This window comes from Salmo salar, chromosome 13 (genome assembly GCF_965601325.2).
Source record: "Salmo salar chromosome 13, fSalSal1, whole genome shotgun sequence".
NCBI lineage: Eukaryota > Metazoa > Chordata > Actinopteri > Salmoniformes > Salmonidae > Salmo > Salmo salar.
The window spans coordinates 68,719,371-68,863,549 of record NC_138303.1 but is presented as its reverse complement, the minus strand read 5'-3'; the positions used below and the strand labels follow the sequence as shown (position 1 = coordinate 68,863,549).

Sequence of the window (144,179 nt, the reverse complement as noted above, 5' to 3'; positions counted from 1 at the left end):
CCTGTTTTCTATTAAAGGTCTGACAGCACAGTCCCTGGAGTTAGAGGCCGATTATAGGCAGACTATCACATTCAACCTATAACGTATCCCTTTTAGCCCATCTATCCTATTTAAAATGGATTGAAGACAGAAACAGATAACTTGGATCCATTTCAACATCAGTGAGACCAAAGTGCTGTAACATATATAAACTAAATCATATAAACTAGTACACACATGCCTTTCTTTTTCCCATTGCAGTTAAGCCAAAACCACACCCGGCGTTCTACTACGCTCCCATTGGCTAGCTAGCGTTGTCTCACTCACAGGCAATCAGCGCAGAGACAGGGACCTTGCAAGGTAAGGATGGAAAGTGTAATTTAACAATTAGCTGCCTACTGTAATGCAGGTCTATTATCATGTTTGGTAACATTTGCCCATGTATTTATTTTCAGAGTTTCAATGAGTTGTAAAAATGTCTCAGAGCTCTGCTGAATTCCCTCAATTGAAGGTCAGCTAAGTTAACCAAGGCTACTTAACGTTACTAGCTTGGTATTTGAAGTTGTTATATTATCATTAGTAGTCTATTATCAGGTTAAAGCATATGCTCATTAATCATAATTTCTCAAATATTTATTAGCTAATCATTCAGTCGAATACTCTATTCTACAGCCATTGAATCTGTCTTTGAGCGTTAAGGGATGTTAATGGCTAGCTCGGTCCACGACATTATGTTATTATATTTTTCAATCTTGAAATACAAGGGCAAACATTATTAATTAGTGACTGAAATTTCTATCTACATGATATTCACTTCTGGATTGGAGAGCGCTCAAAGCGTTGTAGAACGCCCGTCTGAATAATGGGGTGTGGTTTTGGCTTAACCTCGTTGGGAAAAAGAAAGATGCAGTACACAAACACTTTTCAAATGTTCAAATCAAAAGGCGTTTGCACAGAAGAAAGTTCAGAACCGCTGGACAGCAACATAATAAACTAAAGCACTGATCATTGGGAACAGAGTGACGCTAAGGCTTGATCCATAAATGAAATAATTAAATAGGTAGCCTACAAAATTCAAACAATGCATATGTTCAATTCAAAAGGCCTGATTAACATGACATCACACAGCCACATCCTGAGTCCCTGGTGCCGACACATTCAGAAATCAAAAGATGGCTTAGTATTTAGTTAAAAAGCTCTGAAGGCCAAGAGAACAAGAAACACTAGGCCTATTCAATGAGAACAGTCCACTTTGGGTAAATAAAAAATACTTTGTTTTCAAAATGTAGCCTACGATGCAATACTTGTGATAATTGTAAGGAGAACAAATACTACCCAGCCTACATTTGAACACCACTGCAAAACCTTCGCTATTCGGCATCTTCCCAATTAAGTAGCCTAGTTTTGTTGTTTGGCAACTTGAAGAGAACTAGGGCTTCATCACTCGCAGCCCACCTATTCCAATGCATTGTGGAAACATGTGTATTGAATTCTACTATAGACAAAGAGCCAAAATGAGTAGCCTATAACACCCTGGCATGTAAACTATACTCGATTTTAGAAAATTCACATACTATAAAATGTTATATTTTTGCGTACTGATAATGCGTTGGGGGAGCGAGACCGAGTCAAGACCTAAACCCAAAAAATTTGAGTCCAATTCAAGACCATGATTGTAATTTTGTCAAATCACCACCAAAGTTAGTTCAAAATGTCCGGTATTTCTGTATTCATATTTCAGAGCATATTGATTCTTTATACATTGAAAATAGTGACAAAAAAATGCATGCAGGGGGGGAAAATAGAGACACTATACAAACTATTACTACTCTAACACAGTGGGGAACAATGGGACTGTCACTCCCTGATCTGTTTCACCTGTCCTTGTGATTGTCTCCACCCCCTCCAGGTGTTGCTTATTTTCCCCAGTGTATTTATCCCTGTTTCCTGTCTCTCTGTGCCAGTTCATCTTGTATGTTTCCAAGTCAACCAGCGGTTTGACCGTTCTCCTGCTTTTTGCATTCGGTTTTCTTGTCCTCTGGGTTTTGATCCTTGCCTGTTTCTGGACTTTGTACCTGCCTGCCTGACCATTCTGCTTGCCTTGACCATGAGCCTGTCTGCCACTCTGTACCTCCTGGACTCTGATCTGGTTTTGACCTTTTTGCCTGTCCATGACCGTTCTCTTGCCTACCCCTTTGGATTAATAAACATTGTAAGACTCCAACCATCTGCCTCCTGTATCTGCATTTGGGTCTCGCCTTGTGCCTTGATAGGGACTTTTACGCCTTCAGAGAAAGGTTAAGGATTTATAAAATATAATGATAATTCAATTATTTTCAATGTTCTGATTTAATCTCTTCAGTTTTTGTTGGAAAGGAAAGGGTTAACAATGAAGTGGAAAAAAAAGATCCAATCAAGATCCAATTTGTTTCTTTTTTTCTGGTCTCTGGGGAAATAAATCTAGCTAGCTAAGTCAGCCATTGGCTAGGCCATCAGAAGCTAGATAAAGGCATCTGCCATTGAACTGTATTCTTTTTTTATTTAACCTTTAGGCACATCTGTTCTCATTTACAATGACAGCCTAACTCCAGACAACTCTGGGCCAATTGTGCGCTGCCCAATCACAGCCAGATGTGATACAGCCTGGATTCGAACCAGGTACTATAGCGACACCTCTTGCACTGAGATTCAGTGCCTTAGACCGCTGCACAACTCGGGAGTCCTATTAACGAAAAGTTTGGAGTGACAGTGGAATCAACCAATCATATTTTTACTTAATGGGTGGGACAGTTTTTTTCTAAAACATATGGAAACTTCTGCCTTCTTGAAGGCTAACAGGTCACTGAGCAATAGATAGCAGTAGTTTTCCCACAGTCTAGCTAGATGGCTTTTGTTGTCGGCTAGTTTGCAGTGGCTGCAGAAGGTATTATCAAAGAGGATGTTGTTGCTAATTTGCTTTTCCCTTTGAAGAATAACTATCAACAAGAAGTTAACTTTCAAAAGATCATCACCTGGTGAGTGGGACTGTGTTTTTGACTGCAGCGCGCTTGCTGTTAGCCATCGCTCTGTTAATAACTTACAGTGGCAAGAAAAAGTATGTGAACCCTTTGGAATTACCTGGATTTCTGTATAGATTTGATATTAAATTATATCTGATCTTCATCTAAGTCACAACAATAGACAAACACAGTGCACTTAAACACAAATTATTGTATTTTTCTTGTCTATATTGAAACATAATTTAAACATTCACAGTGTAGGTTTGAAAAAGTATGTGAACCCCTAGGCTAATGACTTCTCCAAAAGATAATTGGAGTCAGGAGTCAACTAACCTGGAGTCAAATCAATGAGACGAGATTGGAGATTTTGGTTAGAGCTGCCCTGCCCCATAAACACTCACAAAATTTGAGTTTGCTATTCACAAGAAGCATTGCCTGATGTGAACCATGCCTCGAACAAAAGAAATCCCAGAAGACCTAAGATTAAGAATTGTTGTCACGCCCTGACCATAGAGAGCCCTTGGTTCTCTATGGTGTTGTAGGTCAGGGCGTGACTAGGGGGTGTTCTAGTCTTTTCATTTCTATGTTGGTGCTCTTGGTATGGTTCCCAATTAGAGGCAGCTGATGTTCGTTGTCTCTAATTCTCCATTGTTCCCACCTGGGTTGTGGGATATTTGTGTTAGTGTTTTGTAGCACTACATTACTTCACGGTTGTTTGTTTATTGTTTAAGTTTCACTAAATAAAATATGTGGAACTCTAATCACGCTGCGCCTTGGTCCGTCTCTCAAAACGATTGTGACAATTGTTGCCTTACCGTGGAACCCTTTCCAGCTTTATGTAAAGCAACAATTGTCTTTAAATGGAGAAATTTCAACACTGCTGCTACTCTCCCTGGGAGTGGCCATCCTGCAAAGATGACTGCAAGAGCACAGTGCAGAATGCTCAATGAGGTTAAGAAGAATCCTAGAGTGTCAGCTAAAGACTTAAAGAAATCTCTGGAAGATGCTAACATCTCTGACGAGTCTACAATATGTAAAACACTCCTCCAGCTCCACAATGAAATAGGGTGCAGGCCAGGCAGCAGGCTGTTAGCCAGCCTGCCAGCTTAGTGGAGTCTGCCACTAGCACAGTCAGCTCAGCTTTCCCCATTGAGACCGTGTCTGTGCCTCGATCTAGGTTGGGCAAAATTAAAAATGGCGGTGTTCGCTTTAGCAATCTCACTAGTATAAAGACCTCCTCCATTCCTGCCATTATTGAAAGAGATTGTGATACCTCACATCTCAAAATGTTAGATCCCTCACTTCCAAGGCAGTTATTGTCAATGAACTAATCACTGATAATAATCTTGATGTGATTGGCCTGACTGAAACATGGCTTAAGCCTGATGAATTTACTGTGTTAAATGAGGCCTCACCCCCTGGTTACACTAGTGACCATACCCCCCGTGTATCCGGCAAAGGCGGAGGTGTTGCTAATATTTACGATAGCAAATTTCAATTTACAAACAAAAAAAACAATGACGTTTTCGTCTTTTGAGCTTCTAGTCACTCACTTTTTATAGCTACCGTTTACAGGCCTCCTGGGCCATATGCAGTGTTCCTCACCGAGTTCCCTGAATTCCTATCGGATCTTGTAGTCATAGCAGATAATATTCTAATTTTTGGTGACTTTAACATTCACATGGAAAAGTCCACAGACCCACTCCAAAAGGCTTTCGGAGCCATCATCGACTCAGTGGGTTTTGTCCAACATGTCTCTGGACCTACTCACTGCCACAGTCATACTCTGGACCTAGTTTTGTCCCACGGAATAAATGTTGTGGATCTTAATGTTTTTCCTCATAATCCTGGATTATCGGATCATCATTTTATTGCGTTTGCAATCGCAACAAATCTGCTCAGACCCCAACCAAGGAGCATTAAAAGTCGTGCTATAAATTCTCAGACAACCCAACGATTCCTTGATGCCCTTCCAGACTCCCTCTGCCTACCCAAGGACGTCAGAGGACAAAAATCAGTTAACCACCTAACCGAGGAACTCAATTTAACCTTGCGCAATACCCTAGATGCAGTTGCACCCCTAAAAATTAAAAACATCTGTCATAAGAAACTAGCTCCCTGGTATACAGAAAATACACGAGCTCTGAAGCAAGCTTCCAGAAAATTGGAACGGAAATGGCGCCACACCAAACTGGAAGTCTTCCGACTAGCTTGGAAAGACAGTACCGTGCAGTATCGAAGAGCCCTCACTGCTGCTCGATCATCCTATTTTTCCAACTTAATTGAGGAAAATAAGAACAATCCGAAATGTCTTTTTGATACTGTTGCAAAGCTAACTAAAAAGCAGCCTTCGCAAATGGAGGATGGCTTTCACTTCAGCAATAATAAATGTATGAACTTCTTTGAGGAAAAGATCATGATCATTAGAAAGCAAATTAGACTCCTCTTTAAATCTGGGTATTCCTCCAAAGCTCCATTGTCCTGAGTCTACACAACTCTGCCAGGACCTAGGATCAAGGGAGATACTAGTGTTTTAGTACTATATCTCTTGACACAATGATGAAAATAATCATGGCCTCCAAACCCTCAAGCTGCATACTGGACCCTATTCCAACTAAACTACTGAAAGAGCTGCTTCCTGTGCTTGGCCCTCCTATGTTGAACATAATAAACGGCTCTCTATCCACCAAGCTCACTAAAAGTGGCAGTAATAAAGCCTCTCTTGAAAAAGCCGAATCTTGACCCAGAAATTATCGGCCTATATCGAATCTTCCATTCCTCTCAAATTTTAGAAAAAGCTGTTGCACAGCAACTCACTGCCTTCCTGAAGACAAACAATGTATACGAAACGCTTCAGTCTGGTTTTAGACCCCATAGCACTGAGACTGCACTTGTGAAGGTGGTAAATGACCTTTTAATGACGTCAGACCGAGGCTCTGCATCTGTCCTCGTGCTCCTAGATCTTAGTGCCGCTTTTGATACCATCGATCACCACATTCTTTTGGAGAGATTGGAAACCCAAATTGGTCTTCATGGACAAGTTCTGGCCTGGTTTAGATCTTATCTGTCGGAAAGATATCAGTTTGTCTCTGTGAATGGTTTGTCCTCTGACAAATCAATTGTAAATTTCGGTGTTCCTCAAGGTTTCGTTTTAGGACCACTATTGTTTTCACTATATATTTTACCTCTTGGGGATGTCATTCGAAAACATAATGTTAAATTTCACTGCTATGCGGACGACACACAGTTGTACATTTCAATGAAACATGGTGAAGCCCCAAAATTGCCCTCGCTAGAAGCCTGTGTTTCAGACATAAAGAAGTGGATGGCTGCAAACTTTCTACTTTTAAACTCGGACAAAACAGATGCTTGTTCTTGGTCCCAAGAAACAAAGAGATCTTCTGTTGAATCTGACAATTAATCTGGATGGTTGTACAGTCGTCTCAAATAAAACTGAAAGACCTCGGCGTTACTCTGGACCCTGATCTCTCTTTTGAAGAACATATCAAGACTGTTTCAAGGACAGCTTTTTTCCATTTACGTAACATTGCAGAAATTTTCTGTCCAAAAATGACGCAGAAAAATTAATCCATGCTTTTGTTACTTCTAGGCTGGACTACTGCAATGCTCTACTTTCCGGCTACCCGGATAAAGCCCTAAATAAACTTCAGTTAGTGCTAAATACGGCTGCTAGAATCCTGACTAGAACCAAAAAATGTGATCATATTACTCCAGTGCTAGCCTCCCTACACTGGCTTCCTGGGCTGATTTCAAGGTTTTACTGCTAACCTACAAAGCATTACATGGCTTGCTCCTACCTATCTTTCCGATTAGGTCCTGCTGTACATACCTACACGTACGCTACGGTCACAAGACGCAGGCCTCCTAATTGTCCCTAGAATTTCTAAGCAAACGGCTGGAGGTAGGGCTTTCTCCTATAGAGCTCCATTTTTATGGAATGGTCTGCCTACCAATGTGAGAGACGCAGACTCAGTCTCAACCTTTAAGTCTTTACTGAAGACTTATCTCTTCAGTAGGTCCTATGATTAAGTATAGTCTGGCCCAGGAGTGTGACGGTGAACGGAAAGGCTGGAGCAACGAACCGCCCTTGCTGTCTCTGCCTTGCCGGTTCCCCTCTTTCCACTGGGATTCTCTGCCTCTAACCCTTTTACAGGGGCTGAGTCACTGGCTTACTGGTGTTCTTCCATGCCGTCCATGGGAGGGGTGCGTCACTTGAGTGGGTTGAGTCACTGACGTGGTCTTCCTGTCTGGGTTGGCGCCCCCCCCCTTGGGTTGTGCCATGGCGGAGATCGTTGTGGGCTATACTCGGCCTTGTCTTAGGATGGTAAGTTGGTGGTTGGAGACATCCCTCAAGTGGTGTGGGGGCTGTGCTTTGGCAAAGTGGGTGGGGTTATATCCTGCCTGTTTGGCCCTGTCCGGGGGTATCATCGGATGGGGCCACAGTGTCTTCTGATCCCTCCTGTCTCAGCCTCCAGTATTTATGCTGCAGTAGTTTGTGTCGGGGGGCTAGGGTCAGTCTGTTACATCTGGAGTATTTCTCTTGTCTTATCTGGTGTCCTGTGTGACTTTAAATATGCTCTCTCTAATTCTCTCTTTCTCTCTTTCTGTCTTTCTCTCGGAGGACCTGAGCCCTAGGACCATGCCTCAGGACTACCTGGTATGATGACTCCTTGCTGTCCCCAGTCCACCTGGCCGTGCTGCTGCTCCAGTTTCAACTGTTCTGCCTGCGGCTATGGAACCCTGACCTGTTCACCGGACGTGCTTGTTGCACCCTCGACAACTACTATGATGATTATTATTATTATTTGACCATGCTGGTCATTTATGAACATTTTAACATTTTAACATCTTGACCATGTTCTGTTATAATATCCACCCTGCACAGCCAGAAGAGGACTGGCAACCCCTCATAGCCTGGTTCCTCTCTAGGTTTCTTCCTAGGTTTTTGGCCTTTCTAGGGAGTTTTTCCTAGGGAGTTTTTCCTAGCCACCGTGCTTCTTTCACATGCTTTGCTTGCTGTTTGGGGTTTTAGGCTGGGTTTCTGTACAGCACTTTGAGATATCAGCTGATGTACGAAGGGCTATATAAATACATTTGATTTGATTTTAAACAAGAATGGTGTTCATGGGAGAACACCATGGAAGAAGCTACTGCTGCCCAAAAAAACATTGCTGCACGTCTGAAGTTCGCAAAAGAGCACCTGGATGTTCCAGCACTACTGGCAAAATATTCTGTGGACCGATGAAACTAAAGTTGAGTTGTTTGGAAGGAAGGAACACGCAACAATATGTGTGGAGAAAAAAATGCACAGCACACCAACATCAAAACCTCATCCCAACTGTAAAGTATGGTGGATGGAGCATCATGTTTTGGGGCTGTCTCAGGGCCTGGACAGCTTGCTATCATCGACAGAAAAATGAATTCCCAAGTTTATCAAGACATTTTGCAGGAGAATGTAAGGCTATCTGTACGCCAATTGAAGCTCAACAGAAGTTAGGTGATAGAACAGGACAACAACCCAAAAGTAAATCAACAACAGAATGGCTTGAACAGAAGAAAATACACCTTCTGGAGTGGCCCAGTCAGTCCTGACCTCAACCCAATTGAGATGCTGTGGCATGACCTCAAGAGAGGGGTTCACACTAGACATCCCAAGAATATTGTGGAACTGAAACAGTTTTGTAAAGAGGAATGGTTCAAAATACCTCCTGACCGTTGTGCAGGTCTGATCCGCAACTACAGAAAACGTTTGGTTGAGGTTATTGCTGCCAAAGGAGGGTCAACCTGTTATTAAATCCAAGGGTTCACATACTTTTTCCAACCTGCACTGTGAATGTTTACATGGTGTGTTAAATAAAGACATGAAAAATTATAATTGTTTGTGTTATTAGTTTAAGCAGACTGTTTGTCTATTGTTGTGACTTAGATGAAGATCAGATCAAATGTTATGACCAATGTATGCAGAAATCCAGGTAATTCCAAAGGATTCACATACTTTTTCTTCCCACTGTATGTGTTTGAAATTGTTGCACTTAAAGTGGAAATGACAGCATTTTTAGCAACATGAGCTCTTATTCAAATCTGATCATATATAGTACCCTCCCAGGAAGGAAATTACACTTTTTAAAACATTTCTGACAAGCGACCACTTAGTTGAAGTTTTGGGGAATTACGTATACTAAGGCATTTGTGAAAATTCTATATCAATATAGAGTGGGAAAGCGGCTGTGCATTTGGACAATAAATAGACACTGCAGTAAAGAATGAATAAAAACATGTCTTGTCAAGGACTGGAGTCTACACAGATCGGTGCGCCATAGCCAATCAGAGCTACAGTAGGCCTTCATACAAACAAGCCATTTGCCACACGGGCCTGCCATCATTCACGTTGAACAGGACTGCGTGTTTACAGGCAGTTGGAACAGTGACTTTTGATTATTAGAACTAATTTGCCAAAAGCCACAAAATACACTTGAATGGATTTCTGCAAAAATAGAAACACCACGGGGTCTTACATTTGGGAACTTTACAGTCCTATTCAAATCAAATTTTTTGGGGTCACACATATTTAGCTAATGTTATTGTGGGTGTAGCAAAATGCTTGTCTTCCTAGCTCCAACAGTGCAGTAGTATCTAACAATACACAAATGTAAAAGAATGGAATAAAAAAATATAAATATTAGGACGAGCATGTCTGAGTGGCATTGACTAAAATACAGTATATACAATGAAATGCATTAAACAGTATGTAAACCATTAAAGTGACTAGTGTTCCATTTAAAGTGACTAGTGATTCCATGTCTATGTGCATAGGGCATCAGCCTCTAAGGTGCAGGGTTGAGTAACTGGGTGGTAGCTGGCTAGTGATGGCAATTTAACAGTCTGATGGCCTTGAGATTGAAGCTGTTTTTTTTAGTCTCTCGGTCCCAGCTTTGATGCACCTGTACTGACCTCGCCTTCTGGATGGTAGCGGGGTGAACAGGCCATGGCTCAGGTGAATGATATCCTTAAGGATCTTTTTGCCCTTCCTGTGACATTGTGTGCTGTAGGTGTCCTGGAGGGCAGGCAGTGTGTCCCCTGTGATGCGTTGTGCAGACCGCACCACCCTCTGGAGAGCCTTGCGGTTGCGGGCAGTGCAGTTGCCGTACCAGGCGGTGATACGGCCCGACAGGATGCTCTCATTTGTACTTCTGTAAAAGTTTATTAGCCTTCCCTGTGGCTCAGTTGGTAGAGCATGGTGTGTGCAACGCCAGGGTTGTGGGTTCGATTCCCACGGGGGGCCAGTACAACAAAAAAAAAATGCATGAAATGAAAATGAAATGTATGTATTCACTACTGTAAGTCGCTCTGGATAAGAGCGTCTGCTAAATGACTAAAATGTAAATGTAAAATTAGGTTATTAGGGGCCAAGCCACATTTCTTCAGCCTCCTAAGGTCCACCCACACTGTCTGTGTGGGTGGACCATTTAAGATTGTCAGTAATGTGTTCAACTTCTCCACTGCGGTCCCATCGATGTGAATAGGGAGGTGCTCTCTCTGCTGTTTTCTGAAGTCCACAATCAACTCCTTTGTTTTGTTGATGTTGTGGGAGAGGTTATTTTCCTGGCACCACTCCGCCAAGGCCCTCAACTCCTCCCTGTAGGCTGTCTCGTCATTGTTGGTAATCAGGCCCACTACTGTTGTGTAGCTTGCAAACTTGATGAATGAGTTAGAGGCGTGCGTGGCCACGCAGTCATGGTAGAACAGAGAGTACAGGAGGGGGCTGAGCATGCACCCTTGTGGGGCTCTTGTGTTGAGGATCAGTGTAGTGGAGGTGTTGTTTCCTACCTGGGGGCGGCTCGTCAGTAAGTCCAGGACCCATTGCACAGGGCGGGATTCAGACCCAGGGCCCCAAGCTTAATGATGAGCTTGGAGGGTACTATGGTGTTGAAGGCTGAGCTATAGTCAATGAACAGCATTCTTACATAGGTATTCCTCTGGGATAGGTTAGTGTGCAATTGCGATTGCATCATCTGTGGATCTATTGGAGCGGCATCCAAATTGAAGTGGGTCTAGGATGTCAGGTAAGGTGGTGATATTATCCTTAACTAGCCTCTCTCAGCACTTCATGATGACAGAAGTGAGTGCTACGGGGCGATAGTCATTTAGTTTAGTTACCTTTGCTTTCTTTGGCACCATAGTTCCTGTACCCATCTTGAAACAAGTGGGGACAGCAGACTGGGATAGGGAGAGATTGAATATGTCAGTAAACACTCCAGCCAACTGGTCTGAGCATGTTCTGAGAACGCGGCTAGGTATACTGTCTGGGCCGGCAGCCTTGCGAGTGTTACCACTCTTAAATGTTTTACTCACGTCGGCCACGGAGAACGAGAGTCCACAGTCCTTGGGTGCGGACCACGTCGGTGGCACTGTGTTATCCTCAAAGCAGGTGAAGAATATGTTTAGTTTGTCCAGAAGCAAGACGCCGATGTCCGCAAAACATTGCTGGTTTTCCCTTTGTAATCCGTGATTGTCTGTAGACCCTGCCACATACGTCTCATGTCTGAGCCGTTTAATTGCTTTTCCACTTTGTCTCTGTACTGATGTTTTGCCTGTTTGATTACCTTATGGAGGGACTAATTACACTGTTTGTATTCAACCATATTCCCAGTCGCCTTGCCGTGGTTAAATACTGTGGTTTGCGCTTTCAGTTTAGCGCGAATGCAGCCATCTATCTCTGGTTTTTGGTTTGGGTAGGTTTTAATAGTCCCAGTGGGAACAACATCTCCTATACACTTCCTGATGAACTCAGTCACTGTGTCCGTTTATACATCAATGTTATTCTCAGAGGCAACCCGGAACATATCCCAGTCCGCGTGATCAAAACAAGCTTGAAGCATCGATTCTGATTGGTCAGATCAGCGTTGAATAGACCTTAGCATGGGTACTTTCTGTTTGAATTTCTGTCCAGGTTTCTGGGTTGAATTCCCGATCTGACAAGGTAAAAATCTGTTGTTCTGCCCCTGAGCAAAGCAGTTAACCCACTGTTCCCTGGATGCCAATGACGTGGCTGTCAATTAAGGCAGTCCCCTGCACTTCTCTGATTCAAAGGGGTTGGGTTAAATGCGGAAGACACATTTCAGTTAAATGCATTCAGTTGTACAACTGACAAGGTATCCCCCTTTCCCTAGCCAGAGCAAGATGAGCTAAAATCTAACGAAGGAACATTAGATAAACCCTCTCAAAATGTTCAGCTAGCTAGCTGTCAAAATTGTACTGATAAACAATGGGGAATTGTAGCCTCCTCGTCCTTCTGCAGCTTGCATGTCAATGCATGCTTGTCCCAACCAAGCACCCAAGCTAACTTGCTAAAGTTGGCTAGCTTGCTAGCCACTTCAAGACACAAATAAGAGAACACCTCACTCTGACAATTTTACTCGCCGTAGCAGAGCTGGTTAGGCTGTTTGTTTACATGTTATCTAGGACGTTCTTGGCTAACTATTACATTTTTTGTCTATGTTTACTGACACAGGTCATCTTCAGCAGGTGTTGCATGTTCGTAAATCCATCAGTTGTTCTGCCCTCTGGCACACTCAGACGAGAGTGCTCTGAATTCAGAGTAGATAACCAGAGTGATTTTGCAAACGCAAGAGATATGCTAACTGGATTACATTCGTTCAAGTTCTTGCTAGCTAACCAAATGACACATGCATCTCCAGCTGTGTATAGCCACTGAAAATTGATTTGAAAGGAAAAAGTCACTCACCCACTCCTCCAATGACATTACATGTCATCCTCCTAGCAGCTAGGGCGGGGAGGGCCTTGTAGCCATCTCGGAAGAGAGAGTAACAATGGTCGAGAGTTTTTGTAGCGCGAGTACTACAGGCAATGTGTTGATTGAACTGCTGTAGTGTTTTCCTCAAATTTGCTTTGTAAAAATCCGCAGCTACAATAAATGCGGCCTCAGGATATGTGGATTCCAGTTTTCACAAAGTCCAGTGTAGTTCCTTGATCAAACAACCATGAAATAGTAGGTCTTATAAAGTTGGTTTTGTAGCATAATTTGATATTTATATTTTTGACTGATATTATGACTGTCTGTTTGTTTCATATCTGCAAAGTAGTTAAAACGCTATCAGTTCCACTTTAAACTTTAGGTCACTGCTTACTTTGTGTGCTAAATGTGAAAAGTTTTTCAGTTGAAACGTCTTTACTACCCTACCGGCTACCGATGTCATTCTTCTGTGAGATGCTCCATGCCAAAACCAGTTGAGAACTGTACACTCTTGCTGCCTGCAGATGATATTAAACCGAAACTGTGCTATGTGTGTGGCACGCATGTGAATATATTTCACATGCCTGCATCAGTAGGGATTAAGAACCCATGCCCACTGAAAAAAATGGTGTATACGTTTACACCTGCTTATAGCCTCCACTACACCACTGGCCCTTTGCAGTGGTGATTTTCGCATGTGAATCTTGGTAGGGCTAACTAAAAAAAAAATGCCAGCAACTACACAATACATGAATTTGACTATAAGTGACAAATGGTGCCCATGAACTGTTAGGGCCTACATAAAACTGTCCCAAAAGCAGAGTCCCAACAGCAGTCCCAACACCTTACCAATGTTACACCTGGCTATCAATGGAGCCTTGTCTGGCAGCGAAACAGTTCATTCAGCCTCATTTACTGCCTTTAAAAAAACATAGCTGATATGGCTGACTTGCTTAAACAAATATGTTTTATACTGACAATTGAGATGTACAAACTATGGCATAAGGGGACGACAAGCGGATAAGACGTAATTTCGATTAAGACAATGAGCGAGCTAGGATGGACGTAGTCCATCAGAACATGGCCCGTTCTTACAGTATTCTCCCTGTACACCAAGTCAGAACCGTAGAATAAATAAAGGGGGCATATAAGCTCTAACAATATTGGATGATGACATTTCTCTAAAACAGGCTATAGGCTACATGTGCACCACCAAGTCAGAACAGTAGGCTAAATTATGTGGGGAAAAGGGACACATTTTTAGGGTGAGACATACACTTAGTATTACTTACTTTCTTAGCTTCAGTATACATATCTCCCTGGCATATTACATAATTTATGCACTAGCATACAATACATTTTTGGACTCGCCTTGTTGTGCTGTGCTCACTTGAACAGGTAGGTGGCGCAGAGCTCCTTCATGGGAAAATTTTGTCATCAAACTTTGTCATCAGTCTGGCATTCTCTGGATTTATGGTGCTTTCAAGACAACTGGGAACACAAACAAGGTCGAATCATGACATTATTGATCTTCAGGTCGGAGCTCTAGAAAGAGGTCTGAGTTCCCAACTTCGAATTCCGAGTTGGATGACCGTTCAAAACGTATTTTCCCAGTCTGGGGGCTAGTTTTTTTCCAAGTTCCCAGTTGTCTTGAACTCACTGAAGTCTGAGATTTCCCAGTTCTGAGTTTCCAGTTGTTTTCAATGCAGCAGAAGTCATGCTGGATTGACAGCATGGCCAATGTTGAATGTTTATCCTTTTAAGCTTGGAAAAGAGACCCTTAAACCCAGACTTGGGACCACACAGCCACTCCACTAAATAACAGGCTAGTGATTGCTTTGCAATGCTTGCAGTTAGCCACTGATTCCTTCCAAACCACTCATTGTTGACTTTGCGATTTCCAACTTGTTGTGTAATGTTTATGGCCAATGAGCACCGATACGATTTATCTATAATTTCTCTTCATATGACAAGGATTAAAAATCATTTGTCAGTAGACTGTCGACTTGAATCATCATGATGATGACTGCTAGCTTGCTAGATTTTTTAAGTATGATGTTGACATGATCAGTCCAATCAAAGCTACTGTAGATATTATATAATATAATGATTTGATGTAATTTTGTCTGTGGCCAATGACCTTGAGCCTTCTTGGATGGGCACTTCTAATGTAACTCTGTGGCAGAACCCAAGAGGCTTGAATTTTTTACCTCTCCTCGTAGATTTTGAGGTGACGTAGTGTCCCAATGAGGGACAGAACACTGAGCCAATCACTGCGCAACTAGAGGACATTATCAACCCCTACGTTCTGTATTTTCCGCTGGCCCACCTGCCCTGAATGACGAGTTGCCACTGGCCCTTTGTGTTCTACAAAAAGTGCACTCTCCTACATGAGTCCGCTGTTATTACGATTGCTGTCCTTTTCAGAATCACGAACCTATCATACACTGAATACCTATAGCAGCTCTTAGGTATTTCCATCTGGAGGATGAATGCATTCACCACAGCAATGTCAATGAAGTGATAGAAAAATGTAATTGTCTTGTAGAGAACATTGTTGTAGCCAATCAGTGCATCTGACAGGTCCACACCTCCCATGCTCTTGAGCAGGTCATCTCTATGAATCCATCGCATGGTACCCCTATCAGCCCTCTTGGGCATGTTGTTTACTTTTGTTTTGGGAAAACCCACTCTGTTGGGATCAATGGTGCCAAAGGAACATATATTCAGCTTCCCTAGGTCTGTAAACAGGGTAGGGCTTGTGTAAAAGTTGTCCGCAAACAGTTTGTAGCCTGTCCCCAGCACAGGAAAATCCAATAATTCCATAATGGAATCATAACTAAGTCCCTTACCGGTGGCTAAGATGGATTTCCCCTCATAAAACAAAAAAATTCAAATTGTATGCACACACAGAATCGGCCAAAACAAACAGTTTTTAACCCCATTTTGTTGGCTTGTTACACATATATTGTTTGAGGCCAATTCTAGCCTTTAAGGTGGGCTGAAAATGGGTCTTGCAGCCCTCAACAATGCTGGAGTAGAGAGGTTTGATTTTGCAGAGCCTATCAAAGCTTGCTGCGCCTCTTCTCATTGTCATCGTAAGCTTATGGGTCACTGATATGAAGCGCCCTCAAGATAGTCAGAAACCTGTTAGAAGACATGACAGTGGTGGGGAAAGGCAGTTAGTTGAGTCTTGAGCTTATCCAGTAGTCCTTCAGGTTTTTCAACTTCACAAGCCCCATGTAAATGACCAGTGAGATGTAACAGAAATTAGCCCCATACTTGTTGGTGTTAGACACTAACGAACCAAGAACTGACAAGGAGAAAAAGATCTGGAAAAGATGAAGGGCGCTGTACTTTCCAGTCATGTCCAGTTGAGTTCCTGGCTGCTTCTTAGGTCGAAATGTTGGTGGAAGTGGCTCCACATCATCCTCTAGCACAGTGTGCCAACGGTCTTCTCGCTCGGTGGTAGTTGCCGCTGGTGCACTGGCCCTACTCCGCTTCTGGGCCGGCCTCTTCACACCTCTAGATGGCCGGGCAGGGGTGGATGTGGAGCCAGAGACAGCCGCAAGGGTCACACTGGAGGAAACAGTTCCTGTTTGATTGAGAGGGGGACAGAGGACTTGAATATGGTCTCTTTGGAGTTGGCTCCCAGAGGTCATCTAAGTCAGAGTCTCTAACGCTATTGAGAATTGAAAAAAAAAGTATACGTTTACTATTACTTATTTTATGTTTATTTAAGAAGGGTGTGAGCCTGTAAAACATATATATATTATATAGAGTATGGGGAACACAATCACTATACGGAAATATGTGGACCAATAGGCAATATAACATTCAAAAACCATAGCATGTCATAGCCAACGTAACATACACACAGGCTATGCTAATGCATTGTATTCCTCAGGTCTATATATATATATATATATCTAGGAGCTGGAAACGGTAGATTTTTTAAAATGGAATATCTACATACTGTAGGCGTACAGATGCCCATTATCAGCAACCGTCACTCCTGTGTTCCAATGGCACGTTGTGTTAGCTAATCCAAGATTAGAAAACCCTTTTGCAATTATGTTAGTACAGCTGAAAACTGTTGTGCCGATTAAAGAAGCAATAAAAATGGCCTTCTTTAGACTAGTTGAGTATCTGGAGCATCAGCATTTGTGGGTTTGATTACAGGCTCAAAAAGGCCAGAAACAAAGACCTTCTTCTGAAACTCATCAGTCTATTCTTGTTCTGAGAAATGAAGGCTATTAGAAATTGCCTAGAAACTGAAGATCTCATACAACGCCTACTGTATATAGCCTCGCTACTGTTTTTCACTGTCTTTTTACTGTTGTTTTTATTTCTTTACTTACCTATTGTTCACCTAATACCTTTTTTTGCACTATTGATTAGAGCCTGTAAGCATTTCACTGTAAGGTCTACACCTGGTGTATTCGGCGCACGTGACAAATAAACTTTGATTTGATTTGTACTACTCCCTTCACAGAACAGTGCAAACTGGCTCTAACCAGAATAGAAAGAGGAGTGGGAGGCTCCGGTGCACAACTGAGCAAGAGGACAAGAACATTAGAGTGTCTAGCTTGAGAAACAGACGCCTCACAAGTCCTCAACTGGCAGCTTCATTAAATAGTACCCGCAAAACATCAGTCTCAATGTCAACAGTGAAGAGGCGACCCCAGGATGCTGGCCTTCTAGGCAGAGTTCCTCTGTCCAGTGTCTGTGTTCCTTTGTCCATCTTAATCTTTTCTTTTTATTGGCCAGTCTGAGATATGGCTTTTTCTTTGCAACTCTGCCTAGAAGGCCATCATCCTGGAGTCACCTCTTCACTGTTGATGTTGAGACTGGTGTTTTGCCGGTACTATTTCATGAAGCTGCCATAGCCAACGTAACATACACATAGGCTATGCTAATGCAGGGGCCAGAGCGAGCAGAGGGTCTAGGAGCCCATGACCTCAAAAAGGGGACCCATAACGCACTGGGCATAGACATCAGATCAACGTCTATTTTTTATTTACATTTGGTTGAGTTGTCAAGTAACGTGAATTCAATGTGAAATCAACAAACAAATTCACCATGTCATTGGATTTAGGTTAAACGTTGGGTTTCAGGTTAAACGTTGGGTGAAAAAAATACTAAAATCCCTTTTTGCAAATCCAATCAGTTTCCTTTATTGATTCAATTTTGATTTTGTTGTTAAAATGACTTGGAAACAATGTTGATATTACCAGTTTTTTCCCAGTGGGCAAACATTCTGTCAGAGTGACTATCGGGTTCTTGGTCACCTCCTTGACCAAGGCCCTTCTCCCCCGAATGCTCAGTTTGTTCCTTGAATGGAATTGGCTGTGGTTTTGGGGGCAGCAAGCAGCCGGGGAGACAAGGCATCATTCAGGGCTTAAATGCCCTGCATTGTGATCAACGCAGTTACAGGGCTCCTTGATGAAGTGGTCATCGTGCATCTGAAAAAATGAATGGATGATGCGTGGTACTTTTGATTATCTCGTGATCTTAACAAATCAACTTTTATTATGTAGTGATCATGAGATAAATAAGTCGTGATTTCGGGGGACGAGGGAATTGTTTTATTTATTCATATGTCCTCTCTGGACTTCCGTACTTATTAAATACTTTATAAATCACATTACACTGTAATGAATACTCAGGGAGAAAAAGGTGTAGATTCACGTGCAGAGTGCGGCAGGTGTTTATTTTGCCTTCGCGGAAGGCAGGAATCGTGGTCACAGGCAGGCAAACAGACAGGTGAATCAAAACTAGGACTGAAGGCCATGACTGGTTCTCACAAATGAGCTAGGAATAGGCTTAGTAGAGTCAAAACGAACAATACCTCACAAAGGCACAAACAGAATGAACTGAACTAAATAAGGAGCTGATGAGACCAGGTGAGTAACTAACAAAGGTGAAATCAATGAACAAAAATGAACGCTCAAGAACACAAAGAAACAGGGCTACATTCAAGAACACAACGAAACAGAACAATAGGTTGACTAAGAAAATAAATACAGAACCTTACATTCGCAAAGCATTTATAAACCTGTCATGAATCTTGGTAGAGCATTGCAGTGCCAGGATAGTGGGTTCGATTCCCGGGACCACCTACATGTAAAAATAGATGCACGCATGACTAAGTCACTTTGGATAGAAGCATCTGCCTCAAGAAGTTGTATATATTATATTACTCTAAAACAATTCTAGAACCAATATTGGCTATGCACTCCGTCTAGGGCGCATAGGCAAAATTGGACCTGACCTCAACTTTCCCCAAAATGCTGTGATGCAGGATGACACACTCTAAAGTGCAGTCATGCACGTCAAAACACCCTTAAAAGTTTTTATTTTATGCCTAATTCAGTTCTCGGTTTTGTTTTTCCAGGTTTTGGATTTCCTCTCCAGGAATCTGTTTTCCCCCCCAGTTTTTTCACATTTTTTTATAGAAAAACAACAAAATTAGATTTTCTGTGGTTTAAGCATTGTTGTGAACACATCAGGGGACGACTTTTGAGATCTGGAAAAATCTAAGAAACATAGATAGTGTAGTTGCCCTTTAATTCATTGTACATGCCCTGCCCTGTTGTTCGGTTAGCCGTGTTTCTGTAGCGCAGTAAGTGCACATGTGATGAGTCAGAAAATCAAATGTCCACTTGTGGTGCCCCTGGACAGCGAAAAACAAGTAAGTTAAACTTTATTGTAATTTAAATTTGTGAGTTAGATTACATAGTGGGGTGTTGTAGATAAGTCCAAACTGACTAAATTATGAAAACACTGCTGGCAGAAGAATCCAATACAGCAGAGAGTTCCCACTTCAATGCAACTCAAACACGAACGCGATGGATATCCCAATGGCCCTGTCACGTTCATCGTAATAATTGGACCAAGGTGCAGTGCGATATGGTTTCCACATATTTAATAGTAGAAATGCACAAAACAATAAAGAAAGAACGAAACAAACGAACGAACCGTAACTAAGAGGTGCTACGTGCACTAACACAAAAACAATATCCCATAAAACACAGGTGGAAAAAATGCGTCTTAAATATGATCCCCAATTAGAGACAACGATAACCAGCTGCCTCTAATTGGGAACCATATCAAGCACACCAACCTAGAAATATGAAAACTAGAATACCCACATAGAAATAATAAACTAGAATACAACAGACATCCATATACTAAATCACCCCCTATTCATGCCCTGGCCTACTATACCATAGAGAAACAATGGTTCTCTATGGTCAGGGCGTGACAGTACCCCCCCCCCCCCCCCCCAAAGGTGCGGACTCTGGCCGCAAAACCTGAAACCAAATGGGGAGAGTAGGGAGGGTGATCAGTGTCGGCTCTGGTGTGGGACAAAGAAACCGCTCATCCCGTGGATCCGCCAGCATCGGGGGTGGCTCTGGTGCGGCGTGAAGAACCTGCTCAGCTCGTGGATCCGCCAGCTTTGGTGGCGGCTCTGGTGCGAGCCGAAGAAACCGTTCATCCCGCGGATCCAGCCATGGACCCAGGCTGAACACTGTGCCTGGACTGGATCTCGTGCCGAGGAAGGCTCCTGCCATGGAGCGGGACTGGACACCGGCCCTGGCCTGAACATCGGTGCAGAGGAAGACTCCTGCCATGGAATGGGACTGGACGCTGTGTCTGGACTGGGCATCGGCGCCGAGGAAGACTCCGGCCATGGAGCAGGACTGGACGCCGTGCTTGGACTGGGCATCGGCGCAGAGGGAGGCTCCTGCCCTGGAGCAGGACTGGACGCCTTGCCTGGAAGCTCTGGACCGTTGACCCCCGCTGGAGGTTCCGGGACCGTTGACCGTCGCTGGAGGTTCCGGGACCGTTGACCGTCGCTGGAGGTTCCGGGACCGTTGACCGTCGCTGGAGGTTCCGGGACCGTTGACCGTCTCTGGAGGTTCCGGGACCGTTGACCGTCTCTGGAGGTTCCGGGACCGTGGACCGTGGCCGGAAGTTCCGGACTGGGACCTGTCGCCGGAAGCTCCGGACTGTGAACCGTCACCGGAGGTTCCGGGACCGTTGACCGTCGCCGGAGGTTCCGGGACCGTGGACCGTGGCCGGAGGTTCCGGACTGGGACCCGTCGCCGGAAGCTCTGGACTGTGAAGGTGCACTGGAGGCCTGGTGCGTGGAGCTGGCACAGGATGCACTGGGCTGTGGAGGCGCACTGGAGACCTGGTGCATAGCACTGGCATCAATGGTACCAGTTCGATGACACACCTCGCACGGCAAGTGCGAGAGGCTGGCACAGGACGTACTGGGATGTGGAGGTGCACTGGAGACCTGGTGCGTAGAACCGGCACACATGGTACCGGACTGGTGACACACACTTTAGGTCGAGTGCGAGGAGCAGGCACAGGACATACCAGACTGGGGAGGCGCACTTGAGGCCAGAAACATGGAACCGGCACAGGTTGCACCAGACTGCTAACCGGATCCTCTGGTCGGATGTTGAGCAGAACACACTTGCACAATATCTCTCTCATCTCACTCTCTCCCAATTTCGCCATTGCCTCCCTGACAGTCACTGGCTCTTCCCTCTGCTCAGTCGGCAGCTCCATGTGCCCCCCCAAAAAAAACTTGGGGTTGTCCTTGGGCTTTCTGTAGCCGTGAACCCTGTCGTCGTCGCTGTCCTCCATTATCTCCTTCCGATGTCCAGAAATCCTTCACCTGGTGAACACACTGCTTGGTCCTGGTTTGATGGGATATTCTGTCACGTTCGTCATAATAATTGGACCAAGGTGCAGCGCGATATGGATTACACATATTTAATATTAGAAACGCACAAAACAATAAAGAAAGAATGAAACAAACAACGAACCGTAACTAAGAGGTGCTACGTGCACTAACACAAAAAAATATCCAATAAAACACAGGTGGAAACAATGCGTCTTAAATATGATCCCCAATTAGAGACAACGATAACCAGCTGCCTCTAATTGGGAACCATATCAAGCACACCAACCTAGAAATATGAAAACTAGAATACCCACATAGAAATAATCAACTAGAATACAACATAGACATCCATATACTAAATCACCCCCTAGTCACGCCCTGACCTACTATACCATAGAGAAACAATGGTTCTCTATGGTCAGAGCGTGACAGGCCCATCTAATCCCTAATTGTCTGCGAGCGGATTACAAACCCAAATGCAAATGTGGAAAACACGGGGAAATCGGAGAGACTTAAAAAATGTAAGAACAAACTTCCCTTAGGGAAAGCGGATGAGCTGTCAGCGACTCTGCGCTTCCAATATGAATACCGGTAGGCCTGTTTGCTGGCGTTTGCTGACACTTGGCTGGATGACAGAGTCCCAAACAGGGAAGGGGATCTGTCCAGCTTCACACTGGTCGGAGCGGACCGTGATCAGACCGTTACAGGGAAACATCACGACAGGGGCATCTGCCTGCTTGTCAGGGACCAGTGGTGTAAATCGATCCTGGTAAGAGAGAGACTCTGTACCCCTGACATTGAACTGCTTTCTGTGTCACCCAACTATCTATCCGGTGAGTTCCCCCAATTATTTGTTACCGTTGCGTACATTCAACCAAAAGCTAATATAGAAAAACCATCAGAGATTATTTATAATCTGTCACAGAAACTGGAATCCATCTCCCCCGACGCACCCAAATGTATTTTATGTGATTTTAACAACTATACTTTGCACAAGGTCCTGCGCACGTACCACCAGTATGTGAAAAGTCATGCTAGGAAAAATAATACTCTTGATTTGTGCTATGGGACATCAGGCCACAATGTTATCTACCTCCGGCTCCTTGAGGGGGAGAAACCTACAGTAAGAACTGTCCAGATCTGGAACAACAATAGCATCACTCGTCTCCAAGGGTGTTTTGACAGTACTGTACGGGAGGTATTTGAGGACAGCAGCTCTGATCTTGATGAACTCACAGATGTCGTTTCAGACTATGTACACTTCTGTGTTGAGTCAGTTGTGCCTACTAAAACATGTCAAATCTTCCCATCAATAAACCTTGGGTATCAACAATCTAAAATCACTACTTAATAGGAAGAAGGCAGTTTATGCTGAGGGTAATAGACAGGCTTTAAGAGATGTACAACGTGAGATCCAAAGACAGATACTGGTGGACAAGGAGGCATACAAGCAAAGGGTGGAGAGGACCCTCTCCTCAGGAAACGCAAGGGTGGCCTGGCAAGGGATTAAATCCATGGCTAGTGCCCCCCACATAGGCAGGGGAAAAACCAATGATGACCTTGAGGGCCAGAACATGGATCATGAACTGAATGTTTCCTTCTCAAGATTTGAATCTGACGACTTTGTGTCGGAGGTAAAACAAAGGGAAGCGTCATTACAAATGTTTGTTTTTAAACAGGCTGATGTTGTTCAGGGGATGTAGCGCACACAAAAGCTCAGGCCCAGACAAAATAAATGGACATGTGTTAAAGCACTGTGCTGAAAAATTGGTTGGTGTTTCTACAGACATTTTCCAATTATCGCTCGACCAGCAACACGTGCCAGTATTGTGGAAAAACTCAATAATTATACCCGTTCCTAAAGCATCTAATCTCTCTGTGCTGAATGACTACAGCCAAGTCGCCTTGACATTCTTAGTAATGAAATGCTTTGAGAAAATTGTGAAGTCATATTCTTAGCCCCACCCAGAAGCTCCTCGACCGTTTCAGTTTGCCTATCAGCCCAGCAGGGGAGTTGATGATGCCATGCTTAATCTCCTCAACATGGTCTATAGACATCTAGAGGGTTCTAAATCCCATGTCATGGTTCTGTTTGTTGACTTTTCTTCTGCCTTCAACACAATCCAGCCTTACATTCTGGCACAAAGACTCATTAGGGACTTATCCTTAGGAAGGGGGCTGGTTTAGTGGCTGTTGGACTTCCTGAGCCAGAGGTCACAGGCAGTCAAAGTAGATCCCCACGTGTCAGACATATGCACCACCAACACAGGCTCTCCTCAGGGATGTGTTTTGTCCCCACTCCTGTACGTCTTGTACACTAATTGTTGTACTAGTTCCTATTCTGACAAACACCTTGGTAAGTTCTCTGATGACACTGCCTCGATCAGCTTGTTGCATGATGACGAGGAACACCATGGCCCAGTCCTAAATGCCTTTGTAGAGTGGTGTGACAAATCACACCTGGTCCTCAACACCAACGAGACCAAAGAGATGTGCATAGACTCATGAAGCGTACAACACCTAACCCTGCAACATTTATCAGAGGTCAGAACATAGAGATTGTAGAGGGATTCAAACATATTAGTGTCCTCTTGGACAGTAAGAGTAAATGTTCTGATCTACAAAAAGAGTCAAGAGACTGTACTTTCTCAAAAAGCTGGAATCTTTTAATGTTGACTAGCACACTGACTCTGTTTTACAAATCTTTAATTGAGAGTATTTTAACTTTTTGTATTGTTTGTTGGTTTGGCAATGCCACTGTCAGCCAGAGAAATATGCAAGCAAAGTACTTGGAGTCAGACAGGCCTGGATGAGATCTTTAAGGTCAGGGCCCTCTTCAAGGCTCACAAAATAATTTTAGACACAAGCCACCCCCTGACTTTAAACTACTCTGGATGCAGGTATAGGGCACTCCTCGGCAGGAGAAACAGAACTAGATAATAATTTGTGCCAGGTCTGATATCGCTCCTAAATAGCTCAGGCTAATGTTCCTATCAACCCAGTAAGGCCAATAGGCTAGTCTCTTTTTATTGCTATGTAACTGTTATGAAAGGTGTATTGTCAATTTGTTTTGTATTTAAAATTCCACTTGAAATGTGTACATGACACTGCAACAAAAGTTCCCCATGGGGACAATAAAGTCAGTAAAGTATAGCTACCTCAATCACTAGTTCAAATAATTTCAGCGACTTCACAGCAATTGCAAGCTACGAAATGTAGCTAGCTAGCAGGCTCAGCTAAATAAAAATTCCCCTAGAAACAGCCACGTCTCAAAGTCACGTCATGAGATTTGTAAAGGAAAGAGGAATAAAATACGAAACAAATGGAGTTTCCCATCTCCTCATTTAGATTATTTCTGGTGCAACACAGCAATGCCCTTATCCAGATGGCGTGACAAATGCATTTTCTAACAGACCTGCAAATGTTTTTGTTGTTGTTATTTTTAAGATTTAACGAACATGCTTTGGAAATGCTGGAAACATGAGTTTCCATCATTCAGAGAGGCAAGAACCATTCGTCCACCAGCTCAGGGACAAGCTACACAATTCACAGCCCTGTGTGATGTTTCAATGTATTGTTAGACTTTTTGAAACAATGTTTTTGTATTGTTTTAATAATGTAAAAATAGGCCTCATGAGCGGCGCAGCAGTCTAAGGCACTGCAACGCAGTGCTTGAGGCCTCACTACAGACCCGGGTTCAATCCCGGACTGTGTCACAACCGGCCATGACCGGGAGTCCTATAGGGCAGCGCACAATTGGCCCAGCGTGGTTAGGGGAGGCTTTGGCCGGGGGGGTATTCCTTGGTTCATCGCGCTCTAGCGTCTCCTTGTGGAGAGCCGGCGCCTGCAGGCTGGCTTCGGTCGTCAGTTGAACAGTGTTTCCTCCGACACATTGGTGCGGCTGGCTTCCGGGTTAAGCGGGTGTTAAAAAGCTCAGTTTGGTGGGTCATGTGTCAGAGGCACATGACTCAACCTTTGCCTCTCCCGAGCCTGTTGGGGAGTTGCAGCGATGAGACAAGATCGCTATTGGATATCACAAAATGGTGGAAATGTATGGTTTAAAAATCTCTTTTAATGTTTATTTGTTTTAGCTGTTAGTGAATTCCCCTAGTGTTAAAACATTTATGTTTACATCATTAAGCCTTTATGTTTGTGTTATGAATGACCAAAGGTGTCTGTCCTTTATAGTAAGTACAGTGTCAGTTGTTAGAGCATGGTGTTTGCAACGCCAGAGTTGTGGGTTCGATTCCCACGGGGGCCAGCACAGAAAAAATGTATGAAATGTATGCATTCACTACTGTAAGTCGCTCTGGATAAGAGCGTCTGCTAAATGACTACAATGTAAAATGTAAAAATATGATACACTGCAGTAATGTATGTGTTATAAATAACATGAGTCTGACTTTAAATTAAGTACATGCAATATATCTATTATAGACATGATAATGCAGGGGCGAACCAAAAGGCCAGCCAAACTCAACTGGTGGACCGCGGTCCAGGTCCGGACCCAGAGAAGGGTCAATCCAGACTGGACAACATCGCATTTTTGTTATATAAAAGTCTATCTTTTTTTTAGACAGTTCAAAAAATCTACCGGGCGCAGCAGCCTCTAACTCAGCAACCTCTCCTTATCACTTTCTTTTGGAGCAACGGCCATCTCTACGAGTGCGCCGTCTAATGCAATTGTGTGGTTATATGCAATGTCAGGAATCCCGCTTCCTGAGTCTGTTTCTGCCTGAGCTGACTGTTTTTTGTTTGGAGTGTTGTCTAAGGTTCCTGAACGCACCCTGTCTGGTTGCTAGGCAATGAAGTTAGGCGGGAGATCTAGTAATTACCCGCACCTGCATCTCATCAACCTTCTGCACACCTGGTCCTGATCATCACCTCTTCTTAAGCCCTGAGCTGACATCCATTCCCTGCTGGATCATTAGCAACAAACAGTATGTTGTGCCAGCGTATCAGCCTCATGTTTCCTGAGTTTGTTTTGTTATTCTGTACTTGTTGCCGGTTACTCACTCCCGTTTACTCTGTCTACAGTCATTCTCCCGGAACATTCAACTCCCTTGCCTGGCCGTCGGTGGATTCAGTGACTTCATTGGATCAACCCATTCACTCTCATCAACTCACCTCCGCTGCCGCTCCGTCTCCTGGATTACTCAATATACACATCAAGACGACCAATAAATACTCCCTTTCATTTTACTCACCTTGTCCTGGTCTGCTTCTGGGTTCTGTCTTAGAGAATCGTGACATGCAAATACAAGAGGCAGCGTCTTACCCAATCACATCAATCCAAATATCCTCTGCGGAACCTTGGGACAAACAGGCAGAAAGAAACAAAGATTTGACCATGGTTCAACTGTTAATGTCACAGATAGAAGGAGCTTAGTTACCAGTAGTGTCCCGAAATCAGGACAGTTGCTGCTCAAAATGCAATATTTGACTAGAATGGCGTTGTAAACAAAAGCCAACTTTCCAGGACATAGACATGTCTTATATGGTCAGAAAGCGTATATGATTGTTAATCTAATTGCAATGTCCAATTTACAGTAGCTATTACAGCAAAAAAAATACCATGCTATGGTTTGAGGATCGTGCACAACAACAAAACACTTATCAAGGCAACTGGTTTGATACATTCACCTCTGACGGTATATAATGTACTTACATTCAGTAATCGTGCTCTGATTTGTCATCTTGAGCGTCCCAGAGATAAAATGTAGTGTAGTTTTGTTTGATAAAATCAATTTTTATATCCTAACATGATCCATGTTGTATACAGCGTTTTGCATGAATTCCGAATCTTGCAACAAAACAATTTATGAAATCTAATCAGCAAAAGGTTGTTTAACCCGGTCAAGTTCAGTTTCTGTACAATCCTCAGATACTCTAGAATGCAGCCAAACTTGTTTCATCATTCTACATTATGTATTGGCTACACAACACCTCTTTTAGCCCACGAAGGACACACATTTTACGCACCAATGAGACGGGCGGTGTTCACTTGATTGACACTCTCTTGGTCCAATGACCAACTATCGTTTTGAAATGTAGCTAGCTAGGTAGCCAATGATCTGTGCATTCCAGCAGTATGTGAACGCACTTTGTACGATAAACAGCCATCATGCTAGAACTGTGTGCAACAGTGTTCATTCTCAGGAGAAAGCAAACAGGATGCACGGTAGTTTATATTACGCAGCGGTTCGTTCTCTTCTACAAACTTTTCTCAAACTTAAAAAGTAAAACATGGCTACTAAGAGTGGAAAAGCGAAATTGAAGTCCAAGTATACACATTTGGATGAGATAATTGCAGAAATTGACCAGGAGAGAGTGGATGAGGACTCTCCTGGTCTTGGACTTGATTCCAGTGCTGAATAAATGTTTTTGGAAGGAAACTATCCACTTTTAGATCAGTAAGTAAAATATGTTTTTTCTTCTCATGCTAATGCAGTTGTTTAAATGGGTGCATAATCATTTAACATATTTTTATTTGATTTCTATATATAAATGTCCTCTCACTGTCAACTGTGTTTATTTTCAGCAAACTTAACATGTGTAAATATTTGTATGAACATAACAAGATTCAGCAACTGAGACAAACTGAACAAGTTCCACAGATGTGTGACTAACAGAAATGGAAAAATGTGTCCCTGAACAAAGGTGGGGTCAAAATCAAAAGTAACAGTCAGTATCTGGTGTTGCCACCAGCAACATTAGTACTGCAGTGCATCTCCTCCTCATGGACTGCACCAGATTTGCCAGTTCTTGCTGTGAGATGTTACCCCACTCTTCCACCAAGGCACCTGCAAGTTTCCAGACATTTCTGGGAGGAATGGCCCTAGCCCTCACCCTCTGATCCAACAGGTCCCAGACGTGCTCAATGGGTTTGAGATCCGGGCTCTTCGCTGGCCATGGTAGAATACTGGCATTCCTGTCTTGCAGGAAATCATGCACTGAACGAGCAGTATGACTGGTGGCATTGTCATGCTGGAGGGTCATGTCAGGATGAGCCTGCAGGAAGGGTAACACATGAGGGAGGAGGATGTCTTCCCTGTAACGCACAGCATTGAGATTGCCTGCAATGACAACAAGCTCTGTCCGATGATGCTGTGACACACCGCCCCAGACCATGAAGGACCCTCCACCTCCAAATCGATCCCGCTCCAGAGTATAGGCCTTGGTGTAATGCTCATTCCTTCGACAATAAACGCGGATCCGACCATCACCCCTGGTGAGACAAAACCATGACTCGTCGGTGAAGAGCACTTTTTGCCAGTCCTGTCTGGTCCAGTGACGGTGGGTTTGTGCCCATAGGCGACGTTGTTGCCGGTGATGTCTGGTGAGGACCTGCCTTACAACAGACCTACAAGCCCTCAGTCCAGCCTCTCTCAGTCTACTGCAGACAGTCTGAGCACTGATGGAGGGATTGTGCATTCCTAGTGTAACTCGGGCAGTTGTTGTTGCCATCCTGTACCTGTCCCGCAGGTGTGATGTTCGGATGTACCGATCCTGCGCAGGTGTTGTTACACGTGGTCTGCCACTGTAAGGACGATCAGCTGTCCGTCCTGTCTCCCTGTAGCGCTGTCTTAGGCGTGTCACAGTACGGACATTGCAATTTATTGCCCTGGCCACATCTGCAGTCCACATGCCTCCTTGCAGCATGCCTAAGGCATGTTCACGCAGATGAGCAGTAGAAAGGCCTCTTTAGTGTCCTAAGTTTTCATAACTGTGACCTTAATTGCCTACCGTCTGTAAGCTGTTAGTGTCTTAACGACCGTTCCACAGGTGCATGTTCATTAATTGTTTTATGGTTTGTTGAACAAGAATGGGAAACAGTGTTTAAACTCTACAATGAAGATCTGTGAAGTTTTGGGATTGTTATGAATTATCTTTGAAGGACAGGGTCTTGAAAAAGGGACGTTTCTTTTTTTTGCTGAGTTTATTACTCAAATGTAAACAGTTTCCCAACAGTTGCCCCTTGCACTAGCTTAACGCAGTTTCTCTGGACCCCCCCTCCCCCCACCATCAAAACACTAGCTTACTAGGGATTGTTTCATTATGCAGTGTTGCCTACTATCTATAGTTATACAGCCTACCGTATTTAATTACTATTTAGCTGCTATTTATACATTTTTATGAAAAATTACACCAAGTAGCCTAACAATGAAGACAAAAGTAGTCGGATTGAAGATAAATTCAGCGACTACTTATTGTTGAACTCAGCGGGTTTTGTCTGGCTAATAGCCTACACAAATGTGCTGTAATATGCTGTACAAGGTAAATCAAATGAAATTAAATCCAACTTGAGACTCCCCTGGTCTCATGAAGTCCTCCTCGCTGCTACTTTTCTCTTTCTTCAAAAAAAGTCTGTCTGTTGTCTCTCTTTTTTTCTACACAACAGCCTGCAGGTCCAACTGTTTCCTATACTGAGTATTGCCAACCCAGACAGTTTTTCATGAGACATTGTGTATTATTTGTCCATTGCGCTGCACACGATTTAAACTTAGTCTTCAAAGATGCATGCCAAGATATACCATAGATAAGGGACTGTTGATATTGCAACCATACAACTGAAATGCCAGTATGAACGATATCGCAAACTGCTTTTTTTTGTTCAAACGATATCGCAAACTGCTTTTTTTTGTTCAAGCCCTCAAGAACTGTTGTAAATATAATAATCTGTTGCATCTGCCAATTTATTGGCTGTCCAGTGTCCAGACGACCTGTCCCCAGAGCTTTCTATACAGTTAATCTCTTTCCTTAATGTGTTGAGGAGAGCAAATAAGGAGAATGAGAGGCTCAATTAATTATTGCTAAACATGCACCTGTTAAAGAACACCCTCTGTTCTGTTAGACAAGTAACTCTTTATCCACATTATAGCAGGGGTGTAAAGCCATAACACATATGTTTTTCCAGCAGCAGACTATGATCAATAATGTCAAAAGCTGCACTGAAGTCTAACAAGACAGCCCCCAAAATCATTTTATTATCGATTTCTCTCAGCCAATCATCAGTCATTTGTTGAGTGTCCTTCCCTATAAGCCTGCTGAAAGTATGTTGTCAATTTGTTTATCGTGAAATAGCATTGTATCTGGTCAAACACCATTTTTTCCCAGAAGTTTACTAAGGGTTGGTAACAGGCTGATTGGTCGGATATTTGAGCCAGTAAAGGGGACTTTACTATTCTTGGGTAGCGGAAGGATTTTAGCTTCCCTCCAGGCCTGAGGGCACACCCTTACTAGTAGGCTAAAATTGAAGAAGTGGCTAATAGGAGTGGCAGTATCGTCTGCTATTATCCTCAGTCATTCTCCATCCAGATTGTCAGACCCCAATGGCTTGTCATTGTTGATAGAAAACGTAAAAAAATTATCTTCCACACTGACTTGACGGAATTCAAAAGTACAATTCTTGTCTTTCATAATTTGGTCCAATATACTTGGATGTGTAGTGTCAGCATTTGTTGCTGGCATATCATCCCTAAGTTTGCTTATAATGCCCCCCCCCCCCCCCCCCGCCCCCCCAAAAAAAGGAATTAAAGTAGTTGGCAATATCAGTGGGCTTTGTGATGAAAACAAAGGAGATGATCGTGGACTTCAGGAAACAGCAGAGGGAGCAGCCCCCTATCCACATCGATGGGACAGTAGTGGAGAAGGTGGAAAGTTTTAAGTTCCTTGGCGTACACATCACGGACAAACTGAAATGGTCCACCCACACAGACAGCGTGGTGAAGAAGGCGCAGCAGTGCCTCTTCAACCTCAGGAGGCTGAAGAAGTTCGGCTTGTCACCAAAAACACTCAAACTTTTACAGATGCACAATCGAGAGCATCCTGTCAGGCTATATCACCGCCTGGTACGACAACTGCTCCGCCCACAACCATGACGCTCTCCAGAGGGTGGTGAGGCCTGCACATGGCATCACCGGGCCAAACTACCTGCCCTCCACGACACCTACACCACCCGATGTCACAGGAAGGCCAAAAAGATCATCAAGGACAACAACCACCCGAGCCACTGCCTGTTCACCCCGCTATCATCCAGAAGGCGCGATCAGGACAGGTGCATCAAAGCGGGGACCGAGAGACAGAAGCTGTTTTTCAATCTCAAGGCCATCAGACTGTTAAACAGCCATCACTAACATTGAGTGGCTGCTGCCAACATACTGACTCATCTCAAGCCACTTTAATAATTAATAATTGGATGTAATAAATGTATCACTAGCCACTTTAAACAATGCCACTTTATATAATGTTTACATACCCTACATTACTCATCTCATATGTATATACTGTACTCTATACCATCTACTGCATCTTGCCTATGCCGTTCGGCCATCGCTCATTCATATATTTTTATGTACATATTCTTATTCATTCCTTTACACTTGTGTGTATAAGGTAGTTGTTGTGAAATTGTTAGGTTAGATTATTTGTTAGATATTACTGCATGGTCGGAACTAGAAGCACAAGCATTTCGCTACACTCGCATTAACATCTGCTAACCATGTGTATGTGACAAATAAAATTTGTTTTGAATGAGCCATCTGATTCAATGAATGATGGAGCCTAGTTTTTTTCCCCAAAATTTAATTTAAGGTGCCCCAAAGCTTTTTACTATCATTCTTTATATAATTTATAAGGCAAAAACCCTGTGCTATCCAGGAGCACGGGTACAGGACATCACAAGGCTGCTTCCGACTGTTCTATGACAGATGCCTGGAGCTGACACTGCCATAGTCCATGTGGGATCAAACGACATCAGGATGGCTAACTTGGAACATTTGAAAATTGATTTTAAAGAACTGATTTTAGCATTAAAAGACAAAAAAAAACAGCCAATCATTTCACGTCCAGTACCATCGTCGGGCCACGGGTGTGAAGGATTCAGCAGATGCTGGCATTACACATCTGGATAAAAGAATACTGCAGCTCTGCTAGTCACTTTTATAGACAACTTTGACACCTGTCAGGGAAATTGCAAGATTATGTTATAATGCTTGTATTGCATTATAATGGTTGTTTTATTCGACAAAATAGAGTATTCTGTTAACTATTGTGTGTGTGTTCTACTGAGGATGGGTCTCTATGAGATAACACTGACAGAGGAGATTTACGATGTCTTTGGGTGATAAAACCTAAAGAGCATTCCAGAGAACATGAGTTATTGTTTCTGCTCTATACCGTACCAGGAAGAGATGGTTCCAGTTTGGAGTCTTAACCTTGTGAACATTCTATGTATCTGTTGTTCGTCATGTAGGTTGAAAGGGGTGTATCATGGCTATAAAAAAACTTTGTACTTTTCTTTTATGACTCTCAACGGATCATTAGAAATGGTGAATCGTTGAAAGTCATTGCTATTGCAAAGCTCTTATTATTAAAGATTTAGTTTAAGTATAACTCTGACTTGTGTGATAAGTTTGTCTCTTCTTATTTGATAGTAAAGAAATTAACCACCTTATAGGAAACAGAAGATACTCTACAGCAGTGGCTCCCAAACTTTTTATAGTCCCGTACCCCTTCAAACATTCAACCTCCAGCTGTGTACCCCCTCTAGCACCAGGGTCAGCGCTGTTCAGATATCGGTAAGTGGACTGGAGGCGGGGCATGAAAGGGATAAGGAATACAGTTGTTTGTGTCATCCGTTTCGGGAAAGTACCTGCGTAATTGCGCACCCAACTCACTCAGGTGCTTCGCTATATCACATTTGACATTGTCCGTAAGCTTGAGTTCATTTGCACACAAAAAAAATCATACAATGACGAAAAGACCTGTGAGTTGTCCTTGTTAATGCAGACAGAGAAGAGAGCCAACTTCTTAATTATAGCCTCAATTTTGTCCCGCACATTGAATATAGTTACGGAGAGTCCCTGTAATCCTAGATTCAGATCATTCAGGCGAGAAAAAACATCCCCCAGATAGGCCAGTCGTGTGAGAAACTCGTCATCATGCAAGCAGTCAGACAAGTGAAAAAGATGGTCAGTATAGAAAACTTTAAGCTTGTTTCTCAATTAAAAAAGAGGTGTCAATACCTTGCCCCTTGATAACCAGTGCACTTCTGTATGTTGTAAAAGCGTTACATGGTCGCTGCCCATATCATTGCATACACGAGAGTTCAGGGGCCTTGCTTTAACAAAGTTAACCATTTCACTGTAGCGTACAAAACATCTTTCAAGCTGTCAGGCATTCCCTTGGCAGCAAGAGCCTCTCGGTGGATGCTGCGGTGTACCCAACTGGTGTCTGGAGCAACTGCTTGCATGCGCGTTACCGTTCCACTATGTCTCCCTGTCATGGCTTTTGATCCATCAGTACAGATACCAACATGGGCAGCAGCTACGTTTGGCTACATACGGACCGTTAGTGAAATTCCCGTGAGAGAGTAATGGTTAATGTGATTGGATGTTAATTATTTGACTAGGCTACCTGTATTTGACATTGTGTTGTTATTTCGCTGAACACTAGATGGTTTCATTATATTTTTGGCAGTGAAACAAGGCTACTCAGGCGAGGGGGAAAAAAACTCACCCAAATGTATAGCTCCGTTGGAAAACATAAATGGACTGTTTTTGAAAATGTTTAGGAAAAAAAATTGAGAGATGAAGTTTACATACACTTAGGTTTGAGTCATTAAAACTCGTTTTTCAACCACTCCCCAAATTTCTTGTTGACAAACTAAGTTTTGGCAAGTTGGTTAGGGACATCTAACTTGTGTGTGACTCAAGTCATTTTTCCAACAATTGTTTACAGACAGATTATTTCACTTATAATTCACTGTATCCCAATTCCAGTGGGTCAGAAGTTTTCATACACTAAGTTGACTGTGCCTTTAAACAGCTTGGACAATTCCAGAAAAGGATGACATGGCTTTAGAAGCTTCTGATAGGCTATTTGACATCATTTGAGTCAATTGTAGGTGTACCTGTGGATGAATTTCAAGGCCTACCTTCAAACTCAGTGCCTCTTCGCTTGACATCATGGGTAAATCAAAATAAATCAGCCAAGACCTCAGAAAAATAATTGTAGACCTCCACAAGTCTGGTTCATCCTTGGGAGCAATTTCCAAAAGCCTGAAGGTACCACGTTCATCTGTACAAACAAGAGTGCGCAAGTATAAACACCATGGGACCACGCAGCCATCATACCACTCAGAAAGGAGACGCTTTCTCTCCTAGAAATGAACGTACTATGGTGCAAAAAGTGCAAATCAATCCTAGAACAACCGCAAAGGACCTTGTGAAGATGCTGGAGGGCACAGGTACAAAAGTATCTATATCCACAGTAAAACGAGTCCTATATCGACATAACCTGAAAGGCCGCTCAGCAAGGAAGAAGCCAATGCTCCAAAACTGCCACAAAAAAAGCCAGACCACGGTTTGCAACTGCTCATGGGGACAAAGATCGTACTTTTTGGAGAAATGTCCTCTGGTCTGATGAAACAAAAATAGAACTGTTTGCCCATAATGACCATCGTTATGTTCAGAGGAAAAAGGGGGAGGCTTGCAAGACAGAAGAACACCATCCCAACCGTGAAGCACAGGGGTTGCAGCATTATGTTGTGGGGGTGCTTTGCTGCAGGAGGGACTGGTGCACTTCACAAAATAGATGGCATCATGAGGGAGGAAAATTATGTGGATATATTGAGCAACATCTCAAGACATCAGTCAGGAAGTTAAAGCTTGGTCGCAAATGGGTCTTCCAATGGACAATGACCCCAAGCATACTTCCAAAGTTGTGGCAAAATGGCTTAAGGACAACAAAGTCAAGGTATTGGAGTGGCCATCACAAAGCCCTGACCTCAATCCTATAGAAAATGTGTGGGCAGAACATAAAAAGCGTGTGCAAGCAAGGAGACCTACAAACCTGACTCAGTTACACCAGCTCTGTCAGGAGGAATGGGCCAAAATTCACCCATCTTATTGTGGGAAGCTTGTGGAAGGCTACCCAAAACGTTTGACCCACGTTAAACAATTTCAAGGCTACCAAATATTAATTGAGTGCATGTACACTTCTGACCCACTGGAAATGTGATGAAATAAATAAAACCTGAAATAAATCATTCAATCTACTATTATTCTGACATTTCACATTCTTAAAATAAAGTGGTGATCCTAACTGACATAAGACAGGGAATTTTTACTTGGATTAAATGTCAGGAATTGTGAAAAACTGAGTTTAAATGTATTTGGCTAAGGTGTATGTAAACTTCCGACTTCAACTGTATATATTTTTTTAAATGTGAACCACATTTTTATTTGGTGTACCCCCGATGGCATTACTCGTACTACCCCAGTTTGGGAATACCTGGTCTAAAGTCAATGCAAGTCTCGTATCCAGGGTGAATACATTTGTATTCATGTATATTAGACACATCACACAGGTGTCAGCTAAAATACACATCCCAGACAACACTGAAGAATGGGACAAGTAGACAAAGTGAAAATAAGTCAGTGATTGCATCCGTAGCAGTTTGTTTGAATTTGAGTGGTTACATACAATCCATGTTGACAGAATGTCTGTTCGACAGAGACGGACTGTTGCTGTACTCCCAGGTAAGGCCCTTACTTCTGATACCACTGAAAGCCACAGCATTCAGTCAGGCAGCTTAATTAAAGAAGATGTGTGTTACAATCCAGGCCCATGTCACAGCATGACAAATTCATTATGTACCTTTCATCACCAAAGCCATATTAGAATTTACCACACATGTTGATGAACAATTCAAATCTTTTGTTAGTGTCATTGACATATGGAAATACATATACAATATTCAATTAATAAGCATTGACTGCAAAAACGTATAGGGCAGGGTTAGGCAACCCTGGTCATGGAGTGCCGCAGGAACTTCATGTTTTTCATTTAACCAACCTGGAAGACCAGGTGTGTTGAATTTAGTCAATCACTGAACTAAGCAATTAGCTCAGTTGGTCAGAGCTGCTTTCAGTACATAAAAACATAATAGAACGTTCAATTGTACAGAAACGGTGCTGTACTGAACTGCCAGTTGAAAAATGGGGAGGGGTTGGGTTGTGGGTTCAAAATGCACCGCTGCCCTTTAAATATGTCACTGATTCCTTCAAGCCACACCCACGCGCACCCACCGAACGGAGCAAACGTATCTCAAAGTCTGTTCAATAACGTACAAGAACATTGTTGAAAAACGTGTCGTTCAGTACAAAACATTCTGTAATGTCGCAAACGTTCAAGCGAACTGAACGCACCCCTGGTGTGGTGCCTAATTGGAGCAAAATCTTGCAGTATTTGCCGCACTCCAGTAACAGGGTTGCCTGTGGTGAAGCTACTGCTGTGCTAGGTATTGGGCAACAGCTTTCTTCCAGGGCCCATATTCACAAAGCGTCTCAGAGTAGGGATAGTGATCTAGGTTAACCTCCCCCTTGTCAATGTAATTGTACTCAGTGTGAAGGCAAAAGTGATCATAAAATCAGTACTACTACTCTGGGATTCTTTGTGAATATGGGCCCTGGCCTGTCAGCATGCTGTCCGGTTAGCAATGCCAACAACAAAAACTTGAATAAGAATTAGCTTGGTCAGTCAGTAACTTGTTTTGCCACATAAACTGAAATTAGGCGAACAATTAGAATTTTATCAACCAGGAAATGGTGGAGCAATTTCTGCGTATTTTGTATTTGTATTTATATGGATCCACATCAGCTATTCTTCCTGGGGTCCAGCAAAATGAAGGCAGTTTCATAGACTCAATTTCCATAGGTATCAGCCTATTCAGTGAGACCCACAGAACTGTGAAGAGTTTACACACATATTAGTGTCATAGCTCTTATTGCAGGACTTTGAATGTGGGAAATCACCTCACTATTCAAGTTCAATTTTAAACTTTATTTTCCCAGAGGGCAATTGGTTTTGCAGAAAAGAAGCATAAAAAACAACATTGACCATATAAAATCCACATGGATCACAATGACCCACAGTTATTGTGAATAAAACGATCTAGCTCGTACATCAAGTCATAGGGCTGACAGCCATCAATACAAATATGTGTGATTTTGAAAATATGGGCCTTTTTGTGTCTCAGGTTTAGATTATTTAGATAAAATGTGAATTTAGATTTTCTTTATTTTACATCATTAAGTAGAGACAAATAACCTTAAGTTTTTTTTTCTTTCAATGTTTTTTCTTTTCTTAAGCATTTCTGGATTTAGTTTTTCACTGTTTCTGTCCTGTCTCACACCCAGACTTTGGCATTCTGCAATGTATTACACTTACAAAACTCCTTTATAATTAGAAAATATTTAATGCACCTGTTTAAAAAAAAGAGTCAAATAAATGTAAACTATATACATAGATGTACATAAGCCACTTGTTACTTTTTTTTGCACAAAATACAGTCGTCTCTAAGTATTGGGTCATTACCACCATGACAAGCAAATTACATGATAATAATGTTTTTTCAAAAGTTTGTGTTCTTGGTTACCATGGATGTGAATAGTGACAGTGGACCACATGGATGTCATGGAGGGAGATTATCACAGTATCCACAGAAAGTGGCGCCTCTCCCCGGTTGGGCGGCGTTCGGCGGTTGTCGTCGCCGGCCTACTAGCTGCCACCGATCTATGTTTCTGTGTTGTTTGGTTTTGTCTGTCTAGGTCTGCACCTGTTCCTTGTTTGTAATTAGTGTGGGGGGTATTTAGTTTGTCCTTTTTGTTCAGGTATTTGTGCGGGATTGTTTTGTGTCATTTCGAAGGGCTGTTCGTATTTTGACGCTGCCTGTTAGCTCAGCGTTCTGTGGAGCTGTCAATTATTATTGCAGGGCTGCGCCCCGTTCTCTTTATTGTTTTGGAGCTGTGCTCCTGTCGGGTGTTTAGGCGCCCCCCGAGTATTGCGGCTGCCTATTTTTCCAGGACTGGCCAGGGGAGTGGGCGAGGTTCGTGCCATGGGCCGCGATTGGCCCAGAACTCTCTGCGCCACTCCTCTACTAACCTGTCACCTTTCCAGGTTGTGTTAGGTTATCAGCCGGTCCTGGTGCCATGGCATCAGAGCCAGACGGAGGCTCCTGTGGTGGAGGAATGGGTACAGTGCTCGAAGGAGACCTGGAGTGCTGTCCAGGAGTGTCTGAAGCGGGCGGGAGGATGTCACAAGGAGAGCGCTGACCGATGCCGCAGTGATGACCCCGTGTTTAAACCGGGGGACAGAGTCTGGCTCTCGACCCAGAACCTGCCCCTCTGCCTGCCCTGCCGGAAGCTGAGTTCGCGATTTGTGGGGCCGTTCAAAGTCCTGAGGAGAATAAACGAGGTGTGTTATAGGTTACAACTTCCTTCATATTACCGTATTAACCCCTCGTTTCATGTGTCTCTCCTCAGGCCGGTGGTAGCTGGTCTGCTGCAGGACACTGAGGTGCGGGAGGGGCCCCGGTGTACACAGTCCGGGCCATCCTGGACTCCCGACGTCGGGTAGGGGGCCTGCAGTACCTCGTGGACTGGGAGGGGTACGGCCCGGAGGAGAGGTGCTGGGTCCCGGTGGGGGACATTCTAGATCCAGCCCTGCTGCAGGAATTCCACCGCCTCCGTCCGGATCGACCGGCGCCTCGCCCTCCGGGTCATCCCCGAGGCCGGCGTCGGCGCGCTGCTGGAGCTGCGCGTCGGGGGGGGGGGGGGGGGGTACTGTCACAGTATCCACAGAAGATGGCGCCCCTCCCCGGTCGGGCGGCGCTCGGCGGTCGTCGTTGCCGGCCTACTAGCTGCCACCGATCTATGTTTATGTGTTGTTTAGTTTTATCTGTCTAGGTCTGCACCTGTTCCTTGTTTGTAATTAGTGTGGGGGGCTATTTAGTTTGTCCTTTTTGTTCAGGTATTTGTGCGGGATTGTTTTGTGTCATTTCGAAGGGCTGTTCGTATTTTGACGCTGCCTGTTAGTTCAGCGTTCTGTGGAGCTGTCAATTATTATTGCCGGGCTGCGCCCCGTTCTCTTTATTGTTTTGGAGCTGTGCTCCTGTCGGGTGTTTAGGCGCACCCAGTATTGCGGCTGCCTATTTTTCCAAACAGTGTTAATAAACATCTGTGTTTTTGGACCTCCGTCTCCTGCCCTTGACTCTGACCCTTCCTGCTACACTGATAGCCGTGACAGAGATTCACATTTTGATGCCTGGAAATGACAGAAAAATGAAGGTAAATATGACTTGAGAAGATAATGTTTTTATTGTACGTCATTACCAAAAAGGCTATAATTTCATAAAATTATGTCCGATTTTTTAAATGATGTATTAATTATGTGTATTTAGGATACATTGTATGCTAACTGTTCAACTGGAGTTAGCATGCTAGAATCCCTTTTATTTATGACCAAATACTTTAAAAATGTAATTTACACCACACGTCATTACCACCACATAATGAACTGTGATGGTAAGGACAGAATCTGGTGGTAATGACTAAATGTATTAGTTCATACATTTTGATTTACCTTAAGACCTGAAAAGACACACAAATTACATATATGATCATGGTTAAGTTTAAATTGAACACTTAGTTGCTAAGACTATAACATTTTGTATTATGTTAGGAGGATTGAGTGATTTTGATGTCTATTTATGTGACTTGCTATGGTTATTACTGACTTGAATTATTATAATAATGTTTTTCTATAAGATGCCCCCTAAATCAACCAAGGAGAGGACAAGGACATACACTATATATACAAATGTATGTGGACACCCATTCAAATTAGTGGATTCGGCTATTTCAGCGACACCCGTTGCACACAGCCATGCAATCTCAATAGACAAACATAAGCAGTAGAATGGCCGGTACTGAAGAGCTCAGTGACTTTCAACGTGGCACCGTCATAGGATGCCACCTTTCCAACAAGTCAGTTCGTCAAGAGCTGCCCCGGTCAACTGTAAGTGCTATTATTGTGAAGTGGAAATGACTCAGTCACAACAACGACTCAGCCACAAAGTGGTAGGACACACAAGCTCACAGAACGGGACCACCGAGGTAAGATTTGTCTGTCCTCGCTTGCATCACACTACCAATTTCCAAACTGCCTCTGGAAGCAATGTCAGCTCAGGAACTATTTGTCTCTTGTTAAGCAATAGAGTGCATTAAGGACAAAACCTAATCTTGAGTGAGCACACACCTGTCTCATGTGTCTGATTCCATAGACTGCCGCCGGTGAACAGTAATTTGTTTAATGTCAACCAGTGTTTTCAACCTTGTACATGTATTTATGCCTAATGCATTAAATCCCAAATTGTTCTAAAATATGCTTTAAGTTCTTGAGGCATGTAACCTTTGTTTTTTGAGGTTTTAAATGGTCTGTTCTATATCTTCAAAAAAATTAAACATGTACAACTGTGACAAAATGTTTAATGGTATTTTATATGAAATGTAATTTCCACCACAATCTGCCATTACCACAACGGTACATATTTTTGAAGAAAATGTGTATTAAATTACAATTGATATTGAGGATTTTTCCTATATGTGAACCTTATATGCATGTTCTTAAGATAATTCCTAAAATAATGTAAAATATTAAGATTTTGATTTGGTAAATATATGTTTCTGAGTATCATTCCCTTGGATGCTGCAGTGTACCCAAGTGGCGTCGGGAGCAACTGCTTGCACGAGCGTTACCACTCCACTATGTCTCCCTGTCATGGCTTTTGCGCCATCAGTACAGATACCATATTGAGCAGCTGCTACGTTTGGCTATATACAGACCGTTAGTGGAATTCCCGCGAGAGAGTAACAGTTAATGTGATTGGATGTTAATTATTTGACTAGGCTACCTGTATTTGAAACTGTGTTGTTATTTCACTGAACACTAGATGGTTTAAGCGAGGCTGTTCAGGCGAGAAAAAAACCTCACCCAAATGTATAGCCCCGTTAGAAAATATAAATGGACTGTGAAAATGTGAAGATTTTTTTATTTTTTTAAAACGTGATTCACATTTAAAAAATATGTGAATCACATTTTTATTTGGTGTACCCCCGACAGCATTGTGTGTACCCCTGGTTGGGAATACCTGTTTTAGGGTATCTGTACTTTACTATTTATATTTTTTACAACTTTTACTTTTACTTCACTGCATTCCTAATCTGGCAGACTCACTAAACACAAATGCTTTGTTTGTAAATTATATTTGAGTGTGCCCCTGACTATCCTTAAATAAATAAAAATCAAGAAAATTATGCTGTCTTGTTTGCTTAATATAAGGAATTTGAAATGATTCATATTTTAACTTTTGATACGTACGGATATTTTAGCAGTTACATTTAAAACCAAATACTTTTCGACTTTTACTTAAGTAGTGTTTTATTGGGTGACTTTCACATTCACTTGAGTAATTGTCTTTTAAGGATGGCAATTGGGTACTTTTTCCACCACTGCAGCATTCAACCTACATAATGCATAGTGCATTTAATATATTTTTTTAATTACTGAAATTGAAAACCTTGATTATTTTTTCATAATCAAACCGAAACTGAACCAAACTCAAGAAGAACTTATCGCTCAGAACTAGTTGCCGTACCATCACATAAAATAAAATGTTAATACAGACTCTATATAAGATTTATAAAAGAGAGTCATCAAGGTCCTGTCTACATGGAACTTTGCCAGTTTCCTGAGACAAAACTGCGCTTTGTCATATATTATCTCAGAATATACTGTAGTCTGAACATGTGGGAAACATGGTGGAAGAACCTGGATAATTTGAAATGTAAGAACACTGCACTATTGATAAGTGAAATAAATGATTATAGGTAAATGAGTAAAGAATCCACTCTGAAACTTATCCAATTAGTAATTAGTAGTTGATGTAGAATGTATAATGAATAGTTAAAGTACTGAACGTAAGTCCCATAAAGGTCTAGTAGAGGCTGGAGAGGGAGAGAAATGTGTGTGCGTAATAGTGGACCTAAGAGAACTGTAGACATTTGTTCTACCTTACCTAGCAACTTTGAGAGGCTTTGGAGGAAATATGGGAGTAACTCTCAAGGTCTCAGTAATCTCGGGGGGAAAGCACAGACAGCGCTGGATAGTGATTAAGAGTTGTGAGAGGTCCGGGGAGACATACATTCATCTACTGTTTGTGTGTATGTATGTGCGTAGGTTATCTACTGTTTGTGTGGAGGTGTGTGCGTAAGCGGAGAGAGAAGATAAAATGAACTTCTTTGTCAATGTTGGGCAGAACGTTCTCTTGAGTAAACTGTACAGACCTTTTGCAGAAAGCTGAGTCCTTGCCTAATTATTAACCCATTGTCTTACAAACCTTGGGAATTAGTCAAGGCTTATTGATTGTTAATTATTATCATTTGGATAATTCCCTTGACAACTATACACCACGGGAAAACACATTCATTTCAATAGCTAGGTTTCCATCCAGTTGGTGACAGATTTTCATGTGAATATTCTAAAATCCGCATCAAAATAATATGTGCATTTTCCCACCAGCGATGTGTTTCCGTCAAATTGACTTGTTGCAAATAAAAAGCTCTGTATGATGACGTAGTGCAATCAGTTTTTTGGTTAAATTCCCATGTACCAAATAAAAAAATACAACTCTACTGATGGTTTTCTCACCAAAAATGTTGAGTTATATAGCGAGTGTGCCAACTCTGGTATTGGCATGTACGCTCTTGCCAACAGCACTCAGGGTGCAGACTATATACACTAAACAAAACTATAAACACAACATGCAACAATTTCAAAGATTTTGCTGAGTTACAGTTCATATAAGAAAATCCATCAATTGAAATAAAGTCATTAGGCCCTAATCTATGGGAATACAGATATGCATCTGTTGGTAGGGGTGTGGATTAAAGAAAGGTAGGGGTGTGGATTAGAAAAACAGTCAGTATCTGGTGTAATCACCATTTGCCTCATGCAGCGCAACACATCTACTGTGGAATGTTGTCCCACGGTTCTTCAATGGCTATGCGAAGTTGCTGGATATAGGTGGGAACTGCAACACGCTGTCGTACACGTCGATCCAGAGCATCCCAAACAAGCTCAATGGGTGACATGTCTGGTGAGTATGCAGGCCATGGAAGACCTGGGACATTTTCAGCTTCAAGGAATTGTGTACAGATCCTTGCAACATACTGAAACATGAGGTGATGGCGGCGGATGAATGGCATGACAATGGGCCTCAGGATCTCATCACGGTATCGCTGTGCATTCAAATTGCCATCGATATTTGTGTTCGCTGTTCGTGCCAGCCCATACCATAAAACCACCACCACCATGGGGCACTCTGTTCACAACGTTGACATCAGCAAACCACTCGCCCACACAACGCCATACATGCTGTCAGCCATCTGCCTGGTACAATTGAAACCGGGATTCATCCATGAAGAACACTTGTCAGTTGTCATTGAAGGTGAGTATTTGCCCACTGAAGTCAGTTACGACGCGGAACTGCAGTCAGGTCAAGACCCTGGTGAGGACAACGAGCACGCAGATGAGCTTCCCAGAGATGGTTTCTGACAGTTTGTCTGCAAAAATTATTTGGTTGTACACTCACAGTTTCATCAGCTGGGTGGCTGGTCTCAGACAATCCCACAGGTGAAGAAGCCGGATGTGGAAGTCCTGGGTTGGTGTGGTTACACTTGGTCTGCGGTTGTGAGGATGGTTGGACGTACTGCCAAATGTTCTAAAACGACGTTGGAGGTCGGCTTATGATAAATAAATGAACATTCAATTCTCTAGGAACAGCTCTGGTGGACATTCCTGCAGTCAGCATGCCAATTGCTCGCTCCCTCAAACCTTGAGACATCTGTGGCATTGTGTTGTGTGACAAAAAGGCACATTTTAGAATGGCCTTTTATTTTCCCCAGTACAAGGTGCACCTGTGTAATGATCAAGCTGTTTAATCAGCTTCTTGATATGCCACACCCGTTAGGTGGATTATTTTGGCAAAGCAGAAATGCTCACTAACAGGGATTTAACCAAATGTATGCACCGAATTTGAGAGAAATAAGCTTTTTGTGCATATGGAAAATGTCTTGAATCTATTATTTCAGCTCATGAAACATGGGACCAACACTTTACATAATGCGTTTTTATTTTTGTTCATGTGAAGTTCATCATGATTTAGTTTATCTGTAGCCTAATAAACTGCATGCTTTCCTGATGAGTTGAAGTGGGAGGACCTCACAACATGTCATCGTGGGACTCCAAATTTACCTAGATATGATTCTCATTATATCAATATTTGTGCATAAAAGCATTTCCACCAGCATTTTTTACATAATGTGAATTTTCTCATAAGTGATGTGTTTCAATGTGTTTTTTTTTTGCTTAAGTTTTCATGTACCAAATAGAAATCTAAAGTTCAATGTGTTTCCATCACATTTTCAACTCTACCGATAGTTTTGTCACAAAAACTGTTGCATTAAATAGCAAATGTGCCTACTATGGTCTTGGCAGATGTGCTCTAGCCAACAGTTTGCAGATACAATGCGGGTAGCCTGTGTGGATAGGCTAGTCTACATGAGGAGCTTTGTATTTGTCAAACAGCATTCCAGCATCGATTTAATTTAATATTTATGTTGAACATACAAAATTACCATAATTGACATCAGTCCTCATTTAAGTATGCTTACCTACATATAAAAGCCATTGAAGCAGACCTAAAGGCATTTTTTGTAAAATCATTGAAATGAGTAAAATTGCTATGCAAATTTCCCTTCTAATATGGCATTGCTGGTATGACTCTGTTTTGACTTCACAACCACCTGGTAGAGCTCTGTTATTTCCAAAATAAACATCAAGTAACATTTTTTAAGAAGAGACAGTTAAAGGGTAAAGCTAAAAGTAAAGAGAATTTCTTGGCCAAATTATCGCAAAAGGTATATAATTTGATTGTGTAGCTTAATTAAGTTACTTTAAGATGATTTGTGCAGGTAATTTAAAACCTGCTAATTTTGACTTTGTATTGACTTGCATTGGTGTTTGGACAAAAATGCTGAAGTTAGCATTTGGTGACAGTAGCCAGGTAAACTGAACCAAAGCATGGATTGCTGTCTCTCCTTGTCCAAAGACTGCTTACAGGGCAAGGACACAACTAAGGGAGACATGGGATCAAGGGAGACAAATATGTCTCCCTTGATCCAGGACCTAGGATCAAGGGAGACACTAATGTGTTTTAGTACTATATCTCTTGACACAATGATGAAAATAATCATGGCCTCTAAACCTTCAACCTGCATACTGGACCCTATTCCAACTAAACTACTGAAAGAGCTGCTTCCTGTGCTTGGCCCTCCTATGTTGAACATAATAAACGGCTCTCTATCCCCCGAATGTGTACCAAACTCACTAAAAGTGGCAGTAATAAAGCCTCTCTTAAAAAAGCCAAATCTTGACCCAGAAAATATAAAAAACTATTGGCCAATATCGAATCTTCCATTCCTCTCAAAACATTTTGAAAAAGCTGTTGCGCAGCAACTCATTGCCTTCCTGAAGACAAACAATGTATACAAAACGCTTCAGTCTGGTTTTAGACCCCATCATAGCACTGAGACTGCACTTGTGAAGGTGGTAAATGACCTTTTAATGGCGTCAGACCGAGGCTCTGCATCTGTCCTCGTGCTCCTAGATCTTAGTGCTGCTTTTGATACCATCGATCACCACATTCTTTTGGAGAGATTGGAAACCCAAATTGGTCTACACGGACAAGTTCTGGCCTGGTTTAGATCTTATCTGTCGGAAAGATATCAGTTTGTCTCTGTGAATGGTTTGTCCTCTGACAAATCAACTGTAAATTTTGGTGTTCCTCAAGGTTCCGTTTTAGGACCACTATTGTTTTCACTATATATTTTACCTCTTGTGGATGTCATTCGAAAACATAATGTTAAATTTCACTGCTATGTGGATGACACACACCTGTACATTTCAATAAAACATGGTGAAGCCCCAAAATTGCCCTCGCTAGAAGCCTGTGTTTCAGACATAAGGAAGTGGATGGCTGCATACTTTCTAGTTTTAAACTCGGACAAAACAGAGATGCTTGTTCTAGGTCCCAAGAAACAAAGAGATCTTCTGTTGAATCTGACAATTAATCTTGATGGTTGTACAGTCGTCTCAAATAAAACTGTGAAGGAGCTCTGGACCCTGATCTCTCTTTTGAAGAACATATCAAGACTGTTTCAAGGACAGCTTTTTTCCATCTACGTAACATTGCAAAAATCAGAAACTTTCTGTCCAAAAATGATGCCGAAAAATTTACTTCTATGGGTTAGGTGGGACGATCTTCATCAGATGACACTCCTAGGACATTATGTTACACAATACATGTATGTTTTGTTTGATAAAGTTCATATTTATATCCAAAAACAGCATTTTACATTGGCGTGTGATGTTTAGAAAATGTATTCACACCAAAACGTCCGGTGAATGTGCACATCAATTTACAAAAATACTCATCATAAACATTGACAAAATATATAACAATTATTTTAAGAATTATAGATAGACTACCCCTGGATGCAACCGCTGTGTCAGATTTTAAAATAGCTTTACGGAGAAAGCACATTTTTCAATATTCTGAGTACATAGCTCAGCTATCACGGTGAGCTATCCAGACACCCACCAAGTTCGGGGCAACCTAAACTCAGAATTAGTATTAGAAATATTCTCTTACCTTTGCTGATCTTCGTCAGAATGCACTCCCAGGACTGCTACTTCCACAAGAAATGTTGTTTTTGTTCGAATTAATCCATATTTATGTACAAATACCTCCGTTTTGTTCGTGCGTTCAGGTCACTATCCAAAGGGTAACGTTCGAGCCCAGAACGAGAGACGAAAAGTCAAAATGTTCCATTACCGTACTTAGAAGCATGTCAAACGCTGTTTAAAATCAATCTTCATGGTATTTTTAACGTAAAATTGCGATAATATTCCAACTGGACAATAGCATATTCATTCAAGAAGAAAAGGAAGGAGGGGCGCGCTCGCGGGACCGAGCATTTCCAGTCCCTTTGTTGCCAGGCAGACCACTCGGTAACTGAGCTCCTATACTCTGCCCAGTGACAGGAGAATGCTCAAACCACTTTCTGAAGGCTTTAGACAGCCAATGGAAGCCTTAGGAAGTGCAACGTCACCCCACAGACACTAGCTTCGATAGAGAATCAAAAGAAGAACTACAATTCTCAGACTTTCCACTTCCTGCTTGGAATTTTCTCAGGTTTTTGCCTGTCATATGAGTTCTGTTATACTCACAGACACCATTCAAACAGTTATACTCACAGACACCATTCAAATCTACTAATAATATGCGTATTCTAGTTTCTGGGCCAGAGTAGTAACCTGTTTAAATTGGGTACGTTTTTCATCCGGCCGTGAAAATACTGCCCCCTAGCCCAGACAGTTTAATCCATGCTTTTGTTACTTCTAGGTTGGACTACTGCAATGCTCTACTTTCTGGCTACCCGGATAAAGCACTAAATAAACTTCAGTTAGTGCTAAATACGGCTGCTAGAATCCTGACTAGAACCAAAAATTGGATCATATTATTCCAGTGCTAGCCACCCTACACTGGCTTTCTGTTAACCTCTATGGGCTAGGTGGGACGCTAGCGTGCCACCCGTGGTGCACTCCATCAACAGCAGGTGCATTTCAAGAGCGGCAAATTTGAATCCAAATAAATGTCAAAATTCAAATTTTTCAAACATACAACTATTTTACACCCTTTGAAAGATAAACATCTCCTTAATCTAACCACGTTTTACGATTTCAAAAAGGTTTTACGGCGAAAGCATAAATTTAGAGTATGTTAGGACAGTACATTTACAAGAGTTGTGTGTAATGTTTTGTCAATTCAAAGACAGGGTCACCAAAACCATAAAACCAGCTAAAATGATGCACTAACCTTTTACAATCTCCATCAGATGACACTCCTAGGACATTATGTTAGACAATGCATGCATTTTTAGTTCTATCAAGTTCAAATTTATATCCAAAAACAGCGTTTTACTATGGCATTGATGTTGAGGAAATCGTTTCCCTCCAATAACCGGCAGTCAAGTCAGCGTCACAAATTAAATAATTAAAATTAGAAAACATTGGTAAAATATTATATTGTCATTTAAAGAATTATAGATTTACATCTCTTGAACGCAATCAACTTGCCAGATTTAAAAATAACCTTACTGGGAAATCACACTTTGCAATAATCTGAGCACTGCGCCCAGAAAAATACGCGTTGCGATACAGACTAGACGTCATGTTGGGGAGATCTAAAATCGAAAATACTATGTAAATAATCCATTACCTTTGATTCTCTTCATCAGATGTCACTTCCAGGTATCACAGGTCCATAACGAATGTAGTTTTGTTCAAAAAAGCTCATCATTTATGTCCAAAAATCTCCGTCTTGTTAGCACATGATCTAAGCCAGCCGGACTTCTCGTCATGAACGAGGGGAAAAAATATATTTACGTTCGTTCAAACATGTCAAACGTTGTATAGCATAAATCATTAGGGCCTTTTTTAACCAGAACATGAATAATATTCAAGGTGGACGAATGCATACTCTTTTATAACGTATTGGAACGAGGGTACCCAACATGAACTCGCGCGCCAGGTGTCTAATGGGACATCATCGTTCCATGGCTCTTGTTCGGTCAGATCTCCCTCCAGAAGACTCAAAACACTTTGTAAAGGCTGGTGACATCTAGTGGAAGCAATAGGAAGTGCCAAAATATTCCTCAGCCCCTGTGTTTTTCAATGGGATAGGTTTAAAGTCAATACAACACATCAGGTATCCACTTCCTGTCAGAAAATGTCTCAGGGTTTTGCCTGCCAAATGAGTTCTGTTATACTCACAGACACCATTCAAACAGTTTTAGAAACTTTAGAGTGTTTTCTATCCATATATAATAAGTATATGCATATTCTAGTTACTGGGTAGGATTAGTAACCAGATTAAATCGGGTACATTTTTTTTATCCAGACGTGCAAATGCTGCCCCCTAGCCCTAACAGGTTTTAAGGCAAGGGCTGATTTCAAGCTTTTACTGTTAACCTACAAAGCATTACATGGGCTTGCTCCTACCTATCTTTCCGATTTGGTCCTGCCGTACATACCTACACGTACACTACGGTCACAAGACGCAGGCCTCCTAATTGTCCCTAGAATTTCTAAGCGAACAGCTGGAGGCAGGGCTTTCTCCTATAGAGCTCCATTTTTATGGAATGGTCTGCCTACCAATGTGAGAGACGCAGACTCGGTCTCAACCTTTAAGTCTTTACTGAAGACTCATCTCTTCAGTAGGTCCTATGATTGAGTGTAGTCTGGCCCAGGAGTGTGAAGGTGAACGGAAAGGCTCTGGAGCAACGAACCGCCCTTGCTGTCTCTGCCTGGCCATTTCCCCTCTCTCCACTGGGATACTTTGCCTCTAACCCTATTACAGGGGCTGAGTCACTGGCTTATTGGTGTTCTTCCATGCCGTCCCTAGGAGGGGTGCGTCACTTGAGTGGGTTGAGTCACTTACGTAGTCTTCCTGTGTGGGTTGGCGCCTCCCCTTGGGTTGTGCTGTGGCGGAGATCTTTGTGGGCTATTCTCGGCCTTGTCTCGAGATGGTAAGTTGGTGGTTGAGGATATCCCTCTAGTGGTGTGGGGGCTGTGCTTTGGCAAAGTGGGTGGGGTTATATCCTTCCTGTTTGGCCCTGTCCGGGGGTATCATCGGATGGGGCCACAGTGTCTCCTGACCCCTCCTGTCTCAGCCTTCAGTATTTATGCTGCAGTAGTTTATGTGTCAGTCTGTTATATCTGGAGTATTTCTCCTTTCTTATCCGGTGTCCTGTGTGAATTTAAGTATACTCTCTCTAATTCTCTCTTTCTCTCTTTCTCTCTTTCTCTCTTTCTTTCTTTCTTTCTTTCTCTCTCTCGGAGGACCTGAGCCCTAGGACCATGCCTCAGGACTACCTGGCATGATGACTCCTTGCTGTCCCCAGTCCACCTGGCCGTGCTGCTGCTCCAGTTTCAACTGTTCTGCCTGTGGCTACGGAACCCTGACCTGTCCCAGACCTGCTGTTTTCAACAGCAGGAATGGTAGAGATACTCTCAATGATCAGCTATGAAAAGCCAACTGACATTTACTCTTGAGGTGCTGACTTGTTGCACCCTCGACAACTACTGTGATTTGACCATGCTGGTCATTTATGAACATTTGAACATCTTGGCCATGTTCTGTTATAATCTCCACCTGGCACAGCCAGAAGAGGACTGGCCACCCCTCATAGCCTGGTTCCTCTCTTGGTTTCTTCCTAGGTTTTGGCCTTTCTAGGAAGTTTTTCCTAGCCACCATGCTTCTACACCTGCATTGCTTGCTGTTTGGGGTTTTAGGCTGGGTTTCTGTACAGCACTTTGAGATATCCGCTGATGTAAGAAGGGCAATATAAATACATTTGATTTGATTTTCATTTGTAATTCGGGTGAACTATCCCTTTAAGTTTGTCCAATTGAGATACAATCTTTTTCTCAAAAGAGACATGGAAAAGGGATGACCTTTACAGTGTTAAGGTTTGGACAGTCTGATGACCTAAAGTAATAGTTTAACTTTCTTACTCATCATTATTCATGATACATAAAGTGCATTCATTTCTAAATGGTATAACAGATATGAATGAAAATACCCTCAAATAAAAGGTGGCATTCTGTACTGTCACCTCATATAAAACATTTGATCTCAAATCCAAAATATTGGTGTATAGAGCCAAATTAAACGTTTTAGCTTCATTGTCCAAATAAATCCGCAGTGGAGTGTATCTCTCCTACCTCTCCTGTCACTGACATGTCTGTTAAATAAAATATATAAAATATTAAAAGAGTTAAACACAACAACAAAAAATGTAGACCGTGATGGACCCCAATAGAGTATTTTGGGCATATAAATAATATCATTGTGCAATAGATTGTATTTCTATACATTCGAGCTCCTGTTTGCATTATGAAAATGAGGTGAGGTGATCTGTCCTGTGTGTGATGAGTGTAGACAGTGCTCCTGTATCGCATCCAGATCTCTAAGGACAGGGGATGTGATCGCGTAAATAAAGACAGCTGCATACGCACGCAGGATGAATAAGGCATCCCTCTGTTTTTTCTCACTATTATTCAAATGTCAAAACAGTTTACTCAAAGGAAAACAAATATCCCAGCCACTGTGGATGTTTACAGTGTCAGTGACATCATGCAACTCAGGCCCAACAAAATATTTGTAGGGATATACTTTGGCCAATTCGGTCTTGTGTTTCGTGGCATTGTATTATTATTTTTGAAATATGGTCGATCTCTCTCACTTTGTCAGAATTATGAATTGCCCTCAAGCCAGAATTAATCTTGTGTAGAAAAAATGTAAACACAATTAACAAAGTAAAGCAATGAATAACTTGTTATTAAACCCTGAGTTTATTTTTGATAGGGTTGTTTATAGTTCTCCTTATCCTTCTGTATGTTTTCATATTGAGTTTGATCCATTTTCACAATGAATATGTATTTTTGTGCATGACATGACACACATTTTAAAAACACAAGCATGGAACCTTAAATTTGACTTTGTGGCTTACATGTTTTCGTCTCAGAGAGAACACTTGTCTAAGTCGGACTAGATTTCATCAAGGTCATTTTACGATGCCCTCTGAACAAAAGTGTACATCTGCTTCTCATATTCTGGTCAAGGGTAATAATTTAAGGTGGACATGGATACTGACACAAACAGGGTGGGTGGTCCACAAGCCAGGAATCCAGAGAAAAAATACTGAGGCTGCAGCATCCCAAATGGCACCCTATTCCACTTATAGCGCACTACCTTTGACCAGGGAGCCCAATAGGCCCTGGTCAAAAGTGGTGCACTGTATAGGGAATAGGGTGCCATTTGGGATGCACCCTGAGTCTTTTTCTCAGTTCACAGGTTACGGAACCATATGTCTCCTACAGGGCTAAATAAAGAGTAACCTGATGGATACACTGTGATAACATAAATCAGGATATCCCATCGGGTTTGACGAAGTGCCCTATTGTTTTGATTCAAGTGGGTAGCCATCCTGACAGACGCAGAGCAGACGTATACAGTAGTGGAAGAGGACATGGGGTTCTATTGAGTCTTCCTCTGTCGGCCTGTAGTGTGTTATGGCGGGTTGCATTGTGATGTGTTGTTTATAGGAACGTTGTTAAGCAATCTATAGGCAGTCGATGCCACAACCCTGCCCTGCTGGGCCGTCACCCACTAGGAGAGAAAGAGTGCCCACTGGGCACACACTGGTTGAGTCAACGTTGTTTCAACTTAATGTGACGTGGAATCAACGTGAAAAAGACATTGGATTTGAAAAACATAATCAACCAGTACTGTTTTCATCTCATTACAACCAGCTTTGTAAACAATGTTGTGAACAGTATGAAAAATATTTTGAACGTTTCTATGTGGACTTTTTGATGCAATTTCAACTTATACATAGTTCTGATGATGATGTTGAAATTAGATTGATGTAACAACCAGTTAGTCAGGTTAAGTCAATGTATTTACGGGGATGTTTTACCCTAATTTCAATGTTGACAATGCTGGTTTTACTTTTTTTACTTTTTTCAAATCCAATGTATTTTCCAAGTTGATTCCACATCACAATACTTTGACAAATAATGTGCAAACAATGTTGATTCAACCAGTGTGTGCCCACGTGGGTGGACACAACTCAACCCTGAGGCACACTCAGACCAGAAGCTTGTATTTATAATCAAAGGGAATAGAGGGCCCAGTCTGTGCTCCAGACTGGGCCGACCCCTTTTCTCCCTCCCTCCTCAACACAGCCAGGCAAATCCAGAGCAAACAAACCAAAAAAATTTAGGAACCAAACCATGAAAATCTGTATTCATTGAGCGGAAAAAAAGAGGGGGAGGCGGTTGAGGCTTTGTTCCGAAAACAAACAGTGGATTGTTGGTGATTAAGTCAGATGTGTTTTCCAGTGCTGGCCCGTATTAATTAGGAGGAAGCTGTGTCGTTCTTCCCAGGGACTTCATTGTGCTGTTCTGTTGCTGTTGCGCCATTAAAGGACCTGATCAGTGGGAACCTCCATGTACATGAGCTCATTTGGTTCCTGCCCCTACCTGCCTGCCTCTGCCAAAAAGGTTGGTCCTTGCCTGGAATACGCACCGGTGGCATCCGTGTCTGTAGTGTTCTAGGTATATGAAAGGATGTCTGATAATGCCGTTAAATATCTATATAAATTAGAGTCAGCCAGCCAAGCTCAACATTCAAAGCAATGCCAAACTTAAATTTACTTACTTCCTGTCCTTCACAAGACTTGCCTAAATGGACAAAACAATGTGCTTTTCTAGGTCAAATAGCCTAGTCTCACAGTGTTCTGTACACTTTGGATGTTTCAACAGGGTTAGCATTGAAGCTAACATGGCTACAGCTAAAGGGTTAGCTCCAATCAACCGGTGGTGTAAAGTACTTAAGTGAAAATACTTGAAAGTACTACTTAAGTTTTTTTTTGTTGGTATCTGTACTTTACTTTACTATTTATATCTTTGACAACTTTTACTTTCACTCCGCTACATTCCTATAGAAATAATGTACTTTTTACTCCTTATATTTTCCCTGACACCAAAAAGTAGTCATTACATTTTGAACGCTTAGCAGGGCAGGAAAACTGTCTAATTCACGCACTTATCAAGAGAACATCCCTAGTCAACCCTACTGTCTCTTATCTGGCAGACTCACTAAACACACATGCTACGTTTGTAAATTATGTCTGAGCACAACTGTGTCCCTGGCTATCCGTAAATTAAAAAAACATCTGGATTGCTTAAAATAAGGAATGAAAAATGATTTATACTTTTACTTTTGATACTTTTGATTTATACTTTTACTTTTGAGGAAAAGAGAAGAGGGAGGATTAGGAAAGGATTGATGACAGCCCTAGTCGAGGAAGACTGAGGAGAGACATGACAGACAAAGTGAGCTGACAGGGGAGATAAGAATGCTATGGACGGAAACTTTCATGTCTGGTATTCTAAGCGTGGGGAATGAAGTCTGTCGACTAACCTTTCCTCTTTTGTCACATCCTGACCATAGAGAACTCATATTTTTCTATGGTAGAGTAGGTCAGGGCGTGACTGGGGGGTTTTGTCTAGTTAATTTTTTTCTATGTTTGGTTCTAGTTTCTTTTTTCTATGTTGGGTTTTTTGTCTAGTTTACATTTTCTATGTTGTGTTCTAGGTTCTTTTTTCTAGGTTGGGGTTTTTGTATGATTCCCAATTAGAGGCAGCTGGTCATCGTTGTCTCTAATTGGGGATCCTATTTAAGTTGTTGTTTTTCCCACTAGTGTTTGTGGGAGATTATTTTGAGTTTATGCATGTAGCACCTCTTCGTCACGGTTTGTTGTTTTTGTTTATAGTTTATTGTCTGTCTTGCATAGTTTCACATAGAAATAAAGATGTGGAACGATACACATGCTGCGCCTTGGTCTCTTTCATACGACAACCGTGACAGAATCTCACACCATCAAAGGACCAAGCAGTGTGCCCAGGAGGAGCAGGGATCCTGGACCCGGGAGAGAAGAGAGTTGAGAACATCCTGGACCTGGGAGGAGGTAATGGCAGGGGACAAGACCCTGCCATGGAAGCAGGCGGAGACAGCGAGAGAGGAACAGCGACGATACGAGGAACTAGCACGGCAACAACAGAAGCCCGAGAGGCAGCTCCAAAACATTTTTGTGGGGGGGCACACGGGGAGATTGGCGGAGTCAGGGTTGAGACCTGAGCCAACTCCCCGTGCTTACCGTGGGGAGCATGTGACCAGTCAGGCACCGTATTATGCGGTCATGCGCACTGTATCTCTTTCATACGACAACCGTGACATCTTTGTTTCAGATGACAGCGCAGCCTGGTACCAGGGACAGTTGACCATGCTGTCAACTTTGGTTGTCTGACAACTGAAGACATCCTAACTGTATTGTTTACCCATACGGTTGCAAAATTCCAGTAACTTTTCCAAAATTCCAACCTTTTTCAGAATGACTTGTTGGAGGATTCCTGCTTATTCCCTCTTGATTCCAGGAAACTTCCAGACAGGACTTTAGGGAAGTTAATAGAATTTTGCAAACCTACCCTGGTAGTTCAGTGGCCTTGTGGTTAGTATACGCCCTGAGATTGGAAGGTTGGGAATCCAATCCCTATCATACCAATGATGCATCTCCGCTTGGCAGAGGAGAAACAGTGCCTTGCAAAAGTATTCATCCCCCTTGGCGTTTTCCTATTTTGTTGCATTACAACCTGTAATTTAAATAGATTTTTATTTGTATTTAATGTAATGGACATACACAAAATAGTGAAATTTAAAAAAATTACTTGTTTCAAAAAATAAGAAAAAAGAAAAGTGATGCGTGCATGCGTATGTATTCATGCCCTTTGCTATGAAGCCCCTAAATAAGATCTGGTGCAACCAATTACCTTCAGAAGTCACATAATTAGTTAAATAAAGTCCACCTGTGCGCAATCTAAGTGTCACATGATCTGTCACATGATCTCAGTATATATACACCTGTTCTGAAAGGCCCCAGAGTTTGCAACACCACTAAGCAAGGGGCACCATCAAGCAAACGGCACCATGAAGACGAAGGAGCTCTCCAAACAGGTCAGGGACAAAGTGGGGGAGAAGTACAGATCAGGGTTGGGTTATAAAAAAATCTCAGAAACGTTGAACATCCCACGGAGCACCAATAAATCCATTATTAAAAACTGGAAAGAATATGGCACCACAGCAAACCTGCCAAGAGAGGGCCGCCCACCAAAACTCACGGACCAGGCAAAGAGGGCATTAATCAGAGAGGCAACAAAGACACCAAAGATAAGGAGGAGGGAGCTGTGAAGCTCCACAGCGGAGATTTGAGTATCTGTCCATAGGACCACTTTAAGCCGCACACTCCACAGAGCTGGGCTTTAGGGAAGAGTGGGCAGAAAAAAAGCAATTGCTTAAGAAAAAAATATGCAAGCACGTTAGGTGTTCGACCAAAAGTAATGTGGGAGACTCCCTTAACATATTGGAAGAAGGTACTCTGGTCAGATGAGACTAAAATGTAGCTTTTTGGCCATCAAGGAAAACGGTATGTCTGGCGCAAACCCAACACCTCTCATCACACCGAGAACACCATCCCCACAGTGAAGCATGGTGGTGGCAGCATCATGCTGTGGGGATGTTTTTCATCGACAGGGACTGGGAGACTGGACAGAATTGAAGGAATGATGGATGGTTCTAAATACAGGGACATTTTTGAGGGAAACCTGCAAAAACAGGTTTTTAGACTTTTTTGCTAATTAATAATCACATTTATAATAAAATATCACATTTAGATAAGTATTCAGAACCTTTACGCAGTACTTTGTTGAAGCACTTTTGCCAGAGATTACAGCATCAAGTGTTCTTGGGTATGATGCTACGAGCTTGGCACAGCTGTATTTGGGGAGTTTCTCCCATTCTTCTCTGCAGATCCTCTCAAGCTCTGTCAGGATGGATGGGGAGCAATGCTGCATAGCTATTTTCAGGTCTTTCCAGAGATGTTTGATCAGGTTCAAGTCCAGGCTTTGGCTGGGCCACTCGAGAACATTCAGAGACTTATCCCGAAGCCACTCCTGCGTTGTCTTGATTGTGTGCTTAGTGTAGTTGTCCTGTTGGAAGGTGAACCTTCAACCCAGTCTGAGGTCCTGAGCTTTCTGGAACAGGTTTGCATCAAGGATCTCTCTGTACTTTGCTCCGTTCATCTTTCCCTCGATCCTGACTAGTCTCCCAGTCCCTGCTGCTGAAAAACATCCCCACAGCATGATGCTGACACCACCATGCTTCACTGTAGGGATGGTGCCAGGTTTCCTCCAGCTGTGATGCCAGGCGGTCTGGTGCAGGTGAGTCATGAACACTCACAGAAGGGAAGTGGGACATTGTGTGCTATTGGTCACCATTGAAAAATAAGGATGTTCAAGTGGTCAATGTGAACCATCTGCTCTGAGTATAGAATTTGCTGCCACGTGTTGTAATTTTTCCATGGAAAAGGGTAAGAAAGCTACACATAGACATGTAGTGACATAGGCTTTTAGAGATAGAGGCCAATCTAGGGAGTGTGTGAAGAGAATACACAGCACATAACCCATACTGAGGTTGTCTGACTTGTTTTGAACAGCAGTGGCGGTTCTAGACCATTTCAACTGGGGGGGCCAAGCTGGGGCCAGTTGTACTGTTAGAGGGGCCAGTTACATTAGACGTTATTGTTGTCATATCGTTTTCTTCACTGCATTGCAGGCATTAGCAGGCAAAAGACCATGTTCATAATCATTAGTGTTCCGCGTTGCCACTGTCTATTAAAGGATGTAAAAAAAGAACGATAGCAAAAATGAGTTATGTCAAAATTATTTCATACTCCACATTTAGGGGGGCCACAAGGGGGTCCAAAACTGTTGAACAGCCCATGAGTGTTTTTAAAGCATGAAAAAGATCCAGCGTGGCTGAACCCACACTCCGACCAGCAAAAAGGAAGTTCCCTCATAGTGCATTGGCGTAAACTTGGCTCCAATAAAAGCATCCGTTTGCCACCTCAGCGGTAGACAACACGTTGCCTTTGTTTACCACAAAACATCCCCTCGGATGAGTCTGGAGGTACGACCCTTCAGTTTCCCTTTGCAACCAAGCACCATATAGGAGCCACGGTGGAACCCAAATGGACATACAGTAGCTGCCATAACACATGGTGGAGTATTCTTGATACACACAGGAAACAGTTTAGTGTGAAAAACCCAGTAGCGTTGCAGTTCTTGACACAAGCTTATGCGCCTGGCACCTACTAGGCATTTAAATATTTTGTCTTGCCAATACACCCTCTGAATGGCACACATACACAATCCATGTCTCAATTCTCTCAAGGCTTAAAAATCCTTCTTTAACCTGTCTCCTCCCCTTTATCTACACCAATTGAAGTGGATTTAACAAGTGACATCAATAAGGGATCATAGCTTTAAACTGGATTCACCTGGTCAGTCTGTCATGGAAAGAGCAGGTGTCCTTAATGTTTTGTACACTCAGTGTATACCCTTCATCATACACTATATCAGTTTGTCAGACTGCCTTTTGGTTTGTATTGTTCACCACTGCTGTTTTCAAGATGTTCAGCATTCCTCCCCTGGGCAGGTAACCACCTTTCTGTCATCAAACATATGCTTCTCAGCACATGACATTTTGTATTTTAAAGATTAGTTTGCTCCCAAACGTGACCAAATATACAGTATGTACTTCTATATATGGTAAAATATATGCTCCTATCAAATGAGATCCACCCAATCAATTTGGGTTTATTTACTATTTGGCAACATAATAGATCATATTCATTCACAGTTGAGTGTTCAAAACATTTACAAACCATGTCATATATATATATATATATTTCTCATACATTTCCATATATACGTGTATCAAACAATACAAAGTTAGAGAAAGAGCAGAGAAAAAATGTGCAGTATCCAAGACAAGGTTAGGATTAGGTTAAATTACCCATAGAATAAAGAGATATTGAACAACATATATATCCATAGGTCATACATTGCATTGGAATCTACAAAGCATTCAACTGGACAATAATTAGTTGGAATATGATGACAACAGTTTGAATAGTTTTGGTAACACTTTACATTAAGGTGTACTTAAAATGATTCTTAAGTTCAGAGTTCTCTGATACAGAGGGGTTGGGTTAAATGCGGAAGACACATTTCGGTGGAATCCATTCAGGTATGTTGACTAGGTACCCCTTTCCCTAAGTAGTTTATAAACAATGAATTGTTAGTTATAAAAGTTAAAGTTATAGCACATTAGTTAGCTGTAAGTTATCGTTAAATGAATAATTAACAGTTTATTAACTACTTATTTATGTATATAATTATACCTTAAGACAGTATTTCTCAATCCTGGTCCTAGGGACCCAAAGGTGTGAACATGTTTTTTTTTTTGCCTCAGCACTAACACACCTGATTCACATCGAAACGTTTGATGATGAGTTGATTAGTTGAATCAAGTGCTAGGGCAAGAACAAAAATGTACACCCTTTTGTGTCCCCAGGACCATCATTAAGAAACACTGCCTTAATGTAAAGTGTTACCCAATAAGGTTTACAAAACCATTGAAGTGATATATTCATAGATGATACAAAATCTGTGTTTCAAGTATGCCTTAAAATCAATCCAAGCAATGCAACTGTGTACTGGTTCTCATTCCAGACATGAAGAAATATCTGAGCTCGAGGAGCAGTAGATGAGCTTGTATGTGCTGTACCTGAGGTCAAGTAATTTTTTATCACATTCCTTTGAAATGTCTGTAAATGAGTGAGAAGTCAATTTACAGATTAATTAAAAGCGGTATTTGATAGTTTCACGTTTCTTTGGAGACTTGAATTTCTTATCAGTAGTATGCTTCACAGTATTCGGCCCCATAGTAGTAGTCGCAGCACATAATATGACAGATTTTAGGATTGAGTGCTCGTCAAATTGTTGTCAACAACAAACCTCTACCTATGTTATTTACAGCAGAAAGCCAAACAATTATATTACGCACCATCAGTATTAATTAGTCATACAAATGAACACATTGATACAGAATTATGAGTGTTACGGGTGAGCCTCTGTTCCACCAATGTGCTCCATATAATTTTCCTTGAAGTCAATCATCATCCAAAGCCTTCTCCTCGGTCAGGGGTTCCAGTGGCAGCGCGGTTCTGTTCCTGGGGGTTTTCTTGCGGTGTCGTCGAGGCCGGGCCTCTGAGAACCAGTTGGCGAGGGTCATGGCGACGCGGATGAGGCCCAGGTTGATGCAGTGCACCTCGGAGGTGACAGGGATGTCTGAGAAGAGGGCGTGATCCCTGCATAGCAGGGCAGAGCTGCCACTGCTCTCGAAGTCTCGGACTATGTTCAGGATCTCCTCACGCTCCGCCTGACGCATCATGCCCCGCACGTTCAGCAGGGTGGAGACGTGCTTCTTCCTGCAGGGATGATGAAGGGAGGGAGAGAAGGGGAGGAAAGGGAGGGAGATAAAGTCTGGTGTTAGTGCGTTTCAGTGGTTTTGATGCTGATTCATGATTCAATTATGCAGAGCAAAGGGCCATGACTTATTATGTTCAGTTGATCTATTGATAAAATAGTATGTATATTTCACGCCAATTAGACATGATTCAACAAAGATGTGACAAAACCTTAATTTTCTTCACCCGGTACATCTACCAGACTTTCCAAGTAAATTGAATTTAAAGTGTGTTGCGATTTTAAATTCACTTTAATTTAAGTTTGATTTGATTTGCTGATTGTTTCAATATGAACAAGAGGAAGGGTTTGTTCACAAAGCAATCAAGGGTGGGGTGAAACTGACTGAGCCTGTAAACAAAGGTGTTAAACAGTGGTTGGGGGGATGAGGGGCTGATGTAGGAACTATTGGAACATATGGGGGAGTCCCAGTGGTGTACTGCAGACTTTGATCTCTGAAAATACCAACGGCGAGTTGCAAGCAAGCAAACAAAAGGCACTCCTTGTGCCTGAATGAGTTAACATCATATCGACCTGCTTTAGCTCCATCCTTTGATTCCAGAGCGTGGCACCAGAATGTCTCCCGTGGGGTGGCAGGAAAAGGAAATACTCCGCAGAAGCTTCCTGTCTGCCGGGCCACGGGTCATGCGTCACATATTGGGTACGCTGCCAGCTAGCCAGCCAGTGGCTGACCCCATGAAACACACAAACAACGAGGGGCCAGGGACAGTACCTTATGGGGCTAACCAGCCTCTGCCACTCAAAACAGCTCCTCGGTCCTCTCCAAGAATAGCAGGGTTAATATAAGTATATTTCCGTGCTTCTTTTCCTTGTGTTGACCCATTGTGTCAACAGAAAGTCGACAATGAGTGCACAAAACATTAGGAACACCTGCTCTTTCCATAACATAGACTGACCAGGGTAAAGCTATGATCCCTTATTGATGTCACTTGCTAAATCCACTTCAATCAGTGTAGATAAAGGGGAGGAGACAGGTTAAAGAAGGATTTTAAAGCCTTGAGACAATTGAGACATGGATTGTGTGCCATTCAGAGGTTGAATTGGCAAGAGAAAAGATTTAAGTGCCTTTGAACGGGGTATGGTAGTATGCCAGGCGCATCGGTTTGAGTGTGTCAACAACTGTAACGCTGCTGGGTTTTTCACGCTCAACAGTTTCCCGTGTGTATTAAGAATGGTCCACCAACCAAAGGACATCCAGCCAACTTGACACAACTGTGGGAAGCACTGGAGTCAACATGGGCCAGCATCCCTGTTCCGAGGGCTAAAAGGTGGTGCAATTCAATAGTAGGAAGGTGTTCCTAATGTTTTATACACTCAGCATATATGTGGACAAAAATTGTGCTACCTTTGTCCACATGCCAAAAACAGCACTTATGAAACTGCACTGTGGAATGTAGGTTCTGTGTACTGTGGCATTGCGTATATATGAAATGGTGACCAATGAATGACACTTGGCAAATTAGTTCACTGTACAACGTTTCTAAACAGTGCTCTATACTGCATTCCCCAAATGATTGAAACCTTTACCGTATGTCTGGAAACTCCTTCACCAGAACAGCAACCTCCATCTGGATGGATGGAGTGTCCTCCAGTAGAATGATGTCAGCTAGATGAGTGAGGACACTGTCCAGCCAAGAGGATCCTGACTCCTGAGAGAAGAGATATAAGATAAGTCCTCATAAAAATGTGTAACACGAATGACCACCCAGAGACATATAAAAGCATTTGAAAATGCATATGCATTCTTCATTGTCCATTTTTGTCCTTAAAAGGTTTAGCTAATTTCATTGTTCTGGATGAGTTGCGTACTTTAAGTACAAAGGTCAATCATCTCCTTTGTCCATCAGCCATCAACGTATGGCTGATGGAAAAACCATTGAAAAACCATTGTCTCAATCCATGATTGTCGGACAAAGAATCCACCAAAACCACACATTCCTTTAATGTACAGTGTTAAATATCACTAATATGTGACAATAATGATTTTTGTAAACAAATGTTCCATTTTGGAATTATAATAAGAATGGTAGCAACATGGAAAATCATTGTGGAAATCTGTTGCAGCTCAAGTCGACTACAAAATCCACTAATCAATTCTCTATCTATGGGCTGACTGGCTAGCTAGCTAGCTAACGTTAGCAAACGTAGCTACAGACAATAATACCAAAGACAATATTAGCATGTAACATACTGTAGCTAGTTAGCTGTAAAATCGCCTAAACAAACCTTTGGCGAACACCAAACGTGATTGCTTATTTTTTTATTTTAGCAATAGCTTTTTTTCTGGCCACTCTTCTATGTTCAACCTGCAGATGATTGTGCCTCATAGTGGAGTCTAACAGGCTGGTCGCACACGCTCGCGTTGCAAAATAAATTTAGATATCTATGTTATTCAATTATTGCACCCACACTACTCGCGTGCGCCAACAAGTGTCTGCGTTGCCAAGGGCTAAAATAGAAATGAGTTCTATTTGTGACGCAGATTGCGCTGCAAGTCCTGCCTCTCCCATCTCCTTATTGGTTTATAGAAGCAGGTACCCACGTGCCATCTCCTCATTGGTTATACCCATGTGGGTGACTAAAAGACGAACAAGGTCAGTGGCGGTAATGCACCTAAATTATGAAAGTTGCCAATCGCAATATAAAGTCAAGAAAAGAAAAAGCCTGGAAGGAAGAGAGATGACTAGAAACGATTCGGTTGATGGTTTTATGTGTGGATTAATTGGCGGAGTAGAGGACCATGTGCATTTCAGGTAAAATAACAACTCAATGTTTATATCCCAGGACCAATTAGCTAGCAACAGCAAGCTAGCTAAATAGGACAAATTAGCTGGTTCAGAGTTTGTTTTGATACTTTCACCTGCGTGTCGTGATCGCGTTTGGTGTCCGGGGACAAAATACATTTATGCATGATGGCACATGCGCGCAGCCGATTTGGGTTCCGTGTAACATTCGCAATGGCAGATACACTTTTGAGGAGATGGGAAATGTTGCCCATGCCACGTTAATGGTCCATGCAGTGCATTATGGCCGATTCAGAGACAAGGAGCGCTCTCCTACAAGGAGTTAACAGTCTTTTGGGCGCTAGCTCAAAAACTCAAAATTAGCACAAACTTAATCAACAAGAAGTACAACATTACAAATATTTTCTGAGATGGCAAGATAATTAACTTTCTATCCATAGGATCATATAGCTTTGGAATCGTGACACAACATACTTTGAGGAAAATACCCATGTTTCTCAACATATTTTTAAACACATACTTTGAGAAGGGATTGTATGACGATTAGCTTAGCAACCTCGTCACACAGCAAATCAAATCAAATTGTATTTGTCACATGCGCCGTGTAGCCCTTACTGTGAAATACTTACTTACAAGCCCTTAACCAACAATGCAGTTCAAGAAATAGAATTAAGAAAATATTTACTAAATAAACTAAAGTAAAAAATAAAAATTAACACAATAAAATGACATAACAATAAAAAGACTATATACCGGGATACCGGTAATGAGTCAATGTGCCTGGGGTACAGATTAGTCGAGGTAGTTTGTACATGTTGGATGCCGAGCAGTCGCCATACCAGGCGGTGATGCAACCGGTCAGGATGCTCTTGATGGTGCAGCTGTAGAACCTTTTGAGGATCTAGGGACCCATGCCAAATCTTTTCAGTCTCCTGATGGGGAAAAGGTGTAACCGTGCCCTCTTCATGACTGCCTTGTTGTGATTGGACCATGATAGTTTGTTGGTGATGTGGACACCAAGGAACTTGAAACTCTCAACCCGGTCCACTACAGCCCTGTCGATGTTAATGGGGGCCTGTTTGGCCCTCCTTTTCCTGTAGTCCACGATAATCTCCTTTGTCTTGCTCACATTGAGGGAGAGGTTGTTGTCCTGGCACCACACTGCCAGGTCTCTGACCTCCTCCCTATAGTCTGTATCATCGTTGTCGGTGATCAGGCCTACCACTCGTGTCGTCAGCAAACCTAATGATGGTGTTGGAGTCGTGCATGGCCACGCAGTTGTGGGTGAACAGGGAGTGCAGTAGGGGACTAAGAACCCACCCCTGAGGGGCCCCGGTGTTGGTTCCATGTTTCATGAGCTGATATAAAAGATCCCAGAAATGTTCCATAAGCACAAAAAGCATATTTCTCTCAAATGTTGAGCACAAATGTGTTTACATCCCTGTTAGTGAGCATTTCTCCTTTGCCTAGGTGTGGCATATCAAGAAGCTGGTTAAACAGCATGATCATTACACAGGTGCACCTTGTGCTGGGGACTATAAAAGGCCACTCTAAAATCTGCACAATGCCACAGATGGAATGCTGACTGTAGGAATGTCCACCAGAGCTGTTGCTAGAGAAATTAATGTTCAATTCTCTACCACATCTGGCTTCTTCACCTGCGGGATTGTCTGAGACCAGCCACCCAGACAGCTGATAAAACGGATGAGTATTTCTGTCTATAATAAAGCCTTTTTGTGGGGAAAAATGTATTCTGATAGGCTGGGCCTGGCTCCTCAGTGGGTGATTGGCTGCGCCCCTGCCCAGTCATATGAAATCGACAGATTAGGGCCTAATGTATTTATTTCAAATGACTGATGCCAAATCTTTTCAGTCTCCTGAGGGGGCATAGGTTTTGTCATGCCCTCTTCACGACTGTCTTGGTGTGCTTGGACCATGTTAGTTTGTTGGTGATGTGGACGCCAAGGAACTTGAAGCTCTCAACCTGCTCCACTACAGCCCCGTCGATAAGAATGGGGGCGTGCTCGGACCTCATTTTCCTGTAGTCCACAATCATCTCCTTTGTCTTGATCGCGTTGAGGGAGCGGTTGTTGTCCTTGCACCACATGGTCAGGTCTCTGACCTCCTCCCTATAGGCTGTCTCATTATTGTCTGTGATCAGGCCTACCACTGTTGTGTCATCAGCAAACTTAATGATGGTGTTGGACTCTTGCCTGGCCGTGCAGTCATGAGTGAACAGGGAGTACAGGAGGGGACTAAGCACGCACTCCTGAGGGGCCCCCGTGTTGAGGATCAGCGTGGCAGATGTGTTGTTACCGTCAGGAAGTCCAGGATCCAGTTGAAGAAGGAGGTGTTTCGTCCCAGGGTCCTTAGCTTAGTGATGAGCTTTGAGGGCACTATGGTGTTGAACGCTGAGCTGTAGTCAATGAATAGCATTCTCACATAGGTGTTCATTTTGTCCAGGTGGGAAAGGGCAGTGTGGAGTGCAATAGAGATTGCATCATCTTTGGATCTGTTGGTGCAGTATGCAAATTGGAGTGGGTCTAGGGTTTCTGGGATAATGGTGTTGATTTGAGCCATGACCAGCCTTTCAAAGCATTTCATGGCTACAGACGTGAGTGCTACGGGTCGGTAGTCATTTAGGCAGGTTACCTTAGTGTTCTTAGGCACAGGGACTATGGTGGTCTGCTTGAAACATGTTGGTATTACAGACTCAGACAGGGAGAGGTTGAAAATGTCAGTGAAGACACTTGCCAGTTGGCCAGCGTGTGCTCAGAGTACACGTCCTGGTAATCCGTCTGGCCCAGCGGCCTTGTGAATGTTGACCTGTTTAAAGGTCTTACTCACATTGGATGCGGAGAGCGTGATCACACAGACGTCCAGAACAGCTGATGCTCTCATGCATGTTTCAGTGTTACTTGCCTCGAAGCGAGCATAGAATTTATTTAGCTCGTCTGGTAGGCTTGTGTCACTGGGCAGCTCTCAGCTGTGCTTCTCTTTGTAGTCTGTATTAGTTTGCAAGCCCTGCCATATAAGACGAGCATCGGCGCCGGTGTAGTACGAGTCGATCTTAGTCCTGTATTGAAGCTTTGCCTGTTTGATGGTTCATCGGAGGGCATAGCAGGATTTCTTATAAGCTTCCGGGTTAGAGTCCCGCTCCTTGAAAGCGGTAGCTCTACCCTTTAGCTCAGTGCGAATGTTGCCTGTAATCCATGGCTTCTGTTTGGGGTATGTACGTACAGTTACTGTGGGGACGATGTCCTTGATGCACTTGATAAGCCAGTGACGGATGTGGTACACTCCTCAATGCCATTGGAAGAATCCCGGAACACATTCCAGTCTGTGCTAGCAAAACAGTCCTGAAGTTTAGCATCTGCTTCATCTGACCACTTTTATATAGACCGTGTCACTAGTGCTTCCTGCATTAATTTTTGCTTGTAAGCAGGAATCAGGAGGATAGAGTTAGTCAGATTATAGTCAGATTTGCCAAATGGAGGCAGAGGGAGAGCTTTGTAGGCATCTCTGTGTGTGGAGTAAAGGTGGTCCAGAATTTTTTCCCTCTGGTTGTACATTTAACAAGCAGATAGAAAATAGGTAAAACTGAATTAAGTTTCCCTGCATTAATGTCCCCGGCCAATAGGAGTGCCACCTCTGGATGAGCGTTTTCCTGTTTGCTTATTGCGGAATACAGCTCATTGAGTGTGGTGTTAGTGCCAGCCTCGGTCTGTGGTGGTATGTAGACAGCTATGAAAAATACAGATGAAAACTCTCTCGGTAGATAGTGTGGTCTGCAGCTTATCATGAGATACTCTACCTCAGGCAGGCAAAACCTTGAGACTTCCTTAGATATCGTGCACCAGGTATTGTTTACAAATATGCATGGGCCCCTGCCCCGTGTCTTACCAGAGGCTGCTGTTCTGTCCTGCCAATAGAGTGTATAACCCGCCAGCTGTATGTTCTTAATGTCGTCGTTCAGCCACGACTCGTTGAAACATAAGATATTACAGCTTTTAATGTCCCGTTGGTAGGATATACGTGCTTTCAGTTCATCCCATTTATTTCCAGCGATTGAACGTTAGCTAGCAGAACGGAAGGCAAGGGCAGATTAGCTACTTGTCGCCTGATCCTCACAAGGCATCCTGATCTCTTCCCGCGAAACCTACGTTTTCTTTTCCAGCGAATCACGGGGATCTGGTCGTGTGTCTGTAGTATATCCCTCGCGTCCAACTCATTGAAGAAGAACTCCTCGTCCAATTTGAGGTGAGTAATCCCAGTTCTGATATCCAGAAGCTCTTTTCGGTCATAAGAGACGGTAGCAGCAACATTATGTACAAAACAAGTTACGAACAACGCGAAAAAACAAACGAAATAGCATGGTTATTTAAGAGCCGATATGACAGCAGCCCTCCCCTCCGGCGCCATCTTGATCCACAGAGTGATAACGCTGGCATGCGGGACCAAGGACCTGACTTTGACTGGAATACAAATAATACATAAAAGATGATAAGGCTGCATTGAGACACAGGGCTTCTGCCTCGGCTCATTCAGTGTGTGTGTGCGTGCGTGTGCGTGTGTGTGCGTGTGTGTGGTGTGTGTGTGTGTGTGTGTGTGTGTGTGTGTGTGTGTGTGTGTGTGTTTGTGTGTGCGTGCTGAGACACAGATTTGTGTTTGATTATGGCCATGTGTCTTGTTTATGTCACACTTTACTTGAATGAGAGAAACAGATCATGCTCTACTGACTTCCTGGTTTATGTCATGTTATAACAGATCTGTTCAGTAGCCAAATGTTTAATTTATAAGCCACATTTTATAACCACCGAAGGAAGACTGCTCTTGCTTGTCAAGCTATGGCTCTGATTTCTTGTACATTCAAGCCTTTTAAATACCCTTCAGTTAACAAACCATCTCTAGCTCTTTATTGAAGCACAACTTCAACTAATATTTGATCTTTAATCAGACAAATAAATAAGAGGAACACTGCTGTTCTGGATCTAAGGCCATCTACCGATGGGATACGTACATCACTATCTGGAGTCGGTCGGTGTGGTGATTGTCTCACTGAACTGTAGCGAAGCTTCCATCCAACTGATATTCACAAGCATCATAACATTTGACTTAAATGGAAAAGAAAGTCTGGAGCTTCTCGCACCCTTTGTAAACATGCTCTAAAGTGGCAGGAGCATCAAAATAACTGTCAGGGACTGTATGGGGTAAATGTTTCTAGTGTTAAAGGTTCTTTGTTGAAAGGGTTCTCCCTGGAACCAATAAATGTGTCTCCTACAGGGACAGCCAAACAACCCTTTATGAATCCTCTTTTTTTGTAAGCTGTATGTTTTTCAGACATACTTTCTCAGAAAGAAAGACAACAGCACGCAGTGTGCTAACACAGCTTAACCTCCCCATCCACTAAAAATATCCTCTTCCCTTTTAGACAGTGATTAAAAATGTATTCAACCCCCAGTTTCCACAGATGTCTCGTTCTGCTTCTCAAGCGAAAGGCAATCAAGGCTACCTAGAAACACATCAAAGTCATCCAGCTGACAGGAACAGGAAGTTCCTCAAAACACAGAGACTTCCTGTTATCAGCGCGAGGTGACAGATATTTGTTTCAACTGGCTCTTGGAGAGGGGCAAATGCCATGCTGGCAGACCCAGTTCCTCACAATCTCCCACCCCCTGCCTAACACTAACGTAGGCCTGCACTCATTCATCTCCATCTCACTGACAGCGGCCATTCTTCAGCCTTCTACCCCGTATCAACACTGTATGAGTTACGCCTGACCTGGCAACCCCCAGGGTCACGGGACCATTCGTAACAGACAGGCCTCTGCATTCCACAGCCGAAGTCCTTTTGTTTCGTCTTAAAAAAAAAGGTATAAAATATTTTTTAAATCTGCTTCTAAGTGATTTTTCAGAACAAGGTCAATGAAGATTATAGGGAAGTCAGTTTCTCAGTGGAAAGACTGACAGGGTCTGCCCTATGTTCCCTCAGCCTTATCTTTTCTGAGCCCTATGTTCCCTCAGCGTGTCCGCCCTATGTTCTCTCAGCACCTCAGCATTCACTTAACCAATTTCAAACAAAATTGGCACGTGTATTGTATTTTATTAGAGGGCTATTATAAATGCATGCTTAGGGTTTACCAAACAATTATTGCAAGTGTTTAGCTTAATCATCTTATTTCATTCAGACAGTTGTTCCCTTTCAGTCAGTCACTTGGTATAACATACTACGGCGAGTCAACGACCAATCCTATTCACCTGAAGAAAACTGAAAATTAAAGGAGCCAATGGATGCCGGGGCTCGAGATTCAGCTCCGACTTAGGTGTCTGTTAGTGGGGGGAGCGTACTTGTTTTTTTTTCTGTTTGCTGAAAGCTAAGCACTTTCTGCTCTGCTTGTGTAGCTAATGCTTCCTTGCTTGGGTAAGAGGGCCAGTGGTAAGAGTTCAAAAAGCCTAACCAGACAAATTTGAACCTCCAACCTCATGCATGGGGTTTCGCAATGAAAAGTTAGTGCTGTCCTGTTTGCCTGGAGTGGAACCACACTCAGGAGGCTTGCCGGGAGAGAGCAGCAGCGGTGGTTAGAGTTAATAGGGTTGTCATCTCATCTGAGTGAGGCTCATTCCAGTTTCTCTGGCAGTGTTCAGAGTCTGGATTCCAGGGATGATATATGTACGGTTTTCAGAGTGTGAATAAGATGGCATCTGTACAGGGAGCCTAATGCCCCGGTTTTGGATTTGGTGGGGGAGAGTGAACCATTGGTGGTTAATGCACCTTTGATGGAGCTGTGTCATAGGCTGGCAGATCACCTGGGTTGGATTGGCCGTCTTCTTCTCCACAGCAGAGTTCCTCCAGGTTTGGGTGAAGTTATTTACCTCCTATCCATGCAGCGCTTACCCATGTTTAAAGATTTTGCTGATGACCTGGGAATCCTCTCATTCAACCAGGCTGGTGCTACCAGGTTACGGCGAGCTCAATAATGTAGAGGGTACGGAGGAGGCGGGGCTCATTTAAACACTGCCGATGGATGGAAAGCTGGCAGGTTACTTAGCTCCAGAGGCTAACAAGGGGGCTTATTCTAGCATTGTGCTTCCAAATACACAGTGCCGGTTCTTGGCGGATCAGTTGGACAAAATGTATCAGGCTGAGGAAGTGGCGGCCCTTTCGTTGAATGTGGTCCAGTGCTGCAGATGTATCATATCGATTTGCTGCAGAAGCTAAATAAGACCGTGGAGACGGGGAATCCGGTTTCAGAGCTTCTCGACGAAATCCATGCTATGGCTGATATTGTGCTGCGTCTGTACCGCTGTACTAACCTGGCTGTGGGGGAAAGTATGGGGGCAATCAAGGGTGGTGGCTTAGCAGGGCCCTCCTCCCCAAGCATTTGCTGTGGCAACAGTGCTTTTAAGTGGCTCGGTCAATGGGGCCAAGTTACAAGTTGCCGAAGTCCCTGAACCCAGTGTGGACCGGGTATCAGAACAGAGGTAATACGAAAGCACATTGTTTCTACCCAAGTATCCTTGGTGAGGGGTATCAAGACTGTGTTATTGTCCAGGTGTGGGCATAACAAAAAACGAGTTCCTTCCACACATTCAGACACACGGTTGTCAAGAGTGGTGGATATGAAAACAAGCATGATAAAAAAACAAGTGATCCCAGTCCTCAGGGCGGCGCTTTACCTTTTCAGGAGATAAGGTATGGAAGACTGGCAGCATTCTCCAGTCCAGTGGGAGGCAAGCAGTTTCACCATGGGTGATGAGGATGGTGACAGGGGCTCTGTAGTGCCTCTGGGACTTCTGTTGACTTCTGTTGATGCTTTTGTTTTAGTGCTGGGTGACTGCTATGTGTCTGGACGTATCTCGGCACTGCCATCAGCTGCTCATGGTATCTCAGTCATGCCTAAGGATGTTAATTCCTTGGAGGGACTGTTGTTGCAGGGGGTTCTCATGGACCGGGTACTGTCCCACAGAGTGATCACGACATATGCATCCTTACTGGGATGGGGAGCGCTGTGTGTGGGCTACTCAGGAAGAGGGATTTGGTCAACAGCGCAAAGGGCACTCATATCAATTACCTAGAGCTACTGACTGTTTTCTATGGCTGAGCCGTTTCCTTCCGATGTTGGAGGGCCAGTATGTGTTGATAAGGTCTGACAACAGGATGGCGGTGGCATACATCAACAGGCAGGAGGGGATGTGGTCTCTCTCTCTCATAAACCTGTCCCGTTATCTGCTCGTATGGAGCAGTGCACATTTCAAGTCACTTAGGGTGAAGTATCTTCCCGGATCTCTCAACGTAGGTTTGGATCTGCTTTCCAGGGGGTGGTCCTATCTCTACGGAGTGGAGACTGCACCCCTCGATGGTTGCCCATAACACGTATTCTAGTCTGTTCTTGTCGATGATGGATCTGGATGCTCCATTGGGAACTGATTATTTGGAGTATCAGTGGCCTTGGATCCTGCTCTATGTGATGGTTGGGGATCTGTATGTGCTATCAGTACACCCTTCCGGGCTTTCGAGCAGTTCCCTTTCTCACCTCCTCTGTTTGCTTCCAATGAACAACGGAGGTTGCATGGCCTGTGTCTGGTGCACGCTTTACGCACGTGCTGTATATGAATAGGACCAAGGATATCTGTGTTTGTGGCCAGCTTTTTGTATTTTTCGCTAATCCATATGACAACAAAGGACAAGGATTGCCTAGCGGTGTGCGTGCTCACGCCACTAAGGGTGAGGCGGCTGCTTGAGCATTGTTCAGGGGCATGACAAGGTTTTATCGCTTGGATGTAACTGCTGTCGGTGTGGCTCATAGTGTTCTTATGGCTGGGACCAGGAGTGGGTGTTAGGCAGCATACAGGTTGCGCATTTATCCAGGTTAAAGCAAGTTTTCAGTGGGATGGAGCCTCCGGCTGCCGTGGTTCATCAACTCTAGTCGATGCTATACCAAGTCACAACAGGTGGTCTGATATTTTGGACTTTTGGTTCCTTTTATCAGTTCTGACATTTCAGGATCGCAAGGTAAGTTTTGTTTTTGGAACCATGGGGTCTATGGACTTGGGCTGCAGTGGCAGCATGTCAGTGCGCATAGCCAAGTTGCAGCAGGTTCTGGTTCCCTATATGGGGCTCTGACAGTTCAGGCCTCATGAGGCTCTGACAGTTCAGACTTATCAGGTAAGTATTAGGGAAAAAGGTGGCTTCTATACCCCCTTTTAGAGGTGGTGGAACCTTTCTGTGCTTGAGCTGCCCTGGGCATCCTAATTTGGTACCCTCTGAGACGGCTTGAGTCGTTGTTGCTCCTAGACATTTCCACTTCACAATAACAGCACTTACAGTTGACCGGGGCAGCTCTAGCAGTGCAGAAATTTGATGAACTGACTTGATGGAAAAGTGGCATCCTATGACGATTCCACCTTCAAAGTCAATGAGCTCTTCAGTAAGGCCATTCTACTGCCATTGTTTGTCTATGGAGATTGCATGGCTGTGTGAAACGGGTGCGACTGAAATTGCCAAATCCACTAATTTGAAGGGGTGTCCACATACTTCTGTATATACAGTGCCATGCAAAAGTATTCATCCCCCTTGGTGTTTTTCCTATTTTGTTGCATTACTACCTGTAGTTTAAATAGATTTTTATTTGGATTTCATGTAATGGCCATAAGCAAAATAGTCCAAATTGGTGAAGTGAAATGAAAATATTACTTGTTTCAGAAAATCAAGAAAAATTCAAAACGGAAAAGTGGTGCATGCATATGTATTCACCCCTTTGCTTTGAAGCCCCTAAATAAGATCTGGTGCAACCAATTACCTTCAGAAGTCACATAATTAGTTAAATAAAGTCCACCTGTGTGCAATCTAAGTGTGACATGATCTGTCACATGATCTCAGTATATATACACCTATTCTGAAAGGCCCCAGAGTCTGCAACACCACTAAGCAAGGGGCACCATCAAGCAAGCAGCACCATGAAGACCAAGGAGCTCTCCATACAGGTTAGGGACAAAGTGGGGGAGAAGTACTAATCAGGGTTGGGTTATAAAAAAAGATCCCAAACTTTGAACATCCCACGGAGCACCATTAAATCCATTATTAAAAAATGGAAAGAATACCACAACAAACCTGCCAAGAGAGGGCCGCTCACCAAAACTCTTGGACCAGGCAAGGAGGGCATTAATCAGAGAGGCAACAAAGAGAACAAAGATAACCCTGAAGGAGCTGCAAAGCTCCACAGTGGAGATTGGAGTATCTGTCCATACGACCACTTTAAGCCGCACACTCCACAGAGCTGGGCTTTAGGGAAGAGTGGCCAGAAAAAAAGCCATTGCTTAAAGAAAAAAAATAAGCAAACACGTTTGGTGTTCGCCAAAAGGCATGTGGGAGACTCCCCAAACATATGGAAGAAGGTACTCTGGTCAGATGAGACTAAAATGTAGCTTTTTGGCCATCAAGGAAAACGTTATGTCTGGAGCAAATCCAACACCTCTCATCACCCCGAGAACACCATCCCCACAGTGAAGCATGGTGGTGGCAGCATCATGGTGTGGGGATGTTTTTCATTGGCAGGGACTGGGAGACTGGTCAGAATTGAAGGAATGATGGATGGCTCCAAATACAGGGACATTTTTGAGGGAAACCTGTTTCAGTCTTCCAGAGATTTGAGAGTGGGAAGGAGGTTCCCTCTCCAGCAGGACAATGACCCTAAGACTACTGCTAAAGCAACACTTGAGTGGTTTAAGGGGAATATTTAAATGCCTTGGAATGGCCTAGTCAAAGCCCAGACCTCAATCTAATTGAGAATCTGTGGTAAGATTGCTGTACACCAGCGGAACCCATCCAACGTGAAGGAGCTGGAGCAGTTTTGCCTTGAAGAATGGGCAAAAATCCCAGTGGCTAGATGTGCCAAGCTTATAGAGACATACCCCAAGAGACAAAGTAGTAGGCATGTTGTGTAAATCAAATGATACAAACCCCCCAAAAATCTATTTTAATTCCAGGTTGTAAGGCAACAAAATAGGAAAAATACCAAGGGGGGTAAATACTTTCGCAAGCCACTGTATAGTGTATGTTATACCAAGTGACTGACTGAATGGGAATAACTATTGTTCGCTGAAGGAGGGAACGAAGTATAACATATTATCGCCCTGCGCCGTCAGGGGATTTGGGCTCGATGAAGAGAGGCACTGAATTGAGGAAATGAATGTGACCCCTGGTATTATAGCAAGAAAGGCAGGGCTTCCAAGTGCGGGCTTGGCATCCATTGGCACGCATGTTGGGTAGGATTTCAGTTTTCAGGTGAATAGGATTGGTCGTTGACTCCCCATAGTATGGCGTACCTTGTTCCCTCCCTTTGGGAACAGTAGTTATATTAATAACTGTACATTTGTGGTCATTATAACCATAAATCAGAGGGATGACTGACCATGTCTTTGAAGAGTCCTTTGAGCTGTTTGGCCTCGTCCTGAAGTCGGAACGCCATCCTCTTTCTCATCTTCGATGATGTGCAGATGACCCGTCCTCGCATGATCGCACGCACATACTCCACCAGGATCCGCCTGTGTACCTCCCCCACCAGTATCTGTCAATCAAATAATCAACCAGTCAATCGTTCAGTCGTCAATTGCAATATAAGTGTTGATAAACAAAAAAAATGGGATAGAAAGGGCAAATATTTATTATTTTATGTACAGTGAGGAAAAAAGTATTTGATCCCCTGCTGATTTTGTACGTTTGCCCACTGACAAAGAAATGATCAGTCTATCATTTTAATGGTAGGTTTATTTGAACAGTGAGAGACAGAATAACAACAACAAAAAATCCAGAAAAACTAATGTCAAAAATGTTATAAATTGATTTGCATTTTAATGAGGGAAATAAGTATTTGACCCCCTCTCAATCAGAAAGATTTCTGGCTCCCAGGTGTCTTTTATACAGGTAACGAGCTGAGATTAGGAGCACACTCTTAAAAGGACTGCTCCTAATCTCAGTTTGTTACCTGTATAAAAGACACCTGTCCACAGAAGCAATCAATCAATCAGATTCCAAACTCTCCACCATGGCCAAGACCAAAGAGCTCTCCAAGGATGTCAGGGACAAGATTGTAGACCTACACAAGGCTGGAATGGGCTACAAGACCAACGCCAAACTGCTTGGTGAGAAGGTGACAACAGTTGGTGCAATTATTCGCAAATGGAAGAAACACAAAAGAACTGTCAATATCCATCGGCCTGGGGCTCCATGCAAGATCTCACCTCGTGGAGTTGCAATGATCATGAGAACGGTGAGGAATCAGCCCAGAACTACACGGGAGGATCTTGTCAATGATCTCAAGGCAGCTGGGACCATAGTCACCAAGAAAACAATTGGTAACACACTACGCCGTGAAGGACTGAAATCCTGCAGCGCACGCAAGGTCCCCCTGCTCAAGAAAGCACATACACCTGCCCATCTGAAGTTTGCCAATGAACATCTGAAGGATTCAGAGGACAACTGGGTGAAAGTGTTGTGGTCAGATGAGACCAAAATGGAGCTCTTTGGCATCAACTCAACTCGCTGTGTTTGGAGGAGGAGGAATGCTGCTTATGACCCCAAGAACACCATACCCACCGTCAAACATGGAGATGGAAACATTATGCTTTGGGGGTGTTTTTCTGCTAAGGGGACAGAACAACTTCACCGCATCAAAGGGACGATGGATGGGGCCATGTACCATCAAATCTTGGGTGAGAATCTCCTTCCCTCAGCCAGAGCATTGAAAATAGGTCGTGGATGGGTATTCCAGCATGACAATGACCCAAAACACACAGCCAAGCTAACAAAGGAGTGGCTCAAGAAGAAGCACATTAAGGTCCTGGAGTGGCCTAGCCAATCTCCAGACCTTAATCCCATAGAAAATCTGTGTAGGGAGCTGAAGGTTCGAGTTGCCAAACGTCAGCCTCGAAACCTTAATGACTTGGAGAAGATCTGCAAAGAGGAGTGGGACAAATCCCTCATGAGATGTGTGCAAACCTGGTGGCCAACTACAAGAAACGTCTGACCTCTGTGATTGCCAACAAGGGTTTTGCCACCAAGTACTAAGTCATGTTTTGCAGAGGGGTCAAATACTTATTTCCCTCATTAAAATGCAAATCAATTTATAACATTTTTGATATGCGTTTTTTATTTTATTTTGTTATTCTGTCTCTCACTGTTCAAATAAACCTGCCATTAAAATTATAGACTGATCATTTCTTTGTCAGTGGGCAAATGTACAAAATCAGCAGGGGATCAAATACCTATTCCATCACTGTATTTCGCGCAACATGTTATCGTGTCAGGTATGTGGTCATTGGTGGATACCTGATAAGGTGGGCAGTCCATTCTTCTGAACTTCTTAAAGTGTTGCTTGATGCTTGCTTCGATGGCTTCAAATGCCTCAGTGTTGTTTAGCCACTTTCTCTTCACCAGCTTGTCACAGAACGGCTAGAATAAAAATACACAGCTTTCATTCACATGAAGTTGATGAACAGCTTCTCCTATATCAAAATGTTTGTGCTAACGTTAGAGCATGTTTGTTTGTATTTGATCAGTCATGAATAAGTGTGGAATTGGTGAGTTGTGTATTGAGGAAGTTTTACCGCCCTAACAAAAGAAAAAAGCACATTGCCTCACCCTGATGTGCTCAAATAGTTTTTCCGTCAGAACCCTCACTGATTGGTTAATGATCCTATCGAGGGAGGAGTTAGCTCTCTGTGTGGACTCCTCACTGCCCTGTGGGTCACACTGCCTGCAGCGCTGTACAAAGGACCTACACAAAAATTGGAATGCAAACCCTGTTGGTCTCGGAATGATCGTATTTCTGACATGGAAAAACCACTTGAACCATTTACAACCTTAATCATGTGTATAACCTAGTTTGATCATGTTGTTAACTCTAGCAAGATAGTTAACTTATTATTCGCAATGTTAGCAAGCTTGTCTATCGGGCTGGATTATCTAGCTAACTCATTGGTCTATGCACTTGAATGCTCTCTTGTCGCATTTACGACTTCACCAACTTGAAAATATACGTTTTCGATGAGCATTTGAATGGAGCATCAGTCAACACAATTGCCACGAGATGTACTGGGTATCTACCTTAGAGGAGGACAACAGTTGACCAGAGCGATGGTCCTGGAGATGTATCCATCACCCCGGTCCCCAAACTCAGCCTGGGTCTCATGGAACATCTCCACTTTTCTCTGGAAACTGGAAACACAGTAAGATTATGAAAAGAAATCCATATATATCGATTTACATACAGGTTATTGATTGAATATACTCATTGTCCATGTCTCTATAAGTACACATTCTCCTCACCTGCACAGGAAGTCAGACAGCCCATTAAGACTGCAGCGGGCCACCCTGGCCCCCAGAAACGAGCTTACAGCTGTGGATCTGTCTAGGTCCACCGTCAGTCTCTGTTACAGCCACACACATACACACTAATAAGGGTAGGAACTTCAAAATCCAACCAGCCAAAATAGGTCATTCCTGAATATTCATAACAGATTTACAAATGTCTTAGAGTTCTTTGCCACAATGTCACCAGACTGCCATGGTAATAGTGACCTACATATATACTGTACAGTAGTGTCTCTGAGTGACAGTGTGACAGACCTGGATGATGGAGCGGGCCAGATTGGATTGGTACTCCTCTATGTGCAGCATTTGGGCCCACCGCCTCTCCTCCTCGTCCAGAACCTGAGTGAGCTCTGTGGTCACCTTCTCCTGAGATAAACAACAGAACCCACACAACCATGAAGTGCATTGTCTATCCAAGCATGGGCAGTACCACTAACATTAGATTAGTGCCAGAAACATTACCTCTGTCAGTGGACAAGTTTTCACCTGACAGTGTTCAGTATTAAAGGAGGTGTGATTTTACCCTGACAGTGTTCAGGCAGTCCTGTTCCAGTCGGTCCACTGTATCTTGGTGCAGTAGGGGTTCTAGTGGGGAGTAGTTAATAGGGGTTTTCATGCCAACGGTGCCCAGGACATCCCTTAAAAAGACCAGAGGAAAAGGGAGGAAGTGCTACTGTCTGTCACTATTCATTCAAGTCTCACAGTTTGAATACCTGTAAAGATCTATATGTTCATATACACGTACATGGACTTACTAACTCTCATAAAATAAAAAGGTTTCTTTGTTTGTTCCCATAGGAGAACCCTTTGTTTGTGAAAAGGTTATACAAAGAACCTTTTAGTGGTGAAACGGTTTCATGTAGAATCTTGAGTTAGTAAAAAGGGTTCCACTTGGAACCAAAAACAGTTGTTTTCAGAGGGTTTTCCTATGTGGACAATTGAATAACCTTTTATGGTTCAAGGTAGTACCTTGTTTTCTAAAAGTGTATACATCTAACCTGTTGTACATGTCATAGATTTTCTTAATGTTGTTATGTTATGAGTTCTGATACTGACCTGTTGTAGATGTTATAGAACCAGTCCAGCAGGGAGTAGACATCAGGGATCTGCAGCTGGGAGCTGGTGATGATGTTCAGGCGTCGGGCCACTGCCCGGTGGTAGCTCTGCACGTACACCTGGAAGGCCTGGAACTCCTCCGGGTAGACCGACACAACGTTCCTCCGCACCGCGTCCAGGTCGTCCACCATGCGGCCCCTCAGCCGCTCCAGGTACGAGGCTAGCTGCCCTGCCGGAGTTTTCACTTGCTGGGGCAGGCTCCAGTCAGACGCCTCCCCTACTGCCTGCCGCCATTTCAGCTTGAGCTGACGGGGCCGCTGGCTAGGATGGGGCTGGAGGCCCTCCCTCAGGGGCTGGGTCTCCTCTTTCTGTGCCTGGGTGGTGTCGGCCTGCTCCTCCTGCTGGATGACTAGCACCACCAGCCCCAGGTTGGGCCCGGCCGTTGGCTGTCGGAGTGACTCCCTCACCACGTCCCACATCTCCTTCTGCAGGGCCTCGTACAGCAACTCCACATCCTTGGCCTTGCGACAGCTGGCGTCTCTTGACACATTGGGGCTGGAGGGGTCGTCGAAGGACCCGAAAGGGGTCACTCCGGGAGGCGTGAATGAGGGTGTGGGGGGGTGGGGCAGGAGGGCCATCAGCTCGCACTCACGCTCCAGCTCCTGGATGTGTGTGTCTGCCAGGAGGAGGTCCCTCTGGTTGACCAGCTGTAGGATCTCCAGTACTGAGGGAAGGAGAGAGAGAGAGGAATCAATGTCATACTGTTTAGTCTATTGGTTTGTACAGAGTATTAATGTATGGGTAGGAGGCTACATCCTGTGTGAAATATCAACATTGACATATTGAAGGGTGCTGATATGTGTGATATTGAGCATATCAATGATCCAAGCCCAGCAAATGTACATTATACCGGAGTGTTGGTAGACACAATGTAAGTAACCTAATTCATGTCCCTCTAACTTCCCTGAATGCCTGATCATACAGCTATTGTATGCAGTAATCATGTGCCTATGAACCAGATTTATACTGTTAGCACTAAGGCAGTGTGCCCTAGTAAGAAGTCCACTGTGTGCAGCTCACCCTACACTAACCTAAATAACATGAGCATATCTACTTCTTCTAAGCTTCCCAGTAAAGCAATGCAAACAAGTAAGTATCCCAAAAGAAAAGTGCTCAAATAAGACCACGTTAACATATGTAGCTTAATAATTTGCTAGTAACAGATGACATTCATATTCTGACTATCTCTGAAACTCACTTAGATAATACCTTTGATGATACAGTGGTAGCAATACAAGGTTATAACATTTACAGACAAGACAGAAATGTCAATGGTGAAGGTGTTGCTGTTAATATTCAGAACCACATTCCTGTGAAGCTTAGAGAGGATCTCATGTTAAAACCTGTTGGGGCTAGGGGGCAGTATTGAGAATTTTGAAAAAAATATGTGTCCATTTTTAACTGCCTCCTACACCAACTCAGAAGCTAGGATATGCATATTATTACCAGATTTGGATAGAAAACACTCTGAATTTTCTAAAACTGTTTGAATGGTGTCTGTAAGTATAACAAAACTCATATGGCAGGCAAAAACCTGAGAAAAAAAAAATTGTGGCTGTACAATTATTTTTTTTGTCATTGTTATTAGATACCACAGTGAGACAGGATTCATTTCGCACTTCCTACGGCTTCCACTAGATGTCAACGATCTTTATAAAGTTGTTTGAAGCATCTATGATGAACAGAGACCGGATGACAAGGAAGAGAAGTTGACCTCCCTGGGATGTCGTCACTTCATTATTTGCTGCACCTGCGCAATCATGTGATGCGATACATTTTTCAAATACGTTTTTCAAGACACAGGAGAGGTCGGGTTGAAACATTACTGATGTTTCACGTTAAAAATGGCTCTAAAGATTGATGCTAAACAACGTTTGACATGTTTGAACGAACGTAAATAGATTATTTTTTTAACTTTTCGGCGTGACTAACAACTTGGAGTTATTTGGACATCAATTATGAACTTTGTTGAAAGAAACCACATTTGTTGTGAACATGGGATTCCTGGAAGTGCCAATGGATGAAGATAATCAAAGGTAAGGGAATATTGACAATAGTAATTTTGATATTACATGGTTACAAGATGGTGCTAACCTGTATAGCCTAGCCTATTGTTCTTAGCACAGCACCCGGTTTATTGCAAATTGTGATTTCCCAGTAAAGTTATTTTGAAATCTGGCAATGCAGTAGCATTTTAACGAAATGTTAAACTATGAATATTAGAATGACAATATTATAATTTACCAATGTTATCGAATAGTAATTTTGTAATTTGTAACGTTGTTCACCGGAAGCATTTGAGAGAAAAAAAAAATCTGAATTTCACCGCTACTGTAAAATGCTGTTTTTGGATATAAATATGAACTTGATGGAACAAAAAATGCATGTATTGTATAACATAATGTCTTAGGAGTGTCATCTGAGGAAGATTGTCAAAGGTTAGTGCATAATTCTAGCTGGTTATCCGCTTTTGGTGACGCCTGTCTTTGAATTGACAAAGCATTACACACAGCTATTTTCAATGTACTCTCCTAACATAACCTAACTTTATGCTTTCGCCGTAAAGCCTCTTTGAAATCGGACAATGTGGTTGGATTTAGGAGATGTTTATCTTTCAAATTGTGAGAAATAGTTGATTGTTTGAGAAATTGAAATTATTAGATTCTTGCAGTTTTGAATTTCCCGCCATGGTCTCTTGACAATGAATCCCTATACCGGGATAAGATCCCCAACAGGTTTTAAATACTCTTGAAGTAATATGGCTACAGGTTAATCTGCCTCACCTAAAGCTCATTCTGGTGGGAAGCTGCTATAGACCATCAAGCACTAACAGTCAGTATCTGGATAGCACGTGTGAAATACTTGATAATGTATGTGATATCAAAAGAGAGGAATATTTTCTGGGTGATTTAAATATTGACTGGCTTTCATCAAGCTGCCCACTCATGAAAAATCTTCAAAACTGTAATCAGTCCCTGCAACCTGGTTCAGGTTATCAGTCAGTCTACCAGGGTAGTAGAAACAGCACAGGAATGAAATCATCAACATGTATTGATCACATCTTTACTAATGCTGCAGAAATTAGCTTGAAAGCAGTATCTAGATCCATCGGATGCAGTGATCACAATATAGTAGCCATATCTAGGAAAACCAAAGTTCCAAAGACTGGGCCTAATATATAAGAGGTCATACAATATGTTTTGTAGTTATCCCTATGTTGTTGATGTAAATAATATTTGGTGGTCCGTGGTGTGTAATGAGGAGCAAACAGACGCTGCACTTGACACATATATGAAATAGCTTATTCCAGTTACTAATAAGCATGCCCCATTAAGAACACTACTGTAAAAATTGATATATCCCAGTGGATTGAGGAGGAATTGTATGGTTAAGAGGGATGAGGCAAAATAAATGGTAAATAAGTCTGGCTGCACAACCGATTGGCAAAAATATTGCAAATTGAGAAATCATGTGACCTAAACTGAATAAAAAGAAGAAGAAACTACACTATGAAACAAAGACAACATAAAGAGTGATAGTAAAAAGCATTGGAGCACCTTAAATTACATTTTGGCTAAAAAGGCAAACTCAGCTCCATCATTCATTGAATCAGATGGCTCATTCATCACAAAACCGACTGACAATGCCAACTACTTGAATTATTTTTTATTGGCAAGATTAGCAAACTTAGGCATGACATGCCAGCAACAAATGCTGACACTACACATCCAAATATAGCTGACCAAATTATGAAAGACAAGCATTATAATTTTGAGTTCCGTAAAGTGAGTGTGAAAGAGGTGAAAAAATGATTGTTGTCTATCAACAATGACAAGCCTCCGGGGTCTGACAACTTGGATGGAAAATGACTGAGGATAATAGCGGACGAAATTGCCACTCCTATTTGCCATATGGAACAGCAGGGACTGTGAAGCAACATAAACATAGGCACAGACACATGCATACACACACATGATAACATACGCACTATACATACACGTACACATGGATTTTGTATTGTAGATATGTTGTGGAGTAGGAGCCTGAGGGCACACAGTGTGTTATGAAATCTGTGAATGTATTGTAATGTTTTTAAAATTGTATACCTGCCTTAATTTTGCTGTACCCCAGGAAGAGTAATGGGGATCCATAAAAAATACAATACAAATCTCTTGACCTAGCATTTTGGATTGTTGTGAACACACAATGTACTACACTGTCCTTTGATTGTCCCTTGTCTGTTTTGGTCCCTATTGAGCTCTGCGAACAGTAGCTCTGGATGAAGTTCTATCTAAAGGGATCTGCAGTGGGAGGAAGTCAGTCATTTCCGGCTTTCATAGTCTGGTGCTGATTGAACCCGATGACTCAGGGGGTCCGGGGACCCCACACAGCTCATCAGAAACCAGCATGGGATTGGAGGAGGAAATACTGCAGGACCTGACCAGGAAGTTCCTGACTCGTAAAGTAAACACTGAAACTTACAAACACTGACTGTGGATGGTCTAAGGTGCTTATGCCACAGACAGAAGTAACCTGCACTGACCCTTCCATGATTCAGATGTTTCGATTAGGTGAGCTGTGATTGGTTGGCCCTGCAGGAAACATACCATATCTCCCCTCCTGATTGGTTTGTTTTGAAGCGCCTTGTATACCTGAGAGAGGTTCCCTGGGTTTGACCACTAGTGGCTCCTCCTCCAGCTCCTCCTCAGCCTCCTGGGAGTTGTGGTCCGACAGGGACTCCCTCTTCAGCTTGCCAAGGCTGACCATCCTGAGGAAGGAGGGCTGGCGGCAGGACTCAGCCTCGCTGTCGGCGCTCAGGTCACCACAAGGCAGACTCTCTCTGCGTTGCGTCTGCTTCCTCCGCCCTGCAAATCTACAAGCAGAAGAGAATCATTAGGAGAGGGTTGGAACTATATTATGCCACAGTATGACTTTGAAAGGCAAGGAATGGCTATGTGTGTATTTCCAGAGTGTGAAATATTGTGTGGAAATAACGGTACCATCTAAAATATAAATGGAATGGGATACATAATTGTTACCAAATACTGTAGAGTTCAATGTTAACGTGTGACCACCATATCTAGACTAGGCTTCATATGCTATAAATAAGCAGATATTTAAATGCTTGAGAGGTGATTGTGGCTTTCCCTGACTGGAGCACTCAAAGTGAAAACTGTTTGTAAATAGTGCTTAGGTACACAACATAGTATTAGCAAACAACGCAGTTATGTTCATGAACATAGTAACTCATGGAACATTTTTATATTACATAACCAAATAGGAAATGATTATGCTATATGCTGTGAGCATTTCCGTCATTTTGTTACAGCTTGATAGGGGGTCTCAGTCCTACCCGGTAACAGGAAAATCAGTTTGGATAGACAAGCAAATCAGTAATTAATGGAACACAACGAAAGCCCTTTGGTTGAGACATTACGAATGAAAATAGTTACTGAGTCATATTATATATAGACATTACATGTATGTTAATCTGTGGCTCTGAGCCCGTATTTATAAAGCATCTCAGAGTGGGAATGCTGATCTAGGATCAGGTCCTCCCTGTCCATGCAATCTTCATTGTGATCTAAAAGGCATAACTGATCCTAGATCAGCAACCCTCCCTCCCCTTTACCTGAGCAGGGTCATGATCTCCTCTGAGCTCCTGCGGAGGCCCTTCCTCTTCTCTTTCTCAGGCTGGGGTGAGTGGGGGTCTGTGGGGCATCGCTGGGACGGGAATGTCCCCCACCCGCTGCACCCCGACATACGCAGCCCCTTCCCCAGCTTCCCCAGGGTCTTCAGGGGCGAAGAGCCGCACAGCCGCTCAAGGGTTCCCCTCAGTGGCCTCCCCCCTCCTACTTTAGGGGCCTCAGGACCGTGCCTCTCCACGTTCACCTCATTCTCCTCCTCTTCCCCGTCACGTGAGGACCTGCGCTGGAAGATTTTTCCCCCACATACCCCCAAATTGGGGGGCTCACCCTCGTTCCTCTCCTCCTCAAGGTCCACCTCCTCGAAGGGGTTCAGGTTCAAGTTTAACCTGGGCAGGATGAGCTCACCATTCCCATGGTTACTCTTGATCCTCCCCGGGAGGTTCTTAAGGATGGGCATTAAAATGTTGTGCTCAAGAATCAAATACTGCAAAGACACAAGGCAAGTTAGTTAAAAGAGAGAAGGAGATCACAGATCATTTGAACAAGCTAGTTAGGCTACCAATACCAAGAGCTCAGTAGGAGTGTGCTGGAAAAGGTTGAACAGATAATGAAAGCTAAAACCAGAATGAATGGTAGAGTAATGTTGTACTCGAGGATCTACAGAATATTCTAATAGCATAGGAACTGTTGAAATAATATTATTAATTATGGACTTATGGACTCAGAGCTAAAATACCAACACAGATGATTAGCCAACAGTTCTTTCAAGTTACGACAGTACACCGTGCTATAGTAATGTACAGGTAACTGCCAGAATAAAGGAAACACCAACATAAAGTGTCTTAATAGGTCATTGGACCACCACGAGTCAGAATAGCTTCAATGCACCTTGTCTGGAACTCTATTGGAGTGATGCGACACCAATCTTCCACAAGAAATGTTATAATTTAGTGTTTTGTTAATGTTGGTGGAAAGCGCTGTCTCAGGCATCGCTCTAGAATCTCCCACAAGCATTCAGTTGGGTTGAGATCTGGTGATAAGATGGCCATGGCTTAGGGTTTCCATTGTTTTCATGCTCAACAAACCATTCAGTGACCACTGATATCGTATGAGGGCATAGCCATGGTAGCCAAAATATTATCCAAAATAATGGCCTGCCCAGCATTTTTATACTTGACCCGAAGCATGATGGGATGTTAATTGCTTAATTCAATATACTTTGTTTCCCTAATTTTCAAGTGTTTCCATTATTTTGGCAGTTACCTATAGATAATCCATATAGTGCATAATGACTTTCACCTGTACAATACATTTACAACCACCTGTTTATCCCATGTACATTATGTAGGACCTAATGCTCTAAGATCTTCAATTGTTTTAGGTTCCTGTACGTTAGATCTTGTTACGTTACAGCTTTATTCTCATCAATCTACACACAATATCCCATAATGAAAAAGCAAAAACAGGTTTTTAGAAATGTTTGCGAATGTACTAAAAATAAAAAACAGAAATATCACATTTACCTAAGTATTCAGACCTTTTTACTCAGTACTTTGTTGAAGAACCTTTGGTAGCAATTACAGCCTTGAGTCTTGGGTATGACGCTACAAGCTTGGCACACCTGTATTTGGGGAGTTTCTCCCATTCTTCTCTGCAGATCCTCTCAAGCTCTGTCAGGTTAGATGGGGAGCGTCGCCGCACAGCTAGTTATAGGTCTCTCCAGAGATGTTTGATCAGGTTCAAGTCCGGGCTCTGGCTGGGCCACTCAATGACATTCAGAGACTTGTCCTGAAGCCACTCCTGCATTGTCTTGGCTGTTTGCTTAGTGTCGTTGGCCTGTTCAAAGGTGAATCTTCGCCCAGTCTGAGGTCCTGATTGCTCTAGAGACGGTTTTCATCAAGGATCTCTCTGTACTTTGCTCCGTTCATCTTTCCCTCGATCCTGACTAGTCTCCCAGTCCCTGCCTCTGAAAAACATCCCCACAGCATGATCTTGCCACCACCATGCTTCACCATAGGGATGGTGCCAGGTTTCTTCCAGATTTGACGCTTTGCATTGAGGCCAAAGAGTTCAATATTGGTTTCATCAGGCCAGAGAATCTTGTTTCTCATGGTCTGAGAGTCCTTTAGGTGCCTTTTGGCCAACTCCAAACAACTGTCAAGTGCCTTTTACTGAGGAGTGGCTTCCATCTGGCCACTCTAACATAATGGCCTGATTGGACGAGTGCTGCAGAGATGGTTGTCCTTCTGGAAGGTTCTCCCATCTCCACAGAGGAACTTTGGAGCTCTGTCAGTGTCACCTCCCTGACCAAGGCCCTTCTCCCCCGATTGCTCACTTTGGCCGGGCAGCCAGCTCTAAGAAGAGTCTCGGAGGTTCCAAACTTCTTCCATTTCAGATTGATGGAGGCCACTGTGGTCTTGTGGACCTTCAACATTGCACACATTCTTTGGTACCCTTCCCCAGATTTGTGCCTCGACACAATCTTGTCTCGGAGCTCTACGGACAATTCCTTTGACCTCAAGGCTCGGTTTTTGCTCTGACATGCACTGTCAACTATGGGACTTAATATAGGCAAGTGTGCGCCTTTCCAAATCATGTCCAATCAATATAATTTGTAGAGACAAGGATGATCGATGGAAACATGATGCACCTGTGCTCAATTTAGTGTCTCATAACTTCTGTAAATAAGGTATTTTTATTTTTATACATTTGCAAAAATTTCTAAAAAACAGTTTTTGCTTTGGCATTATTGATTATTGTGTGTTGATTGATGAGTTAAAAAAAAAAGTATTTTATCAATTTTAGACTATATTTTAGACTGAAAAATGGAAGGGGTCTGAATACTTTCCGAATGCACGGTATAATTCTCATAATCAGTGTTTACTGTTTAAACTCACCTGCCCTCCACCAACATTTATTTTATTTACATTTTTTGGGTGTAGATCAGCTTTAAATTGCTGAAATATTTAGGCTTCTATCAATGCAATTGTCTCCATCATTTCCAATCCCCCATATCTTTTCTTTGTAAATATATACAATACCAGTCATAAGTTTAGACACACCGACTCATTCAAGGGTTTTTCTTTATTTTACTATTTTCTACATTGTAGAATAATAGTGAAGACATCAAAACTATGAAATAACACATGGAATCATGTAGTAATCCAAAAAGTGTTAAACAAATAAAAATATATTTTAGATTTTAGATTCTTCAAAGTAGCCACCCTTTGCATTGATGACAGCTTACTTTTTATTTTATTTTGTATTTTTTTACTTTAGTTTTAGTAAATATATTTTTTGTCATTTTCTTAAACCTGTATTGTTGGTTAAGGGCTTGTAAGTAATTATTTCACGGTAAGGTACTACACCTGTTGTATTCGGCGCATTTGGCAAATAAACTTTGATTTGATTTTAGTACACTACTCGTGTAAAGCAGGGCATTCAACCCTATAGGGCCACAAGTGCCCATGTTGGCCCATGCCGGATCTCAGCTAAGCATTAGATCAGATAAACAATAATGTCACCAACTATCATTTTAGGATATGTCCTTGAGAGATATTTAATGGACTTTATGACTGTAAAATCCAGCCACCCAGAAGTTGAACAGGTACCAGGCCAACACCAGTCTTAACGTCAACAGTGAAGAGGCGACTAGGCAGAGTCACAAAGAAAAAGCCATATCTCAAACTAGCCAATAAAAATAAAAGATTAAGATGGGAAAAAGAACACATACACTGGACAGAAGAACTCTGTCTAGAAGGCCAGCATCCCGGAGTCGCCTCTTCACTGTTGACGTTGAGACTGGTGTTTTGCGGATACTATTTAATGAAGCTGCCAGTTGAGGACTTGTGAGGCGTCTCTTTCTCAAACTAGACACTTTAATGTACTTGTCCTCTTGCTCAGTTGTGCACCGGGGCCTCCCACTCATCTTTCTATTCTGGTTAGAGCCAGTTTGCTCTGATCTGTGAAGGGAGTAGTACACAGCGTTGTACGAGATCTCCAGTATCTTGGCAATTTCTCACATGGAATAGCATTCATTTCTCAGAACAAGAATAAACAATAGAGTTTCAGAAGAAAGGTATTTGTTTCTGGCCATTTTGAGCCTGTAATCGAACCCACAAATGCTGATGCTCCAGATACTCAACTAGTCTAAAGAAGGCCAGTTTTATTGCTTCTTTAATCAGAACAACAGTTTTCAGCTGTGCTAACATAATTGCAAAAGGGTTTTCTAATGATCAATTAGCCTTTTAAAATTATAAACTTGGATTAGCTAACACAACGTGCCATTGGAACACAGGAGTGGTGGTTGCTGATAATGGGCCTTTGTACGCCTATGTAGATATTCCATTAAAAATCAGCCATTTCCAGCTACAATAGTCATTTACAACATGAACGATGTCTACACTATATTTCTGATCAATTTGGTGTTATTTTAATGGACAAAAACATTGCTTTTCTTTCAAAAACAAGGACATTTCTAAGTTACCCCAAAACTTTGAACAGTAGTGTATATACACACTGGCAAGAAAAAGTTTGTGAACCCTTTGGAATTACCTGGATTTCTGCATAAATTGGTCATAACATTTGATCTGATCTTCATCTAAGTCACAACAATAGACAAACACAGTCTGCTTAAACTAATAACACACAAACAATTATAATTGTTCATGTCTTTATTGAACACACAGTGTAAACATTCACAGTGCATGTTTTCTGTAGTTGCGGATCAGACCTGCACAACGGTCAGGAGGAATTTTGGACTATTCCTCTTTACAAAACTGTTTCAGTTCTGCAATATTCTTGGGATGTCTGGTGTGAACCCCTCTCTTGAGGTCATGCCACATAATCTCAATTGGGTTGAGGTCAGGACTCTGACTGGGACACTCCAGAAGGCATATTTTCTTTATGTTGAAGCCATTCTGTTGAATATTTACTTCTGTGTTTTGGGTCGTTGTCATGTTGCATCACCCAACTTCTGCTTCAATTGGCAGACAAATATACTTACAATCTCCTGCAAAATGTCTTGATAAACTTAGGAATTTATGATAGCAAGCTGTCTAGGCCCTGAGGCAGCAAAGCAGCTCCAAACCATGATGCTCCCTTCACCATACTTTACAGTTGGGATGAGGTTTTGATGTTGGTGTGCTGTGCCTTTTTTCTCCACACATAGTGTTTTGTTTTCTTTCTAAACAACTCAACTTTAGTTTATTAATCTGTCCACAGAATATTTGACCATCTGGAACATCCAGATGCTCTTTCGTGAACTTCAGACGTGCAGCAATGGTTTTTTTGGACAGCAGTGGCTTCTTCCGTGGGGTCCTCCCATGAATACCATTCTCATTTAGTGTTTTGCGTATCGTAGACTCGTCAACAGAGATGTTAGCATGTTCCAGAGATTTCTGTAAGTCTTTAGCTGACACTAAGATTCTTCTTAACCTCATTGAGAATCCTGCGCTGTGCTCTTGCAGTCATCTTTGTAGGACGGCCACTCCTAGGGAGAGGAGCAACAGTGCTGAACTTTCTCCATTTATAGACAATTGCGAATGTTGAAACTATGTATTCAATATAGACAAGAAAAATACAATGATTTGTGTGTTATTAGTTTAAGCAGACTTAGAGGAAAATCAGATCAAATTTTATGACCAATTTATACAGAAATCCAGAAATTCTAAAGGGTTCACAAACGTTTTCTTGCCACTGTAGGGTTAAAGGAAAATATATTAAATTATATATATTTAAACTAATATATACTGCTCAAAAAAATAAAGGGAACACTTAAACAACACAATGTAACTCCAAGTCAATCACACTTCTGTGAAATCAAACTGTCCACTTAGGAAGCAACACTGATTGACAATAAATTTCACATGCTGTTGTGCAAATGGAATAGACAACAGGTGGAAATTATAGGCAATAAGCAAGACACCCCCAATAAAGGAGTGGTTCTGCAGGTGGAGACCACAGACCACTTCTCAGTTCCTATGCTTCCTGGCTGATGTTTTGGTCACTTGTGTGGGATGTAGACTCCGTCTCATGCTACCACTAGAGTGAAAGCATGAGACGGAGTCTACAACCCACACAAGTGGCTCAGGTAGTGCAGCTCATCCAGGATGGCACATCAATGCGAGCTGTGGCAAGAAGGTTTGCTGTGTCTGTCAGCGTAGTGTCCAGAGCATGGAGGCGCTACCAGGAGACAGGCCAGTACATCAGGAGACATGGAGGAGGCCGTAGGAGGGCAACAACCCAGCAGCAGGACCGCTACCTCCGCCTTTGTGCAAGGAGGAGCAGGAGGAGCACTGCCAGAGCCCTGCAAAATGACCTCCAGCAGGCCACAAATGTGCATGTGTCTGCTCAAACGGTCAGAAACAGACTCCATGAGGGTGGTATGAGGGCCCGACGTCCACAGGTGGGGGTTGTGCTTACAGCCCAACACCGTGCAGGACGTTTGGCATTTGCCAGAGAACACCAAGATTGGCAAATTCGCCACTGGCGCCCTGTGCTCTTCACAGATGAAAGCAACATCCTCCAGCATGACCGGTTTGGCGGTGGGTCAGTCATGGTGTGGGGTGGCATTTCTTTGGGGGGCCGCACAGCCCTCCATGTGCTCGCCAGAGGTAGCCTGACTGCCATTAGGTACCGAGATGAGATCCTCAGACCCCTTGTGAGACCATATGCTGGTGCGGTTGGCCCTGGGTTCCTCCTAATGCAAGACAATGCTAGACCTCATGTGGCTGGAGTGTGTCAGCAGTTCCTGCAAGAGGAAGGCATTGATGCTATGGACTGGCCCGCCCGTTCCCCAGACCTGAATCCAATTGAGCACATCTGGGACATCATGTCTCGCTCCATCCACCAACGCCACGTTGCACCACAGACTGTCCAGGAGTTGGCGGATGGTTTAGTCCAGGTCTGGGAGGAGATCCCTCAGGAGACCATCCGCCACCTCATCAGGAGCATGCCCAGGCATTGTAGGGAGGTCATACAGGCACGTGGAGGCCCACACACTACTGAGCCTCATTTTGACTTGTTTTAAGGACATTACATCAAAGTTGGATCAGCCTGTAGTGTGGTTTTCCACTTTAATTTTGAGTGTGACTCCAAATCCAGACCTCCATGGGTTGATAAATTGGATTTCCAGTGATTATTTTTGTGTGATTTTTGTTGTCAGCACATTCAACTATGTAAAGAAAAAAGTATTTAATAAGATTATTTCTTTCATTCAGATCTAGGATGTGTTGTTTAAGTGTTCCCTTTATTTTTTTGAGCTGTGTGTGTGTGTGTGTATATATATATATATATATATTCATTTAAATATGTATAATTTTATATATTTTCCTGTATTAATTTCCCCTAACCCTGCTACCCTTCCCCTAATTGGAGTACACTAATGGACAACAACACTTAGGCTTCTACTTCCAGCTTATATATACTATATACATTTTATGGACACAGTATGTTTTTTATTATTTTCTTTTTTTTCTTTTTTCCCTCTCCCCTCAACCCCTCCCATCTATTTCTGAACACCATCCAGTTTTGATTTCCATATATTTTTCAACAATGATGTGATGTTTCACAAAAGTTCTGAACCTTTCTATTCTCATAGTTTCTACAGATTGTAAAGGAAAGATTTTTGCTAAGAGTATTATTATATTATTGATCGATTGACAATTACTTTTCAAATCCTCCAGCAGTGCTATTTAGAGAGTTAGCTCCAGGTAAATGTTGCAATTCTTCAGCCATTCCTGAACCTGCGACCAAAAACAAGCTAAATACTGAATGGACAGTACCTGTCACGTCCTGGCCAGTATATAAGGTTAATTGTTTTGTAGTTTGGTCAGGGCGTGGCAGGGGGTATTTGTTTTCTGTGGTTCGGGGTGGTGTGTTTTGTGTAAAGGGTGTTTGATTTAGTAATTCCGGGTTTTGGTTTATGTTTAGTAATTCTATGGTTAGTCTAGGTTGTGTGTTTCTATGTTTGGTTGATTGGGGTTGGGACTCTCAGTTGAAGGCAGGTGTTGTCTATCTGCCTTTGATTGAGAGTTCCATATATTAGGGTGTGTTTGTATGTGTGATTTGTGGGTGATTATTCTGTGTATAGCCTTGTGCCTTACCAGACTGTTTATTTGTCGAGTGTTCGTTTTTTGTTATTTTGTATGTTCATTTTTGAGATGAATTAAAAATCAAGATGAGCATTCACGTACCTGCTGCGTTTTGGTCCTCATTCACCGACAACAGGCGTGACAGAATCACCCACCACCAAAGGACCAAGCAGCAGAGGAAGGAGCAGACGGAGTTTGAGTTGGACTGGCGGGAGAAGTGGACTTGGGAGGAAGTTCTGGACGGGGCCGGACCCTGGCATCAGGCTGGGGATTATCGACGCCCGCAGTGGGAAATTGAGGCAGCCAAGGCAGAGAGGCGGTGGTACGAGGCCAAGTACGCGCTGAAGGAGAAGCACGAGAGGCACCCCCAAGAAAATTTTGGGGGGGGGGCACACGGGTAGTTTGGCTAGGCGTAAGAAGAGCCGGAAGCCAGCTACTCGTGGTTATATGGAGGAGCGTATGGGGTGGAGAGCGCTATGTTTCGCTGAGGAGCGCACTATCTCACCCATACGCACGCACAGTCCGGTGCGCGTTATTCCAGCCCCTCGCAGGTGCCGTGCTAGAGCGGGCATCCAGCCTGGTAGGAGGATGCCTGCGCAGCGCATCTGGTCGCCGGTACGCCTCCGAGGACCAGGCTACCCAACTCCCGCTCTACGCACGGCTACCATCAGGCCCCTGCACAGCCCAGTCTGCCCTGTACGAGCACCCCGCTCGTACAGGGCTACTAGTTCCATCCAGCCAAGGCGGGTTGTGCAGGAGGTAAGATCTAGACCGGCTGTGCGCCTCCATAGCCCTGGGTTTCCAGCTCCTGTCTCTCGTGCGGACCCGGAAGTGCGTCAACCCAGTCCGACTCGTCCTGTTCCCGCTCCCCGCACTAGCCTGGAGGTGCGTGTACATAATCTGGTAAGCCCAGTACCAGCACCACGCACCAGGCTACAAGTGCGTCAACCCAGCCTCGCCAGTCAACAGTCATCGTCAGAGCTGCCCGCCAGTCAACAGTCATCGTCAGAGCTGCCCGCCAGTCAACAGTCATCGTCAGAGCTGCCCGCCAGTCAACAGTCATCGTCAGAGCTGCCCGCCAGTCAACAGTCATCGTCAGAGCTGCCCGCCAGTCAACAGTCATCGTCAGAGCTGCCCGCCAGTCAACAGTCATCGTCAGAGCTGCCCGCCAGTCAACAGTCATCGTCAGAGCTGCCCGCCAGTCAACAGTCATCGTCAGAGCTGCCCGCCAGTCAACAGTCATCGTCAGAGCTGCCCGCCAGTCAACAGTCATCGTCAGAGCTGCCCGCCAGTCAACAGTCATCGTCAGAGCTGCCCGCCAGTCAACAGTCATCGTCAGAGCTGCCCGCCAGTCAACAGTCATCGTCAGAGCTGCCCGCCAGTCAACAGTCATCGTCAGAGCTGCCCGCCAGTCAACAGTCATCGTCAGAGCTGCCCGCCAGTCAACAGTCATCGTCAGAGCTGCCCGCCAGTCAACAGTCGCCAGAGAGGTCAGACTGCGCTGAACTGCCGGAGTGGCCAGACTGCGCTGAACTGCCGGAGTGGCCAGACTGCGCTGAACTGCCGGAGTGGCCAGACTGCGCTGAACTGCCGGAGTGGCCAGACTGCGCTGAACTGCCGGAGTGGCCAGACTGCGCTGAACTGCCGGAGTGGCCAGACTGCGCTGAACTGCCGGAGTGGCCAGACTGCGCTGAACTGCCGGAGTGGCCAGACTGCGCTGAACTGCCGGAGTGGCCAGACTGCGCTGAACTGCCGGAGTGGCCAGACTGCGCTGAACTGCCGGAGTGGCCAGACTGCGCTGAACTGCCGGAGTGGCCAGACTGCCCTGAACTGCCGGAGTGGCCAGACTGCCCTGAACTGCCGGAGTGGCCAGACTGCCCTGAACTGCCGGAGTGGCCAGACTGCCCTGAACTGCCGGAGTGGCCAGACTGCCCTGAACTGCCGGAGTGGCCAGACTGCCCTGAACTGCCGGAGTGGCCAGACTGCCCTGAACTGCCGGAGTGGCCAGACTGCCCTGAACTGCCGGAGTGGCCAGACTGCCCTGAACTGCCGGAGTGGCCAGACTGCCCTGAACTGCCGGAGTGGCCAGACTGCCCTGAACTGCCGGAGTGGCCAGACTGCCCTGAACTGCCGGAGTGGCCAGACTGCCCTGAACTGCCGGAGTGGCCAGACTGCCCTGAACTGCCGGAGTGGCCAGACTGCCCTGAACTGCCGGAGTGGCCAGACTGCCCTGAACTGCCGGAGTGGCCAGACTGCCCTGAACTGCCGGAGTGGCCAGACTGCCCTGAACTGCCGGAGTGGCCAGACTGCCCAGACTGTCCCGAATTGCCAGACTGCCCAGACTGTCCCGAATTGCCAGACTGCCCCCCGGCGAAGCCAGAGTGGCCCGACTGCCCCCCGGCGAAGCCAGAGTGGCCCGACTGCCCCCCGGCGAAGCCAGAGTGGCCCGACTGCCCCCCGGCGAAGCCAGAGTGGCCCGACTGCCCCCCGGCGAAGCCAGAGTGGCCCGACTGCCCCCCGGCGAAGCCAGAGTGGCCCGACTGCCCCCCGGCGAAGCCAGAGTGGCCCGACTGCCCCCCGGCGAAGCCAGAGTGGCCCGACTGCCCCCCGGCGAAGCCAGAGTGGCCCGACAGCCTGGAACGGCCGGAGCCAGAGCCACCTCCAGAAATAGGTGGGTTGGGGAGGGGGGGTGTAGCACAGTGCCGTCGTTGACGGCAGCCACCCTCCCTTCCCTCCCTTTAGAAAAGGGGACTTTTTGTTGGTGTTGCTTGGGGTTATTTTTTGTTAAGGTGCTTCTGGGGTAGCACCTTTAAGGGGGGGGGTACTGTCACGTCCTGGCCAGTATATAAGGTTAATTGTTTTGTAGTTTGGTCAGGGCGTGGCAGGGGGTATTTGTTTTCTGTGGTTCGGGGTGGTGTGTTTTGTGTAAAGGGTGTTTGATTTAGTAATTCCGGGTTTTGGTTTATGTTTAGTAATTCTATGGTTAGTCTAGGTTGTGTGTTTCTATGTTTGGTTGATTGGGGTTGGGACTCTCAGTTGAAGGCAGGTGTTGTCTATCTGCCTTTGATTGAGAGTTCCATATATTAGGGTGTGTTTGTATGTGTGATTTGTGGGTGATTATTCTGTGTATAGCCTTGTGCCTTACCAGACTGTTTATTTGTCGAGTGTTAGTTTTTTGTGTTTTGTTATTTTGTATGTTCATTTTTGAGATGAATTAAAAATCAAGATGAGCATTCACGTACCTGCTGCGTTTTGGTCCTCATTCACCGACAACAGCCGTGACAGTACCAAAACAAATGATCTAATGATTCCATCTCTTCGCAGCAAAATCTGTAGAACTGGGTTGGTTGTATGGGTATATATATATATTTTAGTTGTTTTTGGTATCTTTTAGTTGTCACTGTATTAGACTAAGCATAGGTGATTAGATGTTGAAATGTTGAAGTTGAAATGGAGCTGGAAGAGCAGAGGCAGCTCCTCTTTACTTTGCGACTTGCGGTAACTCTGCGGTTCTAAATTAATAGTTGTTTAGTAGTCCGAAAATGTCTGAAACATTACCTTGCTTGACCATGCTGTAGGTCATGTAACTGTTTGTTACATGCAATATGTTTTGTGGACTTCACCGGACAGATGTTGCTCTCCGGTTTCGTAATGAAACAAATGTGTGGTTGAATATATTCTGCCACTGTGTCTTCTCATTGTCTCTGCCTTAGGCCTATATATCAGTGTCAAGGCATATGAACTAACAGGTTATAGAATAAACAACGCAATTATCACAACACATAGGTTGTAATATGGATTTTTGCTCATATTTTAGAGATTATTGGGATTGATCCCATTTTGAATTAGTTAAAACTACAGTTTGTGAACATTAAGAACAACTGCTGTGAAATATTTCAGCTTTGTTTTTAACAATAAGTGACTTTGGATTGAACTATTTTCACATTTTTATTTGGCGGATTCCAAAATTGTATTTTCCATTTTCTTTTACAATGCTCAGCTCATATCTTAACAAATCTTAAATATTCATGTGTTTCAGAGGAACACTGTGAAGCCATGTGTTAAACCACTCATTAACATCTCAGTTCAGAATCCCAAAAATATGGACAGTGTATGAATGTTGGATTGTGTTGAGGCCAATGTTCAGCTGGTGCAGACACATTGAACAGCAACACTGGGAGCAGGAGGAGAGATTCTAAACTAACACTGGACATTCTGCTCACTAGCAGTTTAGAAAATAACAGGAAATAAAAGTAGTGTCTGTCTGTTGCTGGCTACATTATTTTATTAACTAAAACACTTAACTATTTTAACAACTTGGTGTAACTTCCAACTATGTCTATGATTTAATCACTTACAATTCCTCCCTAAGTTCAGAGTGAAAGAATTGATTGGGTCAACTGGTTTTAGTGCCTGGTTGCCTGGGACACTAGCTTGCTGACACTGCATGTCATAATATTTAGTACTGCAGCCTACTATATAACCATGTTTAACCATACACTACTGTATAATGCACAGGTATAGGTAATGTGCACTTATTATAAAGTGGGACACAGAGGTTTTGTCCAAAAATAACATATAATAATGAAAATATACACTGTGTACAAAACATTATGAACACCTAATCTTTCCATGACAGAGACTGACCAGGTGAATCCAGGTGAAAGCTATGATCCCTTACTGATGTCACTTGTTAAATCCACTTCAATCAGTGTAGAATAAAGGTTAAAGAAGGATGGTTAAGCCTTGAGACACAATATTGAAGTGCCTTTGAACGGGGTATGGCAGTAGGTGCCAGGCACACCGGTTTGTGTCAAGAACTGCAACAATGCTGGGTTTTTCACACTCAACAATTTCCCGTGTGTATCAAGAATGGTCCACCTCCCAAAGGACATTCAGCCAACTTGACACAACTGTGGGAAGCATTGGAGTCCACATGGGCCAGCATCCCTGTGGAACGCTTTCAACACCTTGTAGAGTCCATGCCCCCAACGAACTGAGGTTGTTCTGAGGTTGCAACTCAATACTAGGAAGGTATTCTTAATATTTTGTACACTCAATGTATAAACGCCAGTTAGCAGATGCTTTTATCCAAAGCTTGCACACATTTTACGTAACGTAGTAAGTAAAATATAAAGTAGTTCTTAAAGTCTTGGGAGATGGAAACATGAAAGGTATATGGAAATAATTGAATTATCAGCCCAGTCTAGAAATATGTCATATTGATTAAAAAACATGTTTTTTTAGTTTTTTTCAGAGAAAATCAGAACATGAGCACAGACCATCACACTATGGTACAACAAAGCTAACCTGAACATATGATGATTGTATAGGCGTTTAGAGAATTTGAGAAAGGACGGCAAGAGGTTCAGAAATCAGAAGTACCACATACGTCCCGCTTTTTCATAATATGAGAAATGTTTGGATTCCTCTTACCTTGTGTAGTTAATGCACAGAGTCTCAGTGGGATGTCATCCCGATGTGTGTTGTATGTATGTGTGGCAGAGTGTGTGTGTGTGAGGTTGTGTGTGTATCTCCTCTGTGGCTCAGCAGAGCACTGTGCTCACCCGGCTTCCTGACTCTGGCTGTATTGTAGCTGCAGATGATGCGTTTTCCTGAGGAAATTTCCCCCCAACACACACACACACACACACACACACACACAAATACACTCACATGCATGTTCTGGGAGACTGCAAATTAAACTAATTACATGACCACTGGCAGCACATTCTGCTGCAATGGCTCCTTATTTTTTAATTCAGCACGTTTCTTTGTGTGTGCGCGTGTGTGTGTGTGTGTGTGTGTGTGTGTGTGTGTGTGTGTGTGTGTGTGTGTGTGTGTGTGTGTGTGTGTGTGTGTGTGTGTGTGTGTGTGTGTGTGTGTGTGTGGTGTGTGTGTGTTTCCTCTGTGGTGTGTTTCCTCTGTGAAGCTTTTTAACAATCATTTGTAATATAGACCTTGAAGAGAGCATGTGAACAGATTAAGGGCTGGTGTGTTTGATATCTTACATGACAAATCAAAAGTATTTTGAGGCCCACAGTATGTCATGAATCATACATCTAGAACTAACATTTAGTTAATATTCAAAGATGCTAGGTACATTTCATAAGATGGTTGCTTTGCTTAGAAACCTTCACCGTGGAAAGAAGTTAACTTTAGTGCGTACTTACAATTTAGCATGACAACACTATTAGGTTGATTCCATGCCAACTTGAACAGAAGAAGTAAGCTTCAAACTTGCACCTCCAGTGATCAATTTTGTCCTCCTGTGCCCACTAGTGTTAGAATTGTGGATCATCTGGATCATTTCCTATAACCAACACAAGGGGGGTGTCTTGAGGAAGGTGATGTCTGTTAGTTGAGGATGTTGATACACCACATGAACAAAAGTATGTGGACACCAGCTCGTCGAAGATCTCATTTCAAAATCATGGGCATTAATATGGAGTTGGTCTATGGAGCCAGATACCTGCCAAAAGTTTCAGTCCGCTAGGTGTATCTCTACAGCATGGGCATATCTCTGGGTGACGTGGACATCCCTATGCATGCACCTTATCAAAATATGACTAATTCAATATTGCACATTCCATTCTCTGGGCTCTGTCAGTAGTACATACCAGGAATAATGAAACATTGAATAATAATAGATGTTTGGTGAATCTATGAATTATGTATGACCACTGGAGTCTTTGCCACTCAAAATAATTTTTGGGGGAATATTTTGAAATGTATTTCATCACTCAAAATCTTGCCAAAGCATATCCTGTAGGGGGGACAGTGGTGTAAAGTACAATGACTTGAAAGTACCACTTAAGTAGTTTTGCGGGGTATCTGTAGTTTACTTTATTTACTATTTATATTTTTGGTCAACTTTTACTTTTACTTCACTACATTCCAAAAGAAAAGTATGTACTTTTTACTTCATACATTTTCCCTGACACTCAAAAGTACTCGTTACATTTTGAATGTTTAGCAGGACAGGAAAATTGTCTCATTCACACACTTATCAAGAGAACATACCTGGTCATCCCTACTGCCTCTGATCTGGCGGACTCACAAAACACATGGTACGTTTGAAAATGATGTCTGAGTGTTGGAGCATGCCCCTTGCTAGTTGTAAATAAAAAACATTAAAATGGTGCAATATGGTTTGCTTTATATAAGGATTTGTTTTATTATTTATACTTTTACTTTTGATACATAAGTATATTTGAGCAATTACATTTACATTTGATACTTAAGTATAGTTTAAACCAAATACTTTTAGACTTTTACTCAAGTAGTATTTTACTGGGTGACTTTCACTTTTACTTCAGTCATTTTCTATTAAGGTATCTTTACTTTTACTCAAGTATGACAATTGGGTACTTTTTCCACCACTGAGGAGGGGTTAATATGAATTTATAATAATTTGACATGATTTGCATAGATCGGGTCATGAACATATGGACTTTGAAATGAACACGGGAGAGGCCTCCCGAGTGGCGCAGTGGTCTAAGGCACTGCATTTCAGTGTCACGCCCTGACCTGAGAGAGAGGGTTTGTTTCTCTATGTGGTTAGGTCAGGGTGTGGGGTGGGCATTCTATGTGTTATTTTCTATGTTTTGGCCGGGTATGGTTTCCAATCAGAGGCAGGTGTCTATCATTGTCTCTGATTGGAAGCCATACTTAGGCAGCCTTTTTCCACCTGTGTTTGTGGGATCTTGATTTTATACTGCTCGTATTTAGCCTGCAAGACGTGACGGTCGTTTGTATTTGTTTATTATTTTGTTTAAGTGTTCCAATTTAAAATAAAGATGAACACTCACCACGCTGCACCTTGGTCTAATCCTTTGGACGATCGTTACATTCAGTGCTAGAGATGTCACTGCAGACCTGATTAGATTCCAGGCTGTATCACAACCGGCCGTGATTGGGAGTCCCATAGGTCAGCACACGATTGGCTCAGTGTCGTCTGGGTTAGGGTTTGGCCAGGGTAGGCGGTCATTGTAAATAAGAATTTGTTCTTAACTGACTTGCCTAGTTAAATGTAGGCTAATTCTGGCATAAGCTTATTCCCACACTTTACAATAACTCAGTTGCAGTGGTCTTAGGTAGTCTCCGTATAGGCTATTCCCTCCATCATGACACTGCTGCCCAATTGAAGAGCTTGTGATCGCCATGCAGGACCATGCGTCTTCAGAAAAGCACCCCTCAGCCTCAGAAGATGTCCTTCTGGAGGCATGCAGTCATATACCCTAATGTAGGCCTATTTGCCTACTAGCCAAAAAAAGTGCAGAGCATGCGTGATGTGTGCATCTTGTCATTTCAACATTTAATTAATCATTCATTCAGTATGTCATCCATTCAGTTGCTTGTCTGAGTTCAAATTAAATTTTATTGGTCACACACACACGTTGTTATTTTTCTTAACTAGGCAAGTCAGTCAAGATCAAATTCTTATTTACAATGACAGCCTAGGAACAGTGGGTTAACTGCCTTGTTCAGGGGGCAGAACAACAGATTTTTACCTTGTCAGCTGAGGGATTTGAACTAGCAACCTTTCAGTTACTGGCCCAATGCTCTAAGCACTAGGCTACCTGCCGCCCAGTTGTTACATTTACATTTTACATTTACGTCATTTAGCAGACGCTCTTATCCAGAGCGACTTACAAATTGGTGCATTCACCTTAAGAGATCCAGTGTTATTGCAGGTGTAGCGAAATGTTTGTGTTTCTAGCTCCAACAGTGCAGAATAGAACAGTCATATCCATGAGTTTATTGAAATTCATGTGTATTCAAAATGATCTAAAATGTAATAATTCAATGTTTAATTTAGGCCTATCCAAAAAGAAATAGGCCTTCAACTTGTAGGCATTGCAATCATTTTGGCTACTGGTGTCTTGCGGAATAATTTTAGAACTCTATTTGTGTTTTATAACTGTTTCTATTATACGGCTCCAGTTAAAAAGAGACCCTAGCTCACAGGCCTCTAAATATAGTCTCTAAATAAATGTTAAACAAAATAGTTGAAGAAACACGTGTAGTGGCTGATAGGGAAAACAGTACTGGCAATAAGAATAGGCTATAGATATTCTTGACCATTTGGGACCCCTTGGCTATTCACTCAGGACAGGTTATAGCCAACACTTAATCAATATTTAGTTCTGTCTCATTTATTGAAATTAATTTAGCCTCTGTGTGACGGGATTGTGCAACACAAATGACTATAACAAGCCTACATACAGAGTGGAATTCGCAAACACAACAGTCAAAAATGCCTAATATAAGGCCTACAGTCCATGCTCCCAAATACTGGAAAAAGTGTGATTCATTAGGTTACGTTAGGTATAATGACTCCATGGATTCATGCCTCCAGAAGGGCATCTTCTGATCCTGAGGGGTGCTTTTCCAAAGGCGCATGGTGCTGCATGGAGATCACAAGCTCTTCAACTGGGCAGCAGTGTCACGATGGAGGGAATAGCCTATACAGAGACTACCCAAGACCACTGCAACATAATTATTATTAATTATTATAGTGTGGCAATAAGCTTATGCCAGCCTTAGCCTACATTTAACCTCTCCCTACATTAAGTCCATATGTTCATGAATCGATTCATAGAAATCATGTCAAATTATGTTTCCTACAGAATACGTTTTGACAAGATTCTATAAAAGATATTTTGAGTGTCAAAGACTCCAGTGGTCATGCATAATTCATAGATTTACCGAACATTATTCTATGTTTCATTATTCCTGGTATATACTACTGGTTATGATTGCAGACAGAGCCCAGAGAATGAATGGTGCAATATTGAATTAGTCATATTTTGATTAAGTGCATGCATGGGGATGTCAACGTCACTCAGAGATATGCACATGCTGTAGAGATACACCTAACAGACTGAAACTTCACTGTTGTAGTTATAATACAGCTAGTGCTATCTAGACCTGTGCTGGCAAACAAATCCATTGCATTAGCTACCTAAATGTGAAGTAAACTCAACTGAGGAGTAATAGAGAATGGAGACTTTTAACTTGAATACGTGCAGGATTCCTTTTTCCGGTATCCCTGAATTCTGATTTTTTTTTTATACTGTGTTATGTTTGTTGAGTAGCATTCCTCACAGACCGTTTTGCATACGTTCTTTTTTGTTGGTGAGATTAAACTGATAAAACTCTGAAAGGTGTTAAGGTACGTCAGAATCGCAACACGAGATTTGCTCAAGCCTAAAATGTTAGTCCATAATCGTAACATGGTGATTATCTGTTCAAAGATAACATTTCATGTTTACCTTTCATGTTTCACACATGGCTTTTCTTACGATCCTGACAATAAGTACGTTCAACCTTTTGGCAGCTATCTGTCTCTATAGGAATTCCACCCTGATTGCATGCCTGTCCCAGCCCTGGCCTGTCATACAGACAAACCTGTACAAAAGAAGGACGGACGTACTGTAGGCTAGGTCACATGCAAGCCCAGAGTAGTAACACTGTCGCCTCTTTTTGAACTAGAGCCAAAGATAAACTGCCTAGAACAGTGCATGTGAAGCATGACAACCATAGAAAGAGGAGTTGCCTAAAGCACATACAGATCTCCAGGCCCGTATTCATAAAGCGTCCCAGAGTAAGAGTGTTGATCTAGGATTAAGTCCCTCTCTCTATATAATCTTCTTCATTATGATCTAAATGGCAAAACAATATCCAAGATCAGCAATGCTACTGAATTCAGGACCTGAGACCAGGCCAGACATGCTGTTCTTTTAAAACCTTGTCTAAGCAGCCTATCTACAGCGTCTTTGTGAATGACAACAACAACGACAATACAGGCCCTATAGTGATTGACAAATGTTTTATTTACCTTCATTTTAATATGACAAATTCATTTAAATTCACACAAAAATAAAGTTGGCAGTACAAACAAGAGGGCAAACTGGTTGGGGTCATCACTGTCAAGATGACCGGGATGAAATGGGGTGACTGGGAAACAAATTTACAGAAACATTCCCAAAATTCCCACTTTTCTAGAAATCCTGATTGTAGGATTCCCGAATACTTGGTTACTTGGTCCCTGCATATTCCCTCCTGACTCCAGAAATTCTCCAACCAGAATTTATGGAAAACGTGGGAATTTATGGAACATTTTCAGAGTTTTACGACCCTAGTCAGAGCTCATATGTCAGGGGTTTGGTGAGCTCAGGGGGTCTGGTGGGTGTGGGTTCGGGGCCAGTGGGATCTGTTAAAGTGGTAGGGCTCATGGCGGTGCTGGGCGTGGTTGTAGTGGGAGGGGTGTTCGATGCCCTCGGTAGCCAGCTCCTCCTGCTTGTGAAGGCCCTCCAGCTTGACCAACAGCTCTCCGATGAAGGCCTGGCATGGAGGGACATATAGTAGCATCATGTACAGTACCAGTCAAAAGTTTGGGCACACCTACTCATTCAAGGATTTTTCTTTATTTTTGCTATTTTCTACATTGTAGAATAATAGTGAAGACATCAAAACTATGAAAGAATCCATATGGAATCGTGTAGTACCCAAAAAAGTGTTAAACAAATCAAAATATTTTAGATTCTTCAAAGTAGCCACCCTTTGCCTTGATGACAGTTTTATACACATGGCATTCTCTCAACCAGCTTCATGAGAAATGCTTTTCCAATAGTCTTGAAGCAGTTCCCACATATGCTGAGCACTTGTTGGCAGCTTTTCCTTCACTCTGCTGTCCAACTCATCCCAAACCATCTCAGTTGGGTTGAGGTCGGGTGATTGTGGAGGCCAGGTCATTTGATGCACCACTATCACTCTCCGTTTTGGTCAGATAGCCCTTACACAGCCTGGAGGTGTGTTTTGGGTCATTGTCCTGTTGAAAAACAAATGATTGTCCCACTAAGCGCAAACCAGATGGGATGGCGTATCGCTGCAGAATGCTGTGGTAGCCATGCTGGTTAAGTGTGCCTTGAATTCTAAATTAATCACAGACAGTGTCACCAGCAAAGCACCCCTACACCATTACACCTCCTCCTCCATGCTTCATGGTGGGAACCACACATGCAGAGATCATCCGTTGACCTACTCTGCGTCTCACAAAGACACAGCGGTTGGAACCAAAAATCTCAAATTTTGACTCATCAGACAAAAGGACAGATTTCCCCCGTTCTAATGTCCATTTCAAGTGTTTCTTGGCCCAAGCAAGTCTCTTCTTATTATTGGTGTCTTTTAGTAGTGGTTTCTTTGCAGCAATTCAACCACAAAGGCCTAATTCACGCAGTCTCCACTGAACAGTTGCTGAGATGTGTCTGTTACTTGAACTCTGTGAAGCATTTATTTGGGCTGCAATCTGAGGTGCAGTTAACTCTAATGAACTTATCCTCTGCAGCAGAGGTAACTCTGGGTCTTCCTTTCCTGTGGCGGTCCTCATGAGTGCCAGTTTCATCACAGCGCTTGATGGTTTTTGTGACTGCACTTAAAGAAACGTTTAAAGTTCTTCAAATTTTCCAGATTGACTGACCTTCATGTCTTAAAGTAATGATGGACTGTTGTTTCTCTTTGCTTATTTGAGCTGTTCTTGCCATAATATGGTCTTTTACCAAATAGGGCTATCTTCTGAAAACCACCCCTACCTTGACACAACACAACTGATTGGCTCAAACGCATTAAGGAAAGAAATTCCACAAATTAACTTTTAACAAAGCACACCGGTTAATTGAAATGTGTTCCAGGTGACTACCTCATAAAGCTGGTTGAAAGAATGCCAAGAGTGTGCAAAGCTGTCATCAAGGCAAATGGTGGCTACTTTGAAGAATATAAAATATATTTTGATTTGTTTAACACTTTCTTGGTTACTACATGATTCCATATGTGTTATTTCAAAGTTTTGATGTCTTCACTATTACTCTACAATGAATGAGTAGGTGTGTACAAACTTTTGACTGGTACTGTATGTACCAGTGGAGGCTGCTGAGGGGAGGACGGCTCATAATAATGTTGGGAAAGGAGCTAATGGAATGGCATCAAATACGTGTTTGATGTATTTGATACCATTCCACCTATTCCACTCCAGCCATTACCACAAGCCTGTCCTGCCCAATTAAGGTGCCACCAACCTGTGATAAGTAATGTTCCCTTTCACATTAGATACATACACTGTGTCACACCTTGATCTGTTTCACCTGTCTTTGTGCTTGTCTCCACCCCCCTCCAGGTGTCGCCCATCTTCCTCATTATCCCCAGTGTATTTATACATGTGTTCCCTGTTTGTCTGGTGCCAGTTCGTCTTGTCAGGTCTTACCAGCATGTTTCCCATCTCCCTGCTTTCTAAAGTTCTGTTTCCCCGGTTCTGACCATTCTGCCTGCCCTGATCCCGAGCCTGCCTGCCGTTCTGTACCTGACTGACTCTGACCCGTTTACGAACCTCTGTCATAAACCCCGAGTCTGCTTGCTGTTCTGTACCTTATTGAGTCTGCCCTGGATTACGGACCTCTGCCTGCCTTTGACCTGTCTTTTGCCTGCCCCTTGTTTGGGTCAATAAACATCTGTGACTCCAGCTGTCTGCATCTGGGTCTTATCCTGAGTTCTGATACACTGAACAAAAATAGAAATGCAACTTGTAAAGTGTTGGTCCCATTTTCATGAGCTGAAATAAAAGATCCCAGAAATGATCCATATGCACAAAAAGCTTATTTCTCTCAAATATTGTGCACAAATTTGTTTACATCCCTGTTAGTGAGCATTTCTCCTTTGCCAAGATAATCCATCCACCTAACAGGTGTGGCATATCAAGCACCTGATTTAACAGCATGACCATTACACAGGTGCACCTTGTGCTGGGGACAATAAAAGGCCACTCTAAAATGCCACAAATGTCTCAAGTTTTGATGAAGTGTGCAATTGGCATGCTGACTGCAGGAATGTCCACCAGAGCTGTTGCCAGAAATAGTCATGTTCATTTCTCTGCCATAAGCCACCTCCAACGTTGTTTTAGAGAATTTGGCAGTATGTTCAACTGGCCTCACAACTGCAGATCACGTGTATGGCGTTGTTTTGGGCAAGCGGTATGCTGAAGTCAACGTTGTGAACAGAGTGCCCCATGGTGGCGTTGGTGTTACGGTATGGGTAGGCATAAGCTGCCCAATGAACACAATTGCATTTTATTGATGGCAATTTGAATGCACAGAAATACTATGACGGTATTTGTGCCCAGATGCTGTATTCCTGATATCTGTATTCCCAGTCATGTAATATCCATAGATTAGGGCCTAATAAATGTATTTCAATTGACTGATTTCCTGATATGAACTGTAACTCAGTAAAATCTTTGAAATTGTTGCATGTTGCATTTATATTTTTGTTCAATATAGATAATACATAGACAGGAATTAGAGTGGGAGACGGAAAATAGAGAAGTCTCAACCCCAGCCGCTCTAGGTTTGGTCTTCAGAACACCTGGATTCGTGTGTGTGTGTGTGTGTGTGTGTGTGTGTGTGTGTGTGTGTGTGTGTGTGTGTGTGTGTGTGTGTGTGTGTGTGTGTGTGTGTGTGTGTGTGTGTGTGTGTGTGTGTGTGTGTGTGTGTGTGTGTGTGTGTGTGTGTGTGTGTGTGTGTGTGTGTGTGTGTGGGAGAAGCGTGTGTGCGTGCATGCCAGAGTATGAGAGCGGAGCGGAGTTGGAGCGAGCCCAATTTGACTGGGGTGGGGAGCAAGATTCCCAAAGGCTGGAGTGTCGGCCTTCTCGCGTGCTTCAATTTCGCTCCATTAGCACTCACTTCATGAGCTCAGGGCATGCCCACCCCAGCATGCATTTGTAGTCTACTTGTCATAGACTACAAATGCATGTGCTAAATCAAGGTGCTAAATCAAGGTGATTTACAAAAAGGAGGACCAAGAGCAAGAGAGGGAGTACAGTGATGTAGTGTCCACAACTAAAGAATCATTGTGGAATCTGAAAAGACACTTATCCCAAAAGCATGATTGTGTACCGACTATGAACTTGCATGCTAAAAGAAAGGAACGAAGTGGGTAGATAACTAAGTGTGTCATTGTAGCAAAGTATTTATAAACAAAACTCTGATCTCTTAAACGTTTAATTCATTTTTGTTCTATTACCTATATAATAGGCCATAATTGATTTTGGCCCATTAGGCCTGGTATACCCTAACCCTTACCCTACTTTCAAATAGGCTACATGTCATATTAAACAGCATATAAACGGGAGCCAGAAAGGGAGCTAGACAGGGAGCGTATATGAATTATTTAGGCTATATTATTTCAATTTTTTCAAGGCTATAGCCTACAAAGAAATACATTGTGAAGCATTTGCAAGTGCGACACAATAGGCTGGTAAGGACATAAAACCCTCAGCATTTGAACAACATTTTGTTGTATTAAATCATTATAGTCTATAAATTATGTATATAGGCTGTGACTTAAATACAAATTAAATGAAAAATGCCTTATTAGTGCCTTAGAATTTTTTGTTGTTGTTGCAATCAGTTTTTAGAGACACGAGTTAGGCCAGTCTGTGGCTTCAGGCTCATGCGATGGTGACTGGAGAGCCGGCCAGCAGCAGAGAATATCCTCTCCACACTTGCAGAGCCACTGGGGATGCTAAACACTCCTTTGGCCACTCTTACCAGGTTGGGCAGAGAGGCAGAGTTGTTTTTTTTGTTTTTCTATAGGTAGGCCTAAAGGTTTTTAGGCAAAATAACCCAATCAAACCTGAAAGCTCCTTGAAACTATGTTCGCTTCTTACATTCACCTTTCATGTTTATTCAAATACTTTTCATTCAAATCCATATGGTTTGGTTTCAATACTTTAAAAACCCAATTGGTAGGTCCAGGTAGTCACACAAATAGATGGGTGTTGGTTCAATTGTGATTTTAATGAATGTAGTGAGTTTGGAGCGGTGGTTCTTTTTCCTGTGAGTGTGGAGCGGTTTTTAGCTGAACGGTAGGAAAGGACAAGGAGCGCCAGAACCACCACTCCATGAGTGATGAGTGGGAATTCCAACAGCTCAACTGTGCTCACATGCTCTGGTGCATGTGCATGCACTGGCCTGCCCACACTGAGCAGGCCAGTGTGGGCCCTGTCCTTTGTCAAAATAGGTCCTTTGTTACAGCAGGGAACAGAGGGAAAAAGAGAAGAGAAGAAATAGTGAGAGAGAGAAGGCTAGGACAGACGGTCATTGTAAGGCATGTGGAGTGACAGTGGAAGGAGGTGTCAGACACTGCTGCCTCCTATCTGAGGCCTATACAGTGTGTGTGTGTGTGTGTGTGTGTGTGTGTGTGTGTGTGTGTGTGTGTGTGTGTGTGTGTGTGTGTGTGTGTGTGTGTGTGTGTGTGTGTGTGTGTGTGTGTGTGTGTGCAGACAAAATAAATAGGTATGACTCAATATGCATGATTATTCCATATCATAAAACATTAGGGTAAAACATACCTCTGTGTTGTTGCTGCATGTCTGAAGGATCTCCTGATGGTGAACAAAGTTTAAAGAAGAGAGAATTCCTTGTATCAAAATTCCATCAGTAAAATTATCTGGCAGTCTGGTTGGTTTGAGTCCATGATCAGAACAACTTTGGGTGGGCAGGGCCTACCTTTAACTTTTTCACTCGCTCCTCATTGCTAGCCAGGTCTAACAGATGATCAATGTTTACCTCATCTGGCATGTCATCCTCCTGCAAAACACAAGTCGGAAGTTTACATACAGTTACGTTGGAGTCATTAAAAATAGTTTTTCAACCACACCACAAATTTCTTGTTAACAAACTATAGTTTTGTCAAGTCGGTTAGGACATCTACTTTGTGCATGACACAAGTAATTTTTCCAACAACTGTTTACAGACAGATTATTTCACATATAATTCACAGTATCACAATTCCAGTGGGTCATAAATTTACATACACTAAGTTGACTGTGCCTTTAAACAGCTGGGAAAATTTCAGAAAATGATGGCATGGCATTAGAAGCTTCTGATAGGCTAATTGACATCATTTGAGTCAATTGGAGGTGTACTTGTGGATGTATTTCAAGGCCTACCTTCAAACTCAGTGCCTTTTCGCTTGACATCATGGGAAAATCAAAAGAAAATCAGCCAAGACCTCAGAAAAACAATTGTAGACCTCCACAAGTCTGGTTCATCCTTGGGAGCAATTTCCAAACGCCAAACGTTCATCTGTACAAACAATCGTACGCAAGTATAAACACCATGGGACCACACAGCCGTCATACCGCTCAGGAAGGAGACGCATTCTGTCTCCTAGAGATGAACGTACTTTGGTGAGAAAAGTGCGAATCAATCCCAGAACAACAGCAAAGGACCTTGTGAACATGCTGGAGGAAACAGGTACAAAATTATCTATATCCACAGTAAAACAAGTCCTATATCGACATAACCTGAAAGGCCGCTCAGCAAGGAAGAAGCCACTGCTTCAAAACCACCATAAAAAAAGCCAGACTACGGTTTGCAACTGCACATGGGGACAAAGATCGTACTTTTTGGAGAAATGTCCTCTGGTCTGATGATACAAAAATAGAACTGTTTGCCCATAATGACCATCGTTATGTTTGGAGGAAAAAGGGGGAGGCTTGCAAGCCAAAGAACACCATCCCAACAGTGAAGCACGGGGGTGGCAGCATCATGTTGTGGGGGTGCTTTGCTGCAGGAGGGACTGGTGCACTTCACAAAATAGATGGCATCATGAGACAGGAAAATTATGTGGATATATTGAAGCAACATCTCAAGACATCAGTCAGGAAGTTAAAGCTTGGTCACAAATGGGTCTTTCAAATGGACAATGACCCCAAGCATACTTCCAAAGTTGTGGCAAAATGGCTTAAGGACAACGAAGTCAAGGTATTGGAGTGGCCATCACAAAGCCCTGACCTCAATCCTATAGAAAATGTGTGGGCAGGACTGAAAAAGCGTGTGTGAGTAAGGAGGCCTACAAACATGACTCAGTTACACCAGCTCTGTCAGGAGGAATGGGCCAAAATTCACCAAAATTATTTTGGGAAGCTTGTGGAAGGCTACCTGAAATGTTTGACCCAAGTTAAACAATTTAAAGGCAATGCTACCAAATACTAATTGAGTGTATGTAAACTTCTGACCCACTGGAAATGTGATGAAAGAAATAAAAGCTGAAATAAATCATTCTCTCTACTATTATTCTGACATTTCACATTCTTAAAATAAAGTGGTGATCCTAACTGACCTAAAACAGGGAATTCTTACTTGGATTAAATGTCAGGAATTGTGAAAATCTGAGTTTAAATGTATTTGGCTAAGGTGTATGTAAACGTCTGACTTCAACTGTATATTAAAAATACACACACGTATACTGTATATTATTAGAGTAGAAAAGTAATAGTAGCAATGTCCATGTATCCAACTCTCCAAACTGTATCAGTGGTCTAGCCAGACAGAACAGAGCTCTGTTGTTCCAGACCAGATCAGCCTCCTCTCCACACAACTCCTCTGAACTGCCGGCCTGGTACCTGTTCAACTTCTGGGTGGCTGGATTTTACAGTCATAAAATCCATTAAAATTCTCTCTTAAGGGCATACACTAAAATGATAGTTGGTGACATTATTGTTTATCTGATCTAATGCTTAGCTGAGATCCGGCATGGGCCAACAAGGTGCACTTGTGGCCCTACCGAGTTGAATGTCCTGCTTTACACTCTTAGTGTACTAAAATCAAATCAAATCAAAGTTTATTTGTCAAATGCGCCAAATACAACAGGTGTAGACCTTACCGTGAAATGCTTACTTACAAGCCCTTAGCCAACAATACAGTTAAGAAAATAGAATTTACAAAATAAAGTAAAAAAAAAATAAATATATATATATATATATATATATATTAAATATATTAAATGTAAGCTGTCATCAATGCAAAGGGTGGCTACTTAGAAGAATCTAAAATATAACATATATTTTGATTTGTTTATCACTTTTTTGATTGCTACATGATTCCATATGTGTTATTTCATAGTTTTGATGTCTTCACGATTATTCTACAATGTAGAAAATAGTAAAATTAAAGAAAAACCTGTCACGTGTGCTCCCTCTCCGGCTTCTAGGTCACCAGGCTGCTCGTTATGGCACACACCTGTCACCATTGTTACGTGCACCTGCGCGTCATCAGACTCACCTGGACTCCATCACCTCCTTGATTACCTGCCTTATATATGTCACTCCCTTTGGTTCCTTGCCCAGTCGTCATTGTTTCTGTTCCTGTGTAATTTCTGTGCATTGTTCGTGGATCTTATTTTATATTATGGTGTGTTTATTTATTAAAACACTCACTCCCTGAACTTGCTTCCCGACTCTCAGCGCACATCGTTACAAAACCCTTGAATGAGTAGGTGTGTTCCAAACTTTTGACTGGTACAGTAGGTCCTGGATGGCAGGAAGCTTGGCCCCAGTGATGTACTGGGCTGTACACACTACTCTCTGTAGAGCCTTACAGTCGGATGCCGAGCTGTTGCCATACCAGGCGGTGATGCAACTGGTCAGGATGCTCTCGATGGTGCAGCTGTAGAACTTTTTGAGAATCTGGGGACCCATGCCAAATCTTTTCAGTCTCCAGAGGTGGAAAAGGCGTTGTCTTGCCCTCTTCTTCTTGGTGTGTATGGACCATGAAAGTTTATTGGTGATGTGGACACCAAGGAACTTGAAACTCTCGACCCGCTCCACTACAGCCCTGTCGATGTGAATGGGGGCGTGTTCGTCCCTCCTTTTCCTAGAGTCCACGATCATCTTCTTTGTCTTGCTTATGTTGAGGGAGAGGTTGTTGTCCTGGCAGCACACTGCCAGGTCTCATCGTTGTCGGTGATCAGGCCTACCACCGTTGTGTCGTCAGCAAACTTAATGATGGTGTTGGAGTCGTGATTAGCCACACAGTACTGGGTTAACAGGGAGTACAGGAGGGGACTAAGGACGCACCCCTGAGGGGCCCTGGTGTTGAGGATCAGCGTGGCAGATGTGTTGTTGCCTACCCTTAGCACCAGGGGGGACGGCCCATCAGAAAGTCCAGCATCCAATTGCAGAGGGAGGTGTTTAGTCCCAGCGTCCTTAGCTTAGTGATGAGCTTCGTGGGTGCTATGGTGTTGAACGCTGAGCTGTAGTCAATGAAGAGCAAGCTCACATAGGTGTTCCTTTTGTCCAGGTGGGAAAGGGCAGTGTGGAGTGCGATTGAGATTGCATCATCTGTGGATCTGTTAGGGCGGTATGCGAATTGGAGTGGGTCTAGGGTTTCCGGGAGGATGGTGTTGATTTGAGCCATGACCAGCCTTTCAAAGCACTTCATGGCTACCGACTTGAATGCTACGGGGTGGTAGTCATTTAGGCAGGTTTCCTTTGCTTTCTTGGGTACAGGGACTATTGTTGTCTGCTTTAAACATGTAGGTATTACAGACTCGGTCAGGGAGGGGTTGAAAATGTCAGTGAAGACACTTGCCAGTTGGTACGTGAATGCTCTGAGTACACATGCTGGTAATCTGTCTTGCCCCGCAAATTTTTACCTGTTTAAAGGTCTTGTACATAGTTGTCAAGAACAGCTGGTGCTCTCATGCATGCTTCAGTGTTGCTTGCCTTTTGAGCATAAAAGGTATTTAGCCCGTCTGGTAGGCTGGCAGCTCGCGGCTGAGATTGCCTTTGTAGTGCATAATAGTTTGCAAGCCCTGCCACATCCGGCGAACATCAGAGCCGGTGTAGTAGGATTCAATCTTAGTCCTGTACTGACGCTTTGCCTGTTTGATGGTTTGTCTGAGGGCATAGCGGGATTTCGTATAAGCGTCCGGATTAGTGTCCGGCTCCTTGATAGCGGCAGCTCTAGTTGAAAAAAAAAGCTCCAGTTGAGCTTCAATGCCATTCAACTCTCCTTCCATGGCCTCTAACTGCTCTTAAATGCAAGTAAAACTAAATGCATGCTATTCAATCGATCACTGCCCGCACCTGCTCGCCCATCCAGCATCACTACTCTGGACGGCTCTGACTTAGAATACGTGGACAATTACAAATACCTGGGTGTCTGGTTAGACTGTAAACTCTCCTTCCAGACTCACATTAAGCATCTCCAATCCAAAATTAAATCTAGAATTGGCTTCCTATATCACAACAAAGCATCCTTCACTCATGCTGCCAAACATACCCTCATAAAACTGACCATCCTACCGATCCTCGACTTCAGTGATGTCATCTATATAATAGCCTCCAACACTCTACTCAACAAACTGGATGCAGTCTATCACAGTGCCATCCGTTTTGTCACCAAAGCCCCATACACTACCCACCATTGCGACCTGTACGCTCTCGTTGGTTGGCCCTCACTTCATACTCGTCGCCAAACCCACTGGCTACAGGTTATCTACAAGTCTCTGCTAGGTAAAGCCCCGCCTTATCTCAGCTCACTGGTCACCATAGCAGCACCCACTCGTAGCACGCGCTCCAGCAGGTATATCTTACTGGTCACCCCCAAAGCCAATTCCTCCTTTGGTTGTCTTTCCTTACAGTTCTCTGCTGCCAATGACTGGAACGAACTGCAAAAATCTCTGAAGCTGGAGACTCATATCTCCCTCACTAGCTTTAAGCACCAGCTGTCAGAGCAGCTCACAGATCACTGCACCTGTACATAGCCCATCTGTAAACAGCCCATCTATCTGCCTACCTCATCCCCATACTGTATTTATTTATTTATCTTGCTCCTTTGCACCCCAGTATCTTTACTTGCACATTCATCTTCTGCACATCTACCATTCCAGTGTTTAATTACTATATTGTAATTTCTTCGCCACCATGGCCTTGTCATGTCCTGATCCTAGTAAGATGTCATTTTCTATAGTAGAGTAGGTCAGGGCGTGACAGGGGGTGTTTTGGTTTGTTCTATGTTTTCTATTTCTATGTTTAAGTTCTAGTTTTTCTATTTCTATGTTGGGTTTGTTTGGGTTGATCTCTAATTGGAGGCAGCTGATCCTCGTTGCCTCTGATTAGAGATCATATTTAAGTAGGGGTTTTTCTTCCTGGATTTTGTGGGTAGTTGTTTTCTGTTTAGTGTATGTCACCTGACGGAACTGTTTTTGGTCGCTTTGTTGTTTTGTTAAAATATATTAATTAAAAGTAAATATGAGCACTATACACGCTGCGCCTTGGTACCCTTTATACGACCCATGTTACAGGCCTATTTATTGCCTTAACTTACCTCATTTGCACTCACTGTCCCGGCTGTTTAATGGATCGGACCAACGTGCAGAATGGTTGTAGTTCCACATATTTATTATACCGTGAAACGTTGCAATACACCAATAACTTGAAACAACAAAACAACAAACCGTGATGCAGAGAGAAATAAACACTACTCAAAAATTAACAACCCACAAACACAAGTGGAAAAAACCCCTACATAAATATGATCTCCAATTAGAGACAACGAGAACCGGCTGCCTCTAATTGGAGATCATCCCAACAACCCCAACATAGAAATAGAAACCTAGAAAAACCACAGAAACAGATAAGAAAACCACCCCAAAACACCCCGTCACGCCCTGACCACTCTACTATAGAAAATGACATCTTACAAGGGTCAGGACGTGACAGTACCCCCCCCCCCCCCCCCCCAAAGGTGCAGACTCCGATTGCAAAAAAATAAAAATAAAACTCAAACCATCCACAAAACACAAAGGGAGGGTAGGGAGGGTGACAAATGTCTATGGCAAACGTGGCAAATGTCTATGACAAAAGTCAGACAAATGTCTCTAGTGCTAAACCCAGAACCTTACTATCCCTCAGATCCTCCAGCAGCAGAGGTGGCTCCGGTTCAGGGCGTAACCCCCGTTCCGCCCGCAGATCCCTCCGCTTCTGTAACACCAGACCGTGGATCGTTATTGGACTAATCGGACTGTAGATCATTACCGGAAGCTCTGTGCTGCAGACTGCCACTGGAGGTTCCGGGCTACAGGCCGCCCCTGGAGGTTCCGGGCTACGGGCCGCCCCTGGAGGTTCCGGGCTGCGGGCCGCCGCTGGAGGATCCGGGCTGCGGGCCGCCGCTGGAGGATCCGGGCTGCGGGCCGCCGCTGGAGGATCCGGGCTGCGGGCCGCCGCTGGAGGATCCGGGCTGCGGGCCGCCGCTGGAGGCTCCGGGCTGCGGACCGCCGCTGGAGGCTCTGGACTGGGGAGCGCCGCTGGAGGCTCCGGACTGGGGAGCGCCGCTGGAGGCTCCGGACTGGGGAGCGTCGCTGGAAGCTCCGGACTGGGGAGTGTCGCTGGAGACTCCGTACTGAGGAGCGTCGCTGGAGGCTCCGGACTGGGGTCCGTCTCAGTAGGTTCCGGACTGTAGGCCGTCTCAGTAGGTTCCGGGCTGTAGGCCGTCTCAGTAGGTTCCCGGCTGTAGGCCGTCTCAGTAGGTTCTGGACTGAAAAACATTGTCGGAAGCTCTGGACTGGGAACTGTCGCCGGAAGCTCTGGACTGGGAACTGTCGCCGGATGCTCTGGACGGGGAACTGTCGCCGGATGCTCTGGACGGGGAACTGTCGCCGGAAGCTCTGGACGGGGAACTGTCGCCGGAAGCTCTGGACGGGGAACTGTCACCGGAAGCTCTGGACGGGGAACTGTCGCCGGAAGCTCTGGACGGGGAACTGTCGCCGGAAGCTCTAGACTGGGAATGTGCACTGGAATCCTGATGCGTGGGACTGGCATGGGTGGCACTAGACTGGTAACACACACCTCAGGACGAGTGCAGGGAGCAGGAACAGGACCCTCCGGACTGGGCATGTGCACTGGAGGTCTGATGTGTGGGACTGGCCTAGGTGGCGCCAGACTGGTAACACGCACCTCAGGGCGAGTGCAGGAAGGAGGCACAGGACGTACTGGGCTATGGAGGCGAACTGGAGACCAGGAATGCTGAGCAGGCCTACTCCTTCCTGGCTGAATGCCAATCTTAGCCCGACACCGGTGAGGAGCTTGCATCGAGCGCACCGGGCTGTGAGTGCGTATGGGCGATACAGTGCGCATCACACCATAACCCAGTGCTCGTTCAATCACTCGCTCCTCAGCACGCCCGCTCCGCAGCGCTCTTAACGCCAGCACCTCTCTCCGGAATCTTGCGTCGAACTCCGCGCTCGACTCCCAGACTTGCTCCGGTTCACTCCTCAGCTCTCCATGGTAAGCACGGGAAGTTGGCTCAGGTTTCCCCCTGACATTGCCAAACTCCCCGTATGCCCCCCCCCCAAAACATTTTTTGGGGCTGCCTCTCACTCTTGCCTCTTGGTGGATATAGCGCCTCGTAGTATCGTCGCTCCATTTTTGCTGCCTCAATTTCCTCCCTCGGGCGGCGATACTCTCCAGCCTGCCTCCAGGGTCCTTTCCCATCCAAAATCTCCTCCCAAGTCCATTCTTCCAGCTGATCCCTACCATGCAGCTTGGTCCTTTTGTGGTGGGTTGTTCTGTCACGGCTGTTTAAAGGATCGGACCAACGTGCAGAATGGTTGTAGTTCCACATATTTATTATACCGTGAAACGTTGCAATACACCAATAACTTGAAACAACAAAACAACAAACCATGACGCAGAGAGAAATAAACACTACTCAAAAATTAACAACCCACAAACACAAGTGGAAAAACCCCCTACATAAATATGATCTCCAATTAGAGACAACGAGAACCGGCTGCCTCTAATTGGAGATCATCCCAACAACCCCAACATAGAAATAGAAACCTAGAAAAACCACCCAAAAACAACCCCTGTCACGCCCTGACCACTCTACTATAGAAAATGACATCTTACAAGGGTCAGGACGTGACACTCACTGTATATAGACTTTTTGTTTTCTTTTGTTCTACTGTATTATTGACTGTATGTTTTGTTTATTCCATGTGTAACTCTATGTTGTTGTATGTGTCGAATTGCTATGCTTTATCTTGGCCAGGTCGCAGTTGCAAATGAGAACTTGTTCTCAACTAGCCTACCTGGTTAAATAAAGGTGAAATAAAATAAAAAATGTTTAAAGGGCACATTGACAGATGTTTCACCTAGTTAGAATTTGAACCAGCAACTTTTCGGTTACTGGCCCAACACTCTTTACCGCTAGGCTCCCTGCCACTAGGACACCTGTATCCCCAAACCCAAAACATCACAGGAGAGCAGAACATCTGGCTAGTGATGTCACATGGCCAGCTGCAGTATGTTTACCCTACCTCAAGGATTATTAACCCCATCCTCTGTACGTTCTCTTCAAGTTTCTCATCCTTCATTCCCTCTCTTACAGAGAGGGAATGAGGAATGAAGTTCCGTTTCTGTTAATTTCCCTTTTTCCAAGTGGCCATGTAAGGCAGTGAGTTAGCATCCCCCAGCCACCATGTATACATGTGTCTCTGTCAGGAGGCTGCTGCTACAGTGGTGGCTCAAGACTTAGGCTACATCTGACATGGTATGTTATTCCCTAGTGCACTATCCATACATCCCTGGTCAAAAGTAGTGAACTACACTGCGTGCACAATTATTAGGCAAGTGAGTATTCTGATCTTATCATTGTTTCTATTCACATTTTCGAACTCCAAACCATATAAACTTGAATGCTTATTGGATTGAATCATTTTCAGGTGATATATATTTGTGTAATGAGGGAGGGTGTGGTGAAAGTGAATAACACCTTATATCAAGGTGTGCATAATTATCAGGCAACCTCATTACCTCAGGTAAAATGGGCCAAAAAACTAATTTAACTGACAATGAAAAGCCAAAAATGTAAAATGCCTTTCAGACGGATGCGACACTCTTTAAATAGCTAAACTATTGAGGTGTGACCATCGGACATTCAAACGTTTTGTTGCGAATAGTCAACTGGGGCACAAAAAACGCATGCGGAAGAAAAGGCGCAAATGAACTGCAAAAGACTTGAGAAGAATTAAACGTCAAACTACCAGGAACCCATTATCCTCCAGTGCCACCGTATTCCAGAACTGCAACCTACCCGGAGTGTTCAGAAGTACAAGGTGTCAAGTGCTCAGAGACATGGCCAAGGTCAAGAAGACTGAAACAAGACCACCACTGAATAAGATTCACAAGTTGAGGTGTCAAGATTGGGCAAAGAAATATCTGAAGACAGATTTTTCAAAGGTTTTATGGACAGATGAAATGAAAGTGACTCTTGATGGACCAAATGGATGGGCCCGTAGCTGGATCAGTAATGGACACAGGGCACCACTTTGTGTCAGGTGCCAGCAAGGTCAAGGAGGGGTACTGGTATGGGCTGCTATCATTGAGGATGAGGTAGTTGGACCTTTTCGGGTTGAAGATGGACTGAAACTCAACTCCCAAACCTACTGCCAGTTTCTGGAAGATTCTTTCGTCAAACAGTGGTACAGGAAGAAGTCCTCAGCATTCTAGAAGGCCATGATCTTTATGCAGGACAATGCTCCATCACATGCATCCAAGTACTCCACTGCTTGGCTAGCCAGCAAGGGCCTCAAAGATGCCTGAATAACGACCTGGCCCCCTTCCTCACCTGACTTAAATCCTATTGAGAACTTGTGGGCCCTTCTCAAACGTGAGATTTACAGTGATGGAAGAAAATACACCTTTTTGAACAGCATTTGGGAGGCTGTGGTTGCTGCTTCAGCGAAAATTGCTTGTGAACAGATCAAGAAACTGACAGACTCCATGGATGGAAGGCTCATGGCAGTTATTGAAAATAAGGCTGGCTATATTGGTCACTGAATATTTTTGAGGTCAAAAATGTTATATAATTGTCATTTTGTGTTACTTATCTGTTACACTTACTCTAAAAATTGAGAATAAACAAGTGAGTTGAGAGAAATTATTTTTGTAATTTAGTTGCCTAATAATTCTGCACACATATATTTCCCTGAGAAAGACAAAACTCACTTTTCCTTTGTTAAACATTCAGGTTTGAGGTTCAATAACATTTTGGATTGACTGAGAGCATTGTGTTTGTTCAACAATAAAATTAATCCAGAGGAATACAATTTGCCTAATAATTGTGCACGCAGTGTATAGGGAATAGGGTGCCATTTTGGACAGAGCCTTAGTCCACAGTGTACCTTGCATCTTCTCCAGTCCTTTTATGGGCACTGTGCCCTCTCATAACATACATATTGTATACACCTTGTATATACATCTCATATATCACACCCACAACAATGTGCAAGTCTGTCCTGTTAAGGACTACGCAGAACAGCTGGTTTAGAAATGCCTCTGTAATTTCAAGTGCAAGTTATTGCGTTGGAATATACTACAGTAGTTATTCTACATTGTTTGTGTCTCAGAGGAGTGTTCAATTGTCTGCCTGTTAGACATGGGTTATAAAGCCCTGTAATAGCCTCAGTGCTGCGAAAAGTACAAGTTTAATGTTGAGATCCATGTGTTATGTACAGTGTGTCTTTACAGAGCACAAACCCAGCCCTTTTTATATGAATATCCAACTCAAAGCCTTGTTTTTAAACTTAAAGTGAACAATTTTTTAAATCAAATTCTATTGATTTAGGCAAAGGTGAAAGAGCAAAGTTCTCATTCTTAAAGGATGGGAAACTTTCAGATAATATTGCCTGATTAGAAAGTTAACTTGCCATGATACCCAAAATCTCTTTACAGTCTGAAACCTATTGCCTGAGCACTTACATGACACTTTGTGTGGTGACCATTATTATGATCAATAGGCTATGACGGCACTCACTTTTCCCAAGTACAGCTCATCCAAGCAGTCATCGATCCATTTCTCCACGTCTAGTCGTCTCTGTAGCTCTTTTCTGTTGTATTTCACAGTCACTCGAGCTTGTCTCTTCTGAAGGTTGACTCCGTGTTCTCGAGACGTTTCCAAATCTGATGAGTGGACTTCATCTGCTCGCGTCTGTCCGACCCTGTCGGCTGCCATGTCTGATCTGACTGGTTCCCAAGCAAATGGGAGCTTGAAACACTGTGTGGGTTGAAGCGAGAATGTCATTGTGGATTCGACAACATTCAATGTAGCAAACCTAAAGCAGTCTCAGGGTTCTAGTTTCACCTCTTTCCTGCGGAAGCGCACCGAAATAAAGCGCATAGTAAAAAGTGACCGAAACATTGTAGGTTGGTAAACCAACACAGACAGAAATTAGGACAGATTCTGGTAAAAAAAATATATATTATAGAAACATGTGTTTGAGCAAGCGTTCGAATAATTGTGCTAATTGGGTAGGCCTACCTTGCATGCATTATACAATGGCAGGTTACTTCTCACATTTTATACCAATCGTTTGACATAAACCCCTCATTATAGGCTTATTTTCAAACCCAGCCAAATATGCATGTAAACAACATTTGAATTGAATGACATTTATACCTTTGTCTATCATAGGGCCAACTTGCTGTATGCTGATAATCGATAGGTGACAAGAGCTGATGCTTTTATAGTTTTTATTCAACACATCACAAACACTCACAGCAACACAAAACTTTAAACATTTTTTTTTAGCAAATGCCTCACAAAACTAACTTTGGCATGAACATAAAATTACACTGGCTGTTCTTCAGAAACAGCAATACACATGATCCGTGTATCAAAGTCACATGTTCATTGATTTCAGGTCATAAATAATTTCTAAGGAATATTCCTGGTGTATTTAGAATACACAGCATAACAAAGATGTAGAACAAGTTGTTTATTTAGGATCACATAAATATATCTCTGAATTTGTGACAAAAGGAAAACATTTTACATATAAACTCAGCAAAAAAAGAAACGTCCTCTCACTGTCAACTGCGTTTATTTTCAGCAAACTTAACGTGTAAATATTTGTATGAACATAACAAGATTCAACAACTGAGACAAACTGAACAAGTTCCACAGACATATGACTAACAGAAATGGAATAATGTGGCCCTGAACAAAGGGGGGGGGGGGTCAAAATCAAAAGTAACAGTCTGGTTTAAGTACTGCAGTGCATCTCCTCCTCATGGACTGCACCAGATTTGCCAGTCCTTGCTGTGAGATGTTACCCCACTCTTCCACCAAGGCACCTGCAAGTTCCCAGACATTTCTGGGGGGGGAAATGGCCCTAGCCCTCACCCGCCGATCCAACAGGTCCCAGACGTGCTCAATGGGATTGAGATCCGGGCTCTTCGCTGGCCATGGCAGAACACTGACATTCCTGTCTTGCAGGAAATCACGCACAGAATGAGCAGTATGGCTGGTCGCATTGTCATCCTGGAGGGTCATGTCAGGATGAGCCTGCAGGAAGGGTACCACATGAGGGAGGAGGATGTCTTCCCTGTAACGCATAGCGGTGAGATTGCCTGCAATCACAACAAGCTCAGTCCGATGATGCTGTGACACACCGCCCCAGACCATGACGGACCCTCCACCACCAAATTGACCACATCGACAGTACTCATGCCTCCTTGCAGCATGCCTAAGGCGCGTTCGTGCAGATGAGCAGGGACCCTGGGCATCTTTCTTTTGGTGTTTTTCAGTGTCAGTAGAAAGGCCTCTTTAGTGTCCTACGTTTTCATAACTGTGACCTTAATTGCCAACCTTCTGTAAGCTGTTAGTGTCTTAACGACTGTTCCACAGGTGCATGTTCATTAATTGTTTATGGTTCATTGAACAGCCATGGGAAACAGTGTTTAAACCCTTTACAATGAAGAGCTGTGAAGTTATTTGGATTTTTACAAATTATCTTTGAAAGACAGGGTCCGGAAAAAGAGAAATTTCTTTTTTTGCTGAATTTAATAAATAACATAAATAAAATGAAGGTATAAAGACTGATAGTTTCATCTTAGGAAATGGTATGTTTGACAAAATAATAGTTATTTTTAAAATGAAAAATATATATGTTTTATCTTTTGGAATTGCTATTATCAGAGTTCTGGTGAAATGAGCTTACAAACAAAAACAGTGGGAAAAGTCAATACAGCAAATATATTCATCTCCTTGAAGGTCATTGATAAGTCTATTGTCTTCCAAAAAGGTACAGGTCAGAGAATCAGGTCTTCCTGTATTTGGTTTAAATGGTTCTTCCAGAGTAATTTGGTCAATATCACTGTGTTGGAGCAAGTGCAATGATAGGTAAGTGTCCATTGTAAGTTGTCATGTGGTATTGGTAGTCATCTCTTTGGGTTATTTGACATGGAAGACCTTTCTGATGAGATTTCCTAAAGTTCCCATTCTTCAAGAGGTCATTTACTGTTCTTCTTCACGACACAAGGTTGTTTTCCAACATGTTTTTTCTTGCTGTCAAAATGTGTAACAACATTTTCAGAATGAGGGGAATAATTTACAACCATTCAAACAGTCTTTTTCTTCATTCACTTAACATTTCAAAAAGAGAGAAAAATAAGTGCTAACGATCCCCTGTTCTTCCTCCCAGTTTTTGTCTCTACCTCCCCAGGTGTTTGGCTGTCCAGTCTCCTTTATCTGTCCATCTTGGGTCCAGGCCAGTGGCTCATCTCAGCCCAGCCCCGCTGTCCCCCCTCCAGAGGTAGTCCTGTCCAGGGGAGAATGAGTGGCGCTCCCCCCCAAGTCCTCGGCCCATCCTGTCGTCTGTGGGTCTCAGCGATGCAAGTGATGCCATGCTGAGGCGCGGGTCGCTGTTGCTGATCTTGAACAGGCCGCTAGCCGCCATGAAAGCCTCTCTCTCACTGGGGAAGCGGTTGATCCCCATCTTCAGGTCGTTGAACACCGCCGTGTCATTCAGCTGCTTCCTGCCACTCAGCCGGCGCCGCCGCAGCACCACAATGCCCGTCGCCAGGCCAAGGGCGAGTAACGCCAGGACGCAGGAGGCTGTGAGGGCGGTGGAGGAAGGTTTATTGGTCAGTCGGGGGGCAGGATGGAAGCTGGGTTGCAGCGTGAACTCGCAGCTGGGTCCCATGAAACCCGGCGGGCACTGGCACACGGGCCCCGTGAAGTGGGTGAAGCAGGTGCCGCCATTCTGGCAGGGCTGGGCACTGGCACCACGGCCGCATGCATCTGAGCGCAGGCTACAGTTCTTGCCGGCGTAGCCCAGCGTGCATGAGCAGGTGTAGTCGTCCACGCCGTCCTGGCAGGTGCCAGCATTCTGGCACGGCGCTAAAGCACAGTCATCGATGTTGAACTGGCAGTTGGCGCCAGTAAAGCCAGAGTGGCAGCGGCACAGCACGCTTTGACCCAGGTCTAGACACTCACCACCTAGAAGACAACATATCACACGGCGCTAATCAGTACACTGCAGCCTACCACATTCTGAAGTAGCACAAGATGTGATACATGGGATATCACACTGTTGGCACTTCATGCCATCATGAATTTATATACCCTGAAAACATGTATTAATTAGTTGTTCTACCAGCCAAGTGAAGTACTTCATTATCAGGTTCTTCAAGCAAGTGCAGGTGCGTACTTCAACCACTAGATGTTGCCAGAACTAAGGCAAGCTCCTCTCCATCCACTTTCACCTGTTTCCACTTTTTGGGGGAGCTGGTGGACTGTTTTAAATTCCTTGGCATAACCATCTCATTCGATCTGATATGGCCAGCCAACACAAACGCTGTGATCAGGAGTACAGGCACTCAAGTCAACTTCTACCAATGCACAGTAGAGAGCATCCTGACTGGATCCATCAATGTGTGGTATGGTAACACCAATGCATAAGACTGCAAAAGGTTTCAGAGGGTAGCACACACTGCAGAGAGAATAATTGGCACTACCCTCCGCGTCGTCGAGGCCATCTATGCAGACAGATCCCTTACTAGGGCCCAAAATACCCCTGCCAACCTGCGAGTGCACTGTTCTCCCAGCTACCATCTGGGCGGGTTACAGGAGCATCAAGACCTCCACTACCAGGTTCAAGAATAGCTTTAATCAGAGTGCAATCCTCCTTTTAAACAAAGCAACCTGGCTGCTGTTTTTCTCCTACTTTTGGAAGTTTACATAAACGAGTTAATGACTCCAACCTAAGTGTTGCAACCACTCCACAGATTTCTTGTTAACAAACTATAGTTTTGACAAGTCGGTTAGGACATCTACTTTGTGCATGACAAGGAATTTTTCCAACAATTGTTTACAGACAGATTACTTCACTGTATCACAATTCCAATTGGTCAGAAGTTTACATACACTAAGTTGACTGTGCCTTTAAACAGCTTGGAAAATTCCAGAAAATGATGTCAAGGCTTTAGAAGCTTCTGATAGGCCTTGAAATACATCCACATCTCAAATGATGTCAATTAGCCTATCTTCAAACTCAGTGCCTATTTGCTTGACATCGTGGGGAAATCAAAAGAAATCAGCCAAGACCTCAGAAGAAAAAAAAATGTAGACCTCCACAAGTCTGGTTCATCCTTGCGAGCAATTTCCAAATGCCTGACGGTACCACGTTCATTTGTACAAACAATATTGCGCAATTATAAACACCATGGGACCACACAGTTATCATACTGCTCAGGAAGGAGACGCGTTCTGTCTCCTATAGATGAACGTACTTTGGTGCGAAAAATGCAAATCAATCCCAGAACAACAGCAAAGGACCGTGTGAAGATGCTGGAGGAAACAGGTACAAAATGATCTATATCCACAGTAAAACGAGTCCTATATCGACATAACCTGAAAGGCCGCTCAGCAAGGAAGAAGCCACTGCTCCAAAACCGCCATTACAACGCCAGACTACGGTTTGCAACTGCACATGGGGACAAAGATTGCACTTTTTGGAGAAATGTCCTCTGGTCTGATGAAACAAAAATGGAACCGTTTGCCCACACTGACCATCATTATGTTTGGAGGAAACAGGGGGAGGCTTGCAAGCCGAAGAACACCATCCCAACCGTGAAGCACGGGGGTGGCAGCATCATGTTGTGGGGGTGCATTGCTGCAGGAGGGACTAGTGCACTTCACAAAATAGATGGCATCATGAGGAATGGAAAATTATGTGGATATATTGAAGCAACATCAGTCAGGAAGTTAAAGCTTGGTCGCAAATGGGTCTTCCAAATGGACAATGACACCAAGCATACTTCCAAAGTTGAAGCAAAATGGCTTAAGGACATCAAAGTCAAGGTGTTGGCCATCACAAAGCCCTGACCTCAGTCTTACAGAAAATCCTTTGGCAGAACTGAAAAAGCGTGTGTGAGCAAGGAGGCCTACCAACCTGACTCAGTTACACCAGCTCTGTCAGGAGTTATGGGCCAAAATTCACCCAACTAATTGGGGGAAGCTTGTGGAAGGCTACCCAAAATGTTTGACCCAAGTTAAACAATTTAAAGGCAATGCTACCAAATACTAATTGAGTGTATGTAAACTTCTGACCCACTAGGAATGTGATGAAAGAAAGAAATGATTCTCTACTATTATTCTGACATTTCACATTCTTAAAATAAAGTGGTGCTCCTAACTGACCTAAGACAAGGAATTTTTACTAGGATTAAATGTCAGGAATTGTGAAAAACTGAGTTTATTGTATTTGGCTAAGGTGTATGTAAACTTCCGACTTCAACATACTGTATGACTGAAAACATTTTTTAAAAATCTTTTTACTGTACATGTCTATGTACTGTACTATATGTGAGAGCGCTCCAATAAAGAATTCCAACTGCTTTAATACCTGCAAATAAACTATCAACTTCAATTTGAGCTTGATCCACTGAAGTCAGACTCACCATTCAGACAGGGGCTGTTGCTGCAGCGGTCCAGTTTCTTCTCGCAGTTTGAGCCAGTGTAGGTGGGAGGGCAATGGCAAGTATAGCCCCCCGTCAGCATCTCCATACAGGTGCCTCCATTGAAACAGGGCCCATCGGCACACGTCATGGCGATGATCTCACAGTTCTTCCCATAGAAGCCCTGGGGGCAGGTGCATGAGTAGTCGTTCTCCAGGTCCTAAAGAGAGAGATGATTGTCATTAGAGTATTTTTGATAATGTTGAGTTAATTGTCATTAGACAGACACCTTGACTGATATTTGGCTTTTTACAATCCATAGATGAACCATGATTACTGATCATGTTTCTGACATTGTGTCTTATTTAAACATGTTTATTACTGTGTTATGTTACACTGCATTTGTACCTTGGACACATTTCCATTTTACCTTCAAATGGACAATTAACAATAACATGGAATGCCAAATTACCTCAAATAAAAATATATATTGTTTCGCTAACACCCAATTGAACATATAAAAAAAGAATCGGAGCCAATATTGAACTACCCCTATTTCCTGTAATATTACTCACATTGCAGCTGCCTCCGTTCTTGCAGGGGTTGCTGTCGCACTCGTTGGTCTCCAGCTCACAGTTGGTGCCACCGTAGCCCGGGCGGCAGTTACAGGTGTAGCTGCCCTGGCCTGTGTTTGTACAGGTGGCACCGTTGGCACATGGCCGATGGTTGGTGCAGTAGTTGAGGTCCTGGTCGCAGAAGAGGCCGCCCCAGCCCTCCTTGCAGTCACACTGCCACGGCTGGACGCAGGTGCCATGGAGGCAGCCCGGGTAGCGCACACACTCGTTGCACGAGGGCCCCTGCCAACCCATTCTGCACTTGCAGTCCCCAGGGGCCTCGCAGTAGCCATGCCTCACGCTGCAGTCTGCCGAACAGATGGCTGGTGGGAGGAGGGGGGAGAGGGTGTGATTATAATGAATGGGCAGATTGGGCACGCATGCGCCCCCCCCCACCCACCAACTCTGTCTGAGCCCCCCCACTGCCGGCCCTCCCAACTGTTTGTTAAGTATTAAACCAAGCAGCTGGTGAGCACTCCACCGTAGGAACAGAAGCCAGGACTTTCTTTTCGCCCTCTGCCTCACGCACACCCCGCAACTCACACACACAGCATCTCCAACATGTGTCCCTGGTGAGTCATGGTTCTTTCTCCCTTTGTTATAGGGGAACAAAGGGCAGATCGAACTCCACAAGCCTTCCTTACTATAAAGTCTATAAAGCAACACGACAGGAGGCTTTTTGAGATAAAAGTGCATACTTAAGACTCAGCCAATTATGCCTGTCTAAAATAGTAGAGTGGCTGGTTATGGGATTAAATTGAAATCCTTGAGGCAGAAGAGTAATCTTACTTTAGAAATAACTTGGCACAAACATTTTCATAAAATTGACAATTAAAATGTGTTGCACATGCTTAATTGTTGGTGTGGTTATATGTAGGCCTGTATGTACAAATTATTGCCACCAATCATTCAGGTCTATATACTGCCCTTGTGACACCTTCAAAGAGCATTAATTGTTTTCACTAAGGACAATGCCAAAAATAACATTTGCCTCATTTATCAATATATCATTGTGTGCACTGTGCAGTCTATTTACAATAGGCCTATACAGTGCAGACTGAGACAACCTGGTTGACAGAATCTGAGTCTGGACAGTAATGTAGCCTAAAGTCATTGACGTTAACCAAGTAGACTGAACTTACGATCAGAACAGTAGTTGCCCTTCCAGCCCTCCAGACATTGTTTGTTCCCCTCCACGTCACAGGTGTAGTGGCCCAGAGTGTCGTCGCGGGGTCTGCAGTATTCGGCGCAGCTGTCGCCAAAGTAGTACTCGTCACAGAATGCGTGGTAGGAGTAGCGCAGCTCGCTCTGCTCCCCGAAGTGGACGTCTTGAGACCAGTCCTCGCCTATGGCCAGTCTTCTTCTGGTAGCCAAGCGGCTGACCAGGTTGTTTTGGTTGTCTGCAAAAATATAAGAAAAATAGTATTGTAGTAACCTATTGGCATACTGAATGTTTGAAAGTAACAGGTAGGCAGTTTTAAAAGAAATGCTATAATAAGCCTACTGCAACAACACCTTACCTGTGTATTCTGTAGGGATTTCTGCGTTCCATGCTTCAATGATCAGCGAAAATGTTCCCTGTAATAGAGGTAAATCCTGGATTAAAACGTGAATTCAAGAATGATAGAGTAACATAACAATTATTATTCCTTGTCTAACATTAGTATTTATGAATAAAATATTATTTACCGGCCACTTAAAATGGAACGGTATTCTAATAGGAGCGCTGCTGGAAATTGAGGTCTGATCTGCGCGGATGACGTTGGTGTGTCCTGTTCCAAAAGTGCATGGTGGCTCCGCATGGATAACGTCCTCTGAGTGTTTGAGACAAATTCTGAAAAAGATGTGGCAGTCCCTATGCCTTCTGCATATGCGCTGAGCAGTGTTGAACGAATGGACTTTCAACTCGAACACACCAGAAGATGATACCTGCCAAGAGAAGAGCGAATTGGACATTAGAGATCCGTTGTGCATAAAGCACGGCAATATTGAATGGTTCCTTATTGTTACACTTCGTACTTACCACTTGCACTACAGCCAAAGCAAAGACACATCTAAGAGGTAGCGAGGCCATTTCCGCCAGGTGTTTGGTTGGTAGCTATACAACAATTCGCAGGTGTTTGCACTCGTTGTGTCCAATACAAATGTGACAGGCGCGTATTCCCAAAAAGCTGGAGAGAAAAAAAAACATTGCAGTCACACCATAAAATTTGTATGAAAAGGTATAGCAGTCCTCGCTCTTCCCTATGTCCTGGTCGCTGGTCTTCACTTGTTTTGGTTCTGGTGGTTACTGAGAGTGAATGAATTTTATACCCCTGATGCGCGCCCCTGTCACGCGTCAGGAGGCGGGGCACGGTAAGACCCATGGGACAACCACGACGCGTCGGATCATGTGTGTGGATTTGGTGCTGATTAAATTTATCAGCAAAAAAAACATAAGGCCAATACTTAGAGCATAATCATATTTGAAGTGTGATTGGCACAATACACATTTTATACTGTTATACAGCTGCAACAAGCTGCAACAAACACTCAAACTGGACAATTTAATTTCAATCTCTTCATTCAAAAACTCAATCATGGACACTCTTACTGACAGTTGTGGCTGCTTTGTGTGATGTATTGTTGTCTCTACCTTCTTGCCCTTTGTGCTGTTGTCTGTGTCCAATAATGTTTGTACCATGTTTTGTGCTGCTACCATGTTGTGTTTCTACCATGTTGTTATGTTGTGCTTCTACCATGCTGTGTTGTCATGTGTTGCTGCCTTCCTATGTTGTTGTATTAGGTCTCTATTTATGTAGTGTTGTGTTGTGTCTCTTGTCGTGATGTGTGTTTTGTCATTTATATTTCATTTTGTATTTATTTTTATCCCAGCCCCCCTCCCGGCATGAGGCCTTTTGCCTTTTGGTAGGCTGTCATTCTAAATAAGAATGTGTTCTTAACTGACTTGCCTAGTTAAATAAAGCTTAAATAAATAAATAAAACATAAATACAACTAACTAGCCAAATGTCCACGATTTTGGAGTCGAGTTAGGAAATGTGTGACACAAGCATCGAAAACTGAATTTTTAGGCCTACATATTTAATTATTCAACTTCAATCAGACAAATAATAATATAGGCCTACAAAAGCATATGATTTTCAAGCAGTATAATGAATAGGCTTCACAGCCTAACAGCTCTACAGTATCTATACCTACTGGAAACATGTAACAGAAAAAAGTTGTTAATTTATGCACTTTAGCCTACCGACACAATGATGGTAAATTAAGTGTTAGACAGCATCACATGATAATAAACATTTGGGTTATGAGTGGTTATAACCTAGGCTACTATTCGATATCACCTATTCTTAGGCCTTTACATTCTATTCCAAATAAGTTGTTTTCACAAAACGTTGGCATAAGAACATGTATTGTTCAGTATCAATTCATTGTTCAGTATTAATTAATTTGTGGTAAATATCGATCTGAAGGAAGTAGGGAAGAATAGCATGATCCGCCCTTTCTTCAGTCACAAAATTGTAATTGCTCAGACGCGTGCGGGCAGGTTATGGATGAGACCTTTCAATGTGCGCTTTGGGGATATTCGGGGGTCTATTGTTGAGGTTGAGTCGGGGGAGGGGCACTCCCTCTGGACCCTGCAGCGGGCTAGAGTTTTTGCCTTTGTGTGAACAGCTGTATGGTAATCAATGGCACATGATCTACCGTGCGGTGTCCCCACACACTAGTGTTTTCTCAAACTGTCCTTCCCAACTGCACACTACTTTCTTAATGCATATTGATTTAGGGGGCATCAACAGGGGTATTTCCAGCATCTGTCGTGCTTATTGCCATTATAGCCTTTTAGAAAAAAAGGGTGCTATCTAGAAGTAGTTTAGCTATAGGACTAGGCTACTTTACACCATGCACGTTAAGATCTTTGACCACTTTCAGATCATATGTCTTTCCTGTATTATTAAAATGAACTATAATAACCCAAACAATTACTGTTGGATATTGGACTACAGGCAATTTAAAATATTACTATAAAATATCCAACCAACCAAGTCTTAACAATATGGGTAGCCTGCTGAGTGCACTGCCGTTTTACGCAGAGTAGACTCATAATTAATGGTTTTAAAGTGCGAAGAGATGTTGAAGTCTCCTGATGACTGAGAACAAAACTTTCTATCAAGCAGCACCATTTGAAAAAAAAGTTCTTCACGCGAAAGTGTGTGTGTGAGAGAGAGAGATTTAGAGGGAAGGGCCACCACTGCTTCTCGTTCGTGCATGGATATTCTAATGAGCGAGTGGCGCGTGCCGTCACTGACCCACACATCATTCCTGGCACACTTCTCTGCTACAACAGTACATCAAGTAATTCCATGAAGTTGCGCACAAATAAGTCACAAGTTGAGCATAATGAAAGAAGTCCTCAATGGCAAAGAAATATAGAGAAATGTTCAACTGAAATATGTAAAATGTAAAGGACACCAAGTAAACTTGACACAACTGGTCGAAAGCATTGGAGTCAACATGGTGCAACTCAATATTAGGAAGGTTTTCCTAATGTTTGGTATACTCAGTGTATATCTATTTATTATGCATGGGAATACTTTGGAACAGATTTCCAAAATTAAAATTACTTGGAGCTGATTTGCATGGTGTATTTACATTATTTTATTTAACTATGCAAGTCAGTTAAGAACAAATTCTTATTTTCAATGACGGCCTAGGAACAGTGGGTTAACTACCTTGTTCAGGGGCAGAATGACAGATTTTTACCTTGTCAGCTCGGGATGCGATCTTGCAACTTTTCGGTTACTAGTCCAATGCTCTAACCACTAGGCTACCTGCCGCCCCATTTTATGTCAAACAATAAAAAAAATGTATACAAAAAAATTCATACACTACCGTTCAAAAGTTTGGGGTTAGAAATGTCCTTGTTTTTGAAAGAAAATCTATTTTGTTGTCCATTAAAATAACATAAAATTGATCAGAAATACAGCGTAGACATTGTTGATGTTGTAAATGACTATTGCAGCTGGAAATAGTAGATTTTTTCATGGAATATCTACATAGGCGTACAGAGGCCCATTATCAGCAACCATCACTCCTGTGTTCCAATGGCATTTTGTGTTAGCTAATCCAAGTTTACTTCCGACTTCAACTGTACATGTGTGGGGGGGTGCACAGTGTGTTCTTTTACATGTTCTTTACAGAAAATGAGCTACGGCCAATGAGTCTCAGGATGAAAAAATTATTTATTGTATAATTTTTCTTTTAGTAAACATTGAAAATGGGTCCCACAACCCGGACATCACACAAGGGTTAATCTAACAGTGCATTTAATGTCAAAATAAATTGGCAGTTGTAGCCTACCATCCAATGAGGCCTATGTACTCACAATGGCCAATGTGCATACTGGTTCGCTCAACACATTAGCAGGCCCCAGAGAAACAGGTACAGGGGCTGGCGGGAAGACACTTTCATTACAGGAATCATAAGGATAATGTACTTTACTGTTTGACGAAATCATGGTTTTAGCCTTATAAAAATAGGATGTTTTTAGTGAGGTGAATAAATGTGCAGACCGCACCGATGCAACCAATAATTTTTTGCACTCCCACATCTAGGTGTCAAAGGGTCGCAAAATGTAACTAAATGTGACTCTTTTGAGGAAAATAGGTGTATGTCGCTTGTCACTACATTACTGGAGAGGCATTTGAATATTTCATTTTTTTTATCAAAATGCGTTTTTTGGCAGAAATGCATTCTGAAACATGTGAATTTTCATGTGCCTTAATAACAAACTTGTATGCCATCTGTAAATACAGATACAATTATTAAATTACGAGTATAGTTGTTATAGCAATGGAAAAAGTTAGGAGCCTTCCCATTGGCTGAGATAATAGATGGGCTGGACAAGCCGAGAAATTAGTTCAGATTGGTCACGCTTATGTCTATAGCATGAGCTGCTCAGTATGTGTAGGTAATCTTTTCTTACACAGACATTTTGAAAGATATCAAAAAGAACTGCATAAATGTTGCTAAGGCGCTCCACTTTCTGGAGGACCGTGTTTTGAAATCAGTGGAATGCCCGGTGGAAGCAGAGTATGATAGCTAAGGAGATGGAAAAAAATCTGCTGTTTGATTGCAAATAATAGAGAGGGAGTTGAAAAGAGAACACACAGAAGTAGGCTGTTGTAGGGGGCAGTATTTGGAAGTTTGGATGGATGAGGTGCCCAAAGTAAACTGCCTGTTACTCAGGCCCAGAAGCTAGGATATGCATATAATTGGTAGTATTGGATAGAAAACACTCTAAAGTTTCCAAAACTGTTAACATAATGTCTGTGAGTATAACAGAAGTGATATAACAGGCAAAAATCCGAGGAGAATCCATCCGGAATTTATTTTTTTGGAGGTGACACCATTTAAAATGCCTGTCTATGGGGAAATCAATGGAATACCTCCCAGATTGCAGTTCCTAGGGCTTAGATGTAGATGTCAATAGTCTTTAGAAAGAGTTTCAGGCTTGTTTTTTGAAAAATGAGCTTGAATTTGTAGTTTTTGTAGTTTTTTGGCTGTAGTGTTGTGGCGCGTGTCGGTGAGGGCGTGCACTTCGTTATTTATGTCCGGTAATGAACATACTATTCTCTGTCTTAAATTTTATCATTTATTTACATATTAGAGTACCTGAGGATTGATTAGAAACATTGTTTGACTTGTTTGGACGAAGTTTATTGTTAACTTTCGGGATTCATTTGTATGCATTTTGAACAAGGGAAACCAGTGGATTACTGAGTCAAGCGCGCCAACTAAACTGATGTTTTTGGGATATAAAGAAGGACTTTATCGAACAAAAGGACCATATGTTATGTAGCTGGGACCCTTGTGATTGCAAACAGAGGAAGATCTTCAAAGTTAAGTGATTTATTTTATCGCTATTTCTGACTTTTGTGACCCCTCTGCTTGTTTAGAAAATGCTTGAAATGCTTTTGTATGCGGGGCGCTGTCAAAAAGGTAAAGCCTTTTTGACATCTGACAAAGCGGCTGGATGAACAAGAAGTTAAGCTTTTAAACAATGTAAGACACTTGTATTTTCATGAATGTTTAATATTACAAATTTTGTATTTTGAATTTCGCGCTCTGCAATTTCACAGGATGTTGGCCAGGTGGGAGCCCAAAGAGGTTTTAAACCCCTGTCTCCGGATAACATCTTCAAACTAAGGGCAACCATGGCATCCATGACAGAGCGGGAGAAGCGTTCATCCATGTATATGGGTAAGAGAGTCTAGCTAGCTACATTTTCAGATATTATAAGTTCCTAATTTTGTCAGAAAGTAGTTTTCATTGCAAGTTAATGTGTACTGTTAGCTAGCTAGATAATGTTAGCTGGCTGGCTCACTAGCTAATGTTACATGTAGGATCTGTGTAGTAATATTATTTGAATCTCAGAGCAATTTGCATTGCTAGTTATAGCCTAATGTTAGCTTACTTTTCATTAAAATGCTAATCAATTTATAACATTTTTGACATGCGTTTTTCTTGATTTGTTGTTGTTATTCTGTCTCTCACTGTTCAAATAAACCTACCATTAAAATGATAGACTGATCATTTCTTTGTCAGTGGGCAAACGTACAAAATCAGCAGGGGATCAAATACTTTTTTCCCTCACTGTATTTTATCGGCCAAAAGCTGTCAATTACCGCTTAACAGAAACCCTGCGCCCCAGTAGCTTTCCATCGTCCCCCTACACACACCACGACGTGCTCTGTCCATTATGATGACATAGCGCAGCGAAGATAGAGATTTTGCACCAACTTGTCACTCAATCATTTGAACTTTTTATTGCTATTTTTATATAAGAACATAAAACTCAAACTGAGGGGGGACAAGTTTCAACTGAGGGGGATAAGCCTATTGCAACCATTGATGGCACTAGATTATCACCAGCAGATGTCTCAAACCATCAATATGTGCTAAATTCACCGCACAGCTGATCTCAATTGCAACCATTATTGGTCACCTCATTACCGCTCCCTAAAAGATGTCAGTGTTACCTTAGCCCAGTGGTTCTCAAACTAGGGGTCGCGACACCATAGGGGGTCACCTGATTTGATAATGGGGTCACGAGAGAATTTCCAGAATCCTGAAAAAAACTAAGCATATATATATATATATATATATATATATATATATATATATATATATATATATACATATATATATACATAGTCCGTGTATCTCAAAATCATTGTAATGTGGTTAACCTTCAAAATCTAAATGAAAATGATGAAAAACTAAAAGATAAAACTCAACCAGAGAGCGGCTTTAGATCATGGGAAAAGGCCACACTTGATCGCTGCACTTGAATCATTCCCATTGTGATTGGCTAGGCCCGCTACGCTATGAAACCTCACACTATTGCAGAGACTTTAATATTACCGGCCACAATTGATATTGTGAAAGCTGGCTTTTTATAAAGGAGGAGGACACTAACAACAATCATTTGGGCAAAACTGAAAGAACTGACCAGACGTAATGGCTTCAAGCTAGCTAGCTAACATTGTTTATTAATGGATAACATACTACTGTGATACAGTGGGGGGGAATACAATTATTTTATGCTTGTAGCTAGCTAGGTAAGTTAGCTAGATAAACAACTGCCAGTAGCCACATCCATGACGAAAAATAGAAGAGATTTTACAATCTGAGATCTTTTGTATCTTGATTGTAAAACCTCTTCTCTTTTTAGTCATAAATATGGCTAGCTACTAAACAGAAAGCTACAACGTTATAACCAGCCACCTAAAGCTAGGTTTATCAGCAAACGTTAGCACATGACTGGAGTTGGCTAGCTAGTTAGGCTGGCGCCTGCTAACTTATGCCCCATGCTTCACATTTGTAACTTGTTAACAAACGTGTAAGATCAGCAACTGTATATAATTTTACTAGCTAGTTACAGTTGAAGTCGGAAGTTTACATACACCTTAGCCAAATACATTTAAACTCAGTTTTTCACAATTCCTGACATTTAATCCTAGTAAAAATTCCTGTCTTAGGTCAGTTAGGATCACCACTTTATTTTAAGAATGTGAAATGTCAGAATAATAGTAGAGAGAATGATTTATTTTAGCTTTTATTTCTTTCATCACATTCTCAGTGGGTCAGAAGTTTACATACACTCAATTTTGGCCCATTCCTCCTGACAGAGCTGGTGTAACTGAGTCAGGGTTGTAAGCCTCCTTGCTCGCACACGCTTTTTCAGTTCTGCCCACAAATGTTCTATAGGATTGAGGTCAGGGCTTTGTGATGGCCACTCAAATACCTTGACTCTTTTGTCCTTTAGCCATTTTGCCACAACTTTGGAAGTATGCTTTGGGTCATTGTCCATTTGGAGGACCCATTTGCGACTAAGCTTTAACTTCCTGACGGATGTCTTGAGATGTTGCTTCAGTATATCTACATAATTTTCCATTCCTCATGATGCCATCTATTTTGTGAAGTGCACCAGTCCCTCCTGCAGCAATGCACCCCCACAACATGATGCTGCCACCCCGTGCTTCACGGTTGGGATGGTGTTCTTCGGCTTGCAAGCCTCCCCCTTCTTCCTCCAAACACAATGATGGTCATTATGGCCAAACAGTTCTATTTTTGTATCATCAGACCAGAGGACATTTCTCCAAAAAGTACGATCTTTTTCCCCATGTGCAGTTGCAAACCGTAGTCTGGCTTTTTTAAGGTGGTTTTGGAGCAGTGCCTTCTTCCTTGCTGAGCGGCCTTTCAGGTTATGTTGATGTAGGACTTGTTTTACTGTGGATATAGATACTTTTGTACCTGTTTCCTCCAGCATCTTCACAGGGTCCTTGCTGTTGTTCTGGGATTGATTTGCACTTTTTGCACCACAGTACGTTCATCTCTAGGAGACAGAGCGCATATCCTTCCTGAGCGGTATGATTGCTGCGTGGTCCCATGGTGTTTATACTTGCATACTATTGTTTGTACAGATGAACATGGTACCTTCAGCCATTTGGAAATTGCTCCCAATGATGAACCAGACTTGTGGAGGTCTACAATTTTTTTTCTGAGGTCTTGGCTGATTTGTTTTGATTTTCCCATGATGTCAAGCAAAGAGGCACTGAGTTTGAAGGTAGGCCTTGAAATCCATCCACAGATACACCTCCAATTGACTCAAATGATGTCAATTAGCCTATCAGAAGATTCTAAAGCCATGACATCATTTTCTAGAATATTTCATGCCGTTTAAAGGCACAGTCAACTTAGTGTATATAAACTTCTGACCCACTGGAATTCTAAGTGAAATACACTGTCTGTAAACAATTGTTGGAAAAATGACTTGTGTCGTGCACAAAGTAGATGTCCTAACCGACTTGCTAAAACTATAGTTTGTTAGCCTGTTTAGGATAGGGGGCAGTATTTTCACGGCCGGATAAAAAAACATACCCGATTTAATCTGGTTATTACTCCTGTCTAGAAACTAGAATATGCATATAATTATTTGATTTGGATAGAAAACACCCTAAAGTTTCTAAAACTGTTTGAATGGTGTCTGTGAGTATAACAGAACTCATATGGCAGGCCAAAACCTGAGAAGATTCTATATGGGAAGTGCCCTGTCTGACCATTTCTTGGCCTTCTGTAGCCTCTTTATCGAAAATAGAGGATCTCTGCTGTAACGTGACATTTTCTAAGGCTCCCATAGGCTCTCAGAAGGCGCCAGAATGGGGAATGATAACTCTGCAGTCCCTGGGCGAAAAACAGTAGGGCTTTTGGAAAGTGGTCGTTCTGAGAACAATGACACTGGTGCGCGTGTGCATGTGAAGACTCCATTTTCTATTTTCAGTGTTTGAATGAAAACAAGGTCTCCCGGTTGGAATATTATCGCTATTTTACGAGAAAAATCACATAAAAATTGATTTAAACAGCGTTTGACATGCTTCGAAATACGGTAATGGAATATTTTGACATTTTTTGTCACGATATGCGCCGGCGCGTCACCCTTCGGATAGTGTCTTGAACGCAAGAACAAAACGCAGCTATTTGGATATAACTATGGATTATTTGGAACCAAAACAACATTGGGTGTTGAAGTAGAAGTCCTGGGAGTGCATTCTGACGAAGAACAGCAAAGGTAATCCAATTTTTCTTATAGTAAATCTGAGTTTGGTGAGTGCCAAACTTGGTGGGTGTCAAAATAGCTAGCCATGATGGCCGGGCTATCTACTCAGAATATTGCAAAATGTGCTTTCACCGAAAAGCTATTTTAAAATCGGACACCGCGATTGCATAAAGGAGTTCTGTATCTATAATTCTTAAAATAGTTGTTATGTTTTTTGTGAACGTTTATCGTGAGTAATTTAGTAAATTCACCGGAAGTTTTTGGTGGGTATGCTAGTTCTGAACGTCACATGCTAATGTAAAAAGCTGGTTTTTGATATAAATATAAACTTGATTGAACAAAACATGCATGTATTGTATAACATAATGTCCTAGGAGTGTCATCTGATGAAGATTATCAAAGGTTAGTGCTGCATTTAGCTGTGGTTTTGGTTTTTGTGACATTATATGCTAGCTTCAAAAATGGTGTGTGATTATTTCTGGCTGGGTACTCTCCTGACATAATCTAATGTTTTGCTTTCGTTGTAAAGCCTTTTTGAAATCGGACAATGTGGTTAGATAAAGGAGAGTCTTGTCTTTCAAATGGTGTAAAATAGTCATATGTTTGAAAAATTGACGTTTTTTGGATTTTTGAGGTGTTTGTAATTCGCGCCACGCTCTATCATTGGGTATTGGCGAGGCGTTCCGCTAGCGGAACATCTATTAACAAGAAATTTGTTGAGTGGTTGAAAAACGAGTTTTAATGACTCCAACCTAAGTGTATGTAAACTTCCGACTTCAACTGTATGTAACATATTGACGAGGGTTGACATTGGTTATGATTATGAACTTGCATGCATTTCAATCTCACAAAATTATATGTATGACACAAGATAGGACTCCAAACAGATGTAAAAAAACAAGTATTGCATATCCAGCAAGCTAGCTATCTATGTTTACTAGTAAACAGTGAGGAGAAACAATAATACAACTGTATACTGTTGTATATCTCTAAAACTGAAGCTGGTTTTACAATTTTTTTAAATTGCCTACGCATGCCTGATAGATATGGCTGTAGGGAGATGCTGTCTGCCTTCCTACCTAGGCTCATTTGTACGGTCTGGTCACTGTGCAAAGGTTGAGGGTTCTGCCATATTTCTTTCTATTAGTCTAGATTTTGTTGTAAATATAATCTCTGTCCCTGTGCCCATGTATGCATGTTCAACTAGTCTACCCTAATGTTGATGTTATGCTGACACGGTTTAACTGTTGTTGTTTTTTTGTCTTACAGTCAATACCATGTGATGCCTGGGCTTCTTCATGGAGTGGATTCTAGATACAGAAACAGACTTCATTTGCCTGTGTGTGGCATTGTAGTAGAACTGTTTCCCATGAACTGTATTCCTCTCGAGGGATTAGATATTATGCTGGATTTCAAGCAGATGACTCATAAGGAGCTGAATGGCAGTTTGATCATGACAACACTCCTTCCTCAACATTACAAGTATTCGCTGAACTTACTGTATGTTTCTTTGGAATGACATTTTCATTATGATCACCTCCCCCATCATCTGCTGATCCCCAGTTCTCTTAGCTACAGATTGTTACACCAGATAATGTGATTTAAACAAAGATTTTTGGAATCCATTACTGGAAGTTACTGTATAGGGGTACTCTGTTAGGAGTGTGTATCGGAGGCGAAATCAGGTGCAGGAGAGCAGAGTGTAGTGAACAGGCACACTTTTTATTCCAGTCAAAATGACAGCACAAAAATAACATCAAATGTGCCCAAAACCCGGAACAGACAAAAAGTAATGCGCGTAACAATATCCACAATATCAAAATACACATAACACAAACAATCCTACACAAAGACTTCCCCCCTGGCGCTCATGGGCGCCAGGCTCCCCAGCATTACGCACTCCTTCCACCATCATTATGCACACCTGCCTTCCCCCGTCACGCGCATCAGCGATTATTGGACTCACCTGGATTCAATCACCTCTGTCATTACCTCCCCTATATCTGTCTGTTCCCCCGCTGTTCCCCACTTCAGCATTGATTGTTATATGTCCTTGTATACCCGTGTGCTGTACCTGCTTCTCTACTCCAGCGCCGGTCCTTACACAAACAATATGTGCCCCGCCATCGTGTCTATTTCAAGTCTTCTCACTCGTTGATCGAGACAGGTCTCTGTCATCAAGACATGCAGCACCTTGGTGTGAACACCCACCTGTCTCGATTAGTCGGGAAGCAAGTTCAGGGAGTGCATCATTTAATAAACAAAACAAGAAACACAAACAATGCACAGACAGGAAACTGAAACAGAAACAATGACGCCTGGGGAAGGAATCAAATGGAGTGACATATATAGGGCAGGTAATCAAGGAGGTGATGGAGTCCAGATGAGTCTGATGACACGCAGGTGCGCGTAACGATGGTGACACATGTACGCCATAACAAGCAGCCTGGTGACCTAGAGGCCAGAGAGGGACCACACGTGACAAGCACACCTGATACTAATAATTAGCTGGTTGATAAGCTGAGCCAGGTTTGTCTCAACTGGGCTTGGAGTGAAAAAACCTACAGGAGGGTAGCTCTCCAGGAACAGGGTTGGAGACCCCTGTTCTACATGGTCTAATGCTGAGCCACACTGGCTGTGTTTACACAGGCAGCCCAATTATGATATTTTTTTCCACTATTTGGTCTTAATCACATCAGATCTTTTCCAGAACTGATCTGATTGGTCAGTCCTTTATCCGGCTTCGGTACACTGGCAATGGTGGGCTGGGGAAACTGAGACTATTTGTGCTTATAGCTATGGGCTTGTCCTGTCTGCGGTGAACGGCCAGCTGGATAAGACTCTGCCGAAAGAGGTTTAGGGCTTCTCAACCACCAGCTGTTTGTCCGTTTGCAGAAGATTTGCTGGTACTGCACGTCTCCTGGAAATACATGCTTGTGGTCTTAGCATTTTACGCTTATTGTTTAGGGACAAAGAGGGGACATGGGATACGCTTTTGAGAATCAGTCAACAAAGTGAATGGGCTGGGGGGCTAAATAAGTTGTGAAAAGTCTTAGGAATGCAGTTCTTACAGTATGAATTGTTATGTATTGGACATTGAGGAGAAATTGCACCTCAATCGCTCTCATACACAACAATACATTTACTGTCTAAGCACAACCCTGCACAACCAAAACCCCCTTCCTCATCTCAAAATACTGCCTGTAAACCTCCCCCAGCTTGTAGACTTTGACAGATCATTCTTGTCAATAGTAGCCCTTTGCAGGGGAATTTTCTAGCCATGTCCTTGTATTGTGTTTTGAGAATCTGCAGAGAGAATGAGGTGGTTGTGTCATTACTGTTGTAGTCTTGATTTTATACTTTTCAGTGTCCCACACAATCTTGTTGTGCTCCATAACTGGAAAGTGTGTCTGCTCCCTCATGCTTGTGTACCCAAAATGCCCCCGCTTTGGGGTATTTTTCAGCAGGGCACTGTGGAATGACTCCAGATAACCTGAGTTTTACAAAAAGAAAAGGTAAAAAGAAAAGAGGGGTAGACTAAATTGATTACATGGTCTGGAAGGTACTATGTGGTCCTCAGGCTACCTCTAACCACCTGCTACCCCATAACACAAACCATACCAACACTACCCAATTCATGTTTATACCATAGTTACTGTCAATTGAGCTAACTTAGCCATCAGCTTGTGAATATTTTGTCCAACCTACCTTCACCTTGTGCAGAACTAGGGGTTGGAAGCGGTGGAATCAGATTCTGTCCCAAATACAACTTAACACACAACAAAACACAATTTAATCACCCCTAATTGTATTGTTTGATGGATTTTATTAGACAATTGTTTTAATACATACATAAGTGTGCTCCAGCCGGTGATGCCTCCACGTAAAATTTAAGAAAATCATCAAGGATAACACAATAAAGCTTAAAAGCTTATTTTCATTGTGTTCCTTTTGAAGAGGGAAGAGGTAAGAGGGAATGCAACAAGGTTAGGCGGCAATTGTAGTAGCAACAGACAATGACAGACAAAATTGCTGTTTGTTTCATAACATGAGACAATTAGTACAATTCCCTTTCGTAATAAACAACTGTGGACTGGCACATCTCCCTTGTCTCACATACCCTTGATATATAAAACAATCAATTCAGACCCCTTTACTTTTTCCACATTTTGCTATGTTACAGCATTATTCTAAAATTGATACAATAATTTTTTTCCTCAACAGTCTGCATACAATACCCCATAATGACAAAGCAAAAACAGGTTTTTTGAATTTTTTGTAAGTGTATAAAAACTTAAAACAGAAACACCTTATTTACATAAGTATTCAGACCCTTTGCTATGAGACTCAAAATTGAGCTCAGGGGCATCCTGTTTCCATTGATTATCCTTATGATGTTTCTACAACTTGATTGAAGTCCACCTGTGGTAAATTGATTGGACATGATTTGGAAAGGCACACACCTGTCTATATAAGGTCCCACAGTTGACAGTGCATGTCAGAGCAAAAACCAAGCCATGAGGTTGAAGGAATTGTCCGTAGAGCTCGGAGACAGGATTGTGTCGAGGCACAGATCTGGGGAAGGGTACTAAAAAATGTCTGCAGCATTGAAGGTCCCCAAGAACACATTGGCCTCCATCATTCTTAAATGGAAGAAGTTTGGAACCACCAAGACTCTTCCTAGAGCTGGCCGCCCGGCCAAACTGAGCAACCTGGGGAGAAGGGGATTGGCTAGGGAGGTGACCAAGAACCCGATGGTCACTCTGACAGAGCTCTAGAGTTCGTCTGTGGGGATGGGAGAAACTTCCAGAAGGACAACCATCTCTGCAGCACTCAACCAATCAGGCATTTATTGTAAAGTGGCCAGATGGAAGCCACTCCTCAGTAAAAGGCACATGACAGCCCGCTTGGAGTTTGCCAAAAGGCACCTAAAGGACTCTCAGACCATGAGAAACAAAATACTCTGGTCTGATGAAACCAAGATTGAATTATTTGGCTTGAATGCCATGGGTCACGTCTGGAGGAAACCTGGCACCATCCCTATGATGAAGCATGGTGATGGCAGCATCGTGCTGTGGGGAAGTTTTTCAGCGGCAGGAACTGGGAGACTATCATTTGAGTGGCCCCGCCAGAGCCCGTACTTGAACGAGATCGAACATCTCTGGAAAGATCTGAAAATAGCTCTGCAGCAATGCTCCCCATCCAACCTGACAGAGCTTGAGAGGATCTGCAGAGAAGAATGGGAGAAACTCCCCAAATACAGGTGTGCCAAGTTTGTCATGTCATACCCAAGAAGGCTCGAGGCTGTAATCACTGCCAAAGGTGCTTCAACAGAGTACTAAGTAAAGGGTCTGAATACTTATGTAAATGTGATATTTCAGTTTTTTAATTGTTTAAAATGAGCAAAAAATTCAAAAACAATTTTTCCTTTGTCATCATGGGGTATTGTGTGTACAGTAGATTGATGAGGGGGTGAAACAATTTAATCAATTTTAAAACAAGGCTGTAAAGTAACAAAATGTGTAAAAAGTAAAGGGGTCTGAATACTTTCCGTATGCACTGTATACAAGACAATCACAATATGATAAACAACAGGCACCAAAAGGCCATATGCTATCCCGGGCATTTCCTTTTTAGCCACGTACTATAATCTTACGATTCACTTTTGAGACATGCTACTATTTAGCCATTTTTTCAGTGAGAAGTTGAAACTACCTATGGAGGTTATACGTTTCAAATCATTCGGAAGGCTATTCAAAGAATGGCAGCTGAGAATAAAAAATATTCTTTCCCCATACCACTTTTATATCTAAAAGGAACAGCGTCAGTTTCACCACTTCTAGTGGAATAGTTATGGTTATCCCATACCAAGTTAAAGTTACATAGGTACCTGGGGACCATGCTGTTGACATTCTTATGTACAAGACACAATTTCATCTGAGAGACACTCAGCTCCACTTTGAGCCATCATGCGTAAATGCTGGAAGTTTAAGAATAATCCTGACTAATTTGTTCTGAGATGTCTGCAATTTGTTTGATTATCTTGGAGGCACTATTTTACCAGGAAGAGCACGCATAGTCAAAGTGGCACTGAACAAGAGTCCCTGCCAATGCCCCTATTGCATTCTTATCCAGATATTTGCAGGTTCTTGCCAGAAACCTAATTTTATGGTTCACTTTGGAGATAATGTTTTGTGCCATGCTCTCCCCTGTCAGATTATCTAGCACACATCCAATATAAGGAACAGAGTATTTTGCTGTGAGTACTATGTCACCTAATACCAGCTTAAAATCAGGGGATTTCATCAGTTTCCCTTTGGACTGGAAAAAGATGGACAATATGTTTTTCCAAGGTGAAGTGACAGCTTATTGTCATATAGCCATTTACTGAC

At 43.0% G+C, this 144,179-nt stretch overlaps 3 protein-coding genes and 1 long non-coding RNA gene across 4 annotated transcripts; 1 reads left to right on the top strand and 3 right to left on the bottom strand.

Annotated features, from left to right (window-relative positions):
- Positions 1–38,347: 38,347 nt before the first annotated feature.
- LOC145860055 (uncharacterized) lies at positions 38,348–54,879 on the top strand. The gene is made up of 2 exons (XR_014380138.1): positions 38,348–39,588; positions 40,069–54,879. It is a non-coding gene; the product is annotated as an uncharacterized LOC145860055 (long non-coding RNA).
- Positions 54,880–58,737: 3,858 nt separating this feature from the next.
- On the bottom strand, positions 58,738–98,045 carry LOC106567624 (exocyst complex component 3-like protein 2). The gene is made up of 13 exons (XM_014137127.2): positions 97,904–98,045; positions 84,359–84,858; positions 83,379–83,599; positions 78,667–79,390; positions 78,134–78,248; positions 77,866–77,976; positions 77,566–77,666; positions 77,344–77,454; positions 76,879–77,014; positions 76,567–76,689; positions 74,651–74,806; positions 62,024–62,145; positions 58,738–60,438 (listed from the first exon to the last, which is right to left on the bottom strand). The coding sequence occupies exons 2-13, from the start codon at positions 84,829–84,831 to the stop codon at positions 60,120–60,122; spliced, it is 2,712 nt and encodes a 903-aa protein (XP_013992602.1). The 5' UTR covers positions 84,832–84,858; positions 97,904–98,045; the 3' UTR covers positions 58,738–60,119.
- Positions 98,046–103,284: 5,239 nt separating this feature from the next.
- On the bottom strand, positions 103,285–120,404 carry LOC106567623 (protein phosphatase 1 regulatory subunit 14A). Its single transcript, XM_045693484.2, has 4 exons — positions 120,127–120,404; positions 109,030–109,110; positions 108,873–108,905; positions 103,285–103,816 (listed from the first exon to the last, which is right to left on the bottom strand). The coding sequence occupies exons 1-4, from the start codon at positions 120,391–120,393 to the stop codon at positions 103,646–103,648; spliced, it is 552 nt and encodes a 183-aa protein (XP_045549440.1). The 5' UTR covers positions 120,394–120,404; the 3' UTR covers positions 103,285–103,645.
- Positions 120,405–120,825: 421 nt separating this feature from the next.
- On the bottom strand, positions 120,826–128,945 carry LOC106591243 (delta-like protein B). Its single transcript, XM_014182461.3, has 7 exons — positions 128,688–128,945; positions 128,354–128,593; positions 128,185–128,242; positions 127,807–128,064; positions 126,626–126,987; positions 126,054–126,270; positions 120,826–123,591 (listed from the first exon to the last, which is right to left on the bottom strand). The coding sequence occupies exons 1-7, from the start codon at positions 128,736–128,738 to the stop codon at positions 122,870–122,872; spliced, it is 1,908 nt and encodes a 635-aa protein (XP_014037936.2). The 5' UTR covers positions 128,739–128,945; the 3' UTR covers positions 120,826–122,869.
- Positions 128,946–144,179: the final 15,234 nt, after the last annotated feature.

Coding starts and splice junctions, on each gene's coding strand:
- LOC106567624 (XM_014137127.2), bottom strand. CDS start 84,831: ATGCCCATCCTTAAGAACCTCCCGGGGAGGATCAAGAGTAACCATGGG. Junction 77,455..77,565: donor CTGTCTGACTTCCTGTGCAG/GTGAGGAGAATG, acceptor CTGTGTTTCCAG/TTTCCAGAGAAAAGTGGAGA. Junction 76,690..76,878: donor AACTATTTGAGCACATCAGG/GTGAGGCAATGT, acceptor TTTTTATTCTAG/CCGTTCTGTGACAAGCTGGT.
- LOC106567623 (XM_045693484.2), bottom strand. CDS start 120,393: ATGACATTCTCGCTTCAACCCACACAGTGTTTCAAGCTCCCATTTGCT. Junction 109,111..120,126: donor ATGAGCTGTACTTGGGAAAA/GTGAGTGCCGTC, acceptor TGTGTTTTGCAG/GAGGATGACATGCCAGATGA. Junction 108,906..109,029: donor AGCGAGTGAAAAAGTTAAAG/GTAGGCCCTGCC, acceptor GTTCACCATCAG/GAGATCCTTCAGACATGCAG.
- LOC106591243 (XM_014182461.3), bottom strand. CDS start 128,738: ATGGCCTCGCTACCTCTTAGATGTGTCTTTGCTTTGGCTGTAGTGCAA. Junction 128,243..128,353: donor CGTTCCATTTTAAGTGGCCG/GTAAATAATATT, acceptor CCTCTATTACAG/GGAACATTTTCGCTGATCAT. Junction 126,271..126,625: donor AGAACGGAGGCAGCTGCAAT/GTGAGTAATATT, acceptor CTCTCTCTTTAG/GACCTGGAGAACGACTACTC.